General features: G+C 43.1%; 5 protein-coding genes across 7 annotated transcripts; 1 reads left to right on the forward strand and 4 right to left on the reverse strand.

Annotated features, from left to right (window-relative positions):
• Positions 1 to 3,967: 3,967 nt before the first annotated feature.
• On the forward strand, positions 3,968 to 4,414 carry pnrc2 (proline-rich nuclear receptor coactivator 2). The gene has a single exon (XM_029260114.1). The coding sequence runs from the start codon at positions 3,968 to 3,970 to the stop codon at positions 4,412 to 4,414; it is 447 nt and encodes a 148-aa protein (XP_029115947.1).
• A 4,666-nt stretch (positions 4,415 to 9,080) lies between these two features.
• Positions 9,081 to 13,758, reverse strand: LOC108919191 (serine/arginine-rich splicing factor 10-like). Of its 2 annotated transcripts, XM_018727014.2 has the most exons (6): positions 13,581 to 13,755; positions 12,295 to 12,399; positions 11,155 to 11,258; positions 10,774 to 10,945; positions 10,599 to 10,652; positions 9,081 to 10,217 (listed from the first exon to the last, which is right to left on the reverse strand). In XM_018727014.2, exons 1-6 carry the CDS (start codon positions 13,643 to 13,645, stop codon positions 9,935 to 9,937), a joined length of 783 nt encoding a protein of 260 aa, XP_018582530.1. In that variant the 5' UTR covers positions 13,646 to 13,755; the 3' UTR covers positions 9,081 to 9,934. The 2 variants fall into 2 exon arrangements, with proteins under 2 accessions (XP_018582530.1, XP_018582531.1); XM_018727015.2 differs by lacking the exon at positions 10,599 to 10,652 and having other exon boundaries at positions 13,581 to 13,758.
• A 2,891-nt stretch (positions 13,759 to 16,649) lies between these two features.
• On the reverse strand, positions 16,650 to 20,486 carry fabp10a (fatty acid binding protein 10a, liver basic). Its single transcript, XM_018727016.1, has 4 exons — positions 20,329 to 20,486; positions 18,514 to 18,686; positions 17,497 to 17,586; positions 16,650 to 17,010 (listed from the first exon to the last, which is right to left on the reverse strand). Exons 1-4 carry the CDS (start codon positions 20,393 to 20,395, stop codon positions 16,960 to 16,962), a joined length of 381 nt encoding a protein of 126 aa, XP_018582532.1. The 5' UTR covers positions 20,396 to 20,486; the 3' UTR covers positions 16,650 to 16,959.
• A 1,961-nt stretch (positions 20,487 to 22,447) lies between these two features.
• Positions 22,448 to 82,921, reverse strand: myom3 (myomesin 3). The gene is made up of 36 exons (XM_018726908.1): positions 82,815 to 82,921; positions 76,227 to 76,331; positions 70,573 to 70,726; positions 68,712 to 68,869; positions 68,119 to 68,211; positions 67,652 to 67,740; positions 65,989 to 66,033; positions 63,815 to 63,955; positions 63,545 to 63,706; positions 59,929 to 60,070; positions 57,842 to 58,041; positions 55,079 to 55,132; positions 54,575 to 54,702; positions 52,985 to 53,168; positions 52,220 to 52,394; positions 51,483 to 51,604; positions 50,210 to 50,397; positions 44,195 to 44,321; positions 42,951 to 43,132; positions 42,645 to 42,759; positions 42,399 to 42,555; positions 40,436 to 40,542; positions 40,140 to 40,184; positions 38,596 to 38,732; positions 37,811 to 37,955; positions 31,004 to 31,063; positions 30,289 to 30,356; positions 29,821 to 29,931; positions 29,506 to 29,593; positions 29,345 to 29,383; positions 28,657 to 28,762; positions 27,760 to 27,923; positions 26,815 to 26,851; positions 23,459 to 23,481; positions 23,295 to 23,350; positions 22,448 to 22,717 (listed from the first exon to the last, which is right to left on the reverse strand). The coding sequence occupies exons 1-36, from the start codon at positions 82,919 to 82,921 to the stop codon at positions 22,448 to 22,450; spliced, it is 4,284 nt and encodes a 1,427-aa protein (XP_018582424.1).
• Positions 82,922 to 93,295: 10,374 nt separating this feature from the next.
• Positions 93,296 to 109,946, reverse strand: ifnlr1 (interferon lambda receptor 1). Of its 2 annotated transcripts, none has more exons than XM_018726948.2 (8): positions 109,677 to 109,946; positions 108,463 to 108,595; positions 99,660 to 99,823; positions 98,832 to 99,004; positions 97,955 to 98,002; positions 97,376 to 97,514; positions 95,149 to 95,273; positions 93,296 to 94,600 (listed from the first exon to the last, which is right to left on the reverse strand). In XM_018726948.2, the coding sequence occupies exons 1-8, from the start codon at positions 109,717 to 109,719 to the stop codon at positions 93,770 to 93,772; spliced, it is 1,656 nt and encodes a 551-aa protein (XP_018582464.2). In that variant the 5' UTR covers positions 109,720 to 109,946; the 3' UTR covers positions 93,296 to 93,769. The 2 variants fall into 2 exon arrangements, with proteins under 2 accessions (XP_018582464.2, XP_018582463.2); XM_018726947.2 differs by having other exon boundaries at positions 108,463 to 108,598.
• Positions 109,947 to 142,444: the final 32,498 nt, after the last annotated feature.

Genomic DNA, 142,444 nt, shown 5'->3' on the forward strand with positions numbered 1-142,444 from the left:
CACACCCAGGACGGACACCAGTCTGTCACAAGTCACCCCAAGCAGGACTTGAACCCTAGACCCACCGGAGAGCAGGACCCAGTCCAACCCACTGTGCCACTGTGCCACCATGACCCCCAGAGCTTAAATAGCTCTGTGTAAATAGTTATTATTATTAATGTTCATGCCTGTAGATAACGTGGTGTTCTGTTATGATTGGTTGTCTTATCGTTTATGTGCAGTTCGCCACAAGGGGAATTCTGGGGGGTTTTAGAGGTGGCCCCTGAAATATCGAGTGCGGCAGGGGGCCTGGGAGTGACTTAGGGGGACTCTCCACTGTTAAGTTGTACTTGGTACAATCTATGGCATCTTTGTTAAGACCACCAAAGAGACTAGTACAGTGTTAATAAAGACTGTTTCTTTCACCCTGATTCCGGAGCCCGTTTCTAGTAGCTGCATGGGGGGACACTACAGTATTGATTCACCCATGTCAACACAATGAGTGGAAAAAACAACACAACTTTTAACATAGAGGTTTTCTTTTTTTAACGAACAACAGAACTGAAAACATGTACAAATTCACTGTAATGTTTCCAGTGTGCTGTGTACGCTACACATGTGTTGTTCTGTGAAACAATGTGGACTTAACAGAAAACATGAAGAAATAAACAAACGTGTGCTGGAAAATTGCTTCTGATGAGACATCAAGAAGGTGGTATGTGGATGAAAGCTGGAGAGCTTCAGTTTCATGTCAGGCTCACAATTTAGTTATTTCCTCATATTTTTTATGTGGGTTGATAGATAAGAAGTGATTCAAGTAAACTAAGTTTTACTGTGACAAAGCAGGTTAAAATCAGATAGTGTAAGCAATGTGATACATTTGGCAACCGACTTTTATCTGAAATGAAGATTAGATAAAAACTGAAGTGTGTTTTACAGCAACGAAAGCTGAGTGACATCACTAACAGCCTACATAGAATGGGGGAAATGGGGAGCCTTTCAGGGGTGACGAACAAGGTGATTTGATGCATGTGGTGACATGACTTGGTAAGCGAGGGTTTAATGTTTGTGATCTGTAGGTGAGCTTAAATGGTACAATCGTACAAGTCCATCATGGACTCATGGATCTGAGTGATCTGAACATCACCACTGACTCTGCTCAGATATGGCACCTCAGCTTCCGGACCACTTGACTCACACATGATTTGCGGACCACAGGTGATCCGTGGACCATACTTTGAGAACCACCGCTCTAGATTCCTACAATCTTAGTAAAGTTCAGAAAACATCTGATGCTCCCTCCATTGTGGCAGAATGAGCACCTTCTCTCACTCAGAGCTGTTGAAACAGCCTCACCATCGACAAGGGTCTCAAAACATTCCTCTCTCCCATTATTTATTATTATTTTATTATTTTTATTTTTTATAGAGCGCTCTTCTCACACACTGACAGAGCGCTTTAACACAGGCATACAGCAAGAAAAATTGACACAAACAAAGAAGACAGTCAACTAGTCTAATGGCTACCATATGAAGAACTGATTATAGAGCTATAAGTATACCTACTGGCCAGCGGGGAAAAGAACAAAAACTCCCAACTGAAGGTTGAGGGAGAAAAAACCTCGGGGGTCCACAGGCCAGTGGTTGCCCACCCCTCCTGGGCATATTTATCTCCTATCGACTCAATATATATGTTTGTGTAATCCGTGCTGGTTAAACGGTGTTTGGGACTAAATAACCATACTCAGAGTCTGTGCATCTCTCTTGTGAAAAGCGCCTTTGATTCCCTTATAATTTGGAGAAATGAAGTACATCTATACAAATAAATGAAAATGTAGTTTAGTTTTTTAAATTCAGTTGTATAATCATGCACACAGTGTTATAGCAACCGTCGGTTGGATTAAATTTCAATAGTGTCGTTTCTTTTTCATTGGAATATCAACACGTAGTACACATTTTCGCAATGAAGGAAATTACTTGCAACTTCTCTCTTCGGTGTAATTTCACAAGCAGAGCAACGCGCTACCTGATAAAATGATGACTGATTCAAACTAACTGAAAAGGGATACGGGATCCGTAGAGAAACCAGGTTACTTTCACTTCACAAACACAAGACTTGGACAAGTTTGTAAAACCATGTACGTGGACAGCGCACTGCTAGTGCCTAGAATCGAATATTTGAAGTGGTATTTGCAAATTTTCACATATGAAGCTTAATAGCACAAAATCACAAACAAAGGTAATGGGAAAATTTAGATACGAAATGTAATTACAATCGAAATTGTTTGGACGTAACAGGAAACGCGACACAAGATACAAGAGCGCCGCTCGCAAACGCAGTCTTGACAGGTTCGCCCTGGCTTTTCCATTACGTCAACAGCACAGCAGCATCCCGAAAGCCGCGCTTCCATTGGTTGTCTGCTTCGGCAGCTACGCAGCCATTGGTCGGACCTGTAACTGTCCGAGCTACATGTTGCAGCGAGTGATGCCATTTTGTTTTAGGAACAGGAGAAGAGAAAGGAGACGTTGAGGCGCCCCATTTTGCTCTGCTACTTGCGCTGTTTCAGTGTCGCTATTATTTCCTGCTTCACTTCTACATCGTACCGTACACCGTACCCATCTGCGCAGCCAGCGGCCGAGGGAAACTATCCATCGCTTGTGCCGGGGAAGTCGGTGAGCTGGCAGCTTTTCTCGCTGTTGTTTTCGGCCGCCATGTTGAGATATAGACCTTTGTTTTGGTGTCAAGCCAGGAAACGCGACCTACATTCCTCACACTGACTGGCTAATAATGTATATAACCATGTCCACACCTCGTCCACAATAAGCTGTCTATTGAACTAATGAACGAAAATGATTCCTTAGCCTAGTGTGAGTGAGTGTAGCTGGCTGACGGGTGGTTGTACTAACTACACAGACCAGAAATCAGCCGTGGAAGCAATTATTATCAGTACTTATGATATGTCATAAGTTATGAGTTATACCTATATTGTAATTTTGATGACGCTTTGAATAACGTCAACTTGATGGTCAAGTCGCACCTCCTCCTCCTGTCACCCTTCCCGCCTGTTTGGTGACTTTCTTGAAAGCTGTGCTGGTAGGTACGACTTGCAAAGGCCGGCGTGGTTATTTTTGTATGGCATGCAGACTTTATAATTTTATAAACTCCTACTTTTTTTGTACAATAAAGATTTGCGGCTTCTGGGAGCGCTGCACTCCGCGGTGGATGGATGTTCGGCTTGCCTCGTTGGCTCATGAAAACCTCGGAGCCCGAGCAGCCGAGACGAGCAGAGAGAAGCGGAGCGGGAGCGACGAGGACCTGGAGCCGCGCCGGACTGCGGCGCCCGAGAGCGAGGCCAGCTGACACTCTCCTGACAACAAAGAGGTGCGAGTGCGCGAGCGAGCGAGCACGTGCACGACGGTGGAAGGGCGGCGGGGGTCTCGCGCGTTCCCGACTCAGCAGCGCTGCTCTTCTTTGTTTTGCTGCGAGAAGCGATTGTTCGTTTAGTTTACATTTTAATTTATTTATGAATGGACGGACGGATGGATATTTAGCAGACACTTTTTTTTTTTTTTCCAACGCGACTTCCAATGAACTCTATCATAGAGTCTATGCAGTTATCAGCCCACGCGCAAGGCGGCTTACACTGCTAGATACACTACTTCTGGGTCACTCATCCATACATCAGTGGAACACACAACCTGAACAGCATGTCTTTGGACTGGGGGGGGGGGGGGGGGACCAGAGCATCCAGAGGAAACCCACACAGACATGGGGAGAACATGCAAACTCCACACAGACTGAGCGGGGATAAAACCCACGTCCGCTGAGACAGCAGTACTACTCGCTGTGCCACTGTGCTGCCCGAGTTCCATGTGGGTTATGTCAAAGACTGTTTTTCTGAGACTGAGGTTTCATGTACCTATTTTGTTGATTAACACCCTGTGTCAATCTCTTGATTTGTGCAGGTGACACCTGTAGAGAGAGCATTATGGGAGGAGGAGAGAGGTACAACATTCCAGTATCGCATCCAGAGCGCACTGTGGCCAAGAAGAACCGCCAGATGGGCGGGAGCAAGTCACGGGGCCGAAACCACAATGGGTCGGCTCCACTTCGGACGGCAGCAGGGGCTGCTGGGGGCCAGCCACATGGGCCCCAGAGCGGTGACAACAACCCCAGCTGCCCTTGGTCTCCTGAGGCACGGCAGGCCGTGCCAGGCGAAAGGAGCACCGTCTGCTTTGCCTCTGTTTCCCACTTTAACACATTACTGGTTAGTCAATGCAGCCAGAACTATGCTGGGGCCAAGTTCAGTGACCCACCATCCCCCAGTGTGCTGCCCAAGCCACCCAGCCACTGGGTGGCCCTCCCCATGACTTCTTGTGATCGCCGGGAGGTGATGGCTTTCCAGCTAAAGAGTCTTCTCAAAGTCCAGGCCTGAGCATATTCTGCTTGGCCTTTTTAAAGCCAATGTGAGGTTCCCTCACTGGTGTCCAGCCTATCTGCAATGACACAGTGCTGCAGTATGTACTTAAGATATTTTTACACGTATGACATGCAAAGAGAGGACCAGGTTTGTCTGAGAAATCATTTCTCAGCACATGCCTTTCCTCTTTTTGTTTTCCAGTATTTTTTTAATGATATCCATAGGATTGCAGCGTTGTGGCCTTGCTGATGGGTCAGTTTGTTGGAGGTTTCTTTATCTGCTCAGTGAACTGAATTTCTAAAATAGTTGCTCCTTTTGGCCATTTCTGCTGCATAGAAATCTTTTTGTCCAGTTAGGGGTGGGTGGGTGTGGGTTGGTTTTCCAGATTGGCTGTACCCGTTGTTTTATTTTTGCCGAATCATATAATCTGAACCTTTTGTAGATTTATGGGTAGGGAAGAAGCACAACTGTCTAATTTCTGACAAGGACAGGGCTCAAAATGTAGTTCAGGTATTTTTGGAAACTGAAGATATATGACAATGTTCTACAGGTAGATGGGAGCTGTGTGAACATGGAGCTGTAGGGCGCACAGATTTCACTTTAAACCTCGTATGCAGGTGTCTGAGACGAGCCTGGCCTGCCTTGGCCACGCAGCTGCTTGGAGGGGGCCTTTGTACCATCTGTGTGTTTGTGTGGTTTTTTAAAATATTTTTTTATTTTACTTTTTAACTGCGCTGTGCGCACTGCACTATGAGGGCTGTGCTTGTACAAGGTCTAGGAACACTTAGTATAATTTGACTGAAATCTTAATTTTATTAAGGTTCATATTCATTAATTTACCAAAGGAATGTCAAATGTTTTCTTAAAGATTTTCATTTTATCATCAGACTCTGTTTTCAAGTGCCATACAAAACTGCATCAGTTAGATCACTGCAGTGAATTCAGTCCTGACATTTTGCATGGAAGGCAGTCACAAGCACTGGTGTTTCTGTTGTGTAACAGCACACGGCAGGCAATGCGGAAGAGGGCACGTGCCAAGTGGGAGGTACGGGCATTGACACGTTACTTTATCTGTATCTGTCTCCCCATGGTGTAGCCCTGCCTGCCGTGTGTGTCTGACGGAGGAAGTGGCAGTGGGTTGGATGTGCCTGATGTGGCAAGAAGGGTTAAAAGAGGCTGGGTGCAAATCCATGTCCGACATGTTTACACTTTTTAAGGAGGAAAGCTGTAGAGGATGGCCTGCCAGCGTGCTCTTGTTAATCACTGCCTCAGAGCCTCCTTGCACTGCTCTTATGTTGAGTTGTGGTGGGCTGGTTCGTGTTTTAAACAGCTGTGTACTTTCTTTTTAACTGACCTGATTTTGAGCCTTGTACAGCAGATCTTGGACTCTTCTTGGCCATGTAAGAAAAGATGCGTGCTTAAAGAGCCATGTAAATAATGTAAAATGTGTAGCATATGTATATTTTGCAGGCCTATTTTAACCTGCTCAAAGTATTTTTAGTAAGAACACTGAATGTAAAAGTCATGCAAAAGGACATGGCTTGATTTTCAAATGCTGAAATTATTTTTGTTTAAAAAAATTTTAAAAAAAAAAACAAGAAAAGAAGAAACCTAAAACTGCCGAAGGCATGTGTCAACACCCCTGCGCTGGGTACTGTTACCAGTGATGTTGCACATAATGTTAATTATTTCAATGTTTTATGTTCAGTGGAAGAAAAATATGTTGTCATCAGATATGAGGATTTTTTTTTTTCTGTGCGTAATTCCAACTCCGTCACTTCAGTTAATGAATTTTGAAACATCTTTTGTACATAATCTGGAATAATTTTGATCACTAGGAAATATCTGTACTTCAGTCATAAGCTAAACTTCCGCTAGCTTATGATTGAAGTTTTTCCTTGACGTTGATGCTTGTCTTTACTGTAGCGTTAACTTTTTCTAGTTTTTGTTTCTCCCTTAATGTGGAATGTTAAGGTTGTCATCTTTAGCATCCTTGAGAGAATACCAGCACGTGGGGGGAAAAAAAAATTCTCATATTTTAAGAACTCCACTGTAAACCAAATTGGCTACCAATTTGTACCCCATCTTTGTCTGTCACTGACTTATTTATGCCCATGAAATAGAATTGGACTTCTAAAAATTGAATAAAATAATAATTGGCTGTTAAACAATAAAATTCCTTTCCTTCCCCCAACTTTTGTGGTCATTTTGATGAGTACTTTCACAAAAAACATTTTAGCTGATCTCAAAGTCCAATGTGGGGGGTGGTGGTCCTAGCTTCTCAAGCCTGTGTATTTATAGCAGCTGAAGTATTGAACAGCAGTAGAGACAACTATGAAGGAAGACCATATAAAAGAGGGGACCACAAAGGGAAACATGCCTGCAACCACATGTGTAAAAAATATCTGGTAGAAGATACTTCTCTAACAGCATCATAGAGGCATCAGAGGTCCACTCAGTTATGATTGATAGCTGTAGTATAAATACCAGTGTTGCTTAGGTGCCTATTTTCCCCCCTTATCAAATCATTTAAAATGATATAAAATGTTATGCTGGTGGAGGGTGCATGAGTTTATACTTTTTGCCACTTCTCTGCTTCAGCATAAGATAAATATACCCAAGTTACCCTTGTTGTATGAACAACACTAAAAACCATTCTGTTAATGCCCACAATTCTTGCCCATGTTTCACTAGACAAAGTACCCCTAAAACTGAGAGCGCTGGGATTTCACAAAAATGGGGAAGTACTGTTACCAACAAACAGTACAGGACAAGGATTACAAGGTGGGTGACAGAGTGCGTATGGCTTCTTTCTTAAAAAGTAACTTAGAGCTGTGGTCTGAAATCCACTTCTGTTTTATACTTAAATTCACTGCACCCATAATTTACATACAGCATGAAAGTATACTTATTAAAATGGTGAAATAAGGGTGGAAAGTCATTAAATACAGTAGTCAGAAGAAGGCTAAGAGAAATATTAATTTTAGATAAGAGCATTTCTTATGCTCCAAACATCCTGTTCTCCATCTTCATGGAGCAGTGCTTCACTGTTTGCTACTGTTTTTACTTTGTTTTTTGTACAACTTTTCCATTTCCCCAGTTTACTCATTAAGCATCTTTTTAAAATGACCAAATAGAACTAAGGTGCATCTTGTCACAAAAACATTACAAACGGAATAGGTTTGCATGCTTTTCAAACTTGTAGTATCATGACGATTCACATCTATCATCTATGCTGATGGTCCTGAATGCACATGCGGGGAGCAGCAACAAACTGCAGAACATTTGCTGGATCACTGCCCCATGTAACACACGTGCCCACACCAGTGGATTTGATGAACATCGACAATGTTAAACTTTGGCTACACGAAGTCAATTTTACAGCTTAAAGCTTGCCCTATGGCATTAAAGATGTTTTTTGATCATACAATAAATAAAAATAAACATCTATCCTGTTTCCTACAGGAAACTGCTGATAACAAATAGCACTTTTTTTTGTTTCTCTGTAATCAGCACACTTTCAGTTTCTATTAGCATTGTAGAGTGGGCACCACCTGCAGATTCTGTCACCAGTTGGCAACCTTCTGTGCTCTGAGATAATAGAGACCCGTGAAACCACTTCCCCTTTGACCCTATGTTTAGTTATAACTATTCATTTTGCCTACAAATGCAGAGCTTTGGCTGTCTGCACTCTTATTACTGGCTCATCAAAGACAGATTACATATTTTCTACTGATACACATACACTATCTGATCTTAATTTTACTTATCTATTGTGAAGTTTCACTCTTGAAATTCTTCAGAAATTACATGCCAGACCTGTCTGTCACCAAATTTACCTCATCTCCAGGGCTGCAGGTTCAAACATAATCCCGCAGGCGATGCTGTTTCCTCCTTCATGCCAATGAAGCTGTTCTAATGAATTACCTTCAATTGGATTTTTTGTGTTAAGTGCCCTGCTGTGAAATTGTATTCTTTCTATACTGCACTATCTGAAGTTCTTTACAGTACTGAACTTTAGTTACACTACATGACAATACTGTAAACAGGACAATGCCCTAAAGACTTGATCTCACCACAACCATGTAACATGCATTACTTACAAAGGCTGCCAGCTGTAAATAAAGAGTATGATCATGAACAGAACTAGAATTCCTGTTCAACTAGTCACACACTGAATGCCTTGGACCTGGGGTGGGTTCATGTCCTGTAGATCTAACTTCAGACAAAAACAATGTCTACTGGCTAGACATTACCAATCCTCAACTTGAGTTAATAGTAATCTATAGTATTTCACTATGTGTTTGAATTTTAGCAAAAATTACCATGACCTTTGCAATGCCTGTGGGAATCTGTATTATATAAATACAAGGTTAGGATGAATAAAAGTATCAGAGGCACAGCTCAGACCCCAAATGTGTGCTTAAGTGCAGCTGTTGGTAGCTGAAAACAAGTCTGAGCAGCTGAAAGCAGTTTCGCTCTGTTCATAAGGCCCATCAGCACTTTTTTCTTGGAGCAGGTTATACTTGTCGGTCCTTTCTTGTCCTCTCTAGCCAACTACATTCCAGAAAAAATACATTTGTAGGGTTTCCTATATTCTGTATTAGAATTTTTAGAATACTTTTTTAAAATAAGTATCCTACTCTTTGCAACTCAATCTGAAACAACACATTTGAAAATGTGAAATGTTAAAACAAAGCTTTACTTAAAGTAGTACACAACCACTCCGGTTTAGGTATTTGTAAAAATACAGGTGTATACAGACAGTCCATTTATAGGATTTTCCATAAGAAAATGGGCATCAGTAAATATACTTTAAATGCAGTGAACAGGAATTGGCTAAACTAAATGACACATTACAGTACCAGACATTTATAAGTTGATTAAAGTTCAGGAAAGTGTAAACAGAATGTGTAAAATTGCCTTTAGCTGGATCTGAATTTTCTAAACTAGTCCACGTATTACCTTCTGCAAGACCATACAAGTGGATAAACATTTTATAAAATACAAAGTGTGTTCAACAGCAGTGGAAGACAACATTTCTGAACTGGTAACGCTGAAGGAAACAGTTTCACTACCAATAAAAACAGAAACCACAAATTGCAGTTAAGAAAAGAAAAAAAAAAAAAAATCAACTTGCCAAAAAGTCAGAGCTTCAGATTTTACTTTAACCAGTGAACTGGTTTATTTAATTAAAAAAAAAAAAAAAAAAATCAGAACCAAAAGTCAGACCTACAGAGCAAAAGTGAGGATTTCTGATATGCTGGTCATGTCAAATGTATAGAGTATACCACTTCATACTACTGACTGCAGAGCATCAGTTTATACTTTGTGGTCAACAGGAATACAAAACCGCAGACATGCAAAGCAATAAACAAAATGACTACTGAAGAATACTTGAACGGGTGAAGCTGAGCTCTAACAACACCCTGATCAAACAACTTTCCATTTCCTGTCATTTAACAAACACAAGTTTTCACAAAAACCGTTAAACATTAAGGGAGTTGGAGGGATGAACAATAGAAGCACTCACAATTAGTGCCCCCCTGATTTACGCCCAGCCCAGGATCTGGAGCGGGAACGTGAGCGTGAGCGTGAGAGGGACCGAGAGTGAGAGCGAGATGGAGAAGGGGAGTGCACGCGGGTTTCCTTTTGGGCCTCTCGAGAACCAGATGCTAAGTTCAAGTCCTCAGCAGGGGGGCTCAGAGACTTGGAACGGGACTTGCCCTTGGGCTCCTTCTTGCTCTTGGATCTGGATCGACTGCGAGATGGGGCACTCTGGTGTGGCCTATGGTGCTCACGCTGAGGGGGTCTGTACCTGCAGATATATTAAGAACGAAGAGAGGAATGCTGTCAACACTGATGGTTTGGCCCAGCAGATGATCTTGATCTCTCCAGCACGGACTCTAGCTGTCAAATAACCAGATTTCTCTTGGGTAAATCTGCACAGCAGCTTTAAAGATGAAGTCTCAATCAGACTCTTATTAATGAAAAACAATGCATTACCCAATGCATAACCCTTAACCCTTTAGAGCACTAATTCATAGAAACCAGAACAAGCTCATTTCAAAAAAAATTTATTTCTTTGGTGAAGAACTGAAACTCAGTTTAAGACCAACATGCACTCAATCAGATTCTGGAGAGTAAAACTCAAGATATCAAGTTAAAGTGCTCCACTGTCTTAAGTGACTGGGAATACCGGTCATTCTCGTGGCTTCCACTTCGCCTGCGTCTCCCATATCGCCCGTGGTAGCTACGGTGGAAAAATATAAAGTTCAAAAAAAAAAAAAAAAAAAAAAAAGAACGAAAAACCTCTTTTGGAAAGTGCTAAAAATTTTTAATTTGTTCTGAGGGGACATCAGACTAAACCTTACTCTCGGGGGCTCTCCGACCTCCGTGGGCGCCGCTCGTAAGAAGGGCTACGAGACCGGCGCCTGTCGTAGCTCCGACTGCGGGAGCGTCTGCGCCTGCTGTCACGTTCATAGTCATCATAGCGAGAGAAGCTACGGGGGGACCGCCTCTCCTTACTCTTCATCTGACTTGGTGCTGAATGAGGAGATTGGAAACAAGATGCATAAAACAGTAGTACACAGGAAGAATTCTGTAGCACAGCAACCAGCTATAGCAAAATTCTAGAGGTTCTTTGAATGCCACATGGGGGAAACAACGTGAGGAAAAAGATGACTGCAAGTAGAACCGAATTTATAAAGAACTGAATCAAATTCCGAGGGGGGGGGAAATAAATAAAAACTTACTTTTTCGATCACCCTGTGCAAACTGGATCTCGATCTGTCTGCCACACACCCACTTCCTGTCCAAGTTGTGAAGGGCATCTTCTGCATCCCGCACATCCTCAAACGTGCTGCGCTGTTAAGGCTTTTCACTCTAACACGTTGATTTTCATAAAGGGGGTTAAGAGGTGTGGGTAGAGGGTGACAGGAGGGAAAAGACTACACCCTTGTGCGGTACTTCATCTGGGAGCTTCATGGAGTTCTTCGATAACATGGAACCATTTCACTTCACAGTATGATGCCAACAAATTATTACAATCTTCTTAGCAGTACAGAAATAAAATTTGCCATTTCTAAAAATTTAAGATGGAGTGTGCTTTTGTACACAAACAGGCTTTTTCTGTATTTCGGGTAACCTCCAATGGTATCGCGAGAGACACGTACAAAATACACGAGTACAAGATACCGTGAATTTAGCAATCAAATGATCCAAGATTGGGGAAAAGGGGGGACACTAAAAAAAAAAGTTTATATAAAAAAAAATATGGCTTTAGTAGGATACAAAAATTTGGTTTGTTACCTTTAACATGCTTGTCTTTGACCTTCAGCTTGACCTTTACTCTCTTTAACCGCATCCCAGAAGAACTTGGGTTTCCCGCTTGTCTTTGCCCCATTATCTTTCTCTTTCTCTCTCTTTTGCAGACAAAAGGGAAGCCTTGATGCTCACCTTGGTCCCTTTTTTCCTCTGTGTCTCTTCAAGCTTTACGTCTTTATTTTCAACCTTTCCCTCTCTGTTTCTTGCAGCCTGAAATCCTTACGGGCTCTTTGGCTTGACTTAATTCTTGGAATCTACTCTACACCGGCCTTTACTCTCTTTCTGTGCGGGGCAGCTCCAGAACAGTACGCCTTTATAAATTCTGGGGCAACAACAGAAGAAACTTAAGTTAGGAGACAAGTATTTAATAATAATAACCGTTCCCCCCCCCATGTATGACAATACTTGCCATCATGTAAGCTACATCCATTTGGTTCCAAAGAATACATATTTCACAGGCAGTACACAAATTACCTGCACGCAGGCTGTCTTTTAAATAAAATGTATCCCACCCAAACCAGTCATTTTAGAAAACACTCCACTGTTTCACATTTGTGAATAAAGGATATTGAATGTATGCAAATCCTCTTGGTCGGCGTGTATAGAAGTCAACGGGAATGTAGACATCTACTATAGGTCCATAACGACCAAACTCACGGCGCAAATCCTCAGGCCTAAAGCACCGTGAAATGATAGGACATTTATTCCAACAGCTAAGAGGAAATCCTCCTAGGCACAAATTTTTCCACCTGATTCTTAGAAGGGCAAATGTTAAACAGGAGACCTAAAAAAAAAAAAACCTGAACACTTTTTAAGACAGTCATGAAATACAAGTTTCTTTAACATGGTACCAGTACTTAAAACAAAGAGGGGAATAAAATGCGGTCAGCATGAGCAATTAAAAACATTCATTTTAAAAATGCAAGAAGAAAATAGTTTCAGTTTCATTTTTTTTTCATTGGAACTCTTATTTGGGACGTAGATGGTGGTTCCGAACTGAAATCATGTTCAAGGAAAAGTCTCACACATTCATGATAGTTTCATTTATGCAAATTTAGTCGGTGAAACTCAACTCATCCGGTACCGGCAGTAGTATCCAGTTTCGATTTTTTTCTGGTTAGTAACGAAACTGCGAAAAGGTCTCGGTAAAACAAGCAGCCGTGAGTGTTTACGGGGAAGACCTGTGGATTATGGTGAGCTATTGTTGTCCCCGCCTGAATGAGCTACGCGGTAAGTGCGCGCGCTCGCTCGCTCCCGCGCGACCTCCGCTCGCTAATATTAGCACAGAATGCGAGCGCGTCCTCCTCACATTTCGAACCAAATACAGGCAACTCGCAGCACCAGCTACTCGCGACTATTTGAATCCCAGAGGGAGTACAATACACAGGTTATGTTTTTGCTGAGTTAGAACTCTGAACAGCAGACTACTGAGTCTGAGAGTAGTGTGTTGCACTGAGTTACGCGTCCGAGTGAATTGTGTTCACCGCCAACACGAAGTGATATACAATTTGAATTTTCTATTTTACACCTCCGTTGTTCATTCAACTTTAATTTTTGGGACTAACGAATGGGTGGTGTGTGCCCGCGTGGACCACGTTTCCCGGGCGATAACGACACAGAAGGCGCCGCACAGGACACAAGACCAGACGAATGTAAAACGAAACCGACGGCAGAACCTTCGTAATTCGGTGTGAAACATAAGGTACAAAAATAGTGGACGGAGAGTGGTGGGCTGTGGCTGTTTCCTCACATTTCCTTTACCTCGAGCGGTAGGCCTCACTCGGCGCGCTCACCCGTTTTTACCGGACAACCCCACTGGGTTTACTTAAACTTACGGGACCAACTAGCTCCTTACCTGGACTCATCGGAGATGTTTCTTATGAAAAGGGAGGTGTTCGGAGGTCGCAAATACCTTGCCATTCTGAAAGAAAACACTAATTTCGAGCTTTTGAGTTCGTGACTACACGAAGGCGCCACTCGCAAAAAAAAAAAACCCCTCGAGTGAAGGACGCTACTGCGCAGACTCCAGTTCCTGCACGCCAGTACGCACACTCCCGCACGTAGACGCCAGTACGCAGACGCAACGCTACAGATTCCCGCGCTTGTTGTCGGAGAGTCCCGTCATCACCATATCGGGGCCAATTTAGTAGCAGGGAGCTAACAGAAAGTCGTGGCTGACTTTACATGTAATTTGTAAGGTTAATTCTACGACGGCCTGATTAGAATTTAACCGCTGACCTTGTTTTGTGCAATTTTATTACCCAGGGGGGTTTGAACGTCTGATCTGCGCTTGCGCAGAACCTGAGGCTTTATGTTTACACACCGTACAAAAATAAAAAATAACAATGCTTTTTTAAAAATAGTTTAATTGCCCAAATAAAATCTGATAAAACCGTACGTATTTAAAAATTTGTATTTAATGCAAGAAACATTTCTGTAATTTATCAACTTATCCTTGAGATGCTTCCTTCGCATAACAATTCTATAGTAATTAGATTGAACTGTTGGTTATAATTTTCCACAAACTTTTTTTATTGTGTTCTTATGAAGTTCTGGCATATGGTACATGTTCCTGCCAGAACTTCATAGGCACCAGACATGCCTAGGTGGACCAGGATATCAAGAGCTGAGGAGGCCGGTCTGCTGCCATACCCGCACCCCATACTGACTGAAGCTGATGACCAACCAACCACCATAATGGACGAACTATACCTTGTTGAACTGGGAATTCAAGTCAACATACAGCGACAGTGCTACTATTAGTTGCAAACTGACTTAGAAATCCAGTCTAGAATGCCCAGGAGGGGTGGGCAGCCACTGGTACTTGGACCCCCAGAGGTTTTTTCCACCTCCCTCGACTATCGGTTGGGAGTTTTTTGTTCCGTGACCAGTAGGTGTACCTACAGCTTTAATAACTGCATGGATAATGTAGTAATTTAATATATAGCTAACTAATTTTTTTTGTTTATCTTATCCCTTTGTCCAGCATTCCATATCACAGTGTGAGAAGTGCGCTCTCTAAAAGTAAATTGAATTGAATCCAGTTCTTAGCATTGAGGTACAATGTTATGAATAGTTGTATATTACTTTAGAAGTCTTTTTAAGTCTAGATTGCCCAGGAAGGATGGGCAGCCACTGGTCTTTGGACACCTAGAGGATTTTTTTCCTTTACCTTTCGTTTGGGAGTTTTTCTTCCATGGCTAATTGATGTACATACATCTTTAATAACTACATAGTAATTTATTGTGTAGGTAATCTTTTTCAAGTTCAAGTGGTTTTATTGTCATTCCCCTATATAGCACATACACAGTAGAACAAAATGTCATTTCTCCAGAGACCGTGGTGCAATACAGAACAGTAAACAGGACTACATAAAGTGCAAATACACAACAGTGTTGGATAAGTTCAGGACAATAAAAACTTTTATTTGTATTATGCCAATAACCCTTTGTTCACTGCTTTCTGTCACAATGTGAGAAGAGCACTCTATTATAATGAAGTGAATCTTTGTCGAAAACCACCGTATTTGTGTCCATATGTCACACAAGTAGCTGTATGTAGAACTGGTTGGGAGTAACTTCTTAAAGCTTATAATGTAGTGAACCAGTTGTGTGGTTCTTACTAAGGTAGGGTGTGGAAGTGACTTATTACTGCACACTTTGTCTTTGGATCACGAACATAGAGAAAATACAAGGCTGTGCTCGAACCTATACCTGAGGGGAGCAGCGCAGGAGATGCGTGGCATTTTCGTATCCCATTTCGCTACCATCAAGCGAAGTTAAACTCTCAGATGGATTTTTTTCTTATTGAAACAATAAACACTGCACAGATGACCCCCAGAGTACATTGATTCAGTCCTCTTTGCACTGTCTGGTGCTTGAGGAAATAACCCCCTGGAGTACAACACTGGTAAAATAAGTTTCTATGGGCGACTGTATCTTTGAACAGAACAACCAGCACAGACAGCTGTACTATTGTATAGCGCACACTGCTGTGCCTCACCCCTTTTTCTAGCTCAGAATATGTCAGTGACTCAGGAGCACTTCATCACATCTCTGTCCAGTGCTTTTTTTTCTTTGTAATCCTGTTTTTTCTGCAGTACCTTTCTCTTCCCATGCTGCTGTGGTCCTTGTTCTTTTTCCAGTATTATACGTTTCAATTATTCTTTTAGCTGCATGTTACAACACACTTTTGGATTACAGAAACATCTAAAAGTTGTAAATGACCTGTTTAATACAGGTCAAGAGGAATTTAATAGACTGACCCACATAACTATTTTCCGCATATCTTTCATTTAGGCACCAAATGGGACCAATATTCTCAAAACAAAAACTAGAAACTGAGGTCATTGCATCAGCATGTGATCATAAGTTTACCACACAGGCGTCAGTTTCTGCTGTACCAAGTTGGGATGGGCCGTTCCTCGCGTTCCTAAATTCATAGACCTGGCAGCGCAATGAATTTTGGATAAACAACTCTTCAGTGTCTGTTTTTGTGAACATATGTATCTGGTACAGAGGCAGAGAGTAAAAACTTACAAGTCTGGAAGTTGTTTAGGAAGGCTGGTTGTAGCAGCCACCACTTCTCACTCTGCCTAGTTAAAGTATGACCAGCCCACCTGTCCTATCTCTCCTGATGGTCCCTCCTGCATTGCCTTGTTCCAAACTGCAGAATTTGGGCACTAGGCACCCCAGTGTGGGTTTAGAGAGAGCAGTAATGTTGCATGGTATAATGCTGATATCTCATCATTCATTTTTTATTGAGAATTAAACACTTGTCCAGTGCTGGGTTATAGTGGTCTGGAATCTATCCCAAAAACATAGGGTGAGGCAGGGTACATCTTGGATGGGACACCTGTCCATTATAGGTCATTGACACAGATGCACACATTAATGGTAATTTAGGTTCAACAGTTAAAATCCTCTTTTCTCAGTGAAGTGTTACCAATTGGGTTTTATGGATAAAGACAGAACAAGTATTTAATATCATGGCCTTCGTATGAAAGTATATTCAGAAAAAGAGTGTCCTACATTTCTGCTGGTAAAATGCTATCAAAGCTGATTTTTTACCGGTCCGTCTGATTTTACAAGATTAAAATATAAAAATGGAATACCCAATCTTCAACAGTAAAATGAAGAGACACATGCTATATTTCTATGACTGATTACAAATTTAAATATCAGCAACTTAACTCCAGTCACTGACATCCACATCCGCTAACTCTGGATATAGCATCACACCTTCTTGCTTTTCCGGATGAGGGTGGTTGAGCCAACAGTGATAGCCTGAAGGACAGAAAGGATCGTGGTTAGGGTAACACAGGACACAGTCGCCGTTTTACTACAAAATCTCCTGGAGGAAAAAAAAAAAAAAAATGTATGGATTAGTGACCCATTGTAAGTAGTGTATAGTCTAGCAGTGTATTCACCTTGGTGAATAAGGTGTGTGGGCTAGTAACACTACATAGTATCCATTGTAAGTCGCTTCGGATAAAAATGTGTGCTAAGTGAATAAATGTTTAAAAAAAACTGGGAGGCACCCAGCGAGAAAGCATTGAGAAATTACATTTCACCAGACTTCCTCACTGTATAGAAGCAACCATCTCCTCAATATGTCAGACATGATTATATTGAGACATTGATATATTTGATAGGAGACCCCATGGAAATTACACTTGTTATGCAAAATTAACAGAGAAACCACATGATACTTGGTATGTAATTATACATGTATGCAGGTGTGTAAGACCGAGAGAACGAGCAAGCACCAACCTCCACCATCTCTTCCCCTTTGACCTCCTGGATGTGGCTGAACTTTTCGTTTTGACATACGAGCTTCCCCCCCTCCATTCTGACAGTGCACTTCAGAGGAGTAGAGACAGAGAAGAAATGAAACCAGAAACTGACATGTAGGCAGCACAGGAACACAATGAGTCACAACTTAATTCATTTTAGAATTTCCCATTTCAGTCATTTTTCAGTTAAGACAGTGGTTTGTAAGTATGGATGGCAAATGCCCATTTGGTCATCACACACACACACACACACACATTTTCAGAACCGCTTGTCCCATACAGGGTCACGGGGAACCGGAGCCTACCCGGCAACACAGGGCGTAAGGCCAGAGGGGGAGGGGACACACCCAGGACGGGACGCCAGTCCGTCGCAAGGCACCCCAAGCGGGACTCGAACCCCAGACCCACCGGAGAGCAGGACTGCGGTCCAACCCACTGCGCCACCGCACCCCCCATTTGGTCATCAATGCATCACAAATACAATATTTGTTTTGGCTGCTTCTCTGCTTCCAAAACCCATAACTTTATGATTATAAGCCTTTACACAGCCAGTACTCCGGTACTGTATGTAAATGTTTGTGTACCTTTAAAAAAAAAAAAAATATGTAGGAAGGTGATCAGGGATAGTCTATCCTGAGTTTTGTGCACCTACTCATACGATGAACATCGGTGCATAAAGTGGAAAGAAAACTAGGTTTACTTAAGAATCACTTGTCTGCAACTATTTCTCTTTCTCCACAGGATTTGCCGAGATGTACGTCACTTTGGAGAAAAGTGTCTGCTAAATTAATAAATGTAAAACTGTTCTCTGCATTAGTTAATTCACTTCATTTGAATGGAAAAGCTTTGAAACAATTAAAATTTAATCAATTAAAATGTAATGAAAGTTGCTGTCTTTAAAATGTGTTTTTTTAGAAAATTGTAACAGGAAATCAAAAGTGGCTGTTTTGAAAACTTTTTGCCGTTATGGTTATAATGATGAACAAATGAGGACCTTGAGCTTCCTGCCGTCAATGGTGGTTATCTCTGCCTCCTTGCCGATGGTGAAGGAATTGGTGACACTCTTCTGAGGGCTCTTGGAGGTGATAACAAAGTTGTCACCCTTTTGCTGGATCTCCATCACAGGTTTAACATCCTTAGCCATCTTGATGAGATCCTCAGGCAAGGCTAAATAGAAGGTTGTTCTTAAAAAGACCTTTCTTGTCACTTCTGCCACATTATCCACAAACCAACCAATCAACATCAAGAGCTGCTTGCCCTGAGTGGGGTCACACAGGGCGCAAGGTTAAAGGGACACACCCAGGATGGGACGCCAGTCCGTCACAAGGCACCCTTTAATGTAATGATTTGCAAGTCTGATCCAGGTGACCACCAAGTGACCACCAAGTGATCTGATCTCACATCTTAGGTGTCCATCCATTGGCTTTATTTGCCTTAACATTTTGCTTAGTTACACAATTCCGAGGTGTTTAAGTTGAAGACACTCAATTATGAATTGTGTTAAAATTCTGCATTTAGGTTTAATCTACCTGTTCAAGGTACTCTTATTTTGCATTTTTTGAGGAAAATGTAGTAACACATTCTTATTTTAAGTGAGATTCTAGAGAAATAGAGACACTTGTCTAATTCAGCAAGGAGGTGAGGGAATCTGCTTTGGATGTTTCCCCCACACTTAAAGTGGCATTCTGTCAGTTGACACTGGCATCCTCTGCTGTTACATGTAGTCTCTACTCAAAACCAATTCATACTTTGTGTTTTTCTTTCCATGTTAAAATTGGAAACAGGATATGTACAGTATGATGGCATGAGCATTCTGAGAAAACTGACAAAGGAGCACATGGTCTTGGAGTATCACTTTGCAATTAAGCCACCCACATGTCACCCCTACTGTAATAGGTCATTTACTCTTCCAGGATGAGCATTATTATAAGGGAGTGCTTCTTTTTCTCTTACAATGTACAGTTACAGTAACACAAGGAGCCCAAAGGAAGACTAACGCCTACTGACACAAACACATCTCAATGCATGAATTACTCTTTTGCCTTTGCTAATCTTCTTAAAATCACTTTGGATGTCTGACCAAGACATTATAAAGTGTTTTTTCCTCTGATTTTGCCATTTAAAAGTCACTTACAAAATCTTGACAAGATGTAAGATCCCTAATTTGTGGCTCAAAGCAAAAAGAGAAATCATTTCTGTGAAGCTTAAGAAATTTCATAGGTGCACACTTCTAAAAGCTGCAAAATGAAATATATATTTCTGCACCCCAACAGCACTGATACCATTTATAGACTGCAGAATAGACAAGTTTCATGTATCTATAAACCCTAGATATCAATGGTGTTTCTCAAGGGGCTATTACAGGGATTTTCTGGATGGTATTATGACCTCTGAGTTAGAGAAACACATTAAAGTTTGAAAAAAAATCTCTTGCAAAACAATACCAGAAAGCTGAAAGAGTCAATAACATAATTAAGCATTATTTCTGTTTGTTATATATTAGATTTTTTTACAAGTCAATGTGTTTTTGCTTTTTTTTGTCTTTATGGAATGAGAACTGTGGATGAAATCACTGCATCAAATGGTACCATAAAAACACTGATTTCTCATTTTTATTAGCTCATCAGAAGCTGGTATTTTTTTATTTTTTTTTGCCTGTCTCATTCCATGCTATCCCTCCTAGGGTGTTTGGTTCCGTTGCTGTTCCACTCTGCTTTCAGCCCATTTCCCAAGAAATACGGTAGCACGTATGGAGTCTGGACTGGGTACGTGGAAGAGGTTAGCAACCTGCATAAGTACCCATACTTACAGAGAGCCTTGAGGAACTCTTCATAGTTTTCCTGGGCATACACCTGCCAAGTTCCGTTGAAGGCCATGTGTGTTGCAGCGATCACAGTCACTCCTTCACAAAGGTAACCGAGAATAGAATGGCAGCGCAGAAGCTCAGCACAATGTAGAGATGAACCCCACTGCAGCCTAGATATTTATACTAGTATCTGTCCACAGGAGTGCCCACTCCTTTCACCTAATGATTAACCAGGCATCTGTGATATTTATTTCTGTTTGAACAACCTCAAGTTCACTTACATCAGCAGTGGTTGGATGAACCCTAATGTTATACTTAGAGGGTGAAGGTATAAAAAAGTCAAGCTTACCCAAGCAGTTGCAATCGTCCCTTGAATATTGCAGGACTGAGATGTGTTGCTGTAGGTGTGGACATGCAATAAACCCTACAAGGGACAACATCTGTGCTCCTCTCATTAGTGTTTCCATGCGACATGGCTCCTGTTGTAATAGACTTCAGCTATGAGCCTTCATGTCTTAGACACTGGTCTCAGGTGGCTGCTATTAACTCACCTTCTTTTCCAATGTCAACAGGAGAGCACAGGCTGTTATTCAAACCATAATGAGATGGCTTGATGCATCTTCTTAATTAATCCTATCTTTGTAGCAGTACTGTGTTGCTACACCAGCCGGGATAGACTGTTGACGTATGAATATGGCTGCCATGGACTTGACAGCCGTGGAAGAGAGCAGAGGGATTCCACTTTAAAACCAGCAAGTTTTATTTTCAACTTCTGTGCCATGCAGAAATGTATTTATCTCACATCTTTTGGTCTTGGACTTAGAATTTACAACAATTTGATTGTTTTATTGTTTTCACTTTTTTATAATGGTTTCCAGCCTCCTGTGGCTGTTGCAACTAAACTTTAAACAAAGAAACAAGATTAACATGGTCAAAGGAGGTAAGAATGTTTTGTTCAGTTCTGGAATGTTTGAGAGGAGAATATTACCTTAACTGGGAAATTCTGAATTAGGGCATGAGCTGTTTACTTTCAGCAGTGAAGAGGAATTGTAGCTTTCCAACAGAAAGTTAATGAAACTAACACTTCCATGAAACACCTCTGATACATAGGGCTGGAAAGTCAAATCAATTTATTATAAAATCAGGCTAAAGAAAATAAAAACTCTGGGAGCTTTTTTTTCTCAGAACTAATAGATTTATTAGCAACACACAAGGAAGGATATTGTCCATATGAAGAAGAATTGCACAGTGAATGTGGGTTATGGCCAGTGATCTGGTAATGGGATTACAATGGATTTAACCACCTACTACACCGGACGCTGTGTTTAAACTAGAGTAAGGGAACAGCTAACACTGCTCTTAAGAAAGCCTTTATAATCCGCTTCAACTACAAGGCTGACATTAAGTACCAGATGAGATGTCATTTAGTCTAATTTGAGTTTTGAATAAGATTATTAACATAAAACAGGTCTGTAATTTTTACTCAGCACCAAGGAGTAAATCTTATTAAAGATGTCAGATCCATTTCAGGCTTTTCTTAAAGTCAGTTGGCTCATCCTTTTGTAAGTAAAATGATCTGATTTTGACCTTGGTTGACTTTAAAGTACCCTTTTGTGTTTCTACACCACAACCATGTCAAGTAATACAGAGATAGGTGATTTACATCTCGTTGAGGACATTTTTAGAAGATGAAAAGATTAAGCATCGATGGGTGCCACCCAGTTTATAAATATTTACTGACATTGTGCTTGCACTATAACTCCATTAAAATGGTTATAATCTAAGTAGATGACATGTACTATCATATCCAGAGTAATCCATTTCATGTCTGTTTTAATAACCCACTCACATATCACTTTTCAAATAAATTCTGTTTAAAACGTCTTTCAGAAATGTTGAAAATGCTTTCAAAATTTTTGCTGCATCAATAAAACTATAATTTTATAAAAGCTTAATGCAAAGCAATGTAGTAAACATCACAGTGGAACAACAGTCCCAATTAAAGCCAGTTAATGTTTTCTTTTCAGTAAAAGACATGCTTTAAGCTGCAATCGATGGTACAGGCAAATAAATGAAAGTGTAGTGCTTGTTATCACAGAGATAATGTCATAATCACCTTTTCCTATGACATTTCAATGGCATCAGCCCTGGGCTTCTCACCGCGCTTATAAACACTCACTGTCACATGAACATTTTGAGAACCATACTTATTACGTACAAGTACACTATATAGGCCGGAGTCCTCAACGGAGACCCCATGGATGGTGAGAGCTATGCACTGGTGGTCATGCCTGATGCTGTACTGCCCGCCTGACACAATTTCCCGGTCGTTCTTGAGCCAGAACATCTCGGGGGCAGGTTCACCCTCCGCATAGCAGGTTAGGCACAGGGTCTGGTTGGAAATGGGTTGGGGGTGTTAGTATAGAAATGTCTCCTCTCAATCACTCCTGTTATATTTACATTTATTTATTTAGCTGACACTTTTCTCCAAAGTGACTTACAATGTTAAGCTACTTATAATTAGTCACACATTTATGCCCCTGGGTAATCTTTTGTAGTGGAGCAATTTAAGGTAAGTATTTTGCTCAAAGGTAGATTTGGACCTGTGACCTTTGGGTCCAAAAGCAGCAGCTCTAAACACAATGCTATTAGCTGCTTCATCCATAACGGTTGTCATTATAAGCAATGTTGGACAATTACAAATAATGGCAATGATGGCTTACAGAGCTAAATTTTATGACAAATTTGATAGGGTTAAAAATATGCAACCATGCTAAATTTATGACATTGGTAAATAAAAAAATATTCTGATCATCATGAGACCCTTTCAAATCTGTAGTCTTTCTCCCTGAATACAAAGGAAGTAACATTTCAAAGACAATTAACATTATTAGTAGTGCATTAAAATAGAAAATGCGAAGCTTTCCTTTACTAGCAAAAGCGTAACAGTTGGAAAAACATAAACGTACCTTAGATTCCATAATAGCCACCACATCAGGGAGGCCCTTTGTCACTCTTGCTTTGTCTTGAAACAATTGTGAATTTTTAATTAACATGCAGTAATTAAAAATACAGCAGTAATTCTCAATTTATAAATTCAAAATAATTTACAGAAAACACAAACTATACTTACTTTTTTCTGCAACTGCCACTTGTCTGATGGACAGAAACACAGAAAAGAAATGAAAAAACCCTTGTTTCATTAGAATAGCTCATAATCTGCAATTCTATCACTACTCGTAATGAAAGAAAATGTTTTAATCTAACAAAACACAAACTCTTCTAGACTGTCCTTGTTAGGACAGAAATAAGTGCTGTCTGACTCTAAACCCCAGTTTCAGCGTAACTTTCACAGTCCAGCCTTATATCCCCTATTATTGACTATTATGCTGTATTCTTTTACAGTTTTGCCTTCTGTGGTCATTTTTACTAATATTACAGGATCTGAATTTCTTAAAATTCCACAATATGCCTGTGGCACACCGAGGTGGCTGGGGAAGGGGATGAAGTCACCACAGCTGTGGCTAATCCTGCACCCTATTTCTTCCCCTGTCTCTAATGGTGAGAGAGAGAGACAGAGGAGGAGAGCACGCGCATGAGTACGAGTACGTGGACGGTGTCAGAGCGACCGGACCACGGCCCCTGTCCCGAACGACCCCGTTGAAACCCCGTCTTACCTGTTCCCTGTTTCCCCTTTTCCTCCCCTTCCTTCCCTGTGACAGGGGAACCACTACTAAAACAGACGAGCACTGTGTTGCAGTGGTACCGAAACCCAGGATCCTCTTGCATGATGGACAGAGACCAGCTGTAGCGCATCCTCCAGCGAATGCAGCTCCAGCATCAGGAATTGCTGGATGCATTGATGGCGGTCTAGCTGACAGACTGCCCCACCCAGCCAGCGACCACCCCCCGTCCATCTGCTGAAAATGGCCCCGGAAGATGATCCGGAGACCTTTCTTGAGGTCATAGAGCATACCGACTGCGCCTGCCAGTGGGCCCTGCAGCTCACCCCTCTCCTCACAGACAAGGCACTGATGGCAGCCCAGTAAGTCCTGCCTGCAGTTATGCTGTTATGTTAATACGTCCAATATGTTGCAATTTACTTGTGCCTTAAAAGAAGCAACCATAGTGACATTTAATTTTTAAATACATAAATACACACAAAACACACACACACACATTTTTGGAACCGCTTGTCCCATACGGGGTCGCGGGGAACCGGAGCCCACCCGGCAACAAAGGGCGTAAGGCCGGAGGGGGAGGGGACACACCCAGGACGGGACACCAGTCCACCGCAAGGCACCCCAAGCGAGACCCGAACCCCAGACCCACTGGAGAGCAGGACCTGGTCCAACCCACTGCGCCACCGCGCCCCCCAACACACAAAACATTACAAATAAATCTATGCAGCAAGTATTATTTTTTTAAATATAGGTTTAAATGTGCTGAACTACTAGGTAAAGTAAGTACCCAATGGAGTTTATTTACCGTATTTTACTTAATGATCAGACAGGGCAGAGCAACCAAACAAAGTGCTGAAGTAAAAGTGTTGTTACTGTTAAAAAATACTCAAAAAGTAACTAGTCAAGCACTGAAGTTACTTCAAATGAAGCTTCATAATGTTATGAACTGCAAGCAATGTTCAAATCTGCAATATGCAATTTTAGCTAATCTTTTAAATAAATTATATATGCTGTGCAAATAAATTGGTCAATTACATGAATCAAATAAACACAAAACAAATTTTAGAGCAGTCTGGTATTATTAACTATCATTTAGCTGTCCCTTTGTACAAGGTATCTTACAATTTTAGGTTTGTATACAAAATTGTTTACGAAGATTACAATTTACCCATTTATACAGCAGGGTAGCTCCATCAATTTAGAGTAAGTACTTTGCTCAAGGGTGCTACAGCAGGAGCAGTGTCTCAGACTCCTTTCACAGCAAGGTGCCAGCTGTAGCCCCTACACTATCTGCCTTCCCAAGTTAAGTTATAACATTCACTTAGCATTTAATTTACACCTTTAACCAAACATATTTACAGCTATTTACTATTTTATTAAAGGGGGGCGTGGTGGTGCAGTGGGTTGGACTGGGTCCTACTCTCTAGTGGGTCTGGGGTTCGAGTCCCGCTTGGGTTGCCTTGCGACGGACTGGCGTCCCGTCCTGGGTGTGTCCCTTACGCCCTGTGTTGCCGGGTAGGCTCCGGTTCTCCGTGACCCCACATGGGACAAGCGGTTCAGAAAGTGTGTGTGTGTGTGTGTGTGTGTGTGTGTGTGTGTACACTATTTTATTAAAAAGATGGAGTAAATAAAATAATAGCCTATAAAGCAGGGTTTTTATACCAGAGAAGTAATGAATAAGGCAATGGAACAGTGAAAGGATTGAGACTGGAACAGGAAACCTTTAGGTTACAACTCATATTCCGTAACTGCTACACTACGGACTGTCCAATAGAAGAAAAACACAGATGCAAAGTAACGCTGACCAAATAACTAACAAATGAAAAAGGCCAGTTGGCTGAGATGCTCCATATCCAAAGACAGAACCCTATAGGGTTTGTCACATTCTCTTAACTGGCCTTACGCCCTGTGTTACCGGGTAGGCTCCGGTTCCCCGTGACCCCATATGGGACAAGCGGTTCTGAAAATGTGTGTGTGTGTGTGTGTTTTACTCAGTCAAGCAATATAGCTGGGCAATGGATCACAAAGGACATCAAAATTAGACACACACACACACACACACACACACACACACACACACACACACACACTTTCAGAACCGCTTGTCCCTTACGGGGTCACGGGGAACCGGAGCCTACCCGGCAACACAGGGCGTAAGGCCAGAGGGGGAAGGGGACACACCCAGGACGGGACGCCAGTCCGCCGCAAGGCACCCCAAGTGGGACTCGAACCCCAGACCCACCGGAGAGCAGGACTGCGGTCCAACCCACTGCGCCACCACACCCCGATACCCAAAATTAGACAATTGCAGATATTAAATATAAATTACATAGCTGGTGGACTGCAGCTCACCAGCTTAAAAATTAGTGATATGTTGAGTTCCTCATGTTGACAGTGATATTCTGGTTAGAAAGGACACTGAGCTGGTTACCTAATCAGAGAATAATAAGCAAGCTTGTTACACAGCAGAAAAGCAACAACCTACTGCAACACGTTTTTTCAGCGTGGCGGTGGACATGCACACTGACACTGACAACTTTGCGAAGATGACAACACGTGTGAAGTATAGGTGAATGAATAGTCAATATAACTTTTAAGATATATTGACTTCTAGACTATATAATATCTGGTTTTGTATAAAACTGGGAAATGAGAGCCATTGTTCTACTGTTCAAAAGTTACACTGAACATGACATGACCATAAAAGCCAAATAAGATGGGAGAATTCATGCCTTTCATACTGCAACTCGTGAAACCACACCTAACTTCATTGGCCACACCATGCAGAGCAAGACTGCACACTTACTTTAGCCTCTGGTATTCCAACATGGCATCAGCAAATACTTTGAAAAGATAATGTAAAGGCTCTTATGACATACTAAACAAAAAAAGGATTTGTTACATTGCTAGTGAACCAACTCTTCAGCTTGGGAATAGAACTGGGACTGGATGCCAGTTTGTGAGTCAATCTGTTTTTAACACCAAAGTCACTTTTACCACCAAGTCACAATCAATAAATGTTGAAAACTTAATAAAGACATCCATCCATTCATCCATCCATCCATCCATCCAACACAGTACAGGAAATTTATTTTATTGTTTTTAAAATTCTTTTTTATTAGTTTTGAACTACATTCGGCTTTGCGCCCTGTGTTGCCAGGTAAGGCTACGGCTCACTGTGACCTCGCTTAGGATAAGCAGTTGTTGACGATGGATGGATGGATGGACTACAGTAATTAAAATTTTTTAAAAATAAAAAGCTAGTGTCTCCTGAAATTCTTAGTCAATGGTGATCAATTGTTCCCGTAAACACGTGCAATGTCTGTTGTCTTGCTGTAACCAACAGCACTCAGGACCATGAGACATGAGATGTAAAACTATAGACGTCAGCTGAACTAAGGAGGTCTCACACTCCTAGCCCATTTCTTTACTGTCTGTGCACGTGATTTTCCACGTGGAACACAGGCTGCTTTTGCTCTGCAATACATAGAAATGTCTGAAAGTAGACAGGTGAAGAACATGCCCTTAATAATAAATAAACAATCTGGAAAATGTAAAAATTTTTAAAAATCTGAGTTGGCGAACAGAGCTAAAAGCTGGGTACATAAGAACAGTTGTGATAATGAATAAATTCATCTAACACCTAGTCATCTGTGTTTGTACAAAATCTCACATTTTCTGCACACTGAGTAACTGAAACCTGTAAATTTTTCACAGAGTTCTTTGTTTCTTTGAATTTTTGTTGTGCTACCTTGTCCAGAAAGGTCCAGGGTGCGCTTGTGTGTCTCCATCCCATCAAACATCTCCAGAATGTATTTGCCCTTGTCGTTCTCGGTGGGGCCTATGATCTCTATCCACACCTTATGCATGCTGCTGCCAGGCCGAGTCCTGTCCTGCTGGTCAATCCTCTTCTCTCTGACACACATACACAAGACAGGAATGAGAGGCAGGAGGAGAAGAGGTTGCTGCCACTTGCAGTCATCAGTTAAAAACCCAGAACAGGTACTCCGGGGTTCAGCAGAGATCTTAATCCCCTTTGAAAATCCTTCGTTTTGTGTCTGCAATCTTCTTGTAAATTTAATTTGACCAGAAAAGCAAAGGAAATGTTATTTAATGGTACAGTAGTACAGTGGTACTACGTATTACAAAATTTGAGTTATGAATTTTCCAGGACAAGGAGATTTGACAGTTTATTCATTTATTTGAAATGGGTCCTGCTGTATGGTGCATCTGGGGTTCAAGTCCTGCTTAGGATGCCTTGTGACGGACTGATATCCCATCCTGGGTGTGCCTCCTCCCCACTTAGCCCTGGACCCTGTGTTACCGGGTTAGACTCCGGCTTGCCGCGACCCCGCTTAGGACAAGCAGTTTCAGACTGTGTGCGTGTGTTAATGTTAATACAAATATTAAAATGGAAAGTCTTACAAAGTATTGCTTAAAGAAGCTTAATTTTAAAAAAATCAAGGAACATCTGTTTTATTAAACTTTTATTGATTGTCTAAATGTCAGTGTTAGATGAAAGTTGAAAGTAGCCTATAGCTGACAAACCCTGGACATCTTTATAAACAGATAGTTCTGGTCTCAGTGGTGTTCGTCAGTTGTGGAGCTCGTGTGCAAGTTAAAGGCTAAAGTAGGTACTGTGACTCACTTGAAAAACCAGCTCGTCTTCAGGTAGCTCAGGTAGTACTTTAGAGAACAGCAGAGCCTGAAACCCTGAGCGGTCGACTGGACTTCAATGGGACCGGCAGAGAGTGCTGTGCGAGGAAGGAAAAAGAAGAGGAAAAGTGAATACTTTGCTTGTGAGGTGGCATGACTGGCTCAAATGCTCAGAAAATCCATGGCTGCCATATGAGAGCTCACTGACTGACTGGAGGCACCAGGGAGAGATGAGTGATGAGCCAAAAAGGGGAGCGGTGTTATGGTGTTAAATTTCAGTGATTTTATGCAGTGTCTCCTTGGACCACTGGGAGGTGCTCATGTGTTGCTTCCTGCATTTTTTACAAGCCTCTCATACATGTTTTTGGATATGCAAAAGCAGAAGTCAAAAAGCAAAAAGAGCATTCTCTGAAAAACTCCAAGAAACCATTTTGATCAGTGTTAATTGAGGCTATAGATAAATTTCAGCAGATGAATGACAATGAGGTCATAGCTATATTGGAAGAGTTGTATTTAGAGTTTCTGGGTACACATTATAAAAATCATATTTTTCATTTTCCATAAAATATTTGGTGAGTTTGATAATGGGAATAACTGAATACACTTGGATTGTGTGCTTGCGTTTAAAGGGACTTGCTACCAAGGCATGACAGATGACAATAAACTCTGTGAGAACATACCACACTGCTTGCTGAGGTGTTGCTGAAGCTTTTCGAACTCTGGAAAGTGAAAGAAGAACTTTAAGCCTTTCTGAATGTGTGGTACATCCAGCCAGAAGAATGTGGAGGTTCCAGTGGGCACTCAGGGTCGAGCAGATCCAAGCACAGCCTGTTCACCTCACCTCCATCCACCATCTCCAGGGTGCTCACATCTTCTCCCCTGATGTCTGAAACCACCGTTTTGTAGACACCTGCCTCCTTCTTGGTGGCCTAGAGACACAGAGAATTATGTAGCTTTACCCTAAGGCAGTGAGTCATTTTCTTTCACTTTCATTTCACTGAACTGTTATTTAGTTATCCATGAGAGGCCTTTATTCAAATCAGTTTACATAATTCAGGTTTCAAAGGCAGTTCCTAAATCACTGCTCTAAATGAGCTGCATATGTTCCAGGAAAAGCACATCTGTTAGCAAGAACTTAGCAGGTAGCTTTTGGTACCTGTGCAATGGTGAAGGTGCTAATTCCAGTCTGCTGGTCATGCACAAATTCTGTGATCTCCCCTCCATCTTTGAACCATTTCAACCGAGTATCTTTACCCACATTGGTGACCTGACAGTTTGGAACACACACAAACAGTGACGGAGACAATCTTCTTAATCTTTTCCCTTTAAAATAATATAATAAGTGAAAGTTGTGTAATGTAATCAATAAAATATTCTTCATATGCATTGGTGACAGAGCGCATTCAGGTTGTAAACACAGGTTTTTCTTGGTTCAGTCAGGTATTTATGAATAAGTTAAAACTGAATACTCTGACAATGCCGAAGTTTACAGTTTGTTTATTGCCACTTAATGAATACTTTATGCATTGCACAATGAGATCACAGCAGTAGCACAAAAACACTTTCTCTGGAGCAGGTCACAAATTGAAAGTGGAAAAGGAAATTTGAATTTAACAAAAAGTACCTTGCATCTGAATATTACTTCACACTCCTCGGTCACCTTCCAAGACAAGAACTCCAGGAAATGCGGTCCTGAAATGATGGTGCATAAATAATTCATTGCCATATTTATCTATAGACAGCATGTAAGTTCCCCAGCCTGAGAGAATGGGTCAAATCCCAGTCAGGTTCACAATTTGATTCGAGCAGATTAGGAGCAGAAATCACATGAGACATCCGACACAACACAAATTCAATTTTTCATGAACAAGCAACAATATTGTGCCAAGTCAAATTTAGACACACTTGTCCTGATCTCCTACAACTTGATTACAGAAAACCCCCTCAAGAATTACGAACTGAAACATGTACATATCCAATTGATGCGTGCTAAAACTGATATAAATTTTTTAAAGGTGCAGAATATGCTATCAAGGGATTGTACAACCAAGCTGAAGTTAAGGACACAGCCTCTGAAAGCATTCTTATTTGCCATGTTTCTTGCTTTGCCCTCATTATTACACAACTGAACCATGTACTTTGGGCCATGGAAGAATACCCAGCTTGTGAACATGACCTGATTTTTTTTACATGTACATTTATTTAATGAAAAAGCCATAAATTTCGAATCAGCAAAGAAGTGTGGAGAAGGTCACCCTTTGCACCATGGTCCTGTTTGGACAAGATCAGCGAGGCTCTGTGTTATCAGAGCCCCTGCCAGTGAGCCCAAGGTCACTCACCTGACTTTCTCTTCCAGTTTCGCTTGTTGGCCTCAGCCCGTGTCATTGTCTGGTGGAACTCTGTTAGGGACAGAAACATAGAGGATCCATACAAACTGCCCTACAGTCCTGTAACACGAAAATGTGAAGGTCCTACCTTCACAGCTCTGAGCTGATCCTGCAGTTGAGATGCAACTGCTGTCTCTCAGGGCATGATGATTTACAACAAGTACCTTTTACTCTTTGGACTACATAATTAATCATCAAAGACTGATCTGTCAAGTGACTTAAATGACTACAGCCTTGTCTATCATAACTTCTTTCTATTCTACTTATACCCAGGGTGAAGTGCACACACACCCAGGGAAGGACGCCAGTCTGTCGCAAGGCACCCCAAGCAGGATTCGAACCCCAGACCCACCAGAAAGTGTATCCAAAAAATTCATGTGAAATGTTACATTCGTCTCAGGTACATACAATACATTCAGAAAGTAATCAGACTCCTTCACTTTTTCCGAACTTTTTATGTTGTAGCCGTTTGCTAAAATCGTTTAAATGAACTTTTTCCACTCATCAATCTACAGTCAATATCCTATAATGACAAAGAGCAAACAGTGTTTGAGAAATTTTTGCAAGTTTATTAAAAATAAAAACTGAAATCGCATTGATATAAGCATTCAGACCCTTTGCTTAATTGAAGCACCTTTGGCAGTAATTACTTCCTCAAGTCTTATTGGGTATGACGTAACAAACTTTGTACACCTGGACTTTGGAATTTTCTGCAATTCTTCTCTGCAGATCCTCTTCAACTCTGTCAGGTTGGATCGGGACTGTTTGTGAACAGCTATTTTCAGGTCGCTCCAGAGATGTTTGATTAGGTTCAAGTCCAGACTCTGGCTGGGCCACTCAAGGACATTCACAGAGTTGTCCCTAAGTCACTCCTGTGTTAACTTTTCTTTGTGCTTAAGGTCATTGTCCTGTTGGAAGGTAAACCTTCAGCCCTACCTGAGGTCCAGAGTGCTCTGGAGCAGGTTTTCATTAAGGATATCTCTATACTTTACTTCATTCAGCTTTACCTTGACCCTGACTAGTTTCCAAGGTCCTGCTATCGAAAAACTCCACAGCATCATGCTGCCACTACTATGGTTCACTGTTGGGATGGTATTGCACAGGTGATGAGCGTTTTCTGGTTAATCTCCAGAAATGATGCTTAGAATTGAGGACAAACAATTCAGTCTTAGTTTCATCAGACAAGGGAATCTTGTTTCTCAGTGTGACAGTCCTTTAGGTTCCTTTTTGTGTTTTTTGCTGAGGAGAGACTTCTGTCTGGCCACTCTGCCTAGATTAAGACTGTTGTAGTGATGTTGTCATTATGGAAGTTTCTCCCATCTCTGCACAGGATCTCTGGAGCTCAGCCAGAAGGACCATTGGGTTCTTGGTCACTTCTTTTACCAAGGCCCTTTTCCCGGGATTACTCAGTTTAGCAAGCAGGCAGCTCTAGGCAGAGTCATGATTGTTCCATACTTCTTCCATTTAAGAATTATGAAGGCCACTGGGCTCTTGAGAACCTTCAATGTGGCAGCATTTTTTTGCAGCCTTCCTCAGATCTGTGCCTTGACACAATCAAGTCTCTAAGCTCTGAAGACAGTTCGTTTGACCTCATAGTTTGGCTTTTGCTCTGATACACATTGTCTGCTGGGAGACTTTACACAGACAGGTATGTACTTTTCTAAATCATGTTCAGTCAATTGAATTTACTTGTGTGGACTCCACACAAGGTGTAGAAACATCTCCAAGGTGATCAAGAGAAATGGGGTTCACTTGAGCCAAATTTCAAGTGTCATAGCAAAGGGTGTGAATTATTATGTTAATGTGACATTTCAGTTTTTTATTTTCAATACATTTTGCAGAATTAAAAAATCCTGTTTTCACTTTGCTGTTGTGGGGTATTGAGTGTAGACTGATGAGGGAAAAATGTGCTTGAACAATTTTTAGCATAAGGCTGAAACATAAAAAAAAAATGTGAAAAAAGCTCCTCCGTGAACCGCCACCTCACCGTGGTGGAGGGGTTTGAGTGCCTGAATGAGTCCAGGAGCTATGTTGTCTGGGGCTATATGCCCCTGGTAGGGTCTCCCATGGCAGACAGATCCTGGATGACAGATGAGACAAAGCGCGGTTCAAAAACCCCTTATGAAGAAAAAATCAAGGCTTTCGTTTACCCCGCCCGGTATGGGGTCACCGGGGCCCCACCCTGGAGCCAGGCCTGGGGGGGGCTCGCATGCGAGCGCCTGGTGGCCAGGTCTATGCCCACGGGGCCTGGCCGGGCTCAGCCCGAAGCCACGACGTGGAGCCGCTCTTCGGTGGGCTCACCACCTGCCGGAGAAACCGTAAGGGGCCGGTGCATTGTGATTTGGGCGGTGGTCAGGGCCGAGTGCCCGGCCGACCCAAACCTCGGGCGCCAACTCTGGTTTTTGGGACTTGGAATGTCACCTCACTGGCGGGGAAGGAGCCTGAGCTGGTGCGGGAAGTTGAGAGATACCGTCTAGATATAGTCAGGCTCACTTCCACTCACAGCTTGGGTTCTGGAACCACTCTCCTCGATCGAGGGTGGACTCTCCACTATTCTGGCGTTGCCCAAGGTGAGAGGCGGCGGGCTGGTGTGGGCTTATTAATAGCCCCCCAGTTCAGCCGCCATGTGTTGGAGTCTACCCCGGTGAATGAGAGGGTCGTCTCCCTACGCCTTCGGGTCAGGGAACGGTCTCTCACTGTCGTTTGTGCTTATGCGCCTAGCGGCAGTGTAGAGTACCTGGCCTTTTTAGAGTCCCTGGGGGGCGTGCTGGAAAGCGCTCCCACTGGGGACTCTGTCGTTCTACTGGGGGACTTTAACGCCCACGTGGGCAGCGACAGTGATACCTGGAGGGGTGTGATTGGGAGGAACGGCCTCCCTGATCTGAACCCGAGCGGTGAGTTGTTATTGGATTTCTGTGCTAGTCGCGGTTTATCCATAACGAACACCATGTTCATGCATAAGGGTGTCCATCAGTGCACTTGGCACCAGGACACCCTAGGTCGGAGGTCGATGATCGACTTTGTAGTCGTTTCTTCTGACCTTCGGCCATATGTCTTGGACACTCGGGTGAAGAGAGGTGCTGAGCTGTCAACTGATCACCACCTGGTGGTGAGTTGGATTCGATGGCGGGGGAGAAAGCTGGACAGACCTGGCAGGCCCAAACGCATAGTGAGGGTCTGTTGGGAACGTTTGGCGGAGGCCCCTGTCAGAGAGGTCTTCAACTCCCACCTCCGACAGAGCTTCAACCAGGTCCCGAGGGAGGTGGGGGACATTGAGTCTGAATGGACTATGTTCCGCGCCTCCATTGTCGGGGCGGCGGTTCGGAGCTGCGGCCATAAGGTCTCCGGCGCCTGTCGCGGCGGCAATCCCCGAACACGGTGGTGGACACCGGAAGTAAGGGATGCCGTCAAGCTGAAAAAGGAGTTCTATTGGGCCTGGCTAGCTCATGGGACTCCTGAAGCAGCTGACAGGTACTGACGGGCCAAACGGAGCGTGGCTCTGGCAGTCGCCGCGGCAAAAACTCGGGCTTGGGAGGAGTTCGGTGAGGCCATGGAGGAAGACTTTCGGTCGGCCTCAAAGAGATTCTGGCAAACCGTCCGGCGACTCAGAGGGGGGAAGCTGTGTTCCACGAACACTGTTTACAGTGGAAGTGGTGCGCTGCTGACCTCAGCTGAGGATGTTCTCGGGCGGTGGAAGGAGTACTTTGAGGATCTCCTCAATCCCTCCGACACGCCTTCCGTAGAGGAAGCTGAGGCTGGGGACTTGGGGGGGGACTCGTCCATTACCCTGGCTGAAGTTGCTGAGGTAGTCAAAAAACTCCTCGGTGGCAAGGCTCCGGGGGTGGATGAGATCCGCCCCGAGTTTCTCAAGTCTCTGGATGTTGTGGGGCTGTCTTGGCTGACACGCCTCTGCAGCATCGCGTGGAGTTCGGGAATGGTGCCTCTGGACTGGCAGACCGGGGTGGTGGTCCCTCTTTTTAAGAAGGGGGACCGGAGATTGTGTTCCAACTACAGGGGGATCACACTCCTTAGCCTCCCTGGGAAAGTCTATGCCAGGGTACTGGAAAGGAGAATCCGACCGATAGTCGAACCTCGGATTCAGGAGGAGCAATGCGGTTTTCGCCCTGGCCGTGGAACACTGGACCAGCTCTATACCCTCACTAGGGTGCTGGAGGGTTCGTGGGAGTTTGCCCAACCAGTCCATATGTGTTTTGTGGACCTGGAGAAGGCATTCGACCGTGTCCCTCGTGGCATCCTGTGGGGGGTACTTCGGGATTATGGGGTTCGGGGCTCGTTGCTACGGGCTCTTCGTTCCCTGTATGACCGGAGCAGGAGCTTGGTTCGCATTGCCGGCAGTAAGTCAGACCTGTTCCCGGTGCATGTTGGACTCCGCCAGGGCTGCCCTTTGTCACCGATTCTGTTCATTATTTTTATGGACAGAATTTCTAGGCGCAGTCAGGGAACGGAGGGTGTCTGTTTTGGTGGCCGCGAGATCTCGTCTCTGCTTTTTGCGGACGATGTGGTCCTGTTGGCTTCATCAAGTCAAGACTTGCAGCGTGCACTGGGGAGGTTTGCAGCGGAGTGCGAAGCGGCGGGGATGAGAATCAGCACCTCCAAATCCGAGGCCATGGTTCTCAGTCGGAAAAAGGTGGATTGCCCCCTCCGGGTTAGGGGGGAGTTGCTCCCTCAAGTGGAGGAGTTTAAGTATCTCGGGGTCTTGTTCACGAGTGAGGGAAAAATGGAGCGGCAGGTTGACAGACGGATCGGTGCGGCGTCCGCAGTAATGCGGTCATTGTACCGGTCTGTTGTGGTGAAGAGGGAGCTGAGTCGTAAGGCGAAGCTCTCAATTTACCGGTCGATCTACGTTCCTACCCTCACCTATGGTCATGAACTCTGGATCATGACCGAAAGAATGAGATCGCGGATACAAGCGGCAGAAATGAGTTTCCTCCGCAGAGTGGCTGGGCGCACCCTTAGGGATAGGGTGAGGAGCTCGGTCACCCGGGAGGAGCTCGGAGTAGAGCCGCTGCTCCTCTGCATCGAGAGGAGCCAGTTGAGGTGGCTCGGGCATCTGTTCCGGATGCCTCCTGGACGCCTCCCTGGGGAGGTGTTCCGGGCTTGTCCCACTGGGAGGAGGCCTCGGGGCAGACCCAGGACACGTTGGAGAGACTATGTCTCCCGGCTGGCCTGGGAACGCCTTGGGGTTCCCCCAGAGGAACTGGAGGAGGTGTGCGGGGAGAGGAAAGTCTGGAGGACTCTGCTCGGACTGCTGCCCCCGCGACCCGGCCCCGGATAAAAGCGGAGGAAGATGGATGGATGGATGTGAAAAAAGCAAGGGGTCTGAATACTTTCTGAATGCACTGTAAATACAGGTAAATTTGTAAAAACTGTAAACCAAGTTTCTGATAAATAATTGCAGTTCCAATTCATGACTAATTAATGTACTAATTATTGTTGATGTTTGTGATGGAGAAGTCTCTGCAGATGCAACAAGGCAAACACTCTTAAAGTTAACTGAACAAACAAATATAATATCAATGTACTTTTGTAAATATTTATATCACAAATATACATTATCTATCCATTATTATGAACCACTTGCCTAATACATGGTTGCTGTGGTATGAGGCCTATTGCACAAGGTAAAAGTAATTTACAGTAACCAGTTAACCTGCAACACACAAATTTTTGGACTGTGGGGAAATGTGGGAGGAAAGCAGAACACTTGGAGGTGGTCTACTTTAACACAAGAATATGCAAGCTCCATACAGACTGAGCCAGGTTCAAATCTCAGATATGAAATCACAGCCCAGAATATGTGAGGCTTCAGGGTTACTTGCTGCAACCAACTGCCCAACCAATTGTACAATACATAATATGGGAGCACATTTTTAACCTAATAAAAAGATATTTTACTACTGGAAAATACCCATAAATCAAACAGTACACCCAGGAGAACTGGGAAACTGAAGCCATGAAACTGCACGTGTTTTGCACATCCTCAGTGTATAATTGTGACTGTATTTTAAAAGTGATTCTAATAAGAATTCAAAAAAGTATTCTAAAGCACACACACATTTTCAGAACCGCTTGTTTCGCGGGGAACCGGAGCCTACCCGACAACACAGTGCGTAAGGTCGGAGGTGGAAGGGACACACCCAGGACGGGACGCCAGTCCGTAACAAGGTACCCCAAGCGGGACTCAAACCCCAGACCCACCGGAGAGCAGGACCCGGTCCAACCCACTGCACCCCCCCTTATTCTAAAGCGCGCACACACACATTTTCTGAACCGCTTGTCCCATACGGGGTCACAGGGAACCAGAGTCTAACCCAGCAACTCAGGGTGTAAGGCTGGAGGGGGAGGGGACACACCCAGGACAGGATGTCAGTCCATCACAAGGCACCCCAAGCAGGACTCGAACCCCAGACCCACCAGAGAGCAGGACCCGGTCCAACCCACTGTGCCACTGCGCCCCCTATTCTAAAGCAGTTGTTAATTAAAGAAACAGTCTGTTTTCATACTATAAAAGAATGTAAAGAAAGGAAATGTGTGGATCATTTTTGCTGTTGAGTGGAGCTACATGCTTGTCTGACAGGCCCTAGGACAGGGAAAGTCTGTTTTTTGGCACCTTTGTTTTAATGTTTGTTGTGAGAAATCCCTAAACACCCTTCTGAATGCCTCCATTAATCTTGCCACACCATAAAGCCTGGATGATGTTTGACGAATACGTGAGCGTGGTGTTGAGGTGGGCCTTACTCTTATCCACAAAAACCAGGGTGAACTGGTTCTTTGCCCGTCCATCTCGAAGCTGGGCGGTGAAGGAGCCTTCGTCTGCTGGGGACAGGTGGTCAATCAGAATCTCCACAATCCCACTGGCTTTATGGAAGTTAATCTTTCGCTCCTGCATTCAAGGAAACAAGCACAACCTTTACTTTGGAAACTCTGAAGAAATGCTGCTCAATGCAATTAAGGACAACATGTGTAAGGGGCCAGCAGGCAATGCAGGGGTTCAATATACCGCTTTACATTCCAGGGCTCACTGCTCAGGTCACTCCTACTGTCTTCCTTGAACAATGTACTTAATCTGAATTGCGTCAATGAGTACTACCAAGATTTATAAATAGGGAAAACATTATATGTACTGATGTACTGTAATGTTGTAGTTTTCTATGTTGAAAAGTGTCAAATTAAAAAATAAGTTTTTAATTAATTCGAAAAACACGTCTTTTAATGGCAGTACTCATGAGTTGCAGTTGCAAGACTGGACAAGAAATGTGACAGTTGTCAGCTGAAACCCCAGCAGGGACCTGGCTGCTCTGCCCTTGACAAGGCATTTAATTTTATTTGATCCAGTAAAACATTGTATAAATGGGAAATACTGTGACTCAGTTTGATCTTAGGTATACTGTATTAATGATTTCTAGAAGGCCCCATAGCTTGAGAGGTCTTTTGATTTTCTCAGAAGAGTCAGGCAATCTGATTCAGGTGGACTGAGTCTGCCTGGTAAAACTAGCTGAGCTGGGCAATCAGGGACTCTTTACAGGTCTGCTAGAGATCTCCTTGTCGTTGAAGACGAGGCAGAGCTCGGCGTCCTCTGTCAGTGGCTCCGTCTGCAGCCACAGCCGCACAGCACCCTGCTGTGTCACTTCCACCTGCCAGGGGGTCTTCAGGGTGATCACTGTGTAAAATAGCACACGTATGTAAGGAGTATGTGTTATAAAGGAACTTACATTACATGATTTACACCTGAGATAATGAACAACAGACTGTATTTTTTTTCAGTTTGTATTCAGTCAACAACTCCAAGTAATTCAAGAAAAACTGATAATCCCTGATGGAATCATCTGACCTGCTGTCAATGCATGATATCTCTTTGCTTTAATTTGGCCTTGCTGATGTTCACAACTTGTATGTACAGCACATATATTGTTCTACAACAGCAGATGGACAAAATAACAGAAACAACAGAAGAAACAGAAGTTTAATTTTGAACTTATTAAATCACAATTACAAACATAGCTACAAAGGTGAGTCATACCAGGACTATGCGCTGTAAGTTTTGCAAAGATGGAATTTATGGTTAGGTTGCCATTTGAAAACCTCTAGTATCCAAGGCTAACACACAAAGATGCAAAACCTAGAGTAAGCAGCAAAAACCTGATGTATGAACAACGGAAAGAAGTAATATGGTATGATGAGTGATCTTTCACCATATTTCCAAAGGATGCCTTCAATACACAATGTCTTTTTTCACAGCTTTTAAACATGGTGAAGGATCTGTAATGGTGTGAGCGGCCATCCATTGGGAGTCATAATGTCCGATGATTGGTCTGCATGATCGTATAATGGCCAAGGAACATGAGATTATTTTACAGGACCAGGTGCACCTTATTGTACAAACACTGCTCCCTCGTGATGTTCCAATATTCCAGGATGATGATGCCATGACCACCTTACTCACCAAATCCAGACATCACTAAACCTTCATAGAAAGTTTGGTAGCGCAGAGCATGAAGTGGATTTCCACCTCCTTCATCCCTCAAAGGACCGCAGGCTATCCTTCTTGAAGTTTGGCACAATACGCAGTTCATTCTAAGAAGTACTAAAGCTCTACCGAAGGTAATGAGTGACCTTACTCTTTATTAGGACCTTGATATCAATATATTTTTAAGGTGTTTCCATTATTTTGTCCAAGCCCAGTACATTTATGCATATGCAAATGATGAGCTGTGACACTGTAAGATTGTTTTCAGTAAAAGTGTCTTCATATCAGCTGAAGAGCAATAAAAATCCCCCTCATCATCATCATTCAGATAAACTGATGTTTCTGAATCCTCTAAGTACCCAAGATAGCTGACCTTTTCAAAACAAGTTTAAAGAAAAAAAGACATGTAGCACAATGCCATGTGGAATAAGCTATTTCTCTTGTTTTGGTCATAACTAATATATTTCTTTTCTTACGTTCTGTCAACCTCTGTGAAATGAAAAAGGCTTTCCACAATTAAACCGGGAAAAAGGCACCACCTGAATAGGAGAAGAGTGTAGTTTTCTATATTAAAGCTGTTTCAGTGCCAGGACCACTTACATGGGTTTCTGATTTGCCAGCTAAGCTCCAGCATCCTCTCGAGATCTGAGAAAAGATGAACAAGGCATACAACATCACCATTGATACTCGCTGTTTGTAAATACAGCTATAATACAGAAATCAGTGAATAAATGCTCAGGTGTGTGAGTAAAGGAGTAAAGTGACTGAAAGAGGAAGGTATGACTTAAGGATGATACCCGTATGATTAATTCATGGACATACAGACACAGTATATTATACAAGAAGTGCAAGATGTGGAGTTACATCACCATACTAGAACTGCAGCAGCCATTTACCCTCTGCAGTGAACTGGTAGCTAGAGGAGACATCTGGGTTTTCAATCAACTCCACAGTGTACAGTCCCAGGTCCTCCTCAGTGGGGCTCGTGAAGGTGAGTGTGGACCTGGGGCAAGAGCAGTACAGTACAGAGAGTTAAACCAGTTGGTCTGGCCTTGTGACTGGGGAAGGGGGATTGTGAGTGAGACAAGTCACTGCAAGCAGGGCAGGAAAGTCTGATTGAGACGAGGGATTGTGTTTGGGCCTGGGAAGTTTGACTGGGACAAAAGAGTGTGATTGGGACAGGGGAATGTGACTGGGAATAGAAGTGTAAGAAGTGTGACAGAGGACCTGACCTGCACTCATGGTCTGATGCTAGGGGTGCACAACTCCAGCTCTTTAAGGGAAGATTTCTCATGTTTGAACATCCATAATGTCAGCTTGATATTAAGAACATAGAAAACTGATAGCCAAAAGGACCTTCTGTGAATGTATACTTAGATATAATAATAATAATAATAATAATAATAATAATAATAATATCTTCCTGGGATGTGTGATGTATACTGAGCTATGTGATATACACTCACCGGCCACTTTATTAGATACACCTTGCTAGTACCGGGTTGGACCCCCTTTTGCCTTCAGAACTGCCTTAATTCTTCATGGCATAGATTCAACAAGGTGTTGGAAACATTCCTCAGAGATTTTGGCCCATATTGACATGATAGCATCAAGCAGTTGCTGCAGATTTGTTGGCTGCACATCCATGATGCGAATCTCTCATTCCACCACATCCCAAAGGTGCTATATTGGATTGAGATCTGGTGACTATGGAGGCCATTTGAGTATAGTGAACACATTGTCATGTTCAAGAAACCAGTTTGAGATGATTTGAGCTTTGTGACACAGCGCGTTATCCTGCTGGAAGTAGCCATCAGAAGATGGGTACACTGTGGTCATAAAGGGATGGACATGGTCACTAACAATACTCAGGTAAAGGTTGTGGCATTTAAACGGTGCTCAATTGCTACTAAGGAGCCCAAAGTGTGCCAAGAAAATATCCCCCACACAATTACACCACCACCACCAGCCTGAACCGTTGATACAAGGCAGGATGGAGCTATGATTTCATGTTGTTTATGCTAAATTCTGACCCTACCATCTGAATGTCGCAGCAGAAATCAAGACTCGTCAGACCAGGCAACATTTTTCCAATCTTGTATTGTCCAATTTTGGTGAGCCTGTGCAAATTGTAGGCTCAGTTTTCTGTTCTTAGCTGACAGGAGTGGCACCCGGTGTGGTCTTCTGCTGCTGTAGCCAATCTGCTTTAAGGTTCAATGTGTTGTGCATTCAGAGATGCTCTGCTGCATACCTTGGCTGTAACGAGTGGTTATTTGAGTTACTGTTGCCTTTCTATCAGCTTGAACCAGTCTGGCCATTCTCCTCTGACCTCTGGCATTAACAAGGCATTTTTGCCCTCAGAACTGCCGCTCACTGGATATTTTCTCTTTTTCTGACTATTCTCTGTAAACCCTAGAGATGAAAATCCCAGTAAATCAGCAGTTTCTGATATACTCAGACCAGCCCGTCTGGCACCAACAACCATGCCATGTTCAAAGTCACTTAAATCACCTTTCTTCCCCATTCTGATGCTCAGTTTGAACTTCAGCAGATTGTCTTGACCACGTCTACATGCTTTAATGCATTGAGATGCTGCCATGTGATTAGCCGATTAGATATTTGCGTTAACAAGCAGTTGAACAGGTGTACCTAATAAAGTGGCCGGTGAGTGTAAGTACTTTACTAGATAGCTTGATCATGTCTTCATCATGAGTGTTTCAGGATTGTACTTTGTACCTGACTCTGACCTTTGCTAGTGCTTGGATAAAGTCTGTGAAAAAGCATACACCTCGCTGTCTTTGTGGATTCACCAGCACTTCAGTAGTCTATCTTTTCCTGTAGGTTAGAACTGGTTAGAACCTGTTTTTTGTGGCCTCCACACGTGCTCGCCCAGCATCGATGGCTTCTCGGTAGTTCTTGGACCACAACAGCTGGCTGCCATCAACCCATCTGGGAGCCTCGAGTCCCAGGAAAATAAAGCCATCACTGTCCACGCCAATCTCCACATCCTTTGTTCCTGGCAGGGGCACAGCTCTGTATGAGCAACACCACAGAATCTCAGCAGCAGCTTAAGCTTCTTTGTCACAACAGTCATTCAGAAGTCACCTGGCTTTGTCTGAGCAGTGACGGGCTGAGAGGGTAGCGAGGGCATGCCTACTCCAGCCCCATTGACTGCAGACACGCGCAGAATATAGGTTTTACCTGCATCCAAACCTGACACCTGGAAGAAGTGAACGAGGGTTAAAACATTGCTCTCTGTCATCTGATGCGACGTTGAGGTCTAGCCTCGCACAGAAACATTTTACAGGCAACGGTGACATTTCGGTAATCATACGTAACATTACTTTCAGCAGTTCTGCACCCCATCAACCTCCCTTTTTCAGTCAAACAATCCTGAAAGTCAGTCCCTACCCTGAGATGAGTGTCTGTGGTTAGCCCTGAGGTCACCGCAGTCCAGTTCTCCACCTCTCCCGGTGTGCTGATCTCCACCAGGTAGCCAGTGACCTGGCTTTGTCCCTCATACAGTGGCTTCTCCCACAGTAGGACCAATGAATTTCTGCGTACCTCTCTCAACACCAGGTCATAGGGACACCCTTGGGAAAGACACCAGAGATGAAGGAGCGTTCCTGGTGTTGTGATCTGGAGTTGGCCGCTGGATTTGTGGCTGTCTCTCACACTACTAGAGATGTTCTCACAGAGCTCTGACTAGGTTAAATGCAGGAAAATTCCAGCCTTGTAGAGCTGCCCAAATAGTCAGAACTCTCAAAATTTAAACTCTGAAGAAACTGGTACCTAAGATGAAGGACAGCAGAATGCCTAATATTTCACAGTAATGAACCAGACACCTAAAACATGAGTCATGATGCAGGTAGACATTACTAGAAGTAAATCATGCGCTAATTTTCCAAAGATAGGGATTGAAAACTGAGGCTGGGGAGGTTTGGTCAGGCACTGCTAGAGCTCCACCCAGAATACACTGAGCTGAACCACAGCAGCTGTTATAAGACTGTATGCAGCTTTCTCACTAAGATGCACACACCTTATTCAGCACGTGGAAACATCAGGGAGCAGAACAAGGAAATAAACAGTAGATGTTGACCTTTCTCTTGTGTTAAGCTGACCCAGAAATATGTAAACAAGCAAGCCGAGCATGACTGGTTAAGCTATTGTAACAAATTGGGAAACAGTGATTAACAAGGCAACAGTAATGGATCTTTGTTCAATCTGTTTCTTACCCAGCGCAAGACACAGCAGTTAAGTTGTTTAATGATCTTTGCTCCCATGTGAAATATTAACGATGTGGAGAAGACCCAGCCTGTGGAGTTAATGGCCTATGCGGTACAAAATGCCATTCATGTCCCCCGTTTTTAATGGTGAGTTCACACTACAGGTGACCTGCATGTGGGAGAAGCAAGGCCTGTCGTGACATAGTTTTTAATATCTGCAAACTCTCCCATCACTGCAAGTGCTGGACATATGCTTTCATAAGGGGGCTGAATACATACAAGTGAGGGACTGCAGTACAGATGATAAAGCTTTGAATACTGCTATAAAATCTATTCACAATGAATAGTAATATGCATGGCAAAGTCAGTAAGAAGCAGTGCTATTTATTTCTCTGTCTCTGTATGGAAGACACTGAGGGATGTGCCCACCTGGTTCTGCCATGGTCCATGGTTCGCAGAGAAACGCTTCACTGGGATCAGAGGGTTTCCCTAAACCAATCACATTGGTTGCAAAAACCCGGAACTGGTAGCAAAGCCCTCTCAAGAGGCTGTCAACCTTTAAATACAAAACAGAACTACATGACAAAACAAACATCTGGCAGAGAGGGGGCTGAAACTGTACTGAAAGAGGGGGCAATGCTGGGCTAAACAAAAAAACCTTCATGTTTATACAGCAAGCGTGTGATTGCTTTGAGAACTGGTTCCCAGTCAACACTGCCTGGATCACAATGTTACTACATGTGTTCCTTGACTAATGACATATGGGACTTATAGGAACCCGGATTTACAACGGCTTTCCCGTTAACCTTATTATATTATTCTGAGTCCAGATGTTTTGTTGTAATATCTGATTATTGAGCTTACGAACCTCTGTATGATAACATTGGCTGAATGTGCTGCTGCGAGGCACCAGATTTTTTACTGACTCAGTGTTTTGTTGTCTAGCAGTGATTTTGTGATGTCTACAAAAAGTTTCCTTCTGTGATTTCCTAGAGGGAGTGGTGGTGCAGCAGGCTTGGTTTGGTCCAGGTCTCCAGTGGGTTTGGGGTTCGAGTTCTGCTTAGGGTGCCTTGCGACGGACTGGCGTCCCCTCCCGGGTGTGTCCCTGTACCCTGTGTTGCCGGGCTGGGCTCCGGCTTGCCGTGACCTTGGTTGGGAAATGCGGTTTCAGACAGTGTTTGTGTGTGATTCTGTAGAAGATCCATCCATCCATCTTTCATCCCACTTGTCCTAATAGGGTCGTGGTGGCAGCAGGGAGAGCAGAGAGGCCCAGCCGCCCCTGTCCCCTGCAACTTCCTCCAGCTCAGCCTGGGGGATCCCCAGCCGTTCAAAGGCTAACTGAGATATAATCTCTCCAGTGGGTCCTGGGCCGACCTCGGGGCCTCGTCCCAGTTGGCCGTGCCCGGTATACCTCCAAAGGGAGGCGCCCAGGGGGCATCCTTATCAGATGCCCAAACCACCTCAACTGGTTCCTCTCAATGTGGAGGAGTAGTGGCTCTACTCTGAGTTCCTCCCGGATGTCCGAACTCCTCACCCTGTCACGGAGGGCGAGTCCCAACACGCCGCGGAGAAAACTCATTTCAACCACTTGTGTCCACGATCTTGTTCTTTCGGTCATTACCCAAAGTTCATGACCATAGGTGAGGGTAGGGATGTAGATCGACTGGTAAATGGAGAGCTTCGCCTTATGGCTCAGCTCTCCCTTCACCACTACACTCCGGTACAGCGACCGCATTACTGCTGCCGCTGCTTCCAGTCTGCAGCCGATCTCACGCTCCCTTCTCCTTTCACTCGTGAACAAGACCCAAAGATACTTGAACTCCTCCACCTGAGGCAAATTCTCTCCCCTTACCTGGAGGGGGCATGCCATCCTTTTCCGTGAGAGAACCATGTACTCAGACTTTGAGGTGCTGATCCTCATCCCAACCGCTTCGCACTTGGCTGTAAACTGTTCCAGTGCGTGTTGGAGGCAACCCTGTGACGGTGCCAAAAGGACAACATCATCTGCAAAAAGCAGAGACATCATCTTCCGACTCCCGGACAGAATGCCCTCCTGGCCTCGATTGCGCCTTGATATCCTGTCCATGAAAACCACAAGCAGGAGTGGAGACAAGGCACAACCTTGGCGGAGTCTAACACCCACTTGAACAGGCTTGACTTAATGTCGAGTATGAGGACACAGCTTTCGCTCCATATGTACAGATACCGAATGGCCCGCAGTAGTGGCCCCTGTACCCCGTACTCCCTAAGCACCTCCCACAGAATTTCCGGGGAACACGGTCATAGGTATTCTCCAAGTCCACAAAACACATGTAGACCGGATTAGCAAACTCCCATGCCCCTTCAATCATCTGTGAGAGGGTAAAAAGCTGGTTCACTGTTCCACAGCCAGGGCATTGTTCCTCTTCAATTTGAGGTTCAACTATCGGCCAGATCCTCCTCTCCAGCACCCCGGCATAGACTTTCCCAGGGAGGCTGAGAAGTGTGATACCCCGATAGCTGGCACACACTCTCCTGTGCCCTTTCTTAAAAATAGGGACCACCACCCCAGTTTGCCAATCCAAAGGCACTGTCCCCAAGGTCCATGCAACATTGCATAGGTGTGTCAACCATGACAGCCCTGCAACATCCAGGGCCTTAAGCAGTTTCAGCTTATCAAGCTTATCAAGTACCTCAGTGACTTCCACCAGGGAAATGGACTCTGACAGCCAGAAAGCCTCAGGCCCTGACTCCTGTAGGGGAGGCATATCACTTGGGCTTAAGAGTTCTTCAAAGTGCTCCTTCCACCTCCCCGACAATGTCCTCATCAGAGTCAGAGCTTCTCCACCACTGCTGAACACAGCCTGAGCGAAACTCCTCCGACCCCTTCTGAGCTGCCGGATGGTTCTCCAGAACCTCTTTGAAGCCGACTGATAGTCGTTTTCCATGGCCTCTCCAAACTCCTCCCATGCCATGGATTTTGCTTCTGCAGCCGCAGCCGCTGCTGCTTTTTTTGCCTGCTGGTACCTGTCTGCTGAGTTAGGAGTCCCCAGAGCCAATCAGGGCCTAAAGGCCTCCTTCTTCAGCTTAACGGCTTCCCTCACCACCGGTGTCCACCAGCGGGTTCTTGGGTTGCCGCCCTGGCTGGCACCAACAAGCTTTTGGCCACAGCTGTGCCTAGCTGCTTCCACAATGGAGGTTTTGAACAGGGTCCATTCAGACTCCATGTCCCTTACCTCCTCCAGGACATAGGAGAAGCTCTCCCGGAGGTGCGAGTTAAAATCATTCTGGACAAGGTCCTCCGACAGTCGTTCCCAACACACCCTCGTTAAACGCCTGGGCCTACCGGGTCTGTCCATCAGTTGTCCCCACTATCTGATCCAACTCACCACCAGATGGTGATTGGTTGACAGCTCAGCACCTCTCTTCACCCGAGTGTCCAGAACATGTGGCCTCAAGTCAGATGAAACAACTACAAAGTCGATCATTGACCTTTGGCCCAAGGAGCTCTGGTACACTTATGAGCATCCTTGTGTTCGAACATGGTGTTTGTTATGGACAAACCATGGCTAGCACAGAAGTCCAATAACATTTCACCATTCAGGTTTTGATCGGGCAGGCCGTTCTTCCCAGTCACTCCCCACCAGATTTCCCAGTCATTGCCGATGTGAGCGTTAAAGTCCCCCAGCAGGACTATGGAGTCTATAGGTGGAGCCCTGTCCAGAACCCCACCCACCCTCTCCAAGAAGGCCGAATACTCTAAACTGCTGTTTGGTGCATAAGCACACACAACAGTCAAAGTTTTCCTCTTTGCGACCCTAAGTCACATTGAGGCGACCCTTTCGTCCACTGGGACAAACTTCAACTGTATGGCAGCCAGTTGGGGGCTTCTGAGTATCCTCACACCCGCCTGGCGTCTCTCACCCTGTGCAACTCCTGAGTAGGAGAGAGACCATCCCTATTAAGGATTTTGGTTCCAGAGCCAACACTGTGAGTGGAGGTGAGCCCAACTATATCTAGTTGGTATTTCTCAACCTCCAGCACCAGTTCCAGCTCCTTTCCCCCCTAAGTGAGGTAACATTCCACGTACCAAGAGCCAGTTTCTGTTGCAAGGGGCCACGACACCATGCACCACCCCGCCCCCTCCCGCTGCCTGGTACACATTGCACCCGACCTTCATGATGGACCTTGCAGGTGGTGGGCCCACATGGCCCCCGACGATGCTTTTTCGGGCTGAGCCTGGCCGGGTTATGTGGGCTGCCCGGTCACCAGGTGCTCGCCTAGGAACACTAACCCCAGGTCTGGCTCCAGGGGTAGGTCCCAGTGACCCTATTCCGGGCAGGGTAAACGTTTTTCTGTTTTCATTTTTCATAGGGGTTTTTCAGATCGTGTTAGTCTGGATCTTTACTCCAGACCTGTTCACCTTGGTAGACCCTACCATGAGCATACTACTCCCGACGACATAGCTCTAGAGATCCCTAGATCACGCAAGCTCTTCTACCACTCCAAGGCCCCAATCCAGGAAGGGATTCCACGACACGAACGATTCTGTAGAAGTTACTTTTTATTTCAAATGGCCAGCAGACAAAAGAAAGTGAGTGTTCTGATAGCGCTGAAAAGAAAAGGCAGGTGACGATAGGTTTAGAAAGTGAAAATACGCCAGCATGAAAATATAATACTTCACTGTATGTATATTGTCATTCTACAGTAATATTGTTTCAGCATGACTCGTGTGAAATCAGTGAAAAAATATAACGAAGCCCTGTTTTACAACGTAGCGTTCTTGTGTGTTAATTGTTTGTATATCCTTATGGTTTATGTAGTACAGTATAAGGGGATTTTTCAACTAACAACAAAGTCCACTTGTGATGAGGTTGTCAGAATGGAACCCCTGTATCGGTGGTGACAACATTACATATGCTGTTGACCACACATTCTTCTTTCCCTATTAGCCTGCTGTACACCTTTGCTGAGACCCCACCTGGGAAAATTTTCCCTTTCTGTTGCTTGGCTACAGCATCTGTGTGGCACAGCCTGGTGAGTCGGTGGCAGTTGGTTCAGCCTGCCCTTTACTGGTCACTCCCAAGCTGGGGTGCATCAGGGTGCTGTTCCATTACACTGCCACTCTGCGTTGTGCATCTTTTTCACCATGGGAACGGATGAAAAGGCTGCCGTTACACAGCATGGTTCACGGTCTAGAATTTTCCCCCGTGGGTTTGGATGGAGGTGGACTGCTATGCCTCACATTTAACGGTGGCCTTTTGTGTGGCAGGTAGCTTCCTTCCTCTGTATAACAGTTCCCTTTTCAATATACGGGGATGACTGGAGTCAGTGCCTCTGAATCTGAACATGCATGCAAGTCCCCAGTTAGCAATTAGCAAAATGTTCCGGAAAGCTACATGTCTTTCCCCCTGTCTCATCTACAAGACTGCACAGATTCCTGTCAAAAAACAGTAGTTTCCCAGTCATCAGCTGTAGAAGAAAATCTATAAGCTTGGCCTGCAAATCCTTCCACTGGCTTAGAAGGCTCGTGTGTCCCCCAGAGACACGTTCCGAGGTAGGATTAGCATAGCGAAGGGATGTCTTCATTGAAACGTGTTTACGGAATGTGCACAGGGATATGACCAGGGCTTTGTTATGGGCTGTTCGGTGAATGGAGTGCGCCATCAGGGGCCTCACAGTCCATTGACTAGGACATAGCTCTCATTTCTTAGGGCCATTGAACCTATCTGAATGTCTTTAACTGTTGCGTGAAGCTGTTGTTGTACTGGTGGTCCATCCCCCAGATAACTTTTAAAAAAACATGTACTGCCCCACATGTAGAGTGGCTCTGGAATGCAAAGCGTAACAAATGTAATGAGCACACTGCTCTTTTTCCAGGCCTTTCTTCCCCTGAACTTCAAACTGCCATCACTAGGTGGTGCAAGTTCATTTCAAGAATTCCAGTCAAAATAGCTATGAAAAAAATAGAAATAAATTTGAATGGAGACAGATTCAGATCCTGTGGGCTCACATTTCAGATGGCCCCTAATGAGGCTGGATCAGCCAGCCGCCTACTGACTGCTAAATGGAAGATAGCACTTCTGGCAGAACCATGCATGTTTGCTGCAGAAGGAGAGAAATAAGTTATGCTGAACAATTAATTTACAAAGATCAATATGTCTGAATTAATTTATTTTCAAGTGAGCATTCAGTGTACAGTAAGTCAGCTAATTTTGAATTGTGCAGTAAATGTGAAGATGGTAAAATAGCTGAAACGTACAGTTCAGCTGTGCAGTGGGCTTCGGATAGAGGGCACTGTGGACCACAAATACTAAACAAGACTAACAAAAAAAAAGCGAAAATAGCAAACAGTTATCTTGCTTGCATCTTAAAATTAACTGCACATTTTCTTTATTATGCAAGGTTTCTGGAGACACTGAACTTATAGGCATAAAGAGGAGAATGGAACAGCCCTCACCCTACCTTGTAAACCCTCTCTTTGCTGGGCTTCACATTGACCTCATGCCAGTCTGTGGATGTTGTGTCTCTCTGGTCCAGGTAGTAACCTCTAATGGGGTCCCCACCATTGCTGGCAGGAGCCCTCCAGCCGATCACCATCTCGGTCCCTGTGCAGTTGAGTAGGGCAATGCCTGAGGGTCTCGATGGGGCGCCTGCATGGTACAATGGAGGTACAAAGCAAGAGCCCATCAGTGCTGCAGAAAGTGCCCTCCTTTAGTCTAGGTACAAATCACAGAGAAGCACATGGCACTAATAAGCTTGTGAAAGAATGAGACCTGAAATGTGACCAAAAGTGATGTTCTTTTCTGTGTCTCCCCTGAGATTTTAATTGATGTTTATCTCTCGCAGTCCATAGTCAGCCCATATTACTTTTATTTTGCTTAGGATCGATCTTCCGGCAAGTCTGCTGCCAAGGAGCTGTGAGAATATGCTCTTTGGAATATTAGCCCAACACACCCATGGAAATGAAAAAGAAGACTGGCTCCTTTCAGTGCTGATCTGCTCCTGTTCATCCTTGTTAGCTTCACCAGCTGCGATCAAGTGGTGTCCAAGTTCTCCCATGTTTTTGGGCAAGCACTCGAGTCTGCTAATCCAAGTGGTCTCTGTGGAGGTGTATGATGCTGGGAGAGAGTGGGGGCTGGTTGGTGACTGGTGCCAAGATGGGGTAACCACCGCAGACCGGAGCTGTGCCAACGAGCAGCCTCTCCTGGTCCTCAGCTTTTATCAGCTTTCTCTTGGGGGCTGGTGCATGTGAATTAAGTATGAGCTGTGAATTACTGCTGCTCGACCACCATTTTAATGAGCCGATGAGGAACTCCCCATGCAAGGGAAGTGAGCAATTAGGGCTGGTGGGCTGGAGGTAATAGATGAAGTGGCAATGGGCCTTTGTGTGCAACCAGGCTGCTCTGGGAAAATCTGAAGCAAAGAATCAGGACATGAGCATTCCTCCTGGTCTTTCTCTTTGTCGATCTTCTTAAGAATATCAGACAGAGAGACAGGAACTGGGCTTGCTTGAGAATTGCTTTTATCAGGAAAACATGTTTAATGGCCTTCTAAACCAGCTACCTAAAATAGACTGTCGTTGTGAGCATTTGTAAGTGCCGCGTGTCCACCCTGTAAATGATCTCATCCTTTCCTATTGCAGTGCCCTGCTGTGGGTGGCACAGGTTAAGGGTGACATTGTTCAGAAACATTGTGCTGATGTCATGAAACCAATATAGGGCCACAGTGTACTCACAGAGGGCTGATTTCACCTGGATGGCAGTGGACTCTTCTGAGTACTTGCTGTTACCCGCCTGGCTCACTGATTTCACTCGAAAGACATATTTCTTTCCAGTAGCGAGCCCATGCACTGTAAACCTGCATTAGGTGTAGTAGGGTGGGATGGGGTGGGGTGGAGTGGGGGGAAACATTGTTTCAGAGAGGAAAAACCATTACACACTGTAGAGCAGACTTAACCCAGCCAACAGAAATTCTAAAATTAAAAGTATTAATCTAAAACAAAAATGGAAATGTGTGCCTCTGCTATTGACGCCGTGATGGGTGAGGATTCAGGGGCCGCCAATAATGGCATTGTCAACCTGTGATGTGGCTATGAATGAGCATCTTCATAAGATTTCTCAAACTATATTACAAAGGGGATACCAACAATCCGTCACTATGGTTAATATAATAAAATTATCAATAATTATTAATTATTATTGTTGTTTCTGCAAATTCTGCATTTAGTTGCCTGTCTTTTCTGGCAAATACAGCAAAAATATTGACATCAGTATAGCTATGGTTAACAGCCTCTGTCAAAGTCAACCACATTTACGTGTTCAAGTATACTAAAGGACTCTGGAAAAACCTAAACATTTCATATCAGGTCCATGAAAATTAAATAATATCAATGTAATCTTAACAGGACACTTTACAGCACAGGCTCAGTACTAATTTTTCACTACTGCTGCACTTGCTATTGGTCTCCCTTGCCTGGTGCCAGTAGTTGGCTTGTTGTTGACCGTTGTCCAGTTGTCTGTTCCAGCCTCACAGCAATACAGGTAGTAGCCCAGGATTCCCCCTGTAACCGTGGGCTCCTTCCACAGCAACAGGACTGAAGTGTCTGTGTCCCGGAAAGCCTGCACAGCATGTGGTGGTTGGGGGGGTGCTAAATGCCAACAGAAGTGAAGGATGCAGTATGAAGGTATTACAACGTAATGCACACATCACACACATACTTTAGCATAGAGGTGAAGTATCCATCCATCCATCCATCCATCCATCCATCCATCCATCCATCCATCCATCCATCAGCACCTGTGTTACTTTGGGTTGTGGTGGTCCAGCACATATTGCAGAATCGTCGCTAAACCCTAGAATTTTCCATAATAGTCTGATATTTATCCCTTCCAATTTCAGTGACCACTTTTTCTCTGAGGATATCTGCCGCTACAAGGCCATTCTTTAGGAAACATGCAGTGCAAGGTGAGGTATAGTTTAGATGGAAGGACACCCCATTGTCAGGCAATCACAGATACGCACAGTAACACAGTAAGGGAAGTCTAGAGCTCCCTTTTCACCTCTGCAACATTTCACTGTAAAGCGGAAGGACACTAGTCTGTGCTTTTATTAATATTTGATTCTCATCCCAGGTGAACCATTGCTCACGGCCAGGCATTGTGCTCCCTGCTCATCCTTTCTTTGCTTCTCACCTCTCTCCACCTGCCTCAGCACGTAGGGGGAGGGGACACTGCTCACCTTGGGGGTCCCCCAGCGAGATGGGGACACTGGGCAGGGAGGGCTCGCTCACACCGTACTTGTTGATGGAGCGCACACGGAAGCAGTAGGCTTTGTCCTTCTGCAGGTCGAAGAGGACGAACCTAGGAGAGGCCACTATCTGATCCAGACTGGCTAGGTGCCAGCTGTTCTGTCCGGCCAAAGACTGTAGACACAGCAGGACTGACCTTAGGTTTGACCCCCACCCATCTTACATTTACATTTACATTTATTCATTTAGCAGATGCTTTTCTCCAAAGCAATGAACATCTCACTGAAAATACAATTAGTGTACTACATCCACAGAAAGAGAGACTAAGATAGAGATGTGTAATTCTAAAGCACAGTTAATTTGTTACTTTCCACCTTATGAACCAATGTACATCACATGAGCAGCTGCATAAAGGTTTATCTGTTATTCAATGGTTATAATGACACAATTATTGAACATAGACATTTATATGTTAACATGCACTTAAGAGATCATGGGAGAAGTCAGTTCGGAAGAGATCTTTTATCTATTCGTTTTCTGTGCCTTCAACTGTTTTGTTCTAATTCCTCTTTCGTCTTTCCTACTGCCTGCTCTATTCCACTCCTTGGGTGCATTCCATAAATATGAATAAAACTGTGTTTTGGAAGAAGCAGACAATTATAAAGCAATGGACGATGGCCAGATGTGACTTTGCAGAGCCATAGCAATGAGAGCCCTGCAATTTTGGACACTTCGGATGATCTGGACAGTTTTACTGCAGGGCTGTGTATGAAAGTCAAATTAAAATGTCCCATGATATTTTCCGGAATTCAGAGTCCTTCCAGGGAGCTGAGGCTGTTAATCTGGCCACTGAATCTGACGCACCCAGCCTCTCAGAGTCGGGTACAGATGTGACACAGTGTCAGATAGTTGTGATGTCAAATGACCTGAACCCTCACAACTGTATGATATAACTTCAAGAAGTTCAGCTGCACCACGCACAGGATAAGGCACATTATCCACTTTGGGAAGCACAGAGACACTTGAAAGTGATCCGTAGCTCTCAGCAATCATCAATCAGCAGTGCAACAGCGTGTCAGTACTGCTGCAAAAATGTCACGATATGGCTGTGAGCACCCTTTTCTGAAATACCAGTAAATCTGAATCCATCTCGGACCGAATTTAAATACACATTAAATTAAAATGAAGCTGACAGTGTCTGGCATTGACTTTTGCTAAAGTCCAAGGCAAAATGAAACCCAGCGTAGACCTTCATACTTTAGTCATAAATAAGTGCATGTGTAACATGATAAACCCAGTTCAATAAATATTCCAAAGCAGCAAGATGTTATTCAGAGCTACAATATAACCTACAGTATGTAGAGCTTTTGAACCTCCTAGAAACTGATACATGTTAATTGAAATTTGCATGATTTTGAAATAATTTTCCCTTTTTTGTGTTTCCAATTTTTGTGTAAATTAATGGACCGTTTTCTCTTATCAAATTAAATCTAAAATGAAGAATTAAATACATGATGGAGGTGGGACTCAAGCATGGAATGGATGAATGACCCTTGGAGGACAAGGATTTTCTTGCTCACCTGCTCCACGTAGAAGGTAAGCGGTTCACGGCCACGTGGATCTGGCTCAGTCCAGTGTAAGACCACATAGGAGTCACTGACCTCACAGGCGTGAACACCTGTAGGCGGCAGGGGTACCCGGACTTCACCTGGAGGGCCAAGCAGATGGAGGAAATCACTCAGGTGTATGTCCTAAAGCATTATATCCCATTCCCATTCCTCCTTCCACAGAGAGGTCATTACTCAAAAATTAATTATTGAAAATAACTCATATTATTTTAAGGGAAGAAAAATGTATATATTTAAAGAAGCAATTATTGGCAATGAGAAACACACATTTGAATTATAAACATAATATACACAGTTGATGCATAACATCATCTCTGCACAGCTTGTAAGACTGTAATATATAAGATACACAATTATAAAAACCCTGTGTAACATTTCAGCAATGTTATCACAATGCAATGTGGCCGAAGGGCCCATGTGGAACCTATAACTCAAAGCGACACCAGCTCCCCCTACCTTCCAGCTGGTCTTTGCTGATAACAATCTCCTTTCCGTTGTGCACTTTGACCACTGTGGGGTGAAAATGGCAGAGGGAGACGGTCAGTACTACGTACACTGAGTTATCGAGTCTCAAAGCCACTGGGATGACATTGTAATCCCAGGCAACCCCTGGCTTGACTTTAAGCATTGGCCACTTCCTTGAGTGGTTCCGGGGAACATGTGATCTCTTCTCCCTGCCTGCCCTTTCCGGACTCGAGGGATCTATGGCTCATATTCACCTGAAACAACAAAACCCCAGGTTGCGCATGCAGCAATGAAAGTATCTGATTTTTGTCTGGAGGAACAACACAGAGCAATATTGACTATACTGATGCCAGTCTCTAAGTTTGGAGGTCAGTCGGTATTTAGATGGATGTTGAGGCAAGATGGGAATTCTGTCTCTACTGATATATTCTATTATATGTATATAATATATTATTTATCATGGATTGTATATTATACACACACAGACTGCTAAGTTGAATCAAAACAGATATGCTTCCATAGAAATTTCAAGTAAACCTTTTGTCATTACAAACTTTTGTAGAGGTATCTAGTATTTCTTTTTTTAAAACTAGTGCTTGCTTACTAATTCAAATTTCGTGCCAACGCTTCACCCAATTCGTCCTCTGATAGCAATCACTAAAAGTAAGCCACTGCCTTCCTTTTGTCAACATCCTCCTCCAGCTCTATCATTGTTCTATGCTGTGCTTTCTTATTTACAGCAGGTAATAAATACCCAGGCAGGGGACTCACAACATACATAAGTGTATATGAAGCTGTTTGTCAGTCTTCTTGCCATAAGCTACATAGTGGTTCCATTCCAAAAAACCCCTTTGCCACCTCTCAGCCCGCAGAGCTGTCATGTCGCTGTCCTTTACACTTACAGTTCCCGACGGTCCCTGAATTATGATGGTCCGACTTACGATTTTTCGACTTTACGATGGTGTGATAGCGATACGCATTCACTAGAAACTGTACTTAGAGTTTTGAATTTTAATTTTTTTCCCAGGCAGGTGATATACGGTACAATGCTCTGTCGTGATGCTGTTCAGTGGCAGTGATCCACATCTCTCAGTCTGCCACACAGTCGCCATACAGATACCTCCCTGTATGTGCGTTGTGTTGTGTGCATCCATAATGTCTACAAAACGCCCATCTGTGTCTCCTGCTACTGGTGAGAAGACAAAGAGGAATGCAGTTACTCTTGAGGAGAAACTCAAGATGATTGCCCACCATGAAGGCAGCAAGCCCATAATGGCCATTGCACGTGAACTTGGACTTAAGCAATCAACGGTCTTGACTATCTTAAAGGATAAGGAGCGATGATGTTGAGTAGGTTAGGTGTATTAAATGCATTTTAAACTTAGGAGATTTTCGACTTACAATGGGTTTATCAGAATGTAACCCATTGTAAGTCAGGGACTGTCTGTATTCATTTAGTTGAGTTAGTTGGACACTTTACTTCAAAGCAACTTGTAACTTGGAGTACGTAAATAAACGTGCATTTTACAACACAAAGATTTATAGAGACACGCAATCCATACAGCACAGTCAATGTGTCCAATGCCACTATTTCGTACAATTTATGCCAGCAGCTGCATACAGAATTCATGAGGAGCCCCTCACCCGCTTCGTGTCGCATTTGACTAATGAACCAACTCTCAGTTCCAGTTAAGTTAGTAAGTAAATACAGTATATACAGAGATTGTTTCTGAGTTATACAATATGTGAATAAATAACTTATGTAAAGCTGGACTTATGTAAAAAATGTTGAAGGGTTTAGCAGAAATTGTGAGCTGCAGAAAATGTGTTACTCTTTACATTAACACTGTAGCTGCCTTGCAAAGGGGTGGGTGACATATTGGATGATCACATGCTGACCCACTGCCCTCTGCTTCACTCTTCACTCATGTTTTGTTCCTGCTGCCAACTGGTAACAAAAATAGTGCACAAATATTTGGCTTAAATATTTTTAGTGTAGGGGGTGCGGTGGCACAGTGGGTTGGACCATGGTCCTGCTCTCTAGTAGGTCTGGGGTTCGAGTCCCGCTTGGGGTGCCTTGTGACGGACTGGCGTCCCGTCATGGGTGTGTTCCCTCCCCCTCCGGCCTTACGCCCTGTGTTGCCGGGTGGGCTCCGGTTCCCCGCGACCCCTGTATGGGACAAGCGGTTCCGAAAGTGTGCGTGTGTGTTTTTAGTGTATTCTGTTGGATGGAAAGAGACCATCAGTTGCTGCTAGTGCACAGCCCATGCACAAATGCTCCAAAATTGACATGGAGATGAAAATAAAGATGATGAAGAGACAAAGCTTATTTGCAATAACACATTATCTTGGTCTCTCTGTTTCGACAGTGAACACCATCATGAAAGATGCTGCCTGCATAAAGGAACATGTGAAAAGATCTTCCCAAAGAAGTTAACAGTAATAACAAGTGTTTTGGTGCCATATATAATATTTTGATACTTTTTATATCTACAGTAAACAGTACAATACACCAATAATACTGTAATTCTCAAGTGTAATTTTCAATGGATGTTTCATATTAAAGAAAACTATAGAAATAACATTTAAAAAATGTGCACAGATATTCTAAAAAATATGTATATAATGCATGAGGTGTGATAAATGGGAGGGGGTTGGGGTTAAACTGGAAACTACTTATATATAGGAATGTGTTGGGGGCAGAATGTGCTTCGGGGGTGTAGAAGGTCTAGCTGCCATGGCTGTGACCCTCACCCATGATTCTGCCAGGCTCCGCAGGGTCAGAGGTGAGGACAGGTTCAGAGGACCTGGAGGGCCGACCCACACCAGCTTGATTTTCCGCCCGGACACGGAACTGGTACATGGTATTCTCCTTTAGACCCCTTACAGGGAAGTGGCACTCTTTCTGTGGAGAGTCACTGCAGCGCATCCATTCCCCTGTGCTGATGTCACAGCTGGCAGGACAACATGAAAAAAATGATGCAAAGAGAAAAAGGAGAGAGGAGGAAGAACAGCAGAAAGAAGAATAAGACAGACAGGGAGGGAGGCGCAAAAAAATAATGGAAATGCTAAGCCTTATCCTACACCTCTTGGTAATGCTAAGATACACTGACAGCATGGTGGCACAACAAGTAGTGCTGTTGTTTCACACTGCCAGGGTGGTGCAAGAAAACATAGGTTTGATCCCCACTCAGTCTGTGTGTAGTTTGCATGTTCTGCGGGTGCTCTGGTTTCCTCCCACAGTTGAAAGACATACTGTTCAGGTTCACCCATAGTGTGTGAGTGACAGAGAGTGTGTGTGTTCCACTGATATATGGATGAGTGACCCATTGAAAGTAGTGTATCTAGCTGTGTAAGTCACCTTGATGAAAAAGGTGTGTGGGCTGATAACACTACACAGAGTTTGTTGGATGTTGCTTTGGAGAAAAGCATCTGCTAAATAAATGTAAGTTCCACCTTCCAGTGTTAAAATGGTGCATGAACAAAATAAAGATTGTCCTCTCTCAATGGAAACTGGTGGTAAATCAAGGAATCTCCAGTCCATCAGCAACATGAGGTCTGTTGCCGTAAGTAGTCATTTAGTCAAAATGATAGGACTTATCAGTCAATTTTTGATGGGTCTTCATAACACTGACAATAGCTAATATCCATGTAGTTGGTGCTAAACATAATCATCTTGCAAAGTAAACAAAAGGCAGATGAACAGCAAAAAGAATTTTGCCTGTGTAAATGATGTTGCTAGGAGACCAGGAACATAGGTACTCTCGCTCTTGCTCATCAGATGATTTCTTACAAGAGACTTTCATCTGCCAGTTTCTGCCTTCTGCCAACTTGTCTGGAACTGCACAAGATACAGTTGCAGAATCTTGCATACATATAGGTACACACAGACACACACCCATGCAAAGGAATGTAGACCCTGACACAGAGGCATACACATTATTTTTTCTGCACAGCAGGAACTCAGTTCTCATTACTTCAGGAAGAAAAATAACTCAGATAAATGGTTTACTGTACAATGAGGACTATAGTGGTGTAATTTATACCTCTGAAACAGATTGCATCAAGACTTGGGAGCAATTTTGGGAATAGATGCCTCACCAAAGCCTACGCACCTCCAGATGGATTTACAAGCCCCCCAAAGTTTTTCAGTGAATTGAGAAAAAAGTTGTCCATTCTTCTCAACAGGGAGTGAAAGTCTCACCTCTGGCAACCCCCCGTGGGCAACCCCTTTGGCCACCCCTCCAGCACATAGCAATGCACGCCACACAGGATTGTATTCACATCCATTATTACAGACTTGTGCTGGGTGGCCTGGCTGTGCTTTTGCTTACTGGACACTTTTACATCCACAAAGCGCTTGGGGTGCTGGAAGGAATCTAGGTTAAGTACCTCACATGGGGTTTAAAATCAGTAGTGTTTCACTTCTAACTGAAATCACTGTCCCCCAAAATTTTCAAGTCTCTACCAAGATGTTGGGCAGCATGGTGGCACAGTGAGTAGCGCTGCTGTCTCACAGTGAGTGGGTGGTGCGCGAGGAGGTGGGTTTGATCTCCGCTCAGCCTGTGTGGAGTTTGCATGTTCTCCCTGTGTCTGTGTGGGTTTCCTCTGGGTGCTCTGGTTTCCTCCCACAGTCCAAAGATATGCTGTTCTGGTTCGCCCATAGTGTGTGAGTGACAGTGAGGGTGTGTTCCACCAATGTATGGATGAATGACCAATTGTAAGTAGTGTATCTATCTAGTGGATTGTATTGGTACATCTCCTTTATTTTAAAGAATCATTATGATGACAGATAGTTGAGTTTCAAGTGTCTTTTTGGATTCCTGGTTCTCTCCTCTTACCTCTCTACAAAGTAACCCCTCACAGCACTGGCTCCATCTGCACTGGGGGGTTTCCAAGTGAGGAACACGTAGTCCTTGTTCACATCAGTGCACTGCACATCCAGGGGTGAGCCTGGTGCCCCTGGCATCGCTGCTGTCCCGTCTGAGTCCAGGGAGAGATAGAAAGTGAGTGTGTGTAACAAAGGCTACACAATAAGTCTTTCACTCAAACTATGATGCAGAAACTGTACCTTACAAGACATTTTTACAGTTTCTATTATGTGGCTTGGCTCAAACTTTCGTAATTTTACAGATTTGTACAAAGTCAACATTTTACTAGTAAAGACCAGGTTAAATGAACGGGCAGCATGGTGGCACAATGAGTAGTGCTGTTGTCTCACAGCGTCTAGATGGACATGGGTTCGATTACCATTCAACCCTGTGCTCATGTGGGTTTACTCCAGGTGCTCCAGTTTCCTCCCAAAATCATGTGTTTTCAGTGAATTGGTGACACAAAATGTGCTATTGTGTGAGTGAGAGAGAGACAGAGATTTCCTACTAAGCTCAGTAACCATCCATTGTCAATAACCACTTGTCCCGAGGATGACCACCTTGTGTCTTGTTGCTATATTCACTCTTGCCATGGTGTAAGATCTGAAAGTTAAACTTCCATATCTTACAAAACCTCACATTTTCAGTATGGCTGTCCCTCTCCCAGTTTTTTTGCCTCTGTACAACTGTTTCTGCTTTAGTTAATTGATGTGCCATACAAAGACCTCAAGGTCTCTATTTGGAAAGTGGTTTATTACTATTTTACTTTCTTTAATGACATACAAACCCTTGCTGTAATACTGTAACTTTTTGCAAAAGGAATGCTTGGAAATGTAAAATATGCTCTTTCCCATTGATACTAATGCAGAAGACATTAAATAACCATCTAAAACAAATATTTTTGTGAAACATCTAAGTGCATAAGACTTTTGCACAGTACTGTATATGAGTGGTTGATTATAGGTAGTGTACTGTAGTGTATCAAGCCTTGCAAGTCACCTTCGATAAAAAGGTATTGGTTACATACCTTGTCATATGCATTGTAAGTTTCTTTCAGGAAAGTGTCTACTAAACAAGCAAATGTAAACACTCAAAGACAAAACCCCCTCCTAAAACCTGAATCAGTAACCTTCAGGTTGTAAGTCTATTTCCACATAGGACATCCGGACTTTCACCACCACAGCGATGAAAGCGAAGATGTGATCTGATGACCACCTGGTTCAGCAGAAATAACACCTTGGTGAGGCTGATGTCTGGTTCCTGTTTTTTGCACCTCCTTCAAAGGTTCACCTGTGTCATGTTTGCAAAGGAGATTAATCCTGACCTTCCCAAGCCTTCTGTTCCACTCATTCACAGCTGATGTCCCAGCAAACAGCTTGCTTTGGCTCATTTGCAGATGTCCCCAGAGATAGCTGTGTTTTCTTAAAGATTCATAATTCAAATCCTGATGCCAAGATGGAGAAAATGCATGGTCACATGAGCTACTTCTTTAACTTTCAGCTTTGGCAGTATTCTGAGGCACATCTCTTAGTAAGATGGCAATTTCAGTGCTTGTGCTATTATGATGTTAAGATTTTCTTTCGGTAGGATGTTTGTCTCCTTAGGAAACTGGATAATGGTGGTGGCAGGAGGAATGAAACATTCAGTGATCTTAGCTGTAGCAGTATTTCCTGGCTGCCTATAGAACAAGCTAAGGTAAACCTACCCCAGACCCAACAGCAGCTCAACTCCAACAGCCCTTACCCTGGAGATAACCCTGTTCTGCATGAATAACCACTGTTGGAAGGCCTCTGTATACTGCACACATTTGGATCACATGGCATATGTCTGCAGCTTCTGATTCTCAGTAGTGAGAATAAGTGCTTAGTAACGGTTTGGTTGGAACATTCATCACTGCCTGTAATGAGTCAATACTATCACAGTCTATTACAAGTTCAATGCCAGATGTAGTTAAGCATTCTTCCCCACCGGAAAGCACTTAACACATCTGCTGCTGCTGAAAATCTAAGAAACACATTTGTATTTAATGATATTTAGTGGTGAATAATTGATCAGTGCCACTCAAAATAAACTGCTCCCAGTAAAGGAATATCCTCTGTGCAACATGTAATAAAACAAATATCTGTAGTCATAACTATACTTTGCTTGTAACTATAGTAAAACACCTGAAGAATGCTTTTTCTGTTTACTCATATCATGTTTAATGAATGTGATGGTACCGTCCATAAAATTTGTGTTATGTAACACATTATCAAGCCTCAAGTTACAAGATATCCTTTCAGCTGTAGGAAAGCAGGTCACAAAGCAGACTGTGAATGTATGGTTTTCAGGGAGTGTCATTTTTCTCTTTCAGTGGCCAGCTAAGAAGCCTGTATTTAGACATTGCATGCTCAGTTTCTCAAAAATGTTGTCCTTTACACATGGGAATTAAAGGATGCTTAATGCAGCTTTTATGTCATCTTGTTCACTTTCATGTTTCTTTCATGTAAATTTCATTTTACAAGATATAGCAGCGTGGTGATACAGCGAGTAACACTGGTGCCTCAAAGTGCATGAGCTGTGCATGTAGAGATAGGTTTGAATCACTTCAGGTGTGGGGGGTTTGCATTGCTCGTCATGAGTGCAATACCAAGATATGCATGAAAAAAAGACCCCATTTTCCATGAAACCCATGTGCATGGTTGCTATGAATCAAAGTCATATTCAAATTCATGACAACACATCATATCCTGAGACACACACACACTTTCTGAACTGCTTGTCCCATTTGGGGTTGCAGGGAACCAGAGCCTACCCAGCAACACAGGGCATAAGGCCAGAGGGGGAGGGGACACACCCAGGACAGGATGCCAGTCTGCCACAAGGCACCCCAAGCAGGACTTGAACCCCAGACCCACTGGAGAGCAGGACCCAGTCCAACCCACTGCACCCCAGCCTGAGACATAAGTACATAAATTACATCTCTGTGTACAGGTGGTCCCCGACTTACGATGGGGTTATGTTCCGAGAATCCCATCGTATGTTGAAAATATCTTAAGTTGAAAATACATTTCATACACCTAACCTACCAAACATCATAGCCTAGCATATGTGTGATGGCCATTAATGGCTTGCCACCTTCATGGTGGGCAATTATCTGAAGTTTCTCCTCAAGAGTTATTGCCCTCCTCTTCTCCTTGCCACCAGAAGCAGGAGACACATATGTGTGTTATGTGTGTTTCTGTGACACTAAAGAAGCACAAAACACAACATAGATACAGAGGGGTATCTGTATAGAGACCGTGTGACAGACCGGAAGATGCAAATTGCTGCCTCTGCCCAACATTACGAGAGAGTATCACTCCCGCATGTCACTTGCCCAAGGAAAAATCTAAATTCAAAATTCGAAGTACGGTGTCTACTGAATGTCTATCGCCAGCTCACCATCATTAAGTCGAAAAATCGTAACTCAAGGAGCATCTGTATATCTATATAGACAAATCCAACGGGTGATCAAAGTATTCACCCGCTAGACTATTACCTGTGCTGTATGACTGGAATTCTCAATTAACAGAGGTTTTGTCACTTTTTTTGATACTGAACCCACCTCTGACATAGATATATGCACTGTGCTCTTTGATCCCTTCCTGTGTACGTAAGCATACAGTGTACACCCCCTCTTGCTCCTTGTGAACGCTCTTCAGGGTCATGGAGGTGGACCGGAGGGTGGTCTGGAGCAGCACCCTGCTGGATTCACACTGTGGGACTCCTGAGAGGCAAGATGTACATTGCACTGAGGTCTGAACTCCAAGAACTGAAAGGATCACGCAAAGTCTCAAACTGCCCTTTGCGAGGCACAATGCAGCTGGGCGCTCACCATCTTTCAGCCAGGTCACATCCTGCTGGAAGGGTAGCAATGGTGATGAGAAGCCACAATGGAGGGTGAAAGGTTCTCCCTCTGTGATGAAAGTGGGGGGAAAGGTGTCCTCAAAATGGGCTTCCTGCTCCACAACCGGGGCTGCAGAGGAACATGAGTAAAATGTACCCACTCACAAATACCTGAAACATTCTAGATACATTATATAAAAAAGTGTACAGCAGCACTGACCTACAGGACTATACGTGCAGCTAAAAAATTGCATTGAACTATGAAAGCCATAGAGAAAGAATCGACTGTTTTTGAAACAACTGCAATTGCATGCAAAAGTCTGTGACTGAATTATTTTTATATTTCCTGACTTGTCTGCAGGTGTTTTGTGGTGGAGGTTTTCTGACTTGCAAACAAAATGTATGACTGCTGTTGTGCAGTGTTGCAAATGGAAGGTAAAAAATGGAATAACAGGAAAAATGCACCATGTGACACAGAAACCAGGAAAAGAGATTTGACTGTTTTGAAAGGTATGCACTTCTTCACAAGCAACTTGATAAAGAAACCTTCTCAGGTCATAAAGAATGGAGTAGTTATAGATAACTGGAAACGGTGTTGCTTCCTTGCCAGTATTCCCAGCGACAGACTCGAAGATCAGATGTCAGTTCCAGGAAGAACATTCTTCCCTTTATGTTGAATACAATGTATTGTAGTAAACAGTACAGGCATCATTCAATTTACAAACTGTCTTTGTTCAAAATTTCTGTACAATGGCTCTTGGCTTCTGATACCCAATTTTTGATTACAGAATAAAAAATCCATCCATCCATCCATCCATTTTCTTAACCGCTTAGTCCTTTAGGGGGCGAGGTGGCAATAGGGAAAGCAGAGAAGCCCAGGCATCAATGTCCCTCTTGACTTCCTCTGGCTCAACCTGGAGGATCCCCAGCCGCTCCCAAGCCAACTGGGAGATACTGTATAATCTCTCCAGCTGGTCGACCTTGGGGTCTTGTCCTAGTTGGCCATGCTCGGTATACCTCCAAAGGGAGGTGTCCGGATGTCCAAACCACCTCAACTGGCTCCTCTCAATAATAAAAAATTAGTGTAACAAAATTTATCCTAAGCATGTCAAAAAAAATCTTGCATTGCATGAGTGAAGTGGAAGTACAGAAGAGTACTGTTGTTAGTGTGTCTGCTGGTGTGTTATGAATGTGAGCATGTTACTTTCAGAAAGTGGGATATCGGGAAGTGTATGAAATTTCACAGCAGTGTCTGTCAGTCTGCTGGTAGATTAATTACATGATTATGGAATCAGCAGCGCAATCAGTAGGAAAACTTTAGTTGATGGTTTTTCAAGTTATCTGTATGCATTTTTGGTGTGCACAGTTTTAGAAAGTTGTTCACAATGAACAGGCCATGCTCAGTGGATTCCTAGTTGGCTTATAACTCATCAATTAAAAAAGCACAAATTACCCTGAAGCAGTAAGTGTGTAAATGAAAGCGTTTTCTATTGTGCTTAAATCATGGGTTAACAGTTGTATAGGTGTTGCAGGTATATTTGTGAAAATTTGTATGGGGTTTTTGGATGGTCTTCACTCTTTACAAATTGCTTTTCTTCTCCTTTTAAAAAAATAGGGGGCAGGCTTTCGGTGTTCAAAATTGCCATATCCACAGGAACAGATTAATTTCGTAAATCGAAGGTTGCCTATATTTGGCTATGTTTAATGTACATCTTTGTCCTTAAATTTTACTTATTGTTTCTTTTGTATTCCAAAGTAACAGGTTACCACAAACTTTTGAAAGTGTTGTTTTATTTGTTTTCTTCCTGGATGCCTTTGAAACAGGTTTTTTTTTTGTAAGCGGTCACTAGCGTTGTCAATCACACAGATAGCAGCCGTTGCTTTGCGCTAAAAGTAAATAAGATTTTAGGGAGAGAATGATCAGCTGAGAACTTAAAGAAGCATTTGCAGAGTTCCTTTGTGTGACAATGAAAGATAAATGTGTTATGGAGCAGTAATGCTTGGTTGGCCCCGTTAGCCCCCCCGAGCCAACGGAAATTCCGTGGAGAGGCCCAATGCTGCCCCACCTTCAAACAGACTTGGCCCACCTGTTCAGACATGGAGATGCAGTGACTTCAGACAGGAGAGGACATTTTTGATTTGACAGACCGCACTCATACTTACATGAGGCCTGGCAAAGTCCCAGTCCAGCCTTGCCATCTTTATATGCTGAAGGGAGAGGGAGAAAAAGACGGCAAAATTAAATCGGAGTGGCAACGAATAGTCCTTTGAAGCTGTTTTTAACAATTAAAGACAGACCAGTAAAACATGGATGACAAGATAATAGAAGGGCCCTGTGAAAAGCTCATCTTCTTCCCTGCTAATTATTATCTGCAGATGGGGAAATATAAGCTTGTTACTGTTGTGCCATGTTCCCTGACAATGTCGTTCAGTTAATTCACAGGAGATCAAATTGAAAGTTATGCCTTGCGGGACTTGGGGAGTGTGGGGGGGAAATGAATGGAGACAATCAAAAGGCACCCGCTGGTGCTGCATTTGCAGCAGGGCGCACCAATTACAGACATTATGATCTCAAGAACATTGCAAGGGGAAGGCCACAAACTCTCATTTACACACAAATTCTTTTTACTTTTATCTGCCATTTCTCCTGGGGGTGGTGTAATGGTCAAGGATGTTGGTATGTAACCTGGAGTTTGATAAATAGGAGTGCCTTGCTGCGGTTGTTCCCTTAAGAAAGGTTCTTACTCTATAATTCTCCAGTTGAATCAATTTAAACAATTTAAATGGACAAAACATAAACTGCCATGAATAAACGCCTTGGCTAAGCAATGTCAGAATAAAATAATACACCTCATCTGCTCAGTTTGCATGCTTTTTTAGTTTGCACTAGTTTGAACGGGGGGCACGGTGGCACAGTGAGATGCGCTGCTGTCTCACAGTGCCTAGGTGGTGTGAGAGGATGTGGGTTCAACACCTGCTCAGTCTGTGTGGAGTTTGCATGTTCTCCCTGTGTCTGTGTGGGTTTCCTCTGGGTGCTCTGGTTTCCTCCCACAGTCCAAAGATATGCTGTTCTGGTTCACCCATAGTGTGTGAGTGACAGTGAGGGTGTGTTCCATCAGTGTATGGATGAATGACCAATTGTAAGTAGTGTATCTATCTAGTGGATTGTATTGGTACATCTCCTTTATTTTAAAGAATCATTATGATGACAGATAGTTGAGTTTCAAGTGTTTTTTTGGATCCCTGGTTCTCTCCTCTTACCTCTCTACAAAGTAACCCCTCACAACACTGGCTCCATCTGCACTGAAGGGTTTCCAAGTGAGGAACACGTAGTCCAAAGACATGCTGCTCAGGTTCACCCATAGTGTGTGAGTGACAGAGAGAGAGTGTGTTCCACTCATGTATGGGTGAGTGACCTAGTGTAAGTAGTGTATCTAGCAGTGTAAGTCACCTTGGTGAATAAGGTGTGTGGGCTGATAACACTACACAGAGTTCATTGGAAGTCGCTTCAGAGAAAAGTGTCTGCTAAATAAATAAATGTGATGTGTGAACTGACATCAAAGATATCAGAGTGAAGGAGAGAAAGATTGGAGTGCATTAGATTCATATGAAGAGCTTCTGATCAATCACTCTTCAAGGGCAGCTGTTAAATGTGAACATGGCCATAGGGACAACATGTTTGAATTGGAGCAGACAGTGCAACATGAATGCTAATGCTAAAGTGCAGCTGTGAGGGATAGAAGACAGAGATGAAAGAGTGTAATCGCACATTATGAAATGCTGTTGATCCTCCTTTGACATACAGGAACATGCAGGTGGAACTCACAGTTCACTTGCAAGGTGGCAAATGTCATGGCTTCACCAAGCGAGCTCCAGGCCACAGCCTTATACTCCCCTGCATCCTCTACTGATGTTCTGAAAACAAAACCATGAAATTGTAACCAATAGACCTTTGTTCTTGTATTTCCCACTGCAGCGTACAATATTCAACTCCTCTGCCAAAACTGCTTTCTGAAAAGTTAGGTTCTCTGTGTGGTAAAGAAAGGTCTTCCCTGGGATGAAAAAGTAAAGAAACCAGTATAGTGCTCGTTGGTAACATCCCTGCCTGTACCATGATTTTTGTGTCTCTGCAGAGCAGGGCATGTAAACTCTGTGGCATAGCAGTTGATCAGGAAGTGATGGTAACAGTACTTTTGAGGTCTACATTCCAGAAGAGACTCATTTCTTCTGTCCTTGGAAAGTCCACTTATGGTGCCTAACTGAATCGCAAAGTTTAGTGAGTTGTCACCTTACCTCCGGATCTCAAGGCAGTTAAGGCCATACGTCTGCTTCAATTTGTAGTTCCAGGGTTGGTGGGATGAACAAAGAGGAACCCCATCCTTGTACCTCCATCGTGGCCACAAAGAGAAGACATCAAGGAGGTTACCAAGAAGGGCTCAATCAATCAAAACCAAACGAAAATAAAATCCAAACTTTTTCTGTGCTGGAATGACTGTGAGTTTCCCTGTAACATTATCAACATTTTTTTAAAAATTTATGTTTTTTAATTTTAGTTTTGGGAGACAGAAGTTAGAGTGTGCCCTCCTGCAAGGTGTCCATTCCTGTGTGTTGTGTACATCTGGATGCTTAGGCATATGTTCGTGTTTGCCTTTATGTGCATGGTTGAGACTGGGTGTTCACAGAGGTTTACATGTTTAAATTTCTAAATGCATATGCATGTGCCCATATACTGTATATCTTAAAGAAGTGAATACATGCCTGGATGTCTTTGTAAAACTGCACTTCCAAATGTATGTGCATGCATCTGCATGCCTGTATGACTGAAATGTTTGTGTGCCTGGGTATGTTAAGAATGTGTATGCATGTGTATGCTTGCATGGCTATACCAGGTGACCTGTGGGGTGGGGCAGCCCTGCACAGTGCAGGTCAGCGTGACTCCCATGCCCTCCCACACAGAGTGGCTCCGGAGTGGGACAGGGAAATCTGGGGGCTTCAGGCTCAGGTCCTCTACGAACTTCATGTGGGCTGCAGCCTTGCGCTCCGCCTGGAAGAAGTAATGACAGAGACACTGAACATCTCATCCAAGGGATAGGACATCCGTCCATCAATTTTCATTAACTGCCTGTCATGGTGAGGGTCGCAGTGCTGCAGAACCTCTCCCAGAATCAACACAAAACTAGACAAAGAATGTATGCTTTACTGCTACTTTTTGGCAGTTAATGATTAGATTATTTAGCTGCTTCCTGGACATCTACGTGATTAGATCCTTTATTTAAATTCTGTTTTATTAGTTTTACTATGCCTAACCTTCTTAGTTTTACTGTAAATGTCATAGCTGCTTAACCAGCTGAATAATAACAATTGCAAATATGAACATATATTTATCCATGTAATATAGCTTTTTCTGAAAACATCAAACACACATTTTCATTTTCCGTCACAACCCAGAAGAAAAATTCAAATGATCACAGGGGACACTGCTCCAGGTCCACCCAGCCCCATCATCACACCCCAAATTAATGACCAGCCCTATAATAGGACTGAAGGGGTACCATCAGGATGCGGATTATTATTTATCAGTGTTACAAAGCCTTGCCTGTGTTCAGCAAATGACCCTTGTTTATAGCTTTGTTTTCTCAAAGTCTCCTTCTCTATGCGTTTCTGTTCCTGTCTTGTCTGCACCATTCTTCCATGTCCCTGTCCAGGTCCTTTGTTTCAACCCTGTCTCTGTCATGCCTCTGTATACTGGCTCCGGTCTCGTACGTCTGTTCCAGTCATTGTCCTCGTAAGAACACCTTGTACGTCTCTTTGTTCCACGTTTGTCCTCTCACCTGTGCACTTCACTTGTTTCTCTGCACTACTTATTTGTATTTACACTCTGCATTTGAATTTTCACTCTTTACATCGGTGCTTGTGTTATGTCTGGACGTTACATTTTCTTTTCTGCGTAGAAATGTAAAATCACACATTTCCCATAATCATTAATGACCTTTACTTCAGTAAAGCAAAACGGATACATGTCACCATTTTTATTAAATTTTCCTGCTTGTTGCAGCCTGTTGCACTATTTAGAGGTTGTCTGATAGATTACAAAAAATATTTCAGATCAAATATATCTTGACATACAATTTCCCAATTGTACAACATTTGCTCCCTCCCATCCTGGCTGAGGAGCTCTTCTGAAGACAGCTCTTCATCTCCAAGTCTGAATATTAATGAGTGGATACCCATGAAACTTTTTCCAAATTTAAATTCCTGACAGTTACAAAAATCATACTCGTGTTGACAGCGATTGGAATCCAATCTAGACAGATAAAAGTAACGCTCTGGCTACAAATGAAAGGGCAAGTCACCTCCCTCAGTTCAAAACCACAAACAGTGAACTTTTGATATAAAATCTGAGATTTATTCCTGGAAAATTACTGGCATTTACTGTTATCATAATCATTCCATAATATGTTATAAAATGAGTCAATGTAGTATGACAGGCCTTGAATCTAGATATGTTATAGCTTACCTTTAGTTATAATCAGTTAGAATTTAATAGTGGTGTGACTAGGCAGTTATTAAACAATGATAATAATTTCACAAGCAGTGATCCAAGACATGATTGTGCAATGTCATACTTGATCAAAACAGTAGTCTGTGGATTTTCATCACTTATGAGATATCAGTTACACAAATAAATCTTATGCTGTGGCACAGAGTGTTATTGTATGTCATCTGGAATAATAAGATCTATGTTACCTGCTGACGCAGTGCTAGGCGGTCCGCCCTGGTCCGGACAGTGCGTTGGTTCCGGATCACCTCCACCTCCACTTTCTCAGCCTCATTTCCAAACAGGGTCCATTTGTCTCTTACTCGCTGCTCATCTTCAGCCATGGTATGTTTTAGGACTTCCCTGTGACCCCCCGGGAGACAAATTATTCTTGTTACACCCATGTTATCACATCTGCTTACACATGCACAATAACTTCAGCTGTCAGCCATCTCCTGGGTGCAGACCAGCTACCACATGGCTGCACTGCACCACTATGCCTGATTGTCAGTTTCTTTCTCATTAAATGCCTAAAGGCAGGTGAGCATGGACCCTCAAAATGCATCCTGATCATTTGCCTAAATCTGTGCAATGAAACTAGTCAAAAATTATGACACCTTAAACAATGCAATAATTGGATTGGTGAGAGTAATAACACAATGGTGATAAAGGCATCCAGGAATGAATGTCACACACAACTTTTGAAAAATAAGTTTCAAAAGAAACATTATTTGAAACATAACTTTCTATCTACAATACACAAATGTGACGCAAAGCTAAAGTCCACATAAGGACTTTGATAAGGCCTCAGTCCATATATTAATTACCTGCAAACAGCTGAATACTCATGTGGAAGTGTTAAATCCGCAGCACTGCAATGAGTCAGGGCATTATGATCACAGGGGGTTGCACAGTGGTAATGTTAAAGTGGTGCATTTGATATGATAAAATGTTCATAGAGTGGTAAAACAATGTTTTGCATCCTTAAAATCAGAGCAGATGACTGGGAGTTATTAAGACCCCAAAGATGATATTGCTGCAGTTTAGAGAAGGGACATAACAAAACACTTGTATTTTTTCCTATTCCTTAAACTGCAGTGAAAGGAAGGGTAGCGGTAAGAGGAGAACGAGAAAGAAAAACGGGAGCGAGAGCATGAAACTAATATATGAGATGCCAGTAATGCAAAATTACGATAATAAATTCAGTTTGACTGGGTGACACAGTCTGAACCAACTGTGGAGACCAGTCCCAGGTGTTGTTTTGCTGAATGCCCTAGTAATCAAAAGTGTCACTGGATTTGATAACCTTCTCTTGAGAGACCTTCTCAAAAGCACTGTGCACCACAGTTTTGCTGTCTTTCCTCTGATATTTCAAGTAGGGTAGAGTGGCCAATCACATAAATGCCTTTTATGATTTTTAGCACATGTGCAACCATCCCTGCCTGCTTGTTTACTACATCTTCACTTTGCGTGTTGACTCCTTAAGGGAGAAAGGAATAGAAAGCTGAGTTCCCTACAGAGAGTGGACTGAGTGAGTCCCAGGAGAGCAGGCTGGAGGGAGCAGAAATGGAAGCCCCTAGGTGGATCTGAAGACTCACGCTTTGAGGCTGTCAATATCCTCACTCCCAACCAGCACTAAGTTGATGGTACTCCTAACAAACCAGATCTAACTGACTCTGTAATGCAGATTTCAGTCAGAAAGGTCAAACATGTAGGCCTCAGAGGCCTGCACAGACATCTTCTCACCATCACACCCCCACACTCTGTTTTCAACACTCTTACTAATAATAAAAGTCATACTGATGTGTTAGACAGGTCAGAGATCATTATCCTCTGATGCTGATATTATCTGCTGATGCTGATATTCACAGACATGCTGTCAAAAGTTGCTCCCTCAGTGATCCAGCTTCTCTAACCAAAATACCAACTCACAGAAGTCATGGACTTCTGGAACTATCAAGAACCACAGTCAGCCGGTTTTACTTTCTTTGTCTCTCATGAGATTATGAGTAATAGTGGAGTTTGTTAGCAAAGAGCTCTCTGTCAGCAAAAACAACACTGAAGCATTTTGGTCGCTTCGTGCTGAAAAGCTCTTCCTTCCATTTGGAAAAGTTGAAACAAGCCTGAAGTTACAACAAAGTGCACATGACAGAGTGCAGGTGAAACAGAGAAATGAGAGGGATGGCAAGATATAAGGAAACCAAGACAAACCCAAGCCAAGAGGAAGAGAAGGAAAACGAGTTATAGGGATGGCATGTGACATCAATCACTTTTAAACCTCTGGAGGAAGTCCAAAGTGCATCAAGAAAAAGCAGAAGTGTTCTATAGCAAATGTCAGCCAGGTTAATGTCTGACTTTCATCCATTCTGCATGCCAGCACATTGGCTCCCGACCCAGCCAAACCTGCCTAGGGCTTCACATGAATTTCCCCCAGGGACCTATTCTGTAGCAGACTCTTTATCAGAGTGTCCTGGCTCCTCCATGTTGACCTGCCCTTCTACCTCCATGCCTGCTTGATGCCTCCTCTGTGATATTGGTGGGAGAATTGCGAACAACAACCAGGCAGTGTTTTTTTTTTTTTTACAAATGCAGAATCTTTTCCGCAGGGGGAATGGCTTCATTAATATCAAAATTACCTGTGAAAAGGTAAGTCTGTACTGTAGCAATGACTGAAGTCTGTTGAGTGGAGTCAGCAGGCAGTGCTGTCAAACATGAGACCACTCACACCTCTGAGGGCTGGTCTGATGGGCAAATTTTGTCTGGTCATGGAACCTTCAATTTGTCATTATCATTCAGCTTCCACGTAACAATAGAAAACTGAGTGACAAATCAACAGCATTATAAGGGATAACATTAGCTGAAACCTTAATATACATCCAGCCAACATCAACAACCACTTGTCCCAAGCGGAGTCGCGACAAGCTAGAGCCAAATCCGGTAATGCAGGGCACAAGGCCGAAGGAGGAGGGGACACACCCAGGACGGGACGCCAGCCTGCCACAAGGCACCCCAAGCAGGGCTCAGACCCCAGACCCCCCACACAGCAGGCACCAGCTGAACCCGCTGCACCACTATGCCTCCCAACGTACATCAATATGTTAAAAAGTACTATAAAATATGTACAGTAATTGACTTTTGACTGAAAGGCACCAGGTCCAAAAAAGCCCTGCTGCACCTGGGCCTTCTTTCTTTGGGAAGAGGAGTAAAACACATGTCAGTGTAAAGATGATGTATGGAGAGCTGGTTGCATAGTGGTTGGTGCTACTGCCCTTGGACCCAAAGGTTGCAGGTTCAATCCCCCCTGTGGCTGTAATACCCTTGAGTAAGGTACTTGCCCTAAATAGCTCCAGTAAAATTATCCAGCTGTATAAATGGGTGAATAATTGTAGGTAGAGTAACATTGTAAGTTGCTTTGGAGACATGTGTCAAGTAAGTTAAGGAGCAGCTGGTAGTACAATGGTTAGAGCTACTGTCTTTGGATGTGAAGGTTGTAGGTCTGATCTTAAGGAAGGTACTTACCCTAAATTACTAAGCTGGGTAAATGATTGTAAGCATGTAATGATTGTGACCTTAACATTGTAAGTTGCTTTGGAGAAAAGTGTCAGCTAAATGAATAAATGTAAAGAAGAGAACACACATTTTCAGAACTGCTTGTCCCATACAGGGGTCACGGGGAACCGGAGCCTACCCAACAACACAAGACGTAAGGCTGGAGGGGAAGGGGACACACCCAGGACGGGGCGCCAGTCCACCGCAAGGCACCCCAAACGGGACTCGAACCCCAGACCCACCAGAGAGCAGGACCCGATCCAACCCACTGCACCACCACACCCCCTACTAAATAAGAGAACAAAACTCATTAATTGTTGAATGTGCTGAAGTGTAATTTCATTTAACTGTAGGCACTGGCAGAAGTATATGATGCTATACTGCACCCTTAGCTGAGGAGAGGCCCCTTAAATGATGAGGCTTGGACTAAATGCCTTGCTGCCCCCCTGTAGGCCCTTGTTGTAAGATGGAGAAAATTGTTTCAGTAGCTGCACAGCTGAACAAAATAACAATATAATGTAGATAATAATAATATGATATAGATAATATGTAGATAATCTGACTATCCAATATTTGCCTGTTCATCTAAAATTAAATAAATAAATAAATTAATTAATTAATAAATATGCTCTATAATATTCCTTACAGAGATGCATTATTGCAGTCAGCGGAAGGTGCCCCACAATAAACAATTTCCTTATTCTATAATGTGATGCAATCTGTTGAAATGTCTTCACCTACTTCTTGCTCACTGCTGAATAAAAAATCTCTCATTATCCCTTCAACCAGGTGCTACGTCTTACTTGGGGCTCCTGGGCATTGAACTATTTATGTGCCACAGCACAGATACACATCACATCTCAAATCTCTGTCTTTTATTGTCAGTCAGAACAAATGTCTTTTTACTGCTGAAATATTCTCACATTAGACATACTATTAGGGATGGTTTTTGCCCTATCAGGAAACCTGTTGGTTGACCATCTGTTGATTACAATAGTTAGCAAATGAGGGGCCACCAAAACTTCATATTCAGTTTCCTCTCAACCGTCTTTAACCAGGCTTACTAATGGCATACTGATACCTGGCAATAAGCTGGTACCTGACTTTCCTCTGTGATTCTTGATGGATTTCAGGTGTTCTCAGACACCCATCACAGATAGTATCTTGGTAGAACTTCTTGCAGACTATGTTTCACAGTAACATAAGAATTAAGTTTCCCTTTTCCTGGAGTGCAATTTGGTAGAGGCAGCTAAAGTGCCTCCATATTCCATTGAGCACTTATAAGAAAGGTGGTTAGAGGGTGATGACAGCATGTATAAATCGGAAAAGATTAATTGTGATCATAATGTTTTAAGTTTCAAATACAGCGGAGGAGCTGCTGTTTCTTAGCTATGCGAAATCCTCTGCATAATGTCACATAAATAAATTATAACAACAGGACTGTTATTATCTTGTAAAATATAATAAAGATCTGTTCCTCCGAGCAGCTCTGAGGCAACACTGCGGCACATGAAAAAATCAGGATCAGAAAAGGTGAATAAACAATGGAAATTGTTTATTTATGTCTCTGTTCAAAGGTTTGGCTTTGATGGATGTGTATGCCTGTTGTTTAGAGAGAGCAGACCTACAGGTGCTCATCTTGTCTTTCAGTGTCTCTGCTGGGCTTGAAAAGCAGCAGACTGCCACCCTTCCAAAATAACCTACCGTCTCAGATCATTATTCAGAAAGTCAGACAATCAACAGTACAATGATTTACACATTTATATAACAGGGTAATCTTAAGATATGAATTCAAGATGAGTACCTTGATCAGTTTGAAATGTCTTAACTACTACATTATCTGCTGCTGCAACGGTTCTTGTATTGTGTGCGAGAGTGTGACCTCATTTTACTGCTCTTTCATCTTTGCTGCTGGGTATGATGTCTCTTTCTTCTCATGTACCAATGTGATTGTAACGTCACACCTTTCCAGCCTGCTGAATTTCTGTATTCCGGCTGTGTGTTTTAACGTTACACATGGCTGGAAGCTCACAGCAAAATGGAACATTTGATCCTGACACTACCCGACAAGCTGTCATCTGCAGCAGAACTAGAAGAGACTGATACACGTGACACTTTAATAGGAAAGATAGAAGGAACCATGCACAGCAGCATTCTTATATGACCTGGACAACAGGGGTGCCAGTGGTTGAAGGGCCTGTCTGGCAATAAGAATTTTGCAATTTTTGATTTCTTAACTGGCATCGCTCCCTGAACCTCTCAAACTGAGGAATTTGTGTTGTCAAAGTTTGCCACTATAGCTCTTGTTACGTACCATGTCCTGTGTCGTGGGAAGCTGCCGATCTCCAGAAGCTCCTTTGCAGACATCAGGTCCCCGGGAATGATGGGATAGAACTCTGAGTAAGATGCTTCTTCATTTCTGCAGAACAAAAAAACAATCTTTTTAGCCTGTAAAAATAATGTGTAAAAATGATGAAGAAAATACATAGAATTACACACAGTCTCCAGAAGAGGAGTGTATCAAAAGTAGCTAGCCTATGGATTTGTAACAGTTGTCCAGACATAGCACTTTCGTAGCGGTTGTATTTATTCATTTAGCTGATGCTTTTCGCCAAAGCAACTTACAATTATTTACCCCTTTATACAGCTGGGTAATTTTACTGGAACAATTTTAAGGTAAGTAAGTAAGGGTACTACAGCTGGAGGCAAGGCTCAAAATTGCGACCTTCGGGTCCAAAGACAGTCACTTCAACCACTATGCTATCAATTGTCCCCAGTTAGCATGTTTTCTCCAGTCTTAATGAATTTAACTACATTTGCAGCATTTTTTTTCTTTATTCAAAAAGTGTTATTTGTAATGCTAAGGACAATGACTTCAAATATTTGGGAAATGTCAAAGATAATGTACAAAGGAACTCACTCTTGCATGTTGACAAAATAATCTAGAAGGTCTGATGGTGTGACAACACCCAAAGTTGATTATATGTTAATAAATGAGTAAAGAGTTGTAAGTACCTCAACATTGAAAGTTGCTTTGGAGAAAAGCATCAGCTAAATGAACAAATGTAAATGTAAATATATTGCTTCGAGAGTTTATCTAAATGAAAGCCACTAAGAACACAGACTTCAAATGACCAGTGTTAGCATTTCAATAAATCTTATTCTCCCCCATATGTGGAGGCAATGTGCAAACAGGAAATAAGTGAAGTAACGGAGCTAGCCATGTGTACCAGGTATGGAGGGGCAATGATTTCATGCTTATATTGAGTTTCACTGGACAACTCCACCATTTCTTTAAAAGATGCAACAGTTAAGAGAATGCAGAAAGCTGAACTTTTGATTAAACAGTGTTGCTGAAGAAAGGGAGAGATGCCATCTGCTTCCACATGCAACGATAAAACCACATTGCATGCACTGCTGAGCCCCATAGTGCATATACAGGAAATGCCTGTACTCTGACATTTAGGTCTCCCATATTAACACACTTTTCGGGTGTGCAGATAATCAGAATCATATGTTACATTGGCTGCAAGGACCCTTTGTAAAAGGGATATGGGCTGACTCTGCAGGGTTTTATTGAGCCAAACTGGTCAAAAAAGGCAAAGTGTTCTCAGCTTCCTCAGGCCCCATGTGAAAGTACACTTGACATAGTTCTTACTCTGTGATTTGCACCATGCGCCTATGTTAGTTGCAGAAGTGCATGTAGACAGGGGATTTCAAACAGATTACAAAGGAATAATTTGCTTCATCAGAACATGGACAACCGACAGTTAATCAGTAACAACATTAGTGAAAACAACACAAGTGAAACGGTTCTTTTCAAGGCAGGTACACAAGCCATTTTCGCATTTGTTGTACTCAATGACTCTGAATTTTAGAGGGGTGGCTGAGATGAATACTGCAGTAGCTGCCTTAGTACTTTCACAATATAGATGCAAATGACTCATTTTTAATGTGGAAACTTCACAGAGCTCAACTCCAACAGTTTTAATCATGGCTGCAAGGTAATGCTCTGCTGTCATTTCTTTGAACACTCATATAGGGGTTGGGCAGTTCTGCAGGCAGCTCTTTACAGAAGAATAAATACAGTATTAATAGTTTCCAATTAGCTCTCATGAAAAGGTGCATTTATGTACAGTATTTGGAAGAAACTTGATGTTCAATGATAATACAGCTCAGAGTAGACAAAAGTGCATCAACAACAGACATACACCAATCATTGAAGCACAGCTTCTTTGTTTGACAAAGCCATTGAAACAGTACACATATTTCAGAAGAAACCTTTTGATGTGACATAGACATAGGGAAACAGGTAGATTGAAAGATGCAGGTGGTGAGGTTCAGTGTAGACATCTCTGAAGAACTCAAGGGTGAAATAAGCAATGAAGAAGTGCAGTGTTCTTGTTAGGGTCTTACGACAGATTAGGTTCTAAAGGTATTGGTATTGGAGTGACATTCTGCTGACTGCCTTGTAAGCTCTATCCAGAACCTTGAAGCTGATGCAGGCAGCTAAAGAAAGCCAACTGAGGGGGATGAGAAGGGTAGACACATAAAACTGCTTTGACAGGTTGAAAACACCTGATGCAGCAGCATTCTGTAATTGCTGGAGAGGATTGATGGCAGAGGCCAGAAGACAAGACAGTAGAGTATTGCATTCATCTGTGATCTATAACCTGGAGTATATATACCAGGAGTCATGTGAAGTACTGGTAGATTTAGCACATTGTAGCATGCCCCCATGGAACTACTGGAGATAGGGTTCTAGAAAAATGCTCTTTATTGACTGCATACATATCTTTTCAATAGCAGTCTTGACAAAGACAGTACAAGGCAGTCTGCTGAACACTCGAAAGTTCCCCCAGGTCACCCTACGCCTCCCTGCTCCACACAATGGTTAGGAGGTCATCCCTCAAAACCCCCAGAATTCCCCCGCACCAGACTAAGCATCAGCAAAATAAGAGCCAGTCAGAACAGAACACCTATGTACAGAAATAGGCACTAACACCAACTATTTACATTAATCCTCATCAGCACCATTACAATATTACAGAGGATATGACTGCAAGAGTGGATCATGGCTGTGATGTAATGTGAGAAGCAAAGAATGGAGTCATTTGTTTCTTCTAGGCTTTTGACTACTGCTGAAAATTAGATGAATGAGTTTTGCAGTTAAAGATCACTTGATAGAAGGAAGAACTAAAAGGGAAGAGGAGGAGGATTTCAGCCTTAAAGATGTTGAGTTACAGGTGGTATTTGGTCATCCAAGTAAGTATATCAGAGAGACATGCTGCAATGCATGAGCATATGTCTGTGTTAGTTGGAGGAAAGGATAACAAGTGTCTCTGATGTGCATGACAATGATAAGAGAAGCCTGAGAGGTAGTAATGTAAGCAGAAAACGGTAATGGGCAAGGTGCCAAGCCCTATGAAACATTTGCTAAGAGAGGATGAGTGGCAGAAAGGAAACCGCTCCCCACAACTTTGTAAGAGTTACCTGAAAGGTAGGGTTCAAACCATTTCAGTAATAGCTCTTTGATTCAAAGCTCTTTTCACAGGTTTAAGAGGATATAGTAGCTGACTTTGCAGAATGCAGCTGAGATGTCCAGAAGAATGACAAGAGAAGAGAGCGAGGCAGTTCAAGGAGACTAAAAAGCTTCTGACCTAATGGGGAGCGCAGTCTGTATGGAGTGGCTGATCATAAACCCAGACTGATATCCATCAAGGAGGTTCTAAGCAAGGAATGTCTATATCCAGCTGTAAAGCATTTATTGGTGTTTTTAAGTCATTCTGTACACTCTCACTTTTTGTACAGTTCTGCTGTAGGCCTATCAATAGAGAAAAACACCAGGCTAGGTCTTATGTTATTATCTGTGTTTTCTTCAAGCTGGGTTTGTTAAAATATGCATAAGTGCTCACAAAGCACCAGAGCTACCATTTTGGATAATTAGCCTTTTTTATGAGACATTCCACGGAGCTTCTACTTAGTTGGTCTGTTTGAAATTCTCCACAGTGGATCTCTCATGGCAAATATTGGTAGAAGTTGACCTGTTTTCTCCCAACTGCAAATAAAGAAAAAAATAAATACGATAATCACTGAGACATTTCAACCTGGTTCATATTTTGTTTTATTTTATTTCATAAATGGCATGTTGTTTGTCACACGACGCTTGGCCTTCTTCACCACCTCCTGCTGTAGCTCCTATTACTTCTTTCCATCTTTCCTTCCTTCCTTCCCACTTCTCTCATCATGGGTTCCTCAGCCACTCCCAGTTCCTTTTTTGTCATGCCAAACAAAAATATTAATGACAATTATTTGCTTTTACATTTCTGGTTGGGGGAGGGAGGAGAAAGGCGCATAAAAGCTGTCCTAGGCACAGGGAAATATGACCTAGCCAATCAGTAATATGGCTTTTCCATGTGAATCTGGCACTGACCCAGTGTCGCACCCAAAACCACACGTCACAAAGACTTTAATGCTTGTCAGATGCCAGTGTGGGATTAGCAGGGATTGTGACTGGGAGCTCAGTGGTTTAGATCCAGATGACCACTCATATTGACCTGCCTAGCCACCCAAATGTGTCTTTGGGTACTGACAAAGACCTGCAAATCTACAGTTCACATGATTAAAGAAAAGCAAGCAGATTGGGTGTCATTGTAAAGTTGAAGCACTTAGGATCAGCACCTATATGGGCAGTTAAATTATTGACATGTGTTTGCCTGGTTTAAAAAGCATTTTTTGCACAATTAGAAAACATGCGGTTAATTGAGCAGTTTTGGTTGAAGCTGCCTGCTGACATAATAAAATCATGCTGACATCAGCCTGTCCATATGTTGCTTTGCTTTGAAATGTACCCTATCATTTTTTAGATAAATGGAGTTATTTAAGTTTTATTGATTTATGAGCAAGGGGGTGCAGTTGCGCAGTGGGTTGGACCGCAGTCCTGCTCTCCGGTGGGTCTGGGGTTCAAGTCCCGCTTGGGGTGCTTTGCGGCGGACTGGCGTCCCGTCCTGGGTGTGTCCCCTCCCCCTCCGGCCTTACGCCCTGTGTTGCCGGGTAGGCTCCGGTTCCCCGTGACCCCGTCAGGGACAAGCGGTTCTGAAAATGTGTGTGTGTGTGTGTGTGTGTGTGTGATTTATGAGCCCTAAAGTGTAACCCTAATTTAAATTTATCTAAATCGGGGGGCGTGGTGGCGCAGTGGGTTGGACTGGGTCCTGCTCTCTGGTGGGTCTGGGGTTCGAGTCCTGCTTGGGGTGCCTTGCGGCGGACTGGCGTCCTGTCCTGGGTGTGTCCCCTCCCCCTCTGGCCTTACGCCCTGTGTTGCCGGGTAGGCTCCGGTTCCCCCGTGACCCCTTCTGGGACAAGCGGTTCTGAAAATGTGTGTGTGTGTGTGTGTGTGTGTGTGTGTGTGTGAGAATCTAAATCATGCTAAACATATCATGTGAAACTGATAGCTTCTTAAGTGCACTTTAATGGAATGAAGGGGCAGAACACAAAGAGGTCATTGAAGAACAAAACTTAAGGCCAAAAAGTTTGCAGATTTAAATTCCGGGGATGCCTTTACCTGCTGTAATACCCAAGCGCAAGGCTCTAAACCTGAGTTATCTCAGTGCATATGCAGTTGTGCAGGACAATATTGTACAAACAAAACCCCTGTAAGTGTCTTTTGGAGCTGTGTGCTGAAAGAATTTCAAATTATTCGACACTAAACGAACAAAAGAAAGGCAGAAGTCTGGATTTGTTATTGAAAAGGGGAAATTCCCAGCTGCTCCAAAAAAGGGAAGTCACTAAATCAGGAAGCAGAAAACAGAGACATTACCTACAATAGAGACTGTTCTTGCTTTGCCTAAATTAGTTGTTTCAGTTTTTCAGTGCTTTCTCTTGCAATCCCTTTGGCTCCTCAATGAGCCACACTGCCATCATAAAAAGAAAAGGCAAAGTTATTGCTTCCTTCTGCTGAAGCAGTTTGAGATGCACCACTGTGATTTAATGGGTGGCTTTTGCCAGTGGCTAGAGCTCATATTTGCGCCATTTGTGTCACCAGAAGCAGAGAGCTGTAGTAAATCAACGCTCAGAGACCTGTTTTTTAGGCTGACAGTAGTTGGCTGCTTGTCTCAGTAAAAGCTTTTGCGATGCCCTCTCTCTCACTCTCTCTCAAATCAGCGGCCCTCAGTTTGCCCTTCAGCGCTAGTGCAGGGGACCCCTGGGTACTCGCGTCACCGGCTGCAACACCACCCATGTCTTTGTGAGCTAAGAATAACTGCTGATGACTCGGTGACCTTCATTGGAAATGCTCACATATCAACCTGAGACAAATAAAGTAACGCTACCTTAAAAGGCATGCAACCTCCTCTGAACTGAGCAAAAAGTAGCACAACAACACAGATTCACAGAAGGAGTAGATACTTTGGCCTTCTGCAACAAAGCTTAAAGTTCTTAGTATCATTTTTAGAAAAATCTAATTTAAGGCAATAACATAAACTAATTATGCCATCAACTGAATGTAGGGAGAGGGGGTGCAGTGGCGCAGTGGCGCAGTGGGTTGGACCACAGTCCTGCTTTCCAGTGGGTCTGGGGTTCGAGTCCCACTTGGGGTGCCTTGCGATGGACTGGCGTCCCGTCCTGGGTATGTCCCCTCCCCCTCCGGCCTTACGCCCTGTGTCACCGGGTAGGCTCCGGTTCCCTGCGACCCCGTATGGGACAAGCGGTTCTGAAAATGTGTGTGTGTGTGAATGTAGGGAAGTTGGAATTAAACAATCCTGATTGGCAGCTGGCAAAAGTCTCAAATGCTATATTTTACAATATGATATTGTTTAGAATCTCAACGCATGACAACAGCAGTATAAGTGCCATAGAAATGAAAACGTTTGAGCCGTGGAGCTGAAAAGTCCCTCAGTTTGCATACCTGGATTTAAATGCCTTTTTCCTGATCTGTGAAGACATCGCCATACTGTGGGACATCTGGTGTGCTTGCTCTTCCTGGCAATGAATTGTAACTGTTTTAGTTGCCATGGTGAAGCCGGGACCTTAGGCTGCTCTTGGTGCACCTGCAGAAGATGATGCGTGTACAGTCATCTCCTCATACTCATACCTGCAGAGGGCATTTTATTCAAGGAAAGGTAATGGTATCATGTTCATTCATCATTCATCTATATATCCCACTCATGTTCTTGGACAGTTTATTAGTGTTCTCTGTATTTTGAATTTGTTGTCCCTGGTGAAATTGTTTTAATTTAAATGATGCAACTTAACCCTAACAATTGTAAAAACACCTGTATGGAACTGAAAGATTTCAACCTAGAGTATATCTATCACAAGTCATTTGTACTTTATATGACAGTTTTGTATGTAAACTTCTGGCCTGTAATTTATAAAAGGCTTGCTAAACATCAAGCAGTTTTTGAACTTCTCCAGCAGAGCTTCTGTAAGAAGAAACAGAGTATGCCCTTAGTACCATAAAAAGGAAGTGAGGCCCTTGGATTTACACCACTGCAAGAAAGAGTCTTATGCTGGATAACAGAGACTGCAACAATGAATCAGCTCAAGCCTGTAATATAGGAATCACCACCATCCCATTTCTATTACTTGGATAATCCTAAATGCAACAACTGAATGCAACTAGGCAATGTTATTATGTAGCTGTACTAATCTTTTCCATGATTATTAAGTCTACATATATACAAGTTTTAATATCTTAGCCACCAAGCCTACAACCAATTTGATCTTTTAATGGTTAGAGTCCCAACAATACCTTTGCTAGTTCATAGCAATGAATTAATGTTACACGAAGGTTATGCGGGTTTTAAAACTATTTATCCACCATGGAAATAAAAGGATTCTGTGCTCTGTGCCTCTAAGACTTTCCATCCCCCTACCTGGAGTACAGGGGACTGAAGGGAACAGTCCATGAAATTCATCAAGACCCGGTAAAATGTATACAGTGGAATATGGAAAATCCTTCCTAACTAGAGACATGGCACATTCTGTCTAGTTAAAACATACGTGACCCTATAGCTTGTGAACTGTATATAGAAAAAGCAGTTCTCACCAATCTTTTGTTTACTTAAATCTGCACAATTAGCTATCTTTTTTACATGCATAAAAACAACAAAGAGTAAATAAAAATGTATTTTATAACACATGAAGAGCTTCAGATGCAACAATTGTCAAAGCGCAGTCAGTTTTTCCAAATACATCATTTTCCTGGTACATATTGCACGAGTAGCTACATATAAAATGAAGTCTCATAAGAAATGCAAAGGTCATCATGAAAGATGGTGCAATGCAAAATTTTTGGAACTGTTAGGAGATCCGGAGAGAAGTGGGTTTGAAAATTCCATTTTGAGACCTTTCTTGAGTGCTGGAAGGGATTCAGCAGCTGTGAGCTGTGTTGCTCGACCTGTTGGAGCAATGACTAAATAATCCCAGTCCATAGAGCTTGAAATAGCTTAATGTGCGATGCAATAAATGTGACACTTTGATGCTTAAGAATAAGTAGTGATGGTTGTAGTGGTAGCAATAGAAGGGACATTTGCTTTCATTTCATCCAGAATAAAAGTTATTCAATCAATCTGAGGGCAGAAACCCAGCAGCCAAGCAAAGAAGCATTTGGTCTGAGCAGACTGAACATATCCCAAGCCCAGAAACCCTATCACACTGAATGCACAGAGGAACAGAACTAATAAAATGTGTACTCACTTGCCGCCTTGGTGGAAGGAGACTTTAGAAGCCCACAAGGGCAAGAACCTTCTGAAATCAAACATAGAAGACGCAGCTCTCTCTCTTTGTCTCTCTCTCCACTCCTCTTTTCCAGTGTGATGTGACCTTCATAAGAAGAATGTGGTGCACAACATGCACCCTCCATCCAAAGGTAGTAAATATAGACAACAAAACCCCACCCCATCATCTTGCCTCATACAACCAATGCAAACTACTCCGACCAATTTACAGGCAACACAGACAGACAGTGTCATGGCAAGGTCTGACTGAACTGAATGCTTCAGAGAAAGTCCTATGTATGAATCATAGGCAGAGTAAGGGGTCTTGGAGGTCCTTTCTAGTTTCTACCTGAAAAAATCTGAAAGGGATTGCAAGATAATAAAATTATTCCAACAAAAAAGTCCACACAAAACTCAAGTCAGGATATGTAGTTAATGTAGATATTAGACACACACTGCACAATTTTCTCTTTTCTTTCTGTCCTTTAATTGATGCAGAAAAAACTTAAGAACATGTGGTAAGACTTGCAGTCAAGATGCAAGGACATTTCCAATTCATTTTTTTCTCTGTAGAGATTCACAGTGCAAATCCAGTTCCTTTCAAGTGACTCTGAGATTCTTTGGGGTTTCAGGCTGTATTGAGCCGCAATGGGCTGGGCTGAGGAGCAGGAGTGCTGACCTGAGCCTGGGAACTGTTAGAGAACAGAGCTCACACCACTACTGCCATTCCGTTGTTGTATTAGGTTTCACTGTGACAGACCCCTGTAATGAAAAAGTGGAGGGAAAGAGTGAGACAGGGGAGAGGTCATTTGCAGACAGTCTGTGGTACTGACGCGTGTTAGCACCAGGCACTATTTAGGCGACAAAATCTGTGCAAGGGCTCCAAAATAAACGTATAAAATAAATTGGATATTTAAATTCAGACAAGGGAATAGTTCCTGAGGGAGCCACAGGAGGCTTTTAGTAGTGGATGAGTCTTGCAATAACATCCTTCACCCAGGCCCAGTCCACTCTCTCTCACCGCTGTGTTTCGCATCCTCCGGCCTGTTGATTGGTTACAGCAAGTTGTTTTGCCTCATTGGAGACAGAACCCATGGGTAGCGTGCCTTGTGGATTGCTGGTGCTGGTAAATAGGCATTTTGTCTGAAGGCCGCTTCATTGCCCAGTGGGGTGGGGATAGGGGTTATAAATAAGCCTTTACTGTCCACACCTGCCTTTGGAATACCAGTGGCCCAGGGTGGGGCAGACAATGCAGTGGAACTGAGAGTATGGTCATGTTCTCATGTGTCACCCCCGACACCAGACTAAGAATAACAGGGCAGCCTGCAGCGAGAAACAAAAAGGATAGCCTCCCCCATTCCACCCTGCTGCGTTTCAGTTTGTGTCTCTTAATTTGTGTCAAACCACTGAATGTTTCTCTCCATTCCCAAACATGCTGAAAACAAGTGCAAACAATTTAAAAGCTGCAGCAACTTTCATTGCAGTGATCATGGCATTACCCAGGTAACCTCAAGTAGTACTGATGGAGATATAAGCCATATAATGAGAGGTGAAAAAAGTCCATAGTTTCTTTTTTTACTCTGCTTCTTGGAAGAAACTGATCCAATAAGACAACCTCTAGCCCTTGTTACAGCTGAGTGTTTTACTGAGTCATTCAGGGTAAGAATATTGTTCAAAGCTATTCTGTTAGAGCCCCACCAAAGACACGTCTTCTCAATCTTTGTCTGTGACGTTAATCACTATGGTACCTGTTAGCAAAATGTCACACCATGGGCAGGCATTCATTTGCATCTCAGTGACCAGCAACTCATTATATTGTTTTGCTACTGTCTTGCTTTTTCACATAGTAATTGGTTCATAAATGTTGCCTGTTGCAATTTTGGTACATTGTGATATTACTTATTGACATGTTTATCTTAATGATCATTTTACTCTAAAAGCAGTTAAACTGGAGACTCTGCAAACTTCAGGGGGTCAAAATCAAAATCAAACTCTTGGAAAGAAGGTGGGGGCGTCATAATCAGAATCATACTCATATATAACCTGCTTCATTCTGGGAAAGTTATTCTTTGCAAGCAGTTGCTGAGGTTCCGATGTTATTTTGGTATTTGCAACCCACAGAAAATTATATCACTGCATGATTGTGACATTAAATATGTTAAAGTTTAAAGAACTGGACTTAGTAACTCATATAGTAGTCACTTGATTTGTTTCTCAGAGGATTTTCTGCTACGAATTTTGAAAGTGTCATGGTTTTCGTCCCGGAAGGAAGGGGCGGACTCAAGTGCAGAGTGCACAAGGATTTATTCAGACAGGAATCGAAGTCAGGTACAAGCAAGGTCTTCGGACTGCAAATGAGCTAAACCAGGAAATCCAGTGTCGGAGTCGGGAGAACAGGCAGTGGGTCAGAACACGAGTGAGCGGTTTCAGGAAACGGGCGCAGGGTACAAGGCCGCAGGGTGCAAGGCGGCAGGGTACAAGGCGGCAGAGTAGGCTGACTCTGAGTGAGTGATCGGCGAACAATGTTTCGTGACCCTCATCGTTCGCTTCTGCCTTTTAAGCTGTCGAGCCTCAGATGTATCCGATTATGCTGATGACGCGGGCGTGGCAGAAAGTACTCATCTAAATCTCATATTGTACTGCAAGCAGATTCTATGGTATTTTTAATCAAAATGTGTTACACATAGAGTCCAAATTAATTAAGGTAAAAATTCGTGTTGACTGTTGAGGGGTACATACATAACAAATGAACACTATATTCAAATTTTATTCACATGTATTTTATATGTACTTAAGCAGTGACGATAAATTGAAGAATATATATTGAAAAACTAACTAGGAAATTTCAAAAAGTCTAAATCAAGATTTTAATGTTTTATTACAATAAAACATCCCTTTGCATGAGCAAATGAAAGAATTTTTTGTTACTTTAAGATCATGCCCGGATAAACCTTTAGAAAGCTACTCCTCTGATGTAATGTAAATGTTTTTCTATATCTCAAAGAAAAAAATTACTAGGAAGGGGATTTTGAATCGTGGATATTCTGATAAAGTTTTATGCAGCTCCTCATGTGATGAACATTGGTGTAAATGGTGGAAAGAAACAAACTAACTGCACTTAAGAGTCACACATTTGCATCTAAGTTTCTGTTCCTGCTAATGTAATCCACACATTCTATTTTCTACGAGATGTATGCCGCTTTGGAGAAAAGCATCTACTAAATGAATATCATGTTAAAGCACTGTTACTATTCAGTGAACAGCCAGTATAGCTAAATTAGAATGCTGACCTGAACAAAACAAATTGTGGTGGAGGGAGGGGGTCCTCATAATGAAGGTCTGGGTTCACACACGATTTTATTCAAACCTTAACTTAAATATTCAAAATAATAAATACAAGGAAACAGAAAATCACATTGTTGTAAGTAACAGAATGCTGTAATTATCCTCTTTTTGAATGAATGAATGAATGAATGAATGAATGTTGCCGGGTAGGATGCAGAGCTCATGTCATCAGGGGCTGAAGCTCACTGAAGTCGCAGGTAAGTCACTTCTAACATCCTGCCTCAGAGACAACCAGTGGGTGTGTAAAAGGACCTCAGTGATTTTCTAATTTTCTGATTGATTTGTCAGATTTTCTGGAAACAGTTGCACTGCTATCACCCAATTGCTTAATTCTGCAAAGGATCCCCTCTCTTTGTAATCAGAGATTGGCATTGGAGCACGGGTTCATTAGCAATACGAGCACAGACGTTTCAATGGAATGAGCTGGATTGCCAGTGTTAATCAGGAATGAAATGGGCAGGAGAAAGTTATAATTCTGAAACGATATCTCCCAACTGCAGCAGGGTGAACTCTGCATGATAAAAATGAGTGAAATTGATTGGCTCCTTCAGTTCCTTCAAAGCCCTCAGTGCCTTAAAGACAGGATTTTAATTGCTCCAAATGAGTTCTTGTTTTCATTCTGCATGAATTCCTGCCCTTAATTTATAGCAGTGATGGGTAGAAGTAGTTATTCAAATCAACATTGTTCCAAACTGTGTGTGAGGAAAAATCTGCTTCTTTGTCCTTCACATCTGTTCATGTGTATATAAAACAAGGTTGGTTTCTCACAGTTTAAATATAGAAGGTTTTAGTCCATGTGCTTTTATAGAAAAATAGAAATAATTTCTATTGAGCTTTTCCTCTACCACTTTCCTTCACCTTAAAAAATAATACGGTAAAGTTACGAGTTTTGAGCACCTCGTTTTTTTATTTTATTTATTTTTTTTACAGGAACAAACTCTTTTTCCACAGTCAGAGACAAACATCTTCAGACAGTAATTAATAAGTTCCTCAGAAAAGGGATAGATGCCTTCTGGACTGTTTTGACAAGAAGATGTTTCTCAGTGGTCAGTCTTCATTAGAGATCATGGGCGACCAAAGCAAACAGTTAAAATTCAGCCTATGCTCCTTGAAGCCAAATGGTCAAAGATTTCCACCGGCCTCCTTTACTCACTTTTAGTGGGAAGGTGAAAGGAAAGAGCAAGTGTGGCTCACTAAGAGATCAATGTGTGTTTATCTCACACTGGTCATTAGCTTAAAGCTCCTGGACTTAACTCAGAATTCACCTTGGCCCCTGGAGTACTGCGAAGTAGTGTAAAGGGATATTGGTAGAGGACTTGCACAGAGACAGATTGCCTTTCTTTCTCTCTCTCTCTGTGTCCCTGCCTACTTCCATGTACACATTTACATTTATTTATTTTGCAGATGGGGGCGCGGGGGCATGGTGGCGCAGTGGGTTGGACTGGGTCCTGCTCTCTGGTGGGTCTGGGGTTTGAGTCCCACTTGGGGTGCCTTGCGACAGACTGGCGTCCCATCCTGGGTGTGTCCCCTCCCCCTCCAGCCTTACGCCCTGAGTTGCCGGGTTAGGCTCCGGTTCCCTGCGACCCTGTATGGGACAAGCAGTTCAGAAAGTGTGTGTGTGTGTGTGTGTGTGTGTGTGTATATTTTTCAGACACTTTTCTTCAAAGTGACTTCCAATAAACTCTGTGAAGTGTTATCAGTCCACAAACCTTATTCACCAAGGTGACGTACACTGCTAGATACACTACTTACAAAGGATCACTCATACATACATAAACAGATATTTACATTATACTTATTCATTTCGGGGGATGCTTTTTTCCAAAGCAACTTAGAGCGTTAAGTTACTTACAATACTGTTTACAATGCACTGGAGTAACACCACAGTGTAATAGTAAGATAGAGAGGGAATAGACAGCCACAGTGGGAAACAGGCAGCTCCAGCTCAGGATGTTCTGGGGTTGTTCCAGAGGATCTTGCGTTTTTTGCTCTTGTGCATTTTATCATTCTCTCATGCTTGAAGGCTGTGGCTTTGAATAAGAGCTTCCCTTAAATAAATAAATAAATAACTTTTGCAAAACCCATCCAGTTCTTCCCACTCTTGTTCACTCGATCCTTGCTTTCCAGCAACTTTATGCATGTCATAAAAGCTTTCATATGTCCAAAGGCCATGCTCACTATAAAAGAAAATATAGCAAAATGAACTTATTTCAGTCGCTATTGATGGAGAGCTAGAGGAAACAACAGAGAGTGATATACAGTCATGCACACATTCTTGGTTAACCTGAATCTAAGCCTGTAAAATATTTTGTAACAAAACCACAAGTTCTTAGAAGTTCACGGTACTCCTCGGAATAAAAGCAGCAACAGAGTAACCTCGCAACCAGGTGTTGTGCACCTACGTTAGCACCTCCACTCCGGATATCAATTACCTCTTTATTGTTCAAGCTGTAAACGATTCCTCCTCGCAAAATGATGACAAATGAGCAAAACCCATACTGTATTATTCTGGTAATTTTCATTTGTCATGGCATCTGTTATATTGCACTGAATTACTGTGCTAGGTAGCACTAAGCTCCTGTCCTTGATAATGCTCCTCTCCGCAAACTGTAGTCAAAAGCTTTCCTTGTCTGTCATTAATCAGTTCATTATTGATCAGTAGACATGAATGGGTTAATATTGTCATTATTAAAAGCCCTTTTTAGAAAAGAAAATCACATCACTTGACGTTTGAAGGCAAAAATGAAATGCTAGCTGGAAATCCAGTTAGTAAATAATTCACATGTGTATAAAATGAATGCTGTTTTCTGTCTGGACAATGAATAACCAGATGAAGCCTCCCAGGCTAATCTTTCTTCCTTTTCGGCTATGACGCCAAACTTCTTATTTTTCTCATCCGTCTATTTGCCAGGTTTATTGTTGTGTGTCCATTAAGGTTTATATGTCAGTGTTGGTGTCAGTAGCAGAACAATGTAACACACACACACACACACACACACACACACACACACACATATTATGGGCAATTCATAGTTACCAATCCACCTGAAACACATGTTTGTATAATAGCTATGAAAGAAGATTTGAATGCACACAGATAGACAACCATACAGTACAATGGAGTATTTAATGAAGAGAACTTCCCTTACAGTATACAACACAAGCGAGTACACCCCTGTGCAATATCACTTAAATGTCAAATGATTAAAAATTGTATCACTTTACAGTAATTGCATTACTTCTAAGTTGAACAGTAGGGTATTTGCTCTTATGTAAAAGTAAAAACTAAAAGTTTAGATTCACTATATTAAAAATGTTGGCCCCACAATAGGAACTAAATGCAATAAAAGTCGGTACACCTTTCATTACTGAGATTCAAATCTTTTATTTTCCATGTCTACCTTTATTTTTGATGACAGACTCAGTCATCCTCGGCATGGAGGATACCAGTGTTGCACAAATTTCTGGAGAGACATTCTGCCATTCAGGAGTGCAGTGGCACAGTGAGTTTTGCCAGATCCTCCTCTCTGGTGGGTCTGGGGTTCCAGTCTTGCTTGGGGTGCCTTGCAATGGACTTCTGTCCTATCCTGGGTGTGTCCCCTTCCCTCTTAGCCTTATGCCCTGTGTTGCTGGGTTAGGCTCTGGTTTGCTGCAACCCTACTCAGGGCAAGTGGTTTAGCCAGTGTGTGTTCTGCCATTCTTCAGAGACAATTTTTTCAGCTACTCTTTGCTGGAGGGGTTGTGTTTGTCTACCTTTCTCTTAAAATACCCTGAAGGCGTTCTATTGGATTCATGTCGTGCTACATATTTAGCCAGGTCATAGTTTTCACTTTTATCTTCTATAGAAACTCTTCCGTGATTTTGGCAGTGTGCTTTGGATTGTTATCATGCTGTAATGTTCCTCTTCTGCCAAGCTTCTGGAGACTGGAAGCCATCTTGTCAGCCAGTATTTTGGGATATCTAGAGGCATTCATGGTGCCGTCTATAAATGTCATCTCCCCAACACCTTTTGCACTCATGCAGCCCCATATCATGACACTCCCACCTCCGTGCTTCACTGTCGGGACTGTGGTAGTCCTGGCCAGGTTCACGCCAAACATGCTGGACCCCTCTGAGCCAAACAAATTTATCTTGGTCTCATCTGACCAAAGAATGTGCTCCCAATATTCATCAGGCTTTTTCTCGTGTTCTTTAGTAAAGTTTAATCTTGCAGTTTTGTGCCGAAGAGCAAGCAAGGGTTTTTTTTTTTTTTTCTTGGGCACCATCCATAAAGGTTGACGTTATGCAATGTCTTTTGTACTGTCACAGAAACTCAGATTTCCATTGATAACCCCTGTGTCAAGTCTGAAACACTTGGCAGTCTGTTTTTCAGAGTTAGATTGTGTAAGTAGAGCAATATCTGTGGTGTCATTTTAGGAGGACGGCCACTGCAGGTGATAAGTGGTACTATAGCTCATTCTATACCTCCTGATTACTGCTGCAGCTGTGTTCAAACTGATTTTTACTTGGTCACCAATCTTCCTGTATCTTTTTCCATCTTTGTAAAGTCTCACAATCAGATTTTTCAATTCCTCTGGCAATTCCTTTCCATGTGGACCCATGATGCAGACAGGCAGATAGACACAGCTCATGGGTCCAAAACTGAGAACGTTCTGGTGTTCACAGGAGAGGACAACTGAGTCTGTTATCAAAAATAAAGGTGAACATGGAAAATAAAAGATCTGATTCTCAGTAATCAGATCTTGTTGCATTGAGTTCCTACTGTGGGCCTGTATTTTTAAGATAGGAAATCTAAACTCTTAGTTTTTACTTTTACATAAGAGCAAATACCCTCCTGTTCAACTTAGAAATAATGCAATTATTGAGAGATGATACAGTTTGAATTATTTTACATTCAAGTAGCATTGCACAGGGGCGAGCTCGCTTCTGTTGTATACTGTATGTTGTGTTATCATAACTAATTTTAACTATTGAAGTATTTCTGTACATTTTAGTGGGATTTTGTGATGTTTTGGTGTGAAAAAAGTGTTAGTTTTAAACTAATGGTAATTATTTTGTTGAGCTATGGGAGTTGAATGAATAAAGAATTTTTCAAAACACAGAATCATATGTGCAGTGAAAAACTTAAATGTCGTTCCACGCCTTGTATGACAAGTTCCTCTAACAAGCTTCCCAGCAGCACGTAGCCTAGCTGGGGTCAAGTCCTCTTGTGGTTAGGGGTTAGCCTTGCCTGCTGTTGAAGGAATGTGTCATGTTTCTCTTCAGGCTTATCAGGTAAGTCACACAAAGCACAAAGGAGGTTCTCTAACCTTTGTCAGGGCTTTTTAATCGGTCAGTGTTAACAGAAGTTATTTGCATCCCACGCATTGCTTAACTTTACACTGTTTCACCTCTGCACTGTAGAGTATGTACAAATGTACACATAACTGAAAAAGTAAAATACAATCACTCTGGCATGAAGATACATACACGTTTTTTCAGACAAGTCCTTAAATATATAAAAAGTGCAAAACATTCATAAGCTTTACAATACTGGCTGTATTTTACAATGTATGAAGGTTACACATCAGGTGCCAGTTTCTGGGGCTAACTGGAACCCGTATGCTGCCACTGTGTTGCACCTGCATGTTACAGGTTCCTGATACCTTCTAGGGCAGCTGACATAAAACTGAATGATGAGAACCAGAACTGGCACCTTACTGACTTCATATTTCTCCTTTCTTGTTTTAAAGGGAGTTGACATTTGTTTTATGGCCCTGGTTGGTTTGAAAGAGATCAAACTGAGCCAGGAGTGGTTTCAGCCTTGAATCTTTACTTCCCATCCTTCAAGAAATAACCTGCCTCCTCCTTCCTTGGGCCAGACCTGGACATCTTCTGGCCTACAATCTGAGTTCATTTTGGAAGTTTCTGGTGGACTGGGCACTACAGGCATCCAGTTCTGTCTGTAGTTAATGGAATGGCAGGGGTTTGAGGTAGTGTCAGAGGTAAGGTGGGACAGCTCATTACAGAGGGAGGGCGCCTGGCATGACGTGCATGTCCTTGTGACCTCATTTGACTTCAGCTCAAAGTCCAGCTGCTCATCCTCCCCTTGCATGATCAGATCAGAGAGCAAAGGGACCCCCTCTTTGAGGGAGGATGCTGACGGACTGGTTGTGTCACTCTCTGTCCTTGTTTGTAGCAGGGGGAGCAGATCAGACAGCTGCAGAAGGCCGTCTGCTGCCCGATGGGCTGGCAGCACCAGTGTGTCTGGCTGGGGCTCCAGAAGTGTCCCATGTGATTTTGGTGATGGTGCTCCTTCATTTTGGAAGTGTTCCACATTAATACCCATCTGGATGCCTACCACAACGCTGTACTGGGTGGAGGACTGGCTGCTACAGGAGTGCTCAGCTCGTGAACCTTCTTGGTTTAAGTAAGAGTGGCAGTGCCAAGGAGTTACAGGACTGCAGTCCTGGGGATTGTAGCAGTCTCTGCTGCCACCGTTTTGCTCCCTCTGTGTTTTCTGGTCCTTTGCAGCCTCGAACGGGAAAAGGATATGTTGTGCACAGGGATATACTTCTAGCTTTGTGATGCACTCACCCTCTTTTGTCAAGTGCAGAGGAGGTTGAGGAAATTTTCTGTCTTGCAGATGCTGTAACGCAAGATGTGAATTATAACGGGTGAAATAAAAATAATGGGTCTGAGATCTTCCTGCCCTAAATCTTAAGGCATGAGCATTTTTTTAAGAGGATCTGGATCATTCCTATTGTGCTAAATTTTGAAATTTGTGGGGCTTAATTTTTCACTTCTATGACATTAATAATAGATTCATTAAATAATTAAGTTAATACAACTGTTAAGAGCCCTTTTCTAAGTTTAATGCACTTTCACTTCTTTGTTCTTTTGTGACTAAAAAGACAGGGGAAAAATGAAAAAGTTAAAATAAATGATAACAGGTGTCAGCATAAGCAGTACTTGAAACCCCCTGTTACACATCTTCTATCACTATTAAGATCTAATAAATTTTTTAAAAAAAGAAGCAAAGATTTTTGGGCCTATAATGAGGAGCTCTGCTCTGAATCTAAGTCGATAATCAAAACCAATAATTCTAATTTAATAAATTCAGAGCTCTGCAGTGTGCATACTGTTTAATTAGCTGTAGCTTGTCTCTGGCAGTTTGGTATCGTGGTCGTCACTCACCAAAGCACTGGGCATGCGGTTTTTCCTAATCACATACTGCCAAGCGGCCACCAGCAGCAAGAAACCGATGATCAGGATGGACAGCACGGCAGAGCCAATAAACAGGTGACGGGAAGACAGTGGCTCTGCGAGTCAGAGATAGTAATGGTCACAAGAGTGCAGACACAATAACAAGCTCGGCAAATACAAAAGCCTTGTGGCACTTTGTGCTCAGGTGGGGACCTGGAAGTTGGCTGTGTCCGTTGCAGAACTTGTGCAAGCGGATGTACGTTTACATCACGAATTCAGAAGGTTAGTACAAGGCCTGCAAGTTTTACCTTCAGTCAACAAAAGAGGTAGTAGAAACCAGTGAGAACAGCTTACAACATATACAATCAAGGACGTATGCCCTCAGGATCCTTTGAAACTTTCCAGTACAGTCTCGACACACATGCCAATGCGTCAGGTGTATGTGCAGTACATACACAACAGCTTATGTATATAAACCTGAATGTATGATCAAGGTGTGGTGCATTTGGCCAGCATACCAGCTGAAACCTGAACTCTGAATGACTGGCACTGTGCCCCTACACTTATCTACATGATGATGCTCTCTTTTATAATTCAGCAAGACTGTTCTGCGCAAATCGTACAGTTTATGGCACATTTTATGAGGTCAGTTATGTTATGCAACTGCAATTTAGTACAGTAGTGAACTCACTCTGCAACTGTGGAGAGAGGCTGGTAGTGTAATGGTTAGAGTCATTGCCTTTGGATCCAAAGGTTGCAGGTTCAGTCTATCCCTCTGACTGTAGTACCCTTGTGCAATGCACTTATCCTGAAGTGCTCTAGTAAAATTATCTAGCTGTATGAACAGGTGAATAACAAGGAGTTGCTTTGGAGGAAAAGATCAGCTGAATGGCTACAAACAACAACCCTATGCTATAGGGGCAGCTCCTAACAGAGTGATTACATCTGCTTTCCTTAGCCTCAGGGGTTGTAGGTTCAAATCCTACCTCTAACTGTCATCCCCTTGAGCAATGTACTAACCCTAAGTTATTCTGTTAAAATTGCCCAGGTCTAAAAATAGGGGAATAACTGTAGGTATCTTGAAATTGTAAATCACTTTGGAGAAAAGGATTGGCTAAATGAATAAATGTGAAAAGGGAGTAGAATTCTGGTGATTGTATGCACAGTTATTCTACAAAGACTTCTTATTTATGAAAATTACAAGTGCTCTAGATTTCCTGTATTTAGTCAGTAGTTCTACAATGTGCTGTTCATCAGAAAGTTAAACTGCATGTGGCTTTTAATTTGTAAGGTAATAGTTAGAGCGTTAAACGCAGTAACATTTGGTTAAATTATATCTAGTTATTCTAAATTATTTCCTATTTTTATTCTCTCCTGGAGATTAACTCCTTTATTGTGGTCATCTATATTACTGTATCACAGAACATTAAATCATTTGTATTTGGTGATTTCTACATTTTCTCACTAACATCCTTATGACAGCATTGATTTGAGCCCATGTTTTGCCACCACATGCCCTGTCTATGTTTTTCAGTAACACTCCACAGTTGGGTTTTCAGAAGTGGAAAGTTTCAGAAGGACATCAGGAACCATCTGTATTTTAGGGCTTTCAAAGTGAGAAATGGCGAAGCTACAAAGAGGCAAATTAAAACATCTCAGATTAACCTCAAACGACATTGCACATTTTTTGATGGGAAGACTGTACACCTACACTTAAAAGTACACACATATACAGTATACAGAAGACAATGTGCACACATTGCAGCATATGGAACATCACCACATACACCCAGATCTACACCTGCTTACCATGATGGTAACCTAACTACCCTAATATACATACCTAGTTACCATTAAGAATCATTCAGTTGCCATGACTCCACTATTTTAGCCCCTGCTTGACAGTGAGAAAGCATTTTCCCTGCTTTAGGTCTAGTTCAGATTGTCATCCCTCTGACACAGCGTAAGAGCTCCAGAATAAAAACCGTTCAATCCAGAAGCCCCAAGCCAGTGAGTTTTGTCCCACAGTCGCAGCAGTCAGAACATTTGGCACAATACATTTGTGTTTCAATTGTTTCTACTATCCAGGTTGCAGATTTTAGTTGGATGTCATGAATATAGCTAAAGAATAGGAAGGAATTCTGCTTTGTGTACTAAATGAATGAAACAATCTTGCCAGAAGTCTAAGATGAGACCACCACACAACAAGTAGCCATACCTTTATGGGTCTTGACATTGAAGACAAGAACTTCGCTGTGCTTGAGTTTGTTGTCGAAATCCACCGTGTAGACAGCTGTCCCACAGTACTCCGTGTCAGGCTTCAGGTTGCTTATTGTCACCTCCTTTTCCTCTGAAGTCTTGAGTTGACAGGCAGAAAGTAATAGTTGAATTTCTTTTCCTGGAATTTCCCACACTGCACATATATAAAGAATGCCTCCATACAAGCATCTTATCTCCTTCTAAAGCCCCTTTGGCTTGTCTCTGCTGGCATTTGTCGATGTTGTGGATTAAAAGTTAAACACATGGTCTTATATTGGAGAGTTTCTCTCATATTGCTGAAAACCAGAGCTTATTCGGCATCATTCACTATAGACCACAGGCAAAACTTTTTACCAGTGTTGCTAAAAACACACTGCTTGCCCTTTAATATATTACTGGCAGGAAATCCACAATGCCTGCCATATTATGAGTGACATTTTCAAACTTTTTCGCACTTTTATGTAATGTGGAAGCCAGCTTTGCATATTCAGGGATGGTCACAATGAATAAACACATGCTCAGGCTGAAATATACTTACAATTGTGTACAGTTGTCGCTGTGGATCTAAACTGCTGTTACATTCCATCTGTATAGAGAAGATCATGACGAGTTTTTAAACAGTTTTGTGATAGTCATACTGTAAGTGTGCCCTACCTTCTATTTACTTCAGTGACAACCAGGGGCCAGCTAGTAGCATAATGGTTACACCTATTACCTTTAGACCCAAAGGCTGCAGGTTCTATTCCCACATCTGACTTTAATACTCTTGAGCAAGGTACTTGCTCTCAATGGCTCCAATGAAATTACACAGCTGTGTAAATGGTAAATAACTGCAACCTCAACATTTCAGTTAATTTGGAGAAATGTGTCACCTAAATGAATAAATGTAATCTTAGTATAGAGGTGGCGAGGTCAAAGAATTAACAGAATGAGCTGGGTTGTTCCAGAAAGAAATCTCCTGTCACATGATTGCTGAAGACATTTATTGCAGCAACAGTGATGACACAGAGATTACTGGCCTTTCCCCAAAGATGAAACCTTTTCCACAAAGTCAATAAAGAGAGTGAGTTATCTTATCACATTTCCTTCTACAGGGCTGCGGTGGATTAAGAATGAAGTTCACATGTCTTGTAATGTCAAACTCAGGAACAAAATACAGCAAGTCTACATTTCCCAGCACATTATTATTTCATTGCTTGTCATGTGTGAATTACAGTTTTGCCCATTTTCATAGTTCCATGCTTTACTGGAGAAATTCAAATGAAGTACCCAGCTCAAGGGTAGTACCACAGGGCCCCTTGTTCTACTAATAATTGGGAACCTTCAGGATACATGACCTTGTCCTTAACCACTATTCTGCCCTCAGAAAAATATCAGGACTCAGAGTTACACTTTGCTGTCAGAGTCAAAAATACCTGGTATGCTGGGCTCAGCGTCATGGTGTAGTCAATGAAGAGGTTTACGTTGGAAGCATTGCGGAGCACCTCTTCCAGGGATGTCCTATTGCCTGGTCTCATTGGAAACCAGACAGTCAAGGTGACTGATGTCGCCTTTGGTGACAGGGACACAGTTGGTGCCCCTAATATGGCTACAAGGGAACAGCAGTTGAAGTAAATGAGAAGGAGGAGTTCAGGCAGGACATAAAAAGTTAAGCAAAGTAACAAGAAGATATTTGTTTTACAGTCACAAAAGGGTGGTAATGGGACTTTTGTGAGATATAAGAAAAACATACATGCTTTAAAACTTTAGTGCTTTAAAATGTCTTAGATTTCAATGAAAGACCATCATTCTGGAAAGACTCAAGATCATCTTTTTCTCACTTTTACCAGTTTCACTGAAAAATCCAGCATACTGCAATAACTATTTCTAACATATAGGTATTTTCTACCCCTCTGTGTTGTCAAAAAAACCTTACAGTTAGATTAATTTACATGAAATGAATGGATGGATTATAGAGTGGGGGTTCCCCGCCACACATTATGGGACAAGCGGTTCTGAAATGAGTTGCTGGGTATGTGAGAACATTACCTTGGAATCAGTTAAAGATACTTCTGCTACCTCTCACCAGTTATACAGTTTTGTTTTGAGCACAGAACAACTAGAGGTACAAAATGATGTAGAACATAATGAGTTAAAGATGAGACAACAGAAAATAGAAGAGAAGAATGTGGGAAAGAAAGGGAGATCTAATGAGAGAAGGGGGGGATGAGGAAGGTGTAAAAGAGACGAGAATGAACGCTTACTGTCTTGCAGAGGCATAAACCGGATGGTCTGGTAAAGCTTGGCGCCGTTGGCAATTACTTTCCCATGGTAGCGAAGTGTGATATCTGCCGTCTCGGCTGTCAGGTCACATGATAGGGTTGTGATGTTCTGGCACTCCCACTTTTCCTTCCACTCCTCACCATATCTGTGGCACCAGTAGAGACACACCAAACACTTTTTCATCAGCACAAAACAACAACAATGTCTCATTTATAGAGAAAGATGCACTTCTATGCATCTTTGGATGATGGTGACTATGACACTGAGGTGAAGTATTTTACCGTAGGCACTGGTGTTATGATGCAACGCTGTAACGAGCCTCAAAAATATGTTTCTGGACAATTTTTGGGGTTGCACCTGTGGTCATTTCTCAAACAGGACCTTTAGTCAAGTTTTAATGAAGCTATATCCTGCTATGCTGAACAGCATGTCCACCACAGTAAAAATAAATCCAGTCTTCATTACCAGCCTTCAAAAAATGTAACTTAATGAAAAAGGAGCTACAAGGCAGCAAAGTTCCCATTTGCAGAAAAAAGTGAAGATAATAAGAAAGTCGTAAAAAAACTCTCCAGAGTGGTGGGATTTTGTGGACCGACTGTGATTCATTCCCTGCCATATCATTTGAGGCCATTGGCAGGTAATTAGCCAGAAGAACAGGAACGGCTCTTTGATTTATCCACCTCCTCGGTGTTCCTTTCCAAACATGAGACAAGGACATGGGGGAGTTATCTGCGAGCATCGTCAGAGAGCCTGTCTGCCTAGCATTCTGAGGCACCTTCACCCCTTTCTGCATTCCCCTTCCCCCACCTTGCATTCTTCTATGTATGAGTGATGAATAATACAATAAGGAGAACCACTGCAGGCTGCTGGATAATGTGGCCACGTTAGGGCTAATGTACAAATGTTATATTTTACATCAGGCTTAATTTCTGTAACTTGTTTGTGAGACTACCCTGTGATGGACTGGCATCCTTTCCTTGCCTCACAGCCTGTGCTTCTGGGATAGGTTCAGGATCACTGTGACCCTGGCTTGGACAAGCAGTTGCTGATAATGGTTTTGTGCACTTTTTTTTGCCTACCTTCATAATTGCCTGATTGCCTGAGGCCTGGGTCCAAGGTGACTTAGATTTGTACAAAGCTAAAGGTTTGTACAAAGCTAAAGTGATTACAAAGGTATAAGACCATAATATGGTTACAAGATTGCAATAACTACATATGATTATAATCCTCTTGGGTCCTTTCCTCTCGATCTACACCTCATCTCTTGGCCCTGTCGTAGCTTCCCATGGATTCAAATACCACTGCTAGGCTGATGATACCCAGGTCTTCCTCTCCTTTCCACCTGGAGCATCAGACGTTTCTGTGCACATCGCTGCCTGCCTGTCAAACATCTCTGCATGTGTCACACAGAACAGAGGATGCGGGAAAGGCTGGACCCAAGTGCAGGATCATTCATCTGGAACTGAGGGATCAGGTGAGTTCTCGTTGTTTGGGACGGGTCAAGACTCGGTTGATCGGCAGTCAGAGTGGGAGCGAAGAGCCATGGATGAAGTCAGTGGACATGGCGAATGGTCAGAAGAACCCAGGGAATGAAGAACAGGAACCAGGGATGAACAGGACATGGGTGCAAAGGGGACAGTTGTCTCAAAGAGATTCCGCAAGTGTGCAGGGGCTGAGGAGGGTCTTTTAATGCCGAGTGCTCTGATTGTCATCAGGTGCTTGACTGGCATCTCAGGTGCTGTTGGTTGCGGTGCGAGTGTAGATGTGACAGCATGGATGTCTGATCACCACCTTCAACTCAACCTCTCTAAAACAGAGATCCTACACTTCCCTGTTAACCTGTCTTCCTGTCACGAACTGGACAATTCATTCATGTTGTCTACCTCCTCAGCTAAGAGTCTGGGAGTGATTATTGACTCAAGTCTATCTTTCTCTCAGCACATCGAAGCCACAACTCAGACCTGCAGACTTATTCTGCATAACACCTGCAGGATCCATCCTTACCTCATAACTGACTCTGCACAACTACTTGTCCAGGCCATGGTAACATCCCATCTTGACTATTGTAACTCTCTCCTGTGTGGACTTCCCGCTACTGCCATCAGGCCTCTACAGCTGATACAAAATGCTGCTGCCCGAGTTGTGTTTGACTTGCCGAAGTGTTCCCATGTATCTCCTCTACACGTTTCTCTGCACTGCCTTCCTATAGCTCCCCAGATCAAATTTAAGAGCCTGGTTATTGCCTACAAATGCAACAATAGAACTGCTCCCAGCTATTTACAAGACTTGATCACCCACTACACCCCAACCAGACTGCTATGCTCTTCCTCATCTGCCAACTTGGTGGTCCCACACATGAAAGGTAAAGCATGAAGATTCTCGGTTCTGGTTCCGTTGTGGTGGAACGACCTCCTGCAAGGCGGGCCAAGCGGGACTCGAACCCCAAATCCGCCAGAAAGTGGGACCCGGCCAAGCCCGCTGCACTACTGTACCTCCCCATGTCTGCTAAATGAATACACACACACACACACACACACATACATGTAAATGTAAATGTAAATCCAGGATAAACTATTGTGCTGTAGCAAATACTAATTAAATGTATTTATATTTGTTTGTTAAATTTGCAGCTTTGTCAAAGTTTATGTTTCTATACCAAATCTTTTGTCCATTTACACACCTTTCCTATTTTTACTGGAGCAAACTGAGGAATTCAGTTCAGGACCTTTAGAATGTAATGCAATGGCCTTAACTGCAATGCAGTGGTACAGACCAACAAATTATAAGCAAGAAAGTCAAGATATTCCAAAAAAACTACTCAAGTGAGATGCTGTGGGAAAGACCATGATAGCAGAGATTAGATGTTCCCAGATAATATGTGAAGAGATGGGTATTCAAAAGGTGGTGGAAAGTCAGAAATGGCAAACAGTGCTCGTTTAGAGACAAAAAGCACTGTGTGCAATGGCCAAGGATACAAGAAAGCTCAAAGAATTCTGTCAAGAGATTCAATATGAAACAAATCAAACAAACTAGAGAAGTTTTTCTATAATGAAACTCATAATTATAGGTTTGATCATCATCATCACAAGATGATTCTCTCAGTGGAGACCGAGATAACACAGGCCCAGCACTGCCTGTGCAGCATGGATTTTTCTGGGTCGCTGAAGTCAGGTGTAGATGGCTACCATCCAAGTGTTGCATTGCTCATGTTGTGATCTTAGCAGAAGCTGTGATTACTAATTAGAGAGAACGCCATTTGTATTGTTCACTTAACAGGAATAGACAGGTCCTACCTAGGCTGTACCCAGCTACAGATTGAAATGCGAACAACATTATTCTTCTGCTAATTAGTGACATGGACACATATACTGGCAGACTGGTGGAAAGCTAATTAACAAAATGAATAAATGCATCATTAAGTATTTTGCAAATGAAAAACAGGATGTTACTTTCTTTCACTGCTGTCCACATCCCATGTCGCCATTTTCAGTTCTGTGTCCTTGTCGCTCACACAGACAAAAGCAAAGCAGCCCTGTTATTACCTTCAGTTGCAGAGTAATAGCGCGGGACATAAAACAAACGAACAAATGTGGACCAAGGAAAAAATAACACAGGGAGTATTTGACAGGAGCAAACTACAATTTTCTGTATAAAAAGGTTCTCATACAGCAGGTTGCAAAACTCAGCAAGGACAAAGGAAAAGCTTGAACCCAAATTCGGTAAATTCAGATTATTCTTTGAGAGTGAGCGATAATGGAATAAAAGGTCAGTATGATTGCAGAAGATAAAATATAGTGATGACAGAAATAGAGGTGGCCTAATATCTGTCTCCAGGTCCTGCCCGCACAGTTTTAAATTCAGATGTAATTTACACTCGGCCACTGTCGATAATGGCTTTGTGCAAATTATGTGGCCATATAGCCTTGATCTTTTCAGCAAATGTTAATACTGAATTAGATACAAAAATGTCTTCTATACGAAAAACCTTTTTATACGACCTTAACTTGAACCATCAAATGTGGAACAAGTTTATTAAGTGACAGAAGACCAGGCAGTACCAATCTGAAAACAAAGGGCACAGGAACCATATTTTAAATAGAAATACTTCTCAATATTTCTACAAAACATAGCTATGAATATATGGTATCCCCTCAGCCTTTAGCCCAGTGCTTTTGGGATTAGCCTCAGGTCACAGTGACCCTGCTCAGAACAAGCAGTTATTGAAATTGGAAAGATGAATGAATATATGGCATATGGAAACTGAAATAAAAATGTAATGTTCAGGGTTTTCCAAGTCCTGGTTCTTGAAAATGTTTTTTTCTGATGTGTGTATATATACAGCAATTCCATATAGTTGTTCACAGCAATATTTCCATACCACAGCCCATAGCTCACATTTGCATTGCTAATGTGTGAAGGTCCCTTAATGTCCAGTAATGATGGTACAATCCAGAGCACAAACATTCATTATTCTTACAAATGTAATAAAATCACAAAATCACTGCAGGATGTAGTAAAAAACCAAGGCCACCCCTTAACTTACTTTATCTGTTTAGAACTTGGTTTTCATGTTGGACTAGACCTTTCAGTAGGCCATATGCCAGTATTTTAAGCTTTGTGTTCCTACAGGTCGAACATCAGCATTCCCTGAACCCAGACAAATACACACACACACATTTTCTGAACCGCTTGTCCCATACGGGGTCGCAGGGAACTGGAGCCTACCCGGCAGCTCAGAGCGCAGACAAATACACACACACACACACACACACACACACACATTTTCAGAACTGCTTGTCCCATACGGGGTCGCAGGGAACCGGAGCCTACCCGGCAACACAGAGCGTAAGGCCAGAGGGGGAGGGACACACCCAGGACGGGACGCCAGTCCGTCGCAAGGCACCCCAAGCGGGACTAGAACCCCAGACCCACCGGAGAGCAGGACCGTGGTCCAACCCACTGCACCACCGCACCCCCTCGCACAGACAAATAATCAGTGGAAAATTGTTGGAGAGGTAGCCAAGTTTCTATTAAGGGACAGGTACCATAAGCATTTATATTTCTTTACTGAGTGGATGCTGTTGTCCAAAGCAACATCCAATGAACTCTATATAGAGTTATCAGCCCACACACCTTATTCACCAAGGTGACTTACACTGCTAGATACACTACTTACAATGGGTCACTCACCCATACACGAGTCACTATCACTCATACACTATGGGTGAACCTGAACAGCATGTCTTCAGACTGTGGGAGAAAAGCAGAGCACCCACAGAACATGCAAACTACAAACAGACTGAGCCAGGATCAAACCCATGCTCTTTCACCACCACCCAGGTGCTGTAAGACAGCAGCACTACTTGCTGTGTCACCATGTCAGGCAGGAAAGCTTCTGGTAAGGGATGGAGGCTATAAGCAGGATGTTGAACACAAACCAACCTGTGATGCAGATCACAAGCTTACAGCCTGAGGGAAAATCAACATTCTGGGACACTGGGAAGGTTATGGGGATGATATGTTTAAAGATGCCTGTTCTGGGTTATAAAAATATAACGTAAGGCATTTCAGATCCTCCTCCACACCTCCCGTAGTCATTAAAACACATTTTGGGTTTCGCTTTACTATTGTTTATATACTGTGGACCTGATACTCAACTCAGTATAACGCAGGGTCCATTATAATGCAGTCAAAGGTTGGACCCAGTTCCACCCTCTTTTTTTTTTTAAGAAAAATTTTCTTCATTTTAAAAACCACCGTTTGTGTTTTAAATGATGATCATTATTTGTACACACATCCTTTAAGTTGGTTTCTAACCGTCAGACATGAAACACTGGTAAGTCCAGCTAAGCTCAGCTTTCCCTCTGAGACTTTACACTGTCAGTTGGACTAGCAGGTGTTGATCCCCTTACATTTCCTTACAGACCCCTGGGCAGTTATACAACTACTATTCCCAACATCCCCTGACAGTGATTTACTCTTCACTACCCGTTCCTAGGGGGCACCCTTCAGTAGCGTGGTCTGCAACAATTTCTAAGTTTGATACAATGTGGACTCGCTTATACCTCGATGCAAAATTTTGGAACCTCATCAGGTAAAGTGTAATACTCATATGTTTAGCTTATATTTTTAGCCAATATTTATTTTTATCCAAAATAACTCACGGAATCAGCAATTCAGAATAAGTTAACTGCTCAAACATACTGCAGCATTAACACAAAGTGAGTCTTAAATGGTTTAAGGGTTGCTGTTTCATGTTCTGAACCATTGTGTTACATGCTAGGTGGTACAGTGGTGCAGTGTATGTGCTGCTGCAGTATGGCTTTGAATCTGAATCAGTTCGTGTGGAGTTTGTATGTGCACCTCGTGTCCGTGCAGGTTTCCTACAGATGTTTCAGATGAATCGGTATTTCTAGACTGCATGTAGTTGGAACGTGTGTGGCTACCTTGTGATGGACTGGCATCGCATCCAGTGTGTACTCTAATTAGCCGAGCCTGTGCATCCGGGCTTGGCTCCAGTACACCATAACCTTGAGCTGGATAAAAGGTTAGGGAAAGTGTGTGTGATTGTGTGAGAAATGCTGTCCATTCTCTGTACTTTGTTCTTCCATTCCACAGAGAGATTTGTCCTGGCCTGCCTCAGAAAGGGATTTCAAAGTGTTGCTAGAGTTTCAGAAATGGTTCTGATTCTCCATAGACGCTGTGAGCAGGATAGTAAGAGGAGTGCAGTGGAATTGATGCTGTCCTGAGAAACTCTTGTTCATAAAATAATGAAACCAGAGTTCAACATGGATTTTCAAAATATTAGATTAAAATAGGGGTGGCTGCTTTTGGCTCCAATGGTTGCTGGTTCGATCCCTGCCTCCAGCTGTAGTGCCCTTGAGCAAAGCGCTTGACCTGCAATTACTCCTATACCTTCGCTCGGCTGTGTGCCTGGGTAAATAGTTGTGGTCCTGTGATGGACTGATGTCCCGTCCAGGGTGTACCCTCCAGCCCTTCAGCCTTGCACCCAATGTCTCTGGGATAAGCTCTGGCTCACTGCGACCCTGCTCGGGACAAGCAGTTTTTGAAAGTCGTTGTCTGGTAGATTAAAATAGGTACATAAAACAAAAGAGCCACCACCCAAAAAGGTAAAAGTGAAATAAATGATCAGCAGCTACACTTAATTTTAAGTATTTATCCTGATCTTTGTACAGATTGAATAGATTTATACATGTTTTGAGCCTTTTACAATCTGAAATAGATACTACTTATAGGGAGCATTTTATTTAAGTACTGGAGCCAAATATAAATAGGAATCTACATGTATTCTTGGACAAAAGTACTGCAATACTAAAAGCCATTTTCTAAAGATCCTGCACTGCTAAAAGTGGGGTTTGTTCTGTTATCTCATCATTTGGGCTCAGTTTTGGCTATAGATAGCAGCTGCACCACAGCAGACCTAGCTATGGTTCGATGAATGCTGTTGGGTTTACAAATTCCCGGGTAATTAATGAAAGTATGTTTCTGGAAATCCCTCTTGTCAGCCCTTTCATTGATGCAGTAAGAGGTTCTCCCTTACTTGTTCTGAGACCTCAGAACATACAACAATAAGATAACAAATCATTAGCCATCAGTACAACTCAATGGAGCTGCACACAAATATTGGGGGGCACAGGAGACATACTGGAACATTGGTGGATATCTCCCCTATTATGCCCATGGCAACAAAGAACCTCCAGTACATGGGAAATTGAGGCCAAGTTAAGTTATGAAAAATAAGCTAATGGGTCAATCAAGTGCAACGGGAGGGGGGGTAATTCTGAATTCTACGACCAAGCAAGATCAGGTGAGACAGGAGAAGGAGGTGGGACAATGTGGCATAATGCCAAGAAGTAACACTGGGTTGTAAATACCATCAAAACTGCAATGCAATGTCTGCAACTGCTTGTCCCAAGCAGGGGTACGGCAAGCCAGAGCATATCTGGCAACACTGGGCGCAAGGCCAAAGGGGTCCACCCTGGATGGGATAACAGTCCGCCACAAGGCATCCCAAGCAGGGCTCAAACCTCAGACCAGCCACATAGTGGGCACTAGCCAAACCCATCACATCACTGCATTCCCCAGCCATTAAAACTACACACACACACACACACACACACACACACTTTCAGAACCGCTTGTCCCATACAGGGTCACAGGGAACCGGAGCCTACCCGGCAACACAGGGTGTAAGGCCGGAGGGGGAGGGGACACACCCAGGACGGGACGCCAGTCCGCCGCAAGGCACCCCAAGCGGGACTCGAACCCCAGACCCACTGGAGAGCAGGACCCGGTCCAACCCACTGCGCCACCGCATCCCCCCCCCCCCCCCCCCCCCCAATTAAAACTATAATTTGTATAATAGATTCTTCCATTATTGCTCAGTTACAGCAAATTATTTAAAGAAATAAAAAATCCGTAGGCCATCAACACTTTTAAACATTGCAGGAATTTAAAAACAATCTGCGTCATACCCTGTGTTTGGTTTCAAAACACACACTAACGTACTTGCTGGCATTAAACTCTTTTTGTGTCATTCATTGAAAAGCTGTGACACATTTCCCTCTAGCTATGAAACGCCATACTCCAAAACCCGTGAAACCAATTCTCATGAGCAAGACAGACGGAATTTCTTCTTTCATGGGGTACACAGCTCAGCTTTGGTGCCGCTCTTTGGCTGTCTGTTCCCTCCATGCTCTATGCAATGACAGAATTTGATGCACACAGAAAATATTGGTGACATTTAGCATTATTGGTACTCACATATTGTATTGGACACTGTAGAGGACAGGCTGGTCTGGACTAAATTTTCTCTCCCAGTGAAGGACATTTTGGAAGTTCCTGGACTCAAAATATGCCCCTGTGGACCTCTGGAGATCAGGTGCAGATGAATGACCTACTGGGACAGAAAAAGGCAAGAAGAATTTTCAGGTTTAATGGCTGCAGTGCTTTTTACACATTATTTGCTGTCCTCAGGCGACAAGAAACTATTCTGTTTGTTTTGCTGTGTTGAAAAAATAATTTGAAGAGGTGAAAAGAAAGCAGAGGGAGATGCCCATGTTAGCAGGATGTCAGAAACTATGCATCACAAATAACTAAAACTTCTCAGCGGAAATAACAAATCAATGGTTCTAGCAACGTTCGCCTCTGAGTATGCAAACTGAGCCCAACACCACTGCAGACTAGTCTTGTTCATGCTGCCATGAGTTCAGTTTCCCAAGACTGCTCACTGATCTGCTCCTTTGCACTGAGGCGTCTGCTTCTTGAAGTGAGAGCTGAGCTTTGCTGAAATGCGACAGGCTGACATGGGATTGGCGGGGTCTGCCTTCATACTGAGTAGGGGCTGCCTTCCCCGAAAAATGAGAAGACGGGACATCGAGACACAGCGGCAAACAGGGAGCATTCTACTGCCAACATACACAAGCAGCTGTGATTTTTGGATCCCTAGAGTCCTTTGTCAGAGTGAAAGTGTAATACCATCATGATGAGATATTTCATCAGAAGACCCACCGCTGCTTTCTTTGGTTGAGTTAAAAGCCTCTTAAAAGCTGTTTTGTTTCAAAATATAATAAACGAAAAAAGTCACAGCAATGATAGCATACATTTTTAAGGCAATATCTGGGAAGTGACAGATTATGTATTATATACAAAACCTTCCACAAAAGAGAAATGACTGAACAACTTCACTCTACACTTCTATTGTCAGAGACCTTGCAGTTCTCTATACAAACCACAATATCTTAAACAGAGCTTGGAAACTGAACCAAAAAATTAAATATTTGTTTTTCATTTTTCCTAGATTCTAATTAACTTTGTTGAGATGACTTTAATTTTCCCTTTAAATGCTTAATTTGTGCACAACTGAAAATCAGCCACACAAAGCTTGTGTGACTCTGATACCCCAGGGATCACACCATTTCTCCTGCTGGAAGGTAACTCCAGTGGTGGACAGTGGAGTAACCTCAGGCAGTACTCACCTGTACAGTACACCACCAGAACCGCAACAATGGAATGCCACATATTCACTGGGTGCCAGGAGCTCAGTCCCTATAAGTAGGGGTCCACAGAAAAGTTCCTCTGTTCTGAGTCCTGGAGTGGTCCTGGGGGCAGAGATCACAACTGTGGAGCACCAAAGAGGATGGTGGCAGCAGGAAATATCACATGCATGGAGCGACGCTTTGCTGCGTTGATAGTAGCACGTCTGTACGTCATGTTCTTCTGTCACCAGCGCTCTGTCTCACAAGGTGTGAAGGTTTCCAGCTGAACTTTGGAATCATGATCTCGTGTTCCTGATTTATTTAACTCCTCCCACTCCCCCTCCTTCTGCCTTCCCTTCCATTGTCATTTCTTGCCCGTCAGGTTTTTTCAGGTTGTGCGGTGTTAACTGACAGTCATAATGCATTGAGAAACCTGTTCTATTTACCAGAAAGGCCCTGAAAAAGACATATGCACACAGGCAATTAGTACTCCCTGAAACATTTTCATCCAAGCAGCTTGTGTTGCGAAGCTCATGAGTCCCAAGATAGCGTCATATTAGCAGATTGAGGATGTGGGTAACGGTTTCACATCAGTTTTACTAAAGTCATTTGAAAGACTTTGAAATGAAGAAATGTGGATATCAGATTGCAGAGAAAGCTAACACGTCATTTCTCATACTGAAAACATACCAGCAAAAGAAGCCGTTGCATTTTGTCCAAAGTCTCCACAGTCATATACCAGTACAAAAATAAAAGGTGGCTCCAAACTGGTATAATTCAAAGTCAAAGTCAGCTTCATTGTCATTCTGCCTATAGATGAGTTAGACATACAGGAGAAGGAAATTCTGTTTCTCTTTGGACCTCCATGCCACACAAAACATACGGTGTGATTTGTAAAAAGATGAATACAACAGATGAGTGCAGAAACAAGACAAGACAGTGCAGTACACAAGCCAGCGTCTGGCCACAATGTACACAATATATAATATAGACAATGTACACAGTGCTATAAAAAAGATTTAGATAAAAATATGAATGCAGAATAAATACAAAAAGGCTACACGGGACATGTAATTTAACCGACAAAGAGAGTGTGAGTGTGGTTAGACCTCATGCTGTCGGCTTTGCGGGTGCACTGTATGTGGTACATGTCCCGTATGGAGGGGAGAGGGGCACTGATGATCCTTCCTGCAATATTCACTACCCGCTGTAGGGACTTGCGATCAAAGACCTTGCAGTTCCCATTTAGGCAAGGATGCAGTTGGTCAGTACACTCTCTATGGTATCTATGGTACTTCTGTAGAATGTAGTGAGGATGGGTGGGGGGAGGCTTGTTTTCTTCAGTCGCTCCAGGAAGTGGAGGTGCTGCTGGGCTATTTTGATGAAAGCTGATGTGTGTGAGGACCAGGTGAAATCCTCAACAATGTGCACTTCCTAGAGCTTTGAGCTGCTCACTCTCTCCACAGTGGTGCCGTTGATAGTAAGTGGGGGGTGTGCAGCGTGAGCCTTTCTGAACTCGACAACAATATTCCTTGCTTAACCTGTGCTTAGGGAATTGTTATTGGTTTTGCACCAAGTAGCCAGTTGGTTCACTTCCTCTCTGTATGCCGTCTCATCGCTGTTGCTGATGAGACCCAACATTCTTGTGTCATCAGGCAAACTTGATGATGCGGCTAGAGGGATGTGTTGCAGTGCAGTCATAAGTCAGCAGTGTGAGCAGGAGTGGGCTGACCACACAGCCCTTTGGGGCACCTGTGTTCAGTATGGCTATGCTGGAGGTGTGTCTACAGGTCTGGACTCACTGCAGCCTTCTGGACAGGAAGTCAAGCATCCGGTTGCGCTGGGAGATGTTGAGGCCCATGTGGCTCAGCTTTGTTATTAGGTGCTATGAGATGATTGTGTTAAATGCTGAACTGGAATCAATGAATAGCATCTTCACATAGGTGTCTTTTTCCTCCAGGTGTGACAGGGCTGGAAGGAGGGCTGACGTTATTGCATCCTCAATGGAGCGATTTATGCAGCAAACTGAAGGGGATCAAGTGTGGCAGGGAGGTTGGACTTGATGTGCAGCATGACTAACCTTCAAAGCACTTCGTGATGATGGGCGTCAATGTAACTGGTCAGTAGTCATTCAGGCAGGACACACGAGACTGCTTCGGCACTAGTATGATGGTGGTGGTCTTGAAGCATACAGAGACAGGTGCTTCTGCCAGTGAGACGTTACAGATGTCTGAGAGGACATTTGCCAGCTGCTCAGCACAGTCTCTGACTGCCTGTCTAGGTATCCTGTCAGGACCCACAGCTTTTCGGAGGTTGACCCTGGATAAGGTCTTCATCACATTGGCTGCTGTCACACGTAGAACCTGGTCATCTGGGAGTAATAAATTCCATTATTACTCTGTAGTTGTGTTGGTGCATGTAGCTAAACCTGGCTTTGCGTGTGTGTGTACATGTGTTTGGGTGTCTGTGAGTTACCTTTGGCAGTCTCTAAATTCAGCTTAGTAAACAGTTTGGTTGTAGGAACGCAACAAAGGGGCCGGCAGTACTGTAGCAATCCGAAGACCCGAGTTTGAATCCCGGCCCTTGCTTTGGGGCCCTTGAGTAAAGTGAATTGTTCCATTAAAAACCCAGCTGTGTAAATGGGTAAAAAATTGTGCATACTTATTGTTGAAAACCAATATTTTGAGTTACATGGGAAAAATTGTGAAGTAACTGAATAAATACTAAAATGAGGGGGTTAGGGGCTGGGTTTGGCACAGACCTGACATTGCTATAGCCATCACATGAGAACCACTATGAAGGCTAGAGTTCACAGAGTTGTCCACTTTTTAAAATGCATTGTATGCAAAATTAATCTGAAATGAAGACTGCAACAATTGCCGGAACAAGACTGAAAATCATATACATAATCAGAAGGATGATGATGTGCTCATATTTTCTGCATAGTTTAACAGATATCATCACCACTGTCCTTCTTTTTTTCCCTCACATTTGTATCTGGCAGATATTGAGTCTGATTCAGAGCATTTGAACATACAAGCATAGTAAACAATATAAAAACATCGGGTTGTTTATACAGATGCAAAACATCCACTTGATTACAAAACACAGCTCAGCTGGCAGCAAGAACTACTTATTTTTCAGTTATTTTCTGAAAGGACACTGAATCTGTCCCTTTGTGGACAGTTTGAATTGTTCAGATTTGGAGAAGAAATGCCAGCGCAAACAGTATCACACCAAGCCCAAACCAGCAGTAGTTGTTTTCCTCAATGTGACATCCAATCTATAATGTCCCAACTGCCTCATTATTCCACATGGCAGAATGGACTAACACCATCCACCAAATTATTTGCAGCAAATAAAACACAGCTATAGGGAAGACATTGACTGAATTCTGGCAAGTACCGAAACTGACCACACTTTTTTTTGTTTTCCCACACTTTCTGTGCTTCATCCAGAGAAACCTCAAGGCACCACAGAAGTAGCTGCAATGAAGAGCAAAGTCATTCTATTATAGAAGCCTGTTGTGCAAGACACACACATATTAGGCAGCCCATGGAATGTAAAATGGCCAGCCAGGAAAGAAAGGATTCATTTTTACGGCTTTATTTTTATTATTGGTGTAAAAGATGCAGGTGGCTGGTGGTGTCATGGTTGGAACAGCTGCTTTTAGCTCCGGAGGTTGCAAGTTCAATCCCTGCCTCTGGCTGCAGTACCCCTGAGCAAGGTGCTTGTTCTGTAATTGCTCTTGTACTTTTGCCCAGCTGTGTGTCTGGGTACCTAGTCGTAGCCTTGCGATGGCCTGGTGTCCTGTACCGGCTGTGCCCCCACCCCCTCAGCCTTGCATCTAATGTCTCCGGGATAGGCTCTGGCTCACTATAACCCTACTCAGTACGAACAGTTATTGGAATTGGTTGGGTGGTTTATGTAAAGGATAGAGAAGAGCACTCCACATCTTGATGAAGGTGCTGAACCTCAAACCCATGACCAAATAAAATCAATAACAGCAAAAGCTTTGTTTAGCATGCAATCATAAATCTGGACAAACATTCTGGGCAGACACTAAGATAAAGAGGAATGGGATGAAAAAGAAGAAGAGCAACAACAGAGGGTAAGACAGAAAATGAATGACAAACAAATCATAGGTTAACAGAATATATAAAATATGAACACTAAGACACAAAAAGATGGGGGCGCAGTGGGTTGGACTGGGTCCTGCTCTCCAGTGGGTCTGGGGTTCAAGTCCTGCTTGGGGTGCCTTGCAACGGACTGGCGTCCTGTCCTGGGTGTGTCCCCTCCCCCTCCGGCCTTGTGCCCTGTGTTGCCGGGTAGGCCCCGGTTCCCCACGACCCCGTATGGGACAAGCGGTTCAGAAAGTGTGTGTGTGAGACACAAAAAGGTACAAGCAGTATAGGAGGGGATGGGATCCAGCCTTGCTGGCTGTGTAGCAGTGCTGGCTGCAGTTGAAACTGTGATTAATCCGCATCCGACCTTTAAAATTCAGTGCTCCCTGGTAGCAAAATAAAATTCAGTCCAGGGACCAAAGGGCTGCTGTGCTCTCAAATCCCTCTTCAAAGATTCATTTTAGGGAGATATGGTGAGAGCAATTAGATATCTCTATTTTACAATCAAACTCTCCTGGCAGAAAGCATTGAGTCCATGAATAATGAAAATCCAGGGAAACTTTGTCATTTCTTCAATGTAAGGTTCTGCACAGAAGCAGAAACTAGTACAGTACTGCTAGTTTCATCAAATATAGTACATGGCAGAATGTCTTTTCAAACAAGGGCATGCAGGTAGATAATAAATTACCTGCACGGAGAAACAGATGCAGCTATATGCAGTATGCTGTTTATGAAGAGTTTATTTTACAGACTAGTTAATGTAGACTGTGGACAGTGCACACACACACACACACATTTTCTGAACCGCTTGTCCTATACAGGGTCGCGGGGAACCGGAGCCAACCCGGCAACACAGGGCGTAAGGCCGGAGGGGGAGGGGACACACCCAGGACGGGACGCCAGTCCGCCACAAGGCACCCCAAGCGGGACTCGAACCCCAGACCCACCAGAGAGCAGGACCCGGTCCAACCCACTGCACCACCGCGCCCCCTCGTGGACAGTGCAAATTTTGCTTTTCCTCTCTTATAACGAAGATATGCTAAGGATCTGAACTGTGACAACAACAAAGAAAAATAAGTGTGGAACAAATCTGGAAAGTGCACAGTGAAAGTTCATGGTATGAAGCAACATGGCACTTCTATTAATATTGTGGACAGTTTTTTTTTTTTTATTGTCATTTGTGTTCCAACACTACTGGTGCAACTTTCCTGTTTCCTTGCCATGTATAAAAAATTGCTGACTAAGTCATTATTAATGATTGTTCATCCCAAGGCAGGATTCCAACAGTCCAGAGCCCATCCCAGAGGAATAGGGTATATGATGAGGTACACCCTGGACAAGACATTAGTCCATCACAGGACAATCACACACACAGTCCCTTATGCATCACATACTAAGGACAATTTAGTGTCACAAATTTATTCAAAGTGTTTCTTTGAACTGTGGGTGAAAACCAGAGCCCCTTGAGGAAACTCACATGAACAGAAGGATAACATACCAACCCAACATAGATCTTCCCTAGTGACAGAGCCTATGTAGTGTGATACACCTGCACTACTGCTGCATTGCAGTGCTGCTTATTACAGTGAAACCCTGAGATATTACAATTTTGGCAACAAGAATTCGAGTGTAGGAAGAATTTCACCCCTAATTTGGCATACAAGATTTCTTTGTAATTATGAGGAGTGGATTATGGAATTTGTACACCTCCAACAGTTGAGTGGCATGAGGGCCACCATGTGTTCTTCACAATTATAGTTTGGCTCATGCTGCATCAAGTTCTAAACCTCCATGACCCCTTGTTTCACCTGTGATCGTTTCAGTAGTCTCAGCACACTGTTCAGTTGATATCTGCTTGTCTCTCAGTGTAATTCAATTGTAATGGTTTTATTTTGTTTGTCTTTACTCTTCTCTTTTTGCATTGAACATTGAATTAATACATGAGCAATGATTTTCGTGTGAATGTGTATTTGCTGTTTACTTTTACTTACTACTATTTATTTTCTAAGTACAGGTAATAGGTACAAAAGAGCTGAAGGAGCCCAAGAAGACATTCATATAGTACTGTAGACTAATTAAGGAAGAAAAATTACCTTGTTATTTTGTGTTATGATAACTCCTGTTAATAATTGAAGTAATCGTGGCCATTTTAATGCAATTTCATGATAATTTTTGCAAAATCTGTATAAATTTTAGACTGAGAAATGCATTAAAAAATTACCGTTGAAATTAAAGGTAATTTGATGTATGAGAATTCACCTTACAAAGAGTTTTTTAAGAACATATTAAATTTATAAAGTGGAAGAAGACTATATTAAATTTAAGATTAAAAAAAGAGTCAGGAATTTAACTTAAAATATTCTCTATGTTACCTTTCCCATAGGCTTTCTTTGTATTATTTTCTCTCCCCCCAAGCAGCTGGCAGCTCTTTCGTCATTATATGACAAAGTAATTAGTCTCTCTGCAATTAAGTTGTTTTTTCCTTCTTGTGCATGTTCCTGTTTAAATGCTAATTAGGGAAGTCAAAGGTAGACAGTAGTGATTGGGGCAAATTAAACCAAACAAAACAAAAAAAATAGTCTTACTCTATGGATCATTCCTTGTCTTAAACTCAAATAATGGGGTAAAAAATTAAACAAAAATGGGAATGGGAATGTCTACCATAAAAAATAGAAGTACATCCCCGGGCAATCATGATGCTGATAGTATGAATGCCTTTAACTCCAAGAAAATCCAAAAATACAACTGCATAAGTCAATTCAACCACAGATGTAGAATCAAGCAGATCCCAGGAGAGCACACCCTTTGGAAATACTTGGCATTTCCATATTTTTGGAATAATCATAAACACACCTTTACCCTGAGCTGTACATGATTATTTTGTCTATGTATTACATATTAAGCATGGTCATTAGTGACACAAGTGTGGCCTTTTCATATACTTCAGAGTTCACATTCAGGCAAAATACCCCACAGAAAGAAGTATTACCAACAGACTGCACATACAGAAAGCTTTGGTGACATAATACTCAATAACGTATATGCATATTCTCTACTGAATTAAATTAAAATCATTATTAGATGACACTTTTCAAAATAGCATGATCTTCATCTAGCTGCTCTGTGTTGCAGTATGCAAATGTTGTCGACCCTGCATAGCCTGTTACCAGTAACGTGTGTGAAAGGCTCACATTTCTGAATGAGACAGACACAGGCAGGTTGGACAATGTAGCCCTAGTCCTTGGCACAGGTGGTGAAGATGCTCGAAGGAAAGTTTCATCTGTGAGAAGGACAGGATGCTAATGAGATGCTGCTGATAGCGAACTAGAAGAGTGTGGAGATTCCAGAAAGTGGTATCTGTTGGAAACAAAGTTGACATCAGCGACAGAGGCATGCTGACTACTTCAGAGAGTTCTTTGTGTCACGTAGAAGGTCCTTCCCTGGTACCTCACCTACTGTGAAAGCTCCCTGACCCAGGCAGGCTGATGGGAGAGATAATGTCAAATTAAATAATCCTCTCTAATGATACAATCCTCTCTGAGATTAGGTGTAAAAGAAAGGCTGGCAAATTAGAATAGACAGGAAATGCAGGACCTTATGCCTCACTCAAATAGAAATTACAGTAATTTGTAAAAACAAACAAAAAAAAAAACTATTCAAAGAAGCTGTAACTTCCTCTTCTGCATGGCAGGCATTGCTTGTACAGTGCTACAGCGCTTCGAAAGATTTCATGTCAGTCACGTAGTGGGAGATCTGTATGCGACTTACTCCTTAGCCCTTCCCAAGCACTTCCTTTCAATTGGTGCTTTCTACTGGACTAAGAGGCTTGGATCACACAGTTAATTCTTATAGAAAAATATAATGCCTTTTCTGATACCAGTTACAGGGGGGTGTGGTGGTGCACCAGGTTTGGCTGGTGCTCGCTGTGTGGTGGGTCTGGGATTTGAGTCCTGCCTGGGGTGCCTTGCAATGGACTGGCATCGTGTCCAGGGTATATCCCCTCTCCCTTCACCCTTGCACCCTGTGTTTCCAGGATAGGCTCTGGCTCACTATGATCCTGCTCAGGGCAAGCAATTGTTGACATTGGTTGGTTGACTGATACCAGATATGGAACTGCTACATGATTTTCCAAGATACTGTTAGTGTACTGTAAGAAAACATATAGAAACAGCAAGGCAACATACTTTAGGAACCACAATGTGAACAGGTGCAGTTACAGTTGTGTCAGAGCTATGTGCCCTACTAAAGTCACTGTGAAAACAACATGAAGGAACAAGAAATCATGATGACACAGAACTCCAGAGAGCAGCACTGAGATGTACAGAAACTCAGTTTTAAAACTGAAATCAAACCATGCTGATTGTACTCCTTTGTGGATGAATTAAACTGTGGGATATCAGGACAGAATGTTGCTGGTTTATCACTGCTAAATTATTGTGATATTCACCATAGGGTTATTACTCTTGTCTGATCATCTCAAGATTATCACAATGTTATTGCGACAACACCTCAGCACCAGAGTATTATCACAAGATTGATTTTCACTACAATTTCAGAGCAAGGTTTGATTTCCTTGGATTATCACAACATGGTTTATTATCAAAGGCTTATCATGCTTACGTTTCATCAGCACAGAATTATCACAGTTATCCTCTACCATCCCTTAAATAATATTGCACTTATGTATATCACTATGGGATTACCACAATGAAAGTACAGTGGCTTTACAGTATACTCACTATCATGTAGTGCAAGGCTCACAACTGGGGACAGAAGACAACATGCACTGATTGAGCAGCAGTGATATCATGAATTCTGACATCTGGCATCAGCTGATCCTGAGGTTGTATTCTCTTTGAAGACCCCAGACTAGTGCAGATACAACATCGCTGTGTTCATTTGGTGTTGTAGTTCAGACAGCAGAAAGTGTATGCCAAAAGTGGCCTCATATGAGCTATACCTTGCATAGGAATTTAATACCCAATTTGTTTTGCACAGAAAAGGCTCATTATCACCCCTCTCCACCTTGCTTGGATTCAGACTGTATAACGAATACAACTGAGCAGGACAGTGAGGACTTATCATTATTAATGTCTCAACAATTAAACTCCACTGGTTTCAGGCGGTCACATTTCACAGAACATGGCCTTTTCAAACGAGCAATGAATGCAAATTTTGCCAGCCAGCCGTCTCTCTCACCACACACATCCAAGTCATCCTTCATAATTGCATAAGCAGCCTGAAGCAGTACCATTATCAAAGCCTGGAATATCAGTTCTATTTGTACATGCAGTGGTTATCATGGGAATGCATAGCTCCATGCAGTGGCAAGTGTTGTGAAATGGGACAAGAAAAGTAGACGGGTAGGGACAAACTTTGACAAGAGGCTTGTTTTGGACACCTGGTGAAGACATGACAACATGAATACATCTTCAGTTCAGAAAAGACACTTGTAAGGGATGCACTTACGAGCAAAAAGTTCCATGGGCTTATATCCAGAATGGGACCTCTGAAGCCAGGCACTTAACCTGAGTCGCTCCCACTGATAAATAATGCAGAAACTGCAATGCTGCCATCCTGGATCTCTCAATGAATATGAATAGATGGGACCTACCGCAATCAATGTTTCATACCACTTATAGCAAGACCAGCAACACCACTGAATTGCAAGCAACTTCAGTGTACACACACCTCCAGGCACATGCACACACACAAGCATACACATACACACATTCATGACCACAATACTCTCCTCCATACGCAGCAAAGACTGAACATGTTTGAAAAGGAATATTAGAATGACCTTAGGGTTCAGTGGAAAGTGTAGGTGTCACTCCAGAAATAGTGGAAATCATTCATGTACAAATAAGAATTGTATACCAGCTACGCACAAGTAACAATTTTAACATTTAGTGAAGATATCAGAGGCAAAGGATGGGTGGTAGCAAAGTACATCTGTAAACATTAGCATTTGAACAAGCTGAACAAAAAAAACAGACTTTTATGTCGTTTGTGCCAACTTAGACACAACATGTAAAGTGCAAAACTGGTTGTTTGAATAATCATTGGCAAATTATCTCTTCTCAGTACCAGCTCAACTGTATGAGACAGTTTATTCATCTTCATTAAGCCAAGTATTAAGACTGTCTAATAAGAAAACCTCCAGTGTTTCTGCATAGAAAAATATTTGATCAACTAGTTTAAGACCACAGGCAAAAACAGTCTGCTACAAGCTACACTGAATGATGTAGTTTTTTAAGTTGTATTGGTCTAAGAATATTATTTCAGGTGTAACAATACTAGTAAAACACACATTCAGACTAACACAGTTAATAATGAAAAGGAGACCTCAGCTAAAATGTGTTTTATAAGAATATTTAAATATATGAAAATTTCACTAAACAGCCCAGCATAAGCACAATTAAGAGCTTAGCTGGAACACAAAGCTGTATACACATGGCTGTAGCAGAATGAGGGGTCTAATTTTAGAAAGTTAAAGCTGCTGAACTCCAGCAAATTCATTAACATCACTGGGCCAAGAAGATTTTGGAATCCAACTGAGAATGAATTACCCAATAGGTGCCCCCAAGAGACCAACTTTCTCCATAATTCATTATCGATAACTGATGAAAGGTAAAGGGGACTGGGGATGGGGGCTTGAACTTACAAGCTGCTCCCCAGCCACCCCGCTTCTCTGATTACACGGTGCTCTCACATTTTGTGACTTTTCTTCATGATCTCCATGACAGCTATAGCACATGGTCGACCTCCACAGCAGGCAACATGTGCACTCCACACCCGTCAGCGAGTCTGACACCCATCACAGATTCATCACAGATGGTTCATTTATTAGACAAAACACACCTTTTGGTATCTACTCTGGTCACTGATCCAAACCTGTCAATCAAAACCTGGGAAGTGAGAGATTTTCCTTTGGGCTATTTGGTTTCTGTCCTTGTGTATGCATGTGTATATCTTTTTTTGTCCTTGCCATAGGGCACAGCCTAGGGAAGAATTGAAAAAGCTCAGATGTACTGAAGTGAGGGCCACATTTGTTGCAATTACTGGATTTTCCAACAATTTGGTCCAGAAAAAGGGCAAATCTCATTATAATAGTCCACGGCAATGAAGGACCACCTGCTCAGCTGCAGATCTGTGCCAGCCGTTAGTGGAAATTACATTTGCAGCTGGACAGCTCAGATTCTTGTAAACTGCCCGAGACAGCCCATGGGTCTAGCAGTGCTGTCAGCCAGAGGACCGTACCCTCTTAACTCTGTCACATGAACTAAACACATTTTCATCATGTTGCTCTGAAAGAGAGTCTGGAGAAGGCAGCTGAAATATGATTCCCATGAACAAATTTCTCCTTGTGTAGAATCTGTATCCAAACCATTTTTATGTTTTTACAACAGCAAAAACAAGTCTTACAACACCTATAAAGGTGGTAGGCTGGCATTGTTATCTGTCGGTAGCTCTAATTTATGAACTAATCGCTAATATCCTGTAATAATGTGGAATACAGAAAGGAGGAAATAGGACAGGCTGTTGTTGCTTGAAACGCATGGCCATGGGGAACATGGCAAACAACTGTAATTAAACCCCAACAGGTATATTGGGATGGCTTAGAGTCACGCATGTAATATCTTTGCTTGGAAAGTGGAAGTAGATGAAAATGCAAAACATACTTTTGCCAAGGTTAATGAAAAGAGAGTGTGAATAATCTGGGTTTTGTCAGATAACACCTGTACACAACTTTGTTCGCGTGTGGCCAGTCAACTGCTCTTGCCCTCAGGGCTCTGTGAGGTGCCTGCCCTCTCTCTTTAAATAAAAAGGAAGGGAAGTAAAAGTGAAGTTCCTAAAATGTGATTACAATACTGAGGCATTGTTCACATCGACCTTTTGTGGGTTCCCCTGTTTAAAACATCTATATAAAGCCTTCTATGGCTCAGGAATATTTTCCTATACTATATTTTGTTGATTTTCTGCATCATAATTTGATCAGTCTTTTTGAGAAGAACACATTCTAACATATTTATGGAGAACTACACTTACAGAGAATCATAACCTTTAATTAGGTACTGTCTGCACATATTTAATATCAAGAAATGACAAAGGACAAAAATTCCAAGCATAGTAGAGAGTAAAGGATAGCACATCAACAGACTCTTTGTAACATATTTTTGTCCCAAACTTCTGTTTAAAAGATGCAAATACTTTTGCCCATGCTGCTTTGAAAGAATCATTGTGCTTTGCTGTAAATGTTTACCGACAAATGACTGATCTGACTGGAAGTCTCTACAGAGAGGCATTGGTACTGCAAAGGCATACAGGTCTTATATTTAGAGCCCCTAGAGGGACATGAACCTGTCCTCATCCCCACTGCACTGATTCCTCTCTGCAAATATCTTGATGCAGCTAAACTTTTAGAATTAAATTTTAGATTCAGAATGACAGAACACCTCAGAAATGACAAGCGTAGCACAGGTAACATCCTGGCAAACTGATATTAATGGAATACACAAACAAATAAACAAAACTAATCTCATGCGCAGCAGTTAGAGGACACAGAGACAAAACACTGGTCAATCTAATTTCAAATGAATATAGACATTAAATATTTAACCTCTCCCTTCTGTTTTGACAGAGATTAAAGGCTGGAGGTTTAGGTATGTAATTTGTCAGACATAATGGGTAATGCTATGTGATCATGCCTGCCCTGCCTTGAGGGACCTCGATCCTTATGTAGGATTGTGATGTTGGTTTCACATGGAGAGAGACAGGATACTAAAGGACTAAGATGGGATAAGAAGTGAGAGTAGATGTGGGAGTAAGGTGACACATGGAAGGGGGGCAGAGTTAGCAATATGGCACACAGTGACAGAGTACGGATTTGTGAGTCATGCGACATGGAAAGAAGAGGAGCAAACAGGTGCAGATAGAGTGAAGTGCTACTAGTAGGAAGGGAAAAGGGAGTATGGAGGCAAAAGCAGAGCGCATAAAAAGAATTAAAGTGGTGTACAGAGAGAGGACTGGAATATAAGCCAGCACGTAGCTGGGTGTTCATTGAGGGACACATACATTAACAATTTTGGCAATAACTTACCCTCAACACTGTCAAACCGGTAGCAGCAGAAGAGCTGAACATGTCCCAGAACTTATTAGGACCATTCTGTTATACTTACAGTGTCATGCATTCAAAATGTAAATTAACTAAATACAACTTAGACCTCTCTAATAATTCAAAATGGATAGAAAACAATTTCCCCAAGGCTTTCCTCAGCAGGAAACATTTGGTTATTTGGTTTTTCATTTTAGTCTTTGAGTGACAGAAAATATGAATAACAAGAAGACTTGGACAGGAAACCAACTGCACGCAAAACCATCATCCCTCATCCACTGAATCTCCCAAAGGAGCTACATAGCATGTGTCATGACACAGCACAGTGGCAGGAAGTTAATAACATAATGATTACTTGACCAGTTACAGTACTTTGCTATGCTTACTAGTAAAAACCTGGTGAAAGTGGGACCTTCAGAGCAACATGGCACTACAGGCAAGTCAAATCAATAAACTTCTTCTCCCTCCCCAGACTATCACCCATAATGATAAGCCTGCCAAACATGTCCACCAACCACAAGCCTGCCAACCTCTACTGAGAGATGAAGGGTGGTCAGTACATAAAACTCAGAAAAACAGCCATAAAATAGGCTTTAGTCACTGGTACAAAGTTTACTTTGATTATCTGATCTTGATGCAAAAAGCAATGTGTCAAAAGAAGACCACCTCTGGGAAATTCTGTTATGAAAAGATAGTGGCAAGGGAGTCTTGAGAGGGGAAGGTTAGGTCAGCAACACCCTGTGGTATCTGTTCTCCATCTGCCATATCAGATTGTCATTGTACCACATGGAGACAGAAGAATGATGACGCAGGGTTTGGTGGTGGTATTGGTAGAGTTTGCTGGTGAAATGCACATGGAAGTTACATAGAGACTGACAGGGGCACCATACAGAGTGTTGCCATCCACCGAGGCTTTTGTGTTCTGCAAGGCCCGAATGACAGTAAAGACAAAGGATGATTACATATTCCACCTTCCCTTTAACACACAAAGGAGGAACGACCAACAAGCGTATCCATGCACTCCTGTCTGTTTTCTCGGAGTCGAGATGCAAACACAGATTCAGATAGTTGTCTGTATTCTGCCATTCCTATTTCTTAAAATGACAGTTGTCACACCCATCAAGGTTATTTAAAGGATGTGGGGTAATCTTGATGAAAGTGATGAGATCTTCCTACAGTCTTTAATCCCTTTCTCTACAAGCCCTTCCTGTCCTTTCCGCCAGGCTGATCACCTTTTGTCTGGGTGCTGAACATATGTGTGAAGAAACAGGGACTTGCCAGGCATGATATTCTTTCATTGCTTTTGCTCTGGGATGGCAGAAGACCCAAGGGTTCCACTCCCCTCATCCAGCTGCAAGGTTTGCAATGCAAAACCTTCACTGGTAGCTTAATCGAATTACACACAGAAAAGTTCCACACAAGCACTAGGAACAACAGAAAGTTAAGAAAAGGGGGCTTTGCCTTACCACCCAGGTTCAGGAATTCCATAAAGAAATGCTGCTAGACTACAGTCATAGGCACAGCCTTAGTCTGCCACTGAAACAGGCTCTTAGGATGGTTTCTCCTTCTCCTCTCTTCATTTCTTTTCCCATCACTAGTCTCCATAGCCAATGGTTAATTCATGACAAAGCTCCAAAATATAAAAATTCACAGTTTTCATTCAGATGGAAAGACCCGCAGACCCCAGTTCATCTACCATCCATATATCTCTGTGGACGACGCATAGACCCCTTCTCCAAATCCTGTTATCATCACTAGTCTGAAGTGGCTTGTACTGAGATCTCGACCCCAGACTTTTTAATCCTCAAACGCAGCACCAAGTCGAGTGTATCGACCTGTCTGGAAAGTTTATTGGGAATCCATTTCTTTACTGTTCCCATTTCTGCCTCTCTGACATTTAGCCACAAAACGGATAATGGAAACTGGCACGGCGAATAAGCTCATGAAAAAAGATGTTTCTTATTTGCCCTCTCACGCAAAAATACCAAAAAAGAAGCCATTGCTTTTTCACTTCAAAGAAAAATGACAAGAAAGCTATTAAAATGTATCATTTCAGTGATTAAAAATCAAGCACACTTTGTTGCTTGACTATGCTTGACCACTATGAACATGTTTTCTACCTGGAGTTTAATAACCATAGATTTGCATTTTCATAAATTCTCAAACCTTGATTAAATATAAACTCTCAGCATGCACCGCTACTTCCTTTTTATTGTAATGAATGATAAAAGTCACAATCAGGCAAGGGTGCAGTTTGAAAGGATCCAGTGGAACAGAGAAGACATTCATCTTTGAATTCTGATTGACACCACGATAAGTTTCTTGCAACTAAAGTTATATTTTTATTGCAGGATACTTGTGCATATCTACACTCCACCTAGCCTTTGCTCACCTGGACAGCAATAACACTTACGTCAGAATGATGTTAATTGACTTTAGCTTAGCATTCAATACCATCATCCCTCAACAACTCATGGGCAGACTAGACTGGCTGGGCCTGAACACCTGCCTCTATAACTGCATCTTTGATTTCCTCACTGGAAGACCTCAGTCACTTCGGATTAGCAGCATGACCTCATGCACCACCACACTGAGCACAGAGGCACCCCAGGGGTGCGTTCTCAGTCCCCTGCTCTTCATCCTACTGACTGACGATTGTACCGCAAGATCCAGCTCCATCCACATCATTAAGTTTGCTGATGACACAACTGTGGAGGGTCTCATCAGCAACAAAGATGAGAGAGGAGGTAGACCAACTGGCTGTGTGGTGCAGGAACAACAACCTCCTAAATGTGAAGAAAACAAAGGAGATTGTCATTGACTTCTGGAGAGTTCATACTCATCATCCACCACTGACCATTGACGGTTCTGCTGTAGAGAGAGTCAGCAGCACCAAATTCCTGGGGATGCACATCACCGATGACGTCTCCTGGATCACTAACACTGCGTCACTGGCCAAGAAAGCCCAGCAATGCCTGTACTTCCTGCGGAGGCTGAGGGGGGCCAGTGTGCCACCACACATCATGCACACCTTCTACAGGGTCACTGCTGAGAGCATCCTGACCAGCTGTATCACTGCATGGTATAGGAACTATAATGTCTCTGAGCACAAAACCATACAGCATACTGTATAGTGACTACAGCTGGGCAGATCATCGGTCCCCCACTCCCCTCTCTACAGAGCATCTATCATCTATCATGCCTGCTGCACCCGCAAAGCCTCCAAAATTGTGGACGAGCCCACATACCCCTCCTACAACCTGTTCAGCCTCCTGGCATCTAGGAAGAGATACAGAAGAACACGAGTCAGCTCCACCACGCTATGCAAGAGTTTTTCCCCCCAGGCTGTCAGGATCCTGAACTCTCTGTACCACCCATAACCACCAATTACATATCAAAGTCATGCTGTATTTCTTTAGTACATTCCACATCAACATACATTAAGTCACACTAATCCTCTTTCCTAACAATTATTGCAAAAAAACTCACTCTTTTTGCACTACCACTTTAAAATCTGTTTATATTTCTATTTATTGTACCAACCACACCACTGCACTTTATTCCATAGTGTTCTTAGTTTAGTAGTTAGTTATTGTGAACTGTACTGTAGGAGTAAGAGTATATATTGTATATGTTGTCCTCTATGTCACACCATGGTGCAGGAGAAACACTATTTCGGTCCAATGTATGTTCCAAACATATTGTGGAAATGACAATAAAGTTGACTTTGACATATGCAACATACTTTATCTCTGCAGCATAACAATCACATATGTAAACAGTTTGACACAAAAGACAATATTTTTAAATTATTTGGCATATTTGAAATGCTGCGTTTTTCAAACATTTCAATGAAGAATTGTAAACTGTCATTGCAAACACAGGAATCCAGCTGACAGACTCAATCGCAGGTGCTTCTTTACTCGAAGGGACAGGCAAGTGGACAGTCAGAGACAGGCAAGGGTCAGCTGATTTGCAAATATCGTTCCAAGGGATAGGCAGAGGAAGAAAGCAGGAGGACAGAAGCAGAAGGTCAAGGAGCTAAACAGGAGAAGTACAAGGACTAAGGAAGGGACACGAGATGAACATGGAGTGCTGCGGTTTTCTCAGATAAAGTTCCGCACTCAGGAGCATCTTGGCTGCCTTTTTATCCTTTGCCTCCTGATTAGCTGCAGGTACGGTCAATTGGGCAGGCGGTCGGAGGGCATGACAGTACCCCCCACAGACGGCTCCTGCCATCTGACTCCGAGTAGGTGGACAACCCTAGGGACGAGATGCTGGTCGGTCCAGGTGGTCCCTGTGGAAGTCTGAAATGAGAACAGGGTCCAAAATGTCCCATGCAGGCACTCAACTCTGCTCCTCCAGCCTATACCCTTCCCATTCGACCAGGTACTGGAGGCCCCCACAGCACCATGGCGAATCCAGCAGCTCATGTACGGTATAGGCGGGTCCCCTGTCCACCTGTACTGGAAGTGGCGGAGCAGAATTGTCAGAGGTCTGGAGAACCGACATCCCACAGGGTTTAAGCTGGGAGACGTGAAACATAGCATGAACGTGCAATCTGGATGCTAACAGTAGCTTTTATGTGACAGGGGTCATTTGGCGGAGTACCTTGAAGGGCCCAATGTAGCAAGGTTTTTGGACAGGAGGTGCAGCTTGAGGTCCCTGGTAGATAGCCAGACCCTCTGGTTGGGCACAAAGGAGAGGTGGCATCAGCGTTGATCTTCTTGCTGCTGTACCATTGGGTGCACTGCTGCAGATGTTCCGGAACAGTTTGCCAGGTTTTCCTGCTCTATCGGTGCCAATTGTCCAAGGCTGGTATATTACTGGACCCGGGGTGCCATGGGAAGAGGATATGCTGGTTGCCCAACACGCACTGGAAGGGGGACATACTTGATGTTGATGTGTGGGTCAGGCCGTTGTGCGCATATTCTGCCCAGGGCAGAAATCGGGCCCACTGGTGCTGCTTCTGGGAGCAATAACAGCGCAGGTACCTGGCAGTGTCTTGTTGAAGCCGCTCCACCTGGCCGTTGGCTTCGGGGTGATATCCAGAGGTAAGACTGATTGAAACCCCCAGCTTGTTCCAGAATGCCTTCCATATGTGGGATATAAACTGGGGGTCCCGGTCAGACACGATGTCCTCAGACAGATCAAACAAGCGGAAAACTTATTGGAACAATGTCTCGGCTGTTTCCAGGACCATGGGCAACTTCAAAAAGGGGACCAGACGGCAGGCCTTTGAGAATTGGTCCACAAGGGTGAGTATAACGGTCTTACCATCCAACAGTGGTAGGTCCACCAGGAAGTCTATGATCACGTGGGACCATGGGCAAGAGGGCACAAGAAGGGGTTTGAGGAGTCCAGCGGGTTTTGATGTTGGGGTCTTGACCTGGGAACAAGTTGTGCAGGCTTCTATATATTCTAGGACGTCATTCCTCATCAAGGGCCACCAGAATCGCCCTTGTACGAGAGACAGCACCCGGCACCTGCCCGAATGCCCAGCTGCAGGGGGAGTCATGTGCCCACTGGAGGAGCGAGATTCTCATCCCTGCTAGCACATATTCTTTCCCTTTGGGCTTTTTGGATGGGCCGGGTTTGAGCATCTGCACGGCCCGGAGGTCTTGAAAGAACTGTCACCAAATCGGGGCCACCACACAGTTCTTAGGCAGGATCAACTCAGGACTCTCAGGCAGTGGGTCGGGTCATGCAGTCATGAGAGGGCATCAGCCTTGGTGTTTTTAAACCCAGGCCGGTAGGATACGGTAAACTGGAAACGGGTGAAAAATAGCGCCTACCTGACCTGGCCAGGGTTGAGCCAATGGGCGGTCTGGTGGTACTTGAGGTTCTGGTGGTCGGTGAGAATGAGGAATGGAAGTGCAGCCCCTCCAACCAGTGTCTCCACTCCTCGAAGGCCAGCTTGATGGCCAGCAGCTCCAGGTTCTGGATGTCATAATTCTGCTCAGCTGGAGACAGTTTGCATGAAAAGTAAGCACAGGGATGGAGCTTGGGAGGGTGACCATGTTTTTCAGATAGCACTGCTACCACCCCTACTAACAAGGTATTCACCTCCACTACAAAACGCAGAGTGGGGTTGGAGTAGTGGAGCACAGATGCAGATGTAAAGCAATCCTTCAGCTCCTGGAAAGTCTGCTGAGCTCTGTTGGTTGAGGCTAACCGGGGACCCTTACTCGCTCTGAGGGCAGTCAGAGGGGCGGCAATGGAGCTGAACCCCCTGATAAAGCATTGGTAAAAATTAGCAAACCCCAGGAACCGCTGAAGGGCCTTCACGGTTGTCGGGCTCGGCCATTCCAATACCGCCCTGGTCTTCTTGGGGTCCATGGCCACCCCCTCCTTGCTGAGAATGAATCCAAAGAAAGACATCTGCGGCTGATAAAAAAGGCTCTTTTCCCCTTTCACGTAGAGGATGTTCTGGAGGAGCCGCTGTAAAACTGCCCATACCTGCCGTTCCTGGGTCCTAGAGAAGATCGAGATATTATTGAGATATACTAAAACACAGTAATTGACCAAGTCCACCAGCACATGGTTCACAAAGGCCTAAAACACAGAGGGCATGCTTGATAACACAAATGGTATAACCCGATACTGATACTGCCCAAATGTGGTTCTAAAGGCCGTCTTTCACTCATCCCCCTCACAGGTTATATGCACTGCGGAGGTCTAGCTTTGTGAACACTGTGGCTCTGTGGACCCGTTCCAATGCAGCAGTGATCAGGAGCAGAGGGTGAGGGTACCTGAGTGTAATGGTGTTAAGGTCTCGATAGTCTATACATAGACGCAGGCCCTCATCATTTTTCCCTACAAAAAAGAATCCCACAGAGGCTGGAGAGGTATAGGGACGGATGATACCTGTGGACAATGTTTCAATGATGTAGTCATTTATTGCTTTCTGTTCCAGAAGGATCTGGCAGCATGGGGGCGTGGTGGCAAGCGGGCATGGCCAGGTCCTGCTCTCTACTGGGTCTAGGGTTCGAGTCCTGCTTGGGGTGCTGTGTGACAGAGTGGCGTCATGTCCTAGGTGTGTCACTTCTCCCTCCAGTCTTCTGCTCCGTGTTGCCAGGTAAGGCTCCGGCTTGCCGTGACCCCGCTTGGGACAAGCAGCTTCAGCTAGTGTGTGTGTGTGTGTGTGTGTGTGTGTGTGTGTTGGGAGGGACAGGGGATAGATCCACCCATGGGGTGGTATGGTGCCAGCCAGGTGGTTAACAGCACAGTCCCAAGGGCTGTGAGGGGGAAGGGCTGCTGCCCGGGTCTTGCCAAACACCTTGCTGAGATCACTGTACTCTGGAGAACGCGCCACTGGTCATGCCCCCTCCGGACTTTCTACTGAAGTGGCTCGGCAGGGAAGAAACAAACATGAGCGCATGCATTTTTCTCCCCAGGAGACCAATTTCCTAGTGCTCCATACAAGATGTCACACCCCTGGATCCCAGAGGCTGTCCATCCAGCGCGCTGACCTGTAGCGACATGTCACATTCCTGCTTCGGGACATTAGGGGTCCTAGCGAACCCGATGTCCATAAAACACCCTGCTGCCCCAGAATCTACCAAAGCATGCGTATGTATCTTGTCCCCCTCCCAGGCAATCACCACCGGCACAGGTAACTGTGATTCGAGTCGGTGAGGAGCACTGACCTAAAAATCTGGGTGTGCTTCTTGTAGGAGTCGGGCAAGGACAGCAAATGCGAAAGTGGCCGAGAGCACCACAATAGAGGTAAAGCTTGTCCTGAAAGTGGCGTTGTCTCCCATCAGGGGTGAGACAACCGTGTCTAATCTGCACCAGTGCAGACATCACCCTGATGGTCTCGGCAACTGGGGAGGCAATCCATGGTTGGGGGATCCGTTCCCTAGCAAAGTTTTCAATAGTAACGGTCACCTCTAAGAAGCGATAAAAGTCCCAGTCGTCCCTGCAATAGGCAAGCTTATCCTGGATATCGGGGGAGAGCCTGTTACGGAAGCTGGCCAGGTGGTAGGCGGAGTTCCAACTGCTTTGTTCAGCCAGGATCCGGAACTCCAGAGAGTAGTGGGCCACTGTTTGATTGCCCTGCTGGATCTGCATCAGGCGGCTGCTAGTGGTTTGGGCAGAGAGCGGGTGGTTAAACACCGCTTTGAACCACTGCCTGAAGTCTATATATGAGGTGTAGGTGGCGGTCCTCCAGACAGTGGTTTCCCATTTGCATGCGGGGCCAGTTAACAGCGAGAGCAGATATGTTATCTGGTCTCAGTCTGTGCAGTACATATGTGGAGCGCTAGAAAACACTAGTTCGCATTGAATTAAAAACTCCTGGCAGTTGTTAGGTGACCCATCAAACGTATCGTTCACTGTTAAGCAGAGGTGGGCAGGGGGCACACACAGAACGTCCATCGTTGGCGTCAGCCTCGAGTGCTGCACGGAGGCAGTCCCAGTTTCGGGAATTTCCCTCTCCCAAAGTGCTTGTGTGAGCCCCCAGAGAGTCTGAGCACTTCGGCACAGGAATAGTTTGTTTGTGTTCAGCCTTGCATCTTGCGAGTAGATGGCATCCTGCAGTTGTTCCAGCACCATGAGTCCGTAGGTAAGGCGGAATCTTCTGTCATTGCGAACACAGGAATCCAGCTGACAGATTCAATCGCAGGTGCTTCTTTACTCGAAGGGACAGGCAAGTGGACGGTCAGAGACAGGCAAGGGTCAGCTGATTTGCAAATATCATTCCAAGGGATAGGCAGAGGAAGAAAGCAGGAGGACAGAAGTAGAAGGTCAAGAAGCCAAACAGGAGAAGCACAAGGACTAGGGAAGGCCCACAAGATGCCCATTGAGTGCTGCAGTTTGCTCAGATGAGCTTCCTCACTCAGGAGGCTGGGCTGCCTTTTTATCCTTTGCCTCCTGATTAGCTGCAGGTGCTGTCAGCTGGGCAGGCGGTCGGAGGGCATGACACAAATACAATTTATGTAGGCCCCAGTCCTCAGTCAAACAGGTGCTGAGGACAAAATTTGCTCAAAATAAACAGAATGTTTCTGCACATCAATATCACATGGTGTAATCCAGTACAGTACTTGTTGCCCACACACAGGACAGGAGTGGGAGACTGAGCCATAATTAACATTTAATCAATTTCATAGTGCATTTGTTTGCTTTTTCTTGCACATCCACGCAGCTCCTTGGGCAAGCAGCCTTGCATAAATCAATGTGGAAACCATTTCTTTTTTCTTCCTTTTCTCCTGTATAGAGATCAGAACAGGTCAGAAACCATTTGGGGTGTCAGCAGTCTGCTCTCTGCTGACTTTGATTAATGATAGCCATGCCCTGGCAAATGGAGGTGATGGCACTGGTTAGTTTAGAGGTTGGATGTAAAATTTTACAACCAGAGAGCTGAGAGAGGGATCTTGATGAACAAGAGCAGGTCTGAATGTGTCTAAGTGATAAATTTCCATCTGGGACACCTCTGTGTCTGAACCAGTACTGATGTGTAGTGTTGTTCGAATGGGGAAGGATGGGAATGAGCACACATATGCAGCATGGCAAGACCAACAAGCATAGACATGGCAGAGAGGACTGTGATGGCTGCCAGCAAATTCTGCTTTCCAGCTCTTGCTCATTCATGCTTTTTCACAAAGTTTTTTCTATTGACTTGCAGTGTTGTAAAAACAGCTGAAGAGCACTAGAAGTGGGATCGATGAAGGCAGAGGTTCCAGCATGGGTTGACATTTTGCATCTGCATGGGGAAAACCACTAAGGCTGTGGACTTGCACTGAGAGGATTGCGAGGTGGATTTTCTGGTGCTGTTTTGCCCTTCTGCTTCAACTGTGAACCCAAAAAAGAATACTTTTGGAAAAATAAAACAGAAACCTGTGCTTTTGTAACATGTGCCCCTCGGTGAGGGTAAGTTTCAGAAAGTTGTTTCTTGTGCAAGTTTTAAAATGGAAAAAATATTTTGTTTTCCAGGAAAAAGAACAGAAATGGGCCTGTCCTCATGTAAAGACCAACCAGCATTAAAGCAACCAACTGAGAATTTTAAAAACTTTTAAACTGCACTCAGCTATTGATTTGTGTTTCTCTGCTTCAAAATCTGGAACAGACAATGGATGTTCAATTAGGCCGTCATGTTTGCATAGGAATTTTTTTAGTAACCTGGTGCAGTGCTCTCAGTATTAGCTCAATGAGACTCAGAATAGCGACTCCAATGCCTCTCGGTTTTGAACGAATGGATCTGAAAAAGGAAAAATAAAGTATATAAGCTGTATTAATATGTAAGGAGGTATGGATGAAAAAAATCCAGAGTCACTGAATTCAGAGGGGAGGAAAAGAGAATCTGTCAAATCTTGTATGCAGCAGTGCCATTACCCATCCTTGTTAAATTATTCACCAGCTAGCATGACAATACCCCTCTTGTCATTCAAACCAGGCAAGCTCTATATGCGTCAAATAAGATGAAATATATAAAAGTAAAGCAAAAGAATTCAAAGAAGGAAAAGACAAAATAGCACATGTCCTTGCAGATTGGACACAAGAATTTTTGAGATTCTTTGTCTATTTTTGATCCAATTCTTTAGTTAGTCGATAATAAATAAAAGGAGATCTGAACTAGGACTTTGTGGACATTTACTGAGTGTAAATAAGAAACATGTAGAGGAGCAACAGATATACTGTACATATTGTATTCATTACATGCATAATAAATATTATAAAAGCATTTGAAGGGGGGTATGTTTTCCCACACACTGAGAGACAGGCATAAGCTAACCAATAAAATTCAGAATAAGTACTGTACATAATTATGGAGCATATGGCTTGTTGTTTAGCTGTACCATTTCAGATAGGGTGTCCAGGCACAGAGGAACTGCGGTAAAGACAACAACATGACTGTATTATTAGCAGCCTATAAATGCATCACTGAACTGAATAGATTGTAAATCACCGACAGGGCATAATTAAGAACTTTTAAGCTATAATGTATCTGCCACGCCCACACCTCCGGGCCAACACGGAACACCTGTGACCCAGCGCAGACCGCAGCATAAGGCTGCGTCGGACAACCAGCTGATGCGGAACCTTGATCTGCCTCCTCGTTAGCGACCTTCTCCAGCCATTTCCTGTTCCCGAACGCCTTCCCCGAACCCGTCCCTTGTTTCCCCGATCTACTGCCTCCTTCGGATCATCGACCTCTTGCCTGTACACTGACCTCGCCTTTTGGATCCTCCCTGTTACGACGTTCGCACCTCGAAGACCCTTTGCCCGTCCTCTGACCTCCTCTCTTGGATTTCCCCGAAGACACCCCGATTACCGCTCTGCACTTGGGTCCGCCGCTTCCCTCAGACGCGACCATGACAGCATCCTGAGGGATACAGAAGGACATCTAAGAAAGAGGTCGACATCCAGACAATTAATCAGCCAATTAACAAAGAGTGAAGGGGACAGATTGAGTGGTCTTACGACTTTTCTTTCCAATTCGCTGAAGTTCTTGTGTTGTCCCACTTTTTCAGGAAATTAATATTTTGAACTAGATGGAAGTAATGCAGCTTTGGACAGAACAAGTTAATTTTCACTTACTCCAGAGACTCAACAGAGGGGACCATGTAGTGAATGACCACAGCCTGCTACTTAGGGCCTAAGGATGAGGAGTGAGGAAGACATGGAGTGATTTGTTATTTCCTTTACACCATGACAAGGATATCATTATCTACAAATATGCAGCACCATGGATCAGTATTGCCTCAAGGACCTAAAGTTGGAACAATCCTGACAGTATGAAACACACACACACTTTCAGAACTGCTCATCCCATACAGGGTCACAGGGAACCGGAGCCTACCCGGCAACACAGGGCGTAGGGGACACACCCAGGACAGGACACCAGTCCATCACAAGGCACCCCAAGCAGGACTTGAACCCCAGACCCACCCAAGAGCAGGACTGTGGTCCAACCCACTGTGCCACCACACCCCCTAACCAGTATGAAGCAAACTTAACTAAACTAATTTAACACAAAAAATACAGAAAGCCCAACATCTTTTCAGGATCATATTTCCTCATCTTCACTTTAATTTTCTCTTCTTGTTATGTCTGTCATGATGCCAAGATGACACTTTTATGAGGTCCCATTCTGGAAAGAATATAGTAACTTCCAACTGGTCAACATTCATGCCAGAAAAAAATCTCAGTTCAGCGTAAAAGAAACAGAGGGGTGAAGTAGTTGAAGGAGAGCCCTAGTGGTGCTTTTGAGAGGATACTTTACTGAGTTGCATTTGAAATCTTTGCAAATAAATCATATTATTTGTTGTTTTGGATTAAAAACATTTTTTTTTTCAGAATAAGGGATACTAATGTTCTTGGAAAACAATGGAATGTGTGTTCTACATTGCAGTTCCTTCTTGAAATGCTCAGCCGAATATGGGTGATGCTGAAGTACTGAAGACAAAATAAGGGGGTAGACCTTGTCTCAAAGGTTGTCAAAAAAGGGTAGCCCCATCAATAAGAACATCTTCAACCACAGTTGTTTTCTGGAGGCCATGTTTTCTCAGAGATCACTCTTGCTAAATAAATCAACCGTGTTTCAGTCTAAGCTTTTCTAACATTCATTTTCCAACTTGTCTCTCTTCAGATTCAGACCATGCCAACTTCACTGATTACTTAACACAAACAATTTGTTGCAAGAGCAAGCAGATAAAAAAGGCAAATCACTTTGTTTAAAAATTAAAGAGATCACATATGCAAAGCAAAGCAAATAACCAAAGTGAAATTTATACAAAAGGGTCATAAAACCCAAAGAGGGATGCCTAAAGTCTTAAAGTCAATATACATAGAATGAAGGTATTGGAAATGTAAACCATTTCCAAGAGAAAGCTAAATATACAGGTATGGCACTAGGTAGTACAGTGGTTGAGAAAATGATCCCCATGACCACTTCACTTCCTGGAACTTCAGTTTATTGTCAAACTTGTAAGCACAACTTACCTTTGTAAATGCTCAGCCTTACTAACAGACTGAAGAAATAATTAAATGGTGGCACAGAAAGTAGCACTGCTGTCTTGCAGTGCCTGAGCAGTGTGAGAGAACATGGGGTCGATCCCTGTTCAGTCTGTGTGGAGTTTGCATGTTCAGTGGGTGCTCTGGTTTCCTCCCACAGTCCAGAGCCATGCTGACAGGTTTACCCATAGTCTGTGAGTGACAGAGTGTGTGTCACTGATGTATGGATGAGTGACCCATTGTAAGTAGTGTATCTAGCAGTGTAAGTCACCTTGGTGAATAAGGTGTGTGGGCTGATAACACTACATAGAGTTCACTGGAAGTTGCTTTGGAGAAAAGTGTCTCACATCACACATCATCTGAACCGCTTGTCCCATATGGAGTCGCAGGGAGCCGGAGCCTAACCTGACAACACGGGGAGCAAGGCCAGAGGGGGCAGGGACACACCCAGGATGGGATTCCAGTCTGTCATAAGACACCCCAAGTGGGACTTGAACCCCAGACCCACTGGAGAGCAGAACTCGGGAGAAAAGTATCTGCTAAGTAAATAAATGTAAGAAGAAAAGGGGGGCATTGTGGTGTAGTGCTTTTGGCTGGGGCTTGCTCTGTGGTGGGTCTAGGATTTGAGTCCTGCTTGGGGTGTCTTGTGGTGGACTGGCATCTCATCCAGAGTGAGTCCCCTCCCCCTTTTGGCCTTGTGCCCTGTGTTGCTGGGTTAGGCTCTGGTTTGCCGTGACCCTGCTTAGGACAAAGTGGTTGTAGACATTGTGTGTTTGTAAGAAGGAAACACCAAGCTATGTAATTAAGGAAAGCAAAAATGGGACTAAATACTGAAAGAGATTTCTCCAGCAATAGCAGGGAAGATAGGAAATCTATTCTGCCTCATTTTTCTTTGATAGCAGCTATGATTTCTTTCCTCACTGAGGAACAAAACGTGTGTGTGTGGACCACACTTGGAACAACTGGGTAGCCCTCTTTTACACCTGCAACTGTCCACCCAACAGCCAAGGGGATAAGTGGCTCAGGCTCCTGAAGAGCAAAAGAGCCCAAATCTTTGTCATGATGCAGGTGTGAAAATTTTAGGTTTGATAAAGAGCTCATTTAGATGTTGTAAGAATTGATTAAACAAAATTCATGAGCTGTCAAAGCTACCCAGTAAAATAATGAATAAATAATGCAATTCCTTTCTTTTATTCCTAATGAGATTGCAAATTAATATGGAAATTATTTCTATGAACCAATGCTCAATTAAACTGCTCAATCTATGGTCAACTAGAACTCTTTTAAATTCAATGTAACTAGAGAAATCGTTGTTGTAATACTGCTTACCTGTTGAAAAAAGTACTTAGCTTCATGTTTAAATAAAGATGCAAAAAAGCATAAGGATTTGCTTGACAATTAGAATATGCCTTCATATATACCTTGTCTTCACAGTCCAAAAAGTAAAATAAAATGCTCACACTAAGTACACACACACACACACATTTTCAGAACCGCTTGTCCCATACAGGGTCACGGGGAACCGGAGCCTACCCGGTAACACAGGGCGTAAGGCCGGAGGGGGAGGGGACACACCCAGGACGGGACGCCAGTCCATCACAAGACACCCCAAGCAGGACTCAAACCCCAGACCCACTGGAGAGCAGGACCGTAGTCCAACCCACTGCGCCACCGCACCCCCTAAGCAGCAAATATTTTTTATAAAATAGTTTTGAGTGCTAAAATAAATATTTAATGAGTAGTTTAATGAGTAGTAAAGAGTCTTTCTAATCCCATAATTTTTCTGAAGCACTGTATAAAGCATGTTTTATAATCTGCACACATTTTATTAGGCAATTTCCTCAAGTCAATGTGTTATTAACATATTTTCAAAGGAGGTGTTTCAAAACACCTGAAAACACTGCTGAAACATTGCATAGTAATTCTACATATAATGGAAGAGCACCTCCGATTTGACACCGTCGAGGCTGCAGCTGTTTATGAACGGCGATGGCCTGCAGGCAGGCGTGTCAGGAATGAGCACTGGCAAATGTCTCAATTAAAAACCCAACCGAGAAGTTCTCGACTGAAATACACAGCTGGTAGTTTTGTTTCCATTATTTTCTGTGATGCTGTTTTGTCAGGAAGGTGTAGCTTTTTTAAATGACATTGCTGTATTGTTTGAAAAAAGAAAAAACACACACACAAACCAACATGGTTATATTTTGCCCTAGTCTCAAGCTAGTTAGTCTCACGCTCGTAAAATCCGGATGTTGACACAAGGTTAACTCTGCAGCTGCCATTGACCAGCGTTGTTTTCCAGCCTCCTTGCTGATCAGCAATATCACACACAACACACAGACACAGACACACACATACACGCAGACACGCACGTGCACACATACACTCTGGCAACCCTACCCTGCAACAGATGGCTCAGTGCGGCCTGTTGATCTCTATAATGCAGTCCATTTTTTGCCTTTTTGTTAACATGATTTATGACTGTTAATTTACAAAAGAGCTGTGCTCTCCCTTCCTGCACAGCAAGACAGATCAGGTACAGCAAGCAGATCAAGGATCCTCTGCGAGATGTGTGTCATACTAGAAGTGACCCTGACTGTCTTCTGCCTGTTGACTGGGATTTAGACCATCCGTTTACAGGATTATTTTTTCCAGCTGGCACAATGCAAATGCAAAATAACAAGGTGGCACAATGCATGTGATTTCGCAAGAAATTTCTAGCCCACATCAGTGGCTACATCAGTGCTATGCAAACTAGCCTTTGATCTGACCATCTGCCGAAACGGCCTCCAGTGTCACTCTGGCACTATCTACTCAAAGGTGATGAAATGTTTAGGGAACAATAAGAGGTAATGTTCCCCAAAGCAGTCTTATCAGGCCAGACCAGCAGTGTCAAAGACCCACATACTAATGTTTGCAGAACAAGATCTTTCATTTCTGGTCCATCACCAACAAAGCGTTCTTTTCAAAAACATGCATTAAATGTTTTCTTCCTGCAAAGCAGCAACAACTTATTTTTACTGCAGCACTCAAGTATAATTCTTTGAAAATACATCCTAGAATTCGTGTCTTTGTGTTTGAATAAACAGAATAGAACCAAGACTTTTTCCTGCCTATGACATAGGGCAGATTAAAGAATATTTTTAAATTTAATGCGGCATGACACATTTGTCCCTGATTGGTTGGATACATTAAAAATCGCATTAAAAGACCACAGCAAAACAGACAGAATTCAATGCTGTGGTGTGGACTATGAGCCCTCTCCGTTACCCTAAAAACAATAAGTATAACATATAGCACCGTGAAAACTGGTTGGTCTTTCATGAACATTTAGATTCTCCACAGTTTAATTATAAATAGTATAAGCACTATAAATATAGAACAGTGGTATACAAACATTTACATTTACATTTACATTCATTCATTTAGCAGATGCTTTTGTCCAAAACGACATACAGCACATTTCAGCAAAAAACAATTTGTGCATTACATTAAGAGAAAGAGACATGGCTGCAGACATGTGACTCTTCAGTAAACCTAGTTTGTTACCTTCCACTTGATGCACTGAAGTTCATTGCTTGAGTAGGTGAATAAAATGCAGGATACATGAATCCAAATAAGACACCTAATGCTAACTGCTGGTAGGAACTGATATCGCAGATGTTGCTTTTCCAGACTATGGCTTTGGACTGAATAACTGATGTATACCTGACTTCAGTATCAACAGATAGATCACCATAAATATTTGGGTCCATTAGGTTTACTTTTCCATCAGTGTGTATACTCAACTATACATTTCTTTAATGTCATGCTTTTTGCCTGTACTGAAATCATTTAGCAATGGACTGATAAATGGGAAATGGGTCTTAAACTTTTGTGTTTCATATTTAAAAGAGAAAACATTGCATCACCTTACATTTTGTGCATCAGACTGCTTGACTAGCCATTCATACAGCTGCAGTAGTAAAAGTGTAGGCCAACAGCAGAACTCTGTCTAATCTAAACCTTGTAACCGAACTGACCCAATTCACTTATTTACAATCTCTATCTACAGGCCTCTGTGTAAGCACATTACTGTAATCACTGCCATGTTTCTCACAAGAAAGTTCAATGACACAGGCCTTTATCAGTAGCACAGAGGCCATCGACATCTATAATTTATACAGCAGATAGAGGCCCATGACTTCCAGGGAATCATTGTTTGGGAAGGTTTTTAAGGCAGATAGTGCTTAAATCCCAGGAAGTCCCAGCCCAAGACTTTCAACTACACTCAGTCATGTTGCTTTCATTGTGACCAACAGGGTCTGTAATACAGTTGCTCCTCAACCAACGATGGGCTTAAGTTCCAATAAACCCATCATAAGCGGAAAAATCATAAGTTGAAAAGAATCATACATCATACATCCCGCATACCACATCATACATCATACAACATCATAGCCGAGCCTAGTCTACCTTAAACATGCTCAGAACACTTAACATAGCCTACAGCTAGGAAAATTTAAGCAGGAGACACACATGGGCGTTTAGTGAATAAGGTGGGATGCGAAAACACAAAATAAAAAAAAAGTTTTCAGCATAGTATCGGTTGTTTACATTTCTGCGTGTTTACACTTGTTTGCGTGATCTCTACAGAGACTGCGAGTGTGGTTGAGCGGATGCTGCAGCTCGCTGCCATCGCCCAGCATCGGGAGAGGGTCTTGTATCGCATATCACAAGTGCGTGAACAGATCGAAATTCAAAATTCAAAGTATGGATTCTACCGAATACGTATCGCGATGTTACCATTGTAACGTCGAAAAATCGCAAGTCGAACCATTGTAAGTAAAGGAGCATCTGTATATTGATCACTTGAAGTCATGTACACATTTGTGAGTGTGCAATAGCTGATAATACGCAAAAGAATTTAGAGTTTTACCTATTTATACCTCATGACATTCACCTAAGTTCAGGTGAAAGACCCCTGATTAAGGGTATTATAAATGGACCCCAAGTAATACTTCAGCTGGCAACCTTCAGGATAAAAGTCCATGTTCTATGGCACTAGGCGGCATTCTGACTTTCCCTGACTTGCTAGCATATTGGGGAGAGCTTTTTTGGAAGCACATCCATTGCAAGGTGTGGCAAGCCATCAGACACATCAGCACGCTCCTCTAGGCTTTGAAGTGCCCATCAGAGGATGTGCAGCACATATGCATGCAATGTACACATACACAGTCACTCAGCAGGAACCTCTCACAACTAAACACATCTGACACCAAACACTAGAGGTCTGCTACTCTACCTGGAACATTCTCTCTAGTCATCCTGGGACATGCGCAGTGGTGTCTCTGAATACACACCATCAGATAACTCCTGAGGCTTGACTCAAAAATCAATATTTCTTTTAGGGTAGATAAGCCCTTCATGTGTCAAGGTTCCGCTTGGAAAGGCTCTCAAGCAAAGACAACAGCTGTTTGTTCCGCGCATCAATAAGCTCGATATTAAGAGGGTAAAGAGTGTAACATACTGACTATGGAGAGAATTTGTTACAGTGGTTTGCAATGATATGAGATTCCTATGGTCTTCCTTCCTTCCTTCCTTCCTTCCTTCCTTCCTTTCTACCTCCCTTCTTTCCTTCTTTCTAATAAGTACTGCTGCCTCAGAGCTCCTGGACTGAACGATCCCCGCTGAGTCTGTGTGGACTTTCCTTGTTTGTGTGGGTTTACTCTGAGTCTTCCAATTTCCTCCCGCAGTTCAATGACGCATGTTTAGGGTGGACTGGTGACACTAACTTGCCCATGGTGTCTGTATGTACATTCTTCAGGTGTGTAGAGGAGTGAATGATTGTAGAGAGTTGTAGTACAATGCAGTGCACCTACTACTTCATATCATCATAGGTAAAATGTCAGCTAAATAGTATACAGTAGTCATGTATGTTGCTTTGGAGAAAAGCTAAATAGTAAGTGAATAAATGTAAGTAATGATCCATCTAGTAGCCAGCTCAGGGTGAGCTGACCTTGTGTTCTGCTGATGTACCATTAAATAACAATGAGAGAAGTCTCTGAACTCCATTATACTAAGGGGATTTCAGTACCGATCTCTTTTAGGATGTTTCAGCTTCTGTTAAAATACATACACGCCTGAAAGAGGCAGCGGTCCAGGCAGCACTTTGAGACATACTGGTGCAGGAAGAATTTGTTGCAAGGACCAGTCCAATAAGTGCCGTGAAAAGCTCGAAAACAGGTGATACTGGTGGCAGGCTGCATTTATATTGACCTGTGGATATTTACTTCCCTTTGGAAATTGACCTGCCATGGGGTTATGTATAACAAAATCAAATCCATACTTTTGCAGTCATTAACATTAAACGGATACCATTGGTATGTGGATGTTAGAAGGTGCAGTTGTGGTGACACTATCGTCATATGAGTCTGACTACCAGCAGTGGTTCCCACTGGAGACAATTATACCTGACAGATTCTCTTGATTTATTGGACATACAGTAGATGCAGAGCATGTTCATTGTGCCCAAACAAAGTATTCACCCAACCATTGTGTTAGGATGGGCTTCTTAGTGAACCATTCAGCTG

The sequence above is a fragment of the Scleropages formosus genome, chromosome 18 (genome assembly GCF_900964775.1).
Source record: "Scleropages formosus chromosome 18, fSclFor1.1, whole genome shotgun sequence".
Lineage (NCBI taxonomy): Eukaryota > Metazoa > Chordata > Actinopteri > Osteoglossiformes > Osteoglossidae > Scleropages > Scleropages formosus.

Excerpts from the sequence above, each read along its gene's own strand:
- pnrc2 (XM_029260114.1), top strand. The coding sequence starts at position 3,968 with ATGGGAGGAGGAGAGAGGTACAACATTCCAGTATCGCATCCAGAGCGC.
- LOC108919191 (XM_018727014.2), bottom strand. The coding sequence starts at position 13,645 with ATGGCAAGGTATTTGCGACCTCCGAACACCTCCCTTTTCATAAGAAAC. Across the intron at positions 12,400-13,580 it reads AACATCTCCGATGAGTCCAG|GCCTGAGGATTTGCGCCGTG; the intron begins GTAAGGAGCTAG and ends ACGGTGCTTTAG. Across the intron at positions 10,653-10,773 it reads AGGTCGGAGAGCCCCCGAGA|CTACCACGGGCGATATGGGA; the intron begins GTAAGGTTTAGT and ends TTTCCACCGTAG.
- fabp10a (XM_018727016.1), bottom strand. The coding sequence starts at position 20,395 with ATGGCCTTCAACGGAACTTGGCAGGTGTATGCCCAGGAAAACTATGAA. Across the intron at positions 18,687-20,328 it reads AGAGTTCCTCAAGGCTCTCT|CCTTGCCTGAGGATCTCATC; the intron begins GTAAGTATGGGT and ends CCTTCTATTTAG. Across the intron at positions 17,587-18,513 it reads TTGACGGCAGGAAGCTCAAG|TGCACTGTCAGAATGGAGGG; the intron begins GTCCTCATTTGT and ends ACTCCTCTGAAG.
- myom3 (XM_018726908.1), bottom strand. The coding sequence starts at position 82,921 with ATGGCAACTAAAACAGTTACAATTCATTGCCAGGAAGAGCAAGCACAC. Across the intron at positions 30,357-31,003 it reads AAACTGGAAGAGAAAGTCAG|GACCGCATTTCCTGGAGTTC; the intron begins GTGAGTGACCTT and ends CCATCATTTCAG. Across the intron at positions 23,482-26,814 it reads TTGGAATACCAGAGGCTAAA|ACAAGTGGCAGTTGCAGAAA; the intron begins GTAAGTGTGCAG and ends TCTGTCCATCAG.
- ifnlr1 (XM_018726947.2), bottom strand. The coding sequence starts at position 109,719 with ATGTGGCATTCCATTGTTGCGGTTCTGGTGGTGTACTGTACAG. Across the intron at positions 99,824-108,462 it reads TACAGTGTCCAATACAATAT|ATATGGTGAGGAGTGGAAGG; the intron begins GTGAGTACCAAT and ends CTGGTGCCACAG. Across the intron at positions 99,005-99,659 it reads GTTTATGCCTCTGCAAGACA|CCATATTAGGGGCACCAACT; the intron begins GTAAGCGTTCAT and ends GTTCCCTTGTAG.